This window comes from Micrasema longulum, unplaced genomic scaffold (assembly GCF_059751315.1).
Source record: "Micrasema longulum isolate JH-2025_06_02 unplaced genomic scaffold, ASM5975131v1 h1tg002636l, whole genome shotgun sequence".
In the NCBI taxonomy this organism is placed as follows: domain Eukaryota; kingdom Metazoa; phylum Arthropoda; class Insecta; order Trichoptera; family Brachycentridae; genus Micrasema; species Micrasema longulum.
The window spans coordinates 18,749-149,136 of record NW_028279771.1 but is presented as its reverse complement, the minus strand read 5'-3'; the positions used below and the strand labels follow the sequence as shown (position 1 = coordinate 149,136).

At 34.2% G+C, this 130,388-nt stretch overlaps 10 protein-coding genes across 13 annotated transcripts in view; 3 read left to right on the top strand and 7 right to left on the bottom strand.

The window, feature by feature from the left end:
* Positions 1-4,379: 4,379 nt before the first annotated feature.
* LOC148271816 (uncharacterized) lies at positions 4,380-30,620 on the bottom strand. The gene is made up of 2 exons (XM_088240902.1): positions 30,347-30,620; positions 4,380-5,012 (listed from the first exon to the last, which is right to left on the bottom strand). Exon 2 carries the CDS (start codon positions 5,000-5,002, stop codon positions 4,646-4,648), a length of 357 nt encoding a protein of 118 aa, XP_088097028.1. The 5' UTR covers positions 5,003-5,012; positions 30,347-30,620; the 3' UTR covers positions 4,380-4,645.
* Positions 30,621-37,673: 7,053 nt separating this feature from the next.
* On the bottom strand, positions 37,674-43,330 carry LOC148271815 (uncharacterized). The gene is made up of 3 exons (XM_088240908.1): positions 42,862-43,330; positions 38,006-42,261; positions 37,674-37,946 (listed from the first exon to the last, which is right to left on the bottom strand). The coding sequence occupies exons 1-3, from the start codon at positions 43,328-43,330 to the stop codon at positions 37,674-37,676; spliced, it is 4,998 nt and encodes a 1,665-aa protein (XP_088097034.1).
* Positions 43,331-56,770: 13,440 nt separating this feature from the next.
* LOC148271814 (uncharacterized) lies at positions 56,771-61,189 on the bottom strand. The gene is made up of 5 exons (XM_088240899.1): positions 60,936-61,189; positions 60,679-60,847; positions 58,618-58,750; positions 57,539-58,258; positions 56,771-57,227 (listed from the first exon to the last, which is right to left on the bottom strand). The coding sequence occupies exons 1-5, from the start codon at positions 60,986-60,988 to the stop codon at positions 57,043-57,045; spliced, it is 1,260 nt and encodes a 419-aa protein (XP_088097025.1). The 5' UTR covers positions 60,989-61,189; the 3' UTR covers positions 56,771-57,042.
* Positions 61,190-67,555: 6,366 nt separating this feature from the next.
* On the bottom strand, positions 67,556-74,476 carry LOC148271813 (uncharacterized). Its single transcript, XM_088240898.1, has 5 exons — positions 74,228-74,476; positions 73,004-73,175; positions 71,005-71,125; positions 69,559-70,272; positions 67,556-67,890 (listed from the first exon to the last, which is right to left on the bottom strand). The coding sequence occupies exons 1-5, from the start codon at positions 74,281-74,283 to the stop codon at positions 67,703-67,705; spliced, it is 1,251 nt and encodes a 416-aa protein (XP_088097024.1). The 5' UTR covers positions 74,284-74,476; the 3' UTR covers positions 67,556-67,702.
* A 1,156-nt stretch (positions 74,477-75,632) lies between these two features.
* LOC148271812 (macrophage migration inhibitory factor homolog) lies at positions 75,633-81,709 on the top strand. The gene is made up of 3 exons (XM_088240897.1): positions 75,633-75,897; positions 78,499-78,671; positions 80,400-81,709. The coding sequence occupies exons 1-3, from the start codon at positions 75,790-75,792 to the stop codon at positions 80,476-80,478; spliced, it is 360 nt and encodes a 119-aa protein (XP_088097023.1). The 5' UTR covers positions 75,633-75,789; the 3' UTR covers positions 80,479-81,709.
* A 1,336-nt stretch (positions 81,710-83,045) lies between these two features.
* On the bottom strand, positions 83,046-95,544 carry beag (IC cytokine homolog beag). Its single transcript, XM_088240893.1, has 9 exons — positions 95,236-95,544; positions 93,756-94,041; positions 92,448-92,618; positions 89,713-89,777; positions 88,469-88,721; positions 87,030-87,222; positions 86,100-86,273; positions 84,869-85,038; positions 83,046-83,212 (listed from the first exon to the last, which is right to left on the bottom strand). The coding sequence occupies exons 1-9, from the start codon at positions 95,391-95,393 to the stop codon at positions 83,123-83,125; spliced, it is 1,560 nt and encodes a 519-aa protein (XP_088097019.1). The 5' UTR covers positions 95,394-95,544; the 3' UTR covers positions 83,046-83,122.
* Positions 95,545-95,598: 54 nt separating this feature from the next.
* On the top strand, positions 95,599-101,391 carry LOC148271810 (uncharacterized). Of its 3 annotated transcripts, none has more exons than XM_088240894.1 (5): positions 95,599-95,819; positions 97,461-97,650; positions 98,474-98,561; positions 99,241-99,367; positions 100,760-101,391. In XM_088240894.1, the coding sequence occupies exons 1-5, from the start codon at positions 95,773-95,775 to the stop codon at positions 100,968-100,970; spliced, it is 663 nt and encodes a 220-aa protein (XP_088097020.1). In that variant the 5' UTR covers positions 95,599-95,772; the 3' UTR covers positions 100,971-101,391. The 3 variants fall into 3 exon arrangements, with proteins under 3 accessions (XP_088097020.1, XP_088097021.1, XP_088097022.1); XM_088240895.1 differs by having other exon boundaries at positions 95,621-95,826; positions 100,760-101,206; XM_088240896.1 differs by having other exon boundaries at positions 95,729-95,845; positions 100,760-101,206.
* A 9,664-nt stretch (positions 101,392-111,055) lies between these two features.
* Positions 111,056-114,382, bottom strand: Vps37B (vacuolar protein sorting 37B). Its single transcript, XM_088240905.1, has 3 exons — positions 114,176-114,382; positions 113,923-114,094; positions 111,056-111,817 (listed from the first exon to the last, which is right to left on the bottom strand). The coding sequence occupies exons 1-3, from the start codon at positions 114,293-114,295 to the stop codon at positions 111,453-111,455; spliced, it is 657 nt and encodes a 218-aa protein (XP_088097031.1). The 5' UTR covers positions 114,296-114,382; the 3' UTR covers positions 111,056-111,452.
* Positions 114,383-114,492: 110 nt separating this feature from the next.
* Positions 114,493-121,149, top strand: sqh (Myosin regulatory light chain sqh). 2 transcript variants are annotated; one of them, XM_088240906.1, is made up of 4 exons: positions 114,493-114,567; positions 115,763-115,961; positions 118,147-118,285; positions 119,659-121,149. In XM_088240906.1, exons 2-4 carry the CDS (start codon positions 115,772-115,774, stop codon positions 119,855-119,857), a joined length of 528 nt encoding a protein of 175 aa, XP_088097032.1. In that variant the 5' UTR covers positions 114,493-114,567; positions 115,763-115,771; the 3' UTR covers positions 119,858-121,149. The 2 variants fall into 2 exon arrangements, with proteins under 2 accessions (XP_088097032.1, XP_088097033.1); XM_088240907.1 differs by having other exon boundaries at positions 114,493-115,006; positions 119,659-121,125.
* A 4,544-nt stretch (positions 121,150-125,693) lies between these two features.
* Positions 125,694-130,388, bottom strand: part of LOC148271807 (glucose dehydrogenase [FAD, quinone]-like) — a 15,334-nt gene continuing 10,639 nt past the window's right edge. Inside the window, exons 8-11 of the mRNA XM_088240904.1 lie at positions 130,116-130,281; positions 129,619-129,829; positions 128,410-128,454; positions 125,694-126,801 (exon numbers count right to left, since the gene is read on the bottom strand). Coding sequence (XP_088097030.1) covers positions 126,554-126,801; positions 128,410-128,454; positions 129,619-129,829; positions 130,116-130,281 — 670 coding nt within the window. The 3' untranslated portion in view covers positions 125,694-126,553. The remainder of the gene's footprint in view (positions 126,802-128,409; positions 128,455-129,618; positions 129,830-130,115; positions 130,282-130,388) is intronic.

The following is a 130,388-nucleotide window of genomic DNA, read 5'->3' as shown; positions in this document are numbered from 1 at the left end:
TAAAATAAACGTTAAATAATTTCTAAAGCATGAAAGATAAAAAATATAAAAAAATCTTAAGTACCTTCATCCAAAATATGATTATGTCTGAAAGGGTTAAGAGAAATCTCTTAGGTTTTATTAACAAATAATCTATTTTTAAATTAATATTAAAATTCAATTTCATTCCTTTTTGATATTTTTTTAATGAGGCGAATATGTTTTATTTTTAAAATATTTAATGAAAATAACATTTCTTAGTAGAATTGCATATAATATGTAGGTAAATTAGATTAGCGAATGATCATCGTGGCTTAAACTATATTTAGCAATTTATTTGAATGATATTTCGATTTGATAACAGTGCATATATAATTTTTGGGTGAATTATTAGTGCATGTGGTTACTTTCAGACTTGCAGATAAAAAATCTTCTTAAATAATTACTGAATTGTATGCCAACCCATGGCGTTTGTTTTTCTTTCGGTCAATAACTCCTTGGCTTATTATGGCGTAGACAGCTTAATGTGCTTAAATTAATGAAATAATTTTTAATTCAAATCGAAAATTAATTTGTTATATTGTTCTCAAAAATACTCGTAAAAGTAACACCAAATACTTTTTTAAAATCTGTAACGCACAGGTCATAAAGATTTATGAAATCTGACGAAATATTGTGAATCAAATAATCAATATGTTGTTTTACATTTCTCGTAAATGTTTTGACAAACGAAAAAAAAACAGTCTCCTAAAATCAAGAATCAACCTTTTTTGTTCTACTTTCGTACTCTTCTTTTTATTTTCCATATAAAAAATCGCAATTCTCTTTTAAATCTACTTTTAGTTTATTGCATTTAGATTGTTAGCTCTTTAGATTTTTTAGTTACTTATTTTTTGTTTATTATTTTATATTAGCGGACTCAAAAGACGTCGTCTTGTCCGAACGTTGGCTTGCCTGCTATTAGCTGGGTCAGCAAACGCATAATCTAAATAAAAAAATAAACACACAGGTATTTTCAGTTTTATAAAATAAATATAGGCGAATAATAGAAAAATAAATTGCAATAACCCTGCAATAATAAATACACAGGTACATATTTAAAAGTATTTACAATGCAAATTAATATCCATTTGGCAAATCTCGACCTGAGTACGGCCTATTGTTTTGCTGCGAACTGTAGCTAACTTAATACCCAATAGTCATAGAATGGTTTTCCTACTTTTGGGCTCCTCTTTAGGTTACGCATTATTACTCTGAGAAATATACGAATATTACATCTAAAATGAATCTAGTAATGTCTGAATTAAAAATACATATTTTACTCAAGTCGGTACCTAATCATATTCATCGAATTATTCAAAAGACAATTATGAGAATTCGCATCACTAATGCGTGAATTTGAGATGATTGGAATTCGTGAAAAGGCGAGGGAAATAATGTATACCGCGTTCCTACGTAAACAATAATGTCGGTCGGTTTAATTATGGATGATTGGGCCCTTTTCATACACACGGATCTATGGCAACTTTGGTGTGAAGTGTAATGGTGACCGAATTCATTTATTCATTTCTAATTCATTCATTTATAAATTGTCACGTTTGTTGTCGGGACCAGTTAAGTTAAAATGGATCGAAGTTCGTGCCGATTTAAGTCTTTCAGACCTTTTATGAAAAGCATTCTTTTGCATAATTACCTACAAACGACAACAAAAAAAACTTCGGCGTGAGTATGGATATACAAAATATAATTAGGTACGTAGAATATAAATTATTGATAAATTGAAGCACTTATTATGAAAAACATAGTTTAAGCATTATAGAATTGTGTTGTTCTGACGTGTCGGAGAAATTTGATGAATAGGTATTTGTCATTATCTTGTGAATGACTCCCTGATATTGTGCAAAAAAGATAACTGCACGTGGGACTAATTATAACTAACTAAAACCGACAAAATCCAGGTTTCGTTGTCCCGTTTTCCGCTCCCCAAAACTGAACCGATATTTTGTTTTATTTTAAAGAGAGTACTTATTATATCCTTGATTATGCAGATGTATGTTATCTAGATGCTAATTTTGAATTGCTTGATAAGTAAGAACAAATACAGAATGTTTGTATACGTTTTATCTTCAATCTTGGCAAATTCGACCACATAACCAAATACCGCACGCAACTACATCAGGCATAGAAGAAACATTCACATTATATAACTTCTTCGCAATATTTCAAATAATCCCACTTCGCCTGTTTATCTGAGAGAGCTCTTCCAACCTTTATTACAACATGGGCTAACTCTTCGTTCTAGTAACGAGAGAACCCCTTTAATACCCATTCGCCGCTCTAATTTTCTTGCCTCCTCTTTCACTTTAGTAGCTGCTCAAATGTGTAATAATCTACTAATGTTGGAGACGCACCTTCTTTATTTGCATTTAAATCACGTATGAAATGTCACTTCCAGAATATTAAGGTTTTAATTTTTTCCTCTCCTTTTCCTTCCCCCCCTTACCCCCCTCCTTTCTTCATAGTAGTAGATATTTAGTCAATTTTTACTTCTTAAAAAAAAATATATTTATTAATATTTTGTTTATGAAGAAATTATTAATATACCAACAATATGTTCATATCATGGCGTTTATATAATGTCGGCCTCGTGGTGTAATGGTCAGCGCATTTGCCTACCATGCAAGAGGTCTCGGGTTCGATTCCCGACAAGGTTGACATGAACAAGGGACACGGACAAAGGAAGCGGCTGGGTAGGAGAGGGGTAGGGGTTTGCGGAGGGACTGCTTGTCCGAGAAATTAAGGATTTACTACATTTTGAAAAGACAGTTTTTTTTTTTTTTTGACTTTTTGAAAAAAAAAATTAGGATTTTTTGTGAAGCTTACCATGAGAAATGTTCCTTTGAAGTTTCACGGTCTGGCCCTGAAAAACCGTGTAAATGATGATAAACTCCCTAGTGGGTCAAATCGATTTGGACATCCGATTCAAACTATTATCAAGAGAGAGAAAAGATTCATTGTGTGTAAGTTTTGTGCATTTATTTTGGTAAAAAAACCTATATTTTCACTAGATTTGTAATCTTTGAATTAATTTCGCTGTTAAAAATTAGACCGTACAAGATTTTTAACATTGATAAATGAGTGATATAAATCGCTTCGTTCTACATGTAATCCTCTATTTTTAATTAATTAATGCAGCAATTCATTTTTGTCGTTTTTCTGTCGAATGTAACACAAGTCTTGTTAACATATTACAACAGAGATGAAGAACGCTTTAGAGAAGGGAATATAGAAGTCTAGGTATCTACAGCTACATCTACATCTAGGGCTAATGACCTGTCATGGATGTATTGAATCTTACAATTTTATTCAAAATTAAAAACAAAGATTAACGAAATAAAAATAATAAAAAATTAACACGATGTTATGAAGAATGGAGAGGGGGTGGGAAGGAAAGAAGAAGGATAAAGGAACAACTTAAATATTTAGATAGTGACATTTCAATCTTGACTTAAATGTAAATAAAGAAGGTGCGTCTCCAACATTAGTGGGTACATTATTCCACAATCGAGCAGCTACTACTGTGAAAGAGGAGGCAAGAAAATTACAGCGATGAAAAGGTATTAAAGGGGTTCTCTCGTTACTAGAACGGAGAGATAGTCCGTGTTGTGATAGAGGTTGGAAGAGCTCTCTCAGATAAACAGGCGAAGTGGGATTATTTTAAATATTGTGAAGAAGTGATAGAATATGAATGTTTCTTCTATGCCTGATACTGAGCCAGTGTAGTTGCGTGCGATATTCGGTTATGTGGTCGAATTTGCGAAGATCAAAGATAAAACGTATCCAAACATTCTGCAATCGTTCCAACTTATCAAGTAATTTTCAATTTTCAAGGTTTAAGTGGCCACTTTACACACTGTGTACCATTCACCATTCTGCCTATATTTGAACATCTATAATTCTTCGATTCTTCTATCTGTTGAGATTTGTGAAGTCAAAAAGATGAAGCACACTTGATAGTCCGGTTCTTATGTCGGAGTTATCATTGAATGTCCCCGGCTACCGCACCCGTCACACGTCGAGCTCTCTATTTCATGTGCCAGCAGTTCGTACGAACTATGCCCAGAACTCTCCACTTATACGTTTTGCTCGTGAATATAATTTGAACTTTCCCCTTTTTGATTCATTTAATTGTAAAAAAATAACATTTAAAATGCATATATTTATATTTTCGACACTTGACACTTGTGCAATATTTACACACATGTCCACCCTCATTCCAATATAACACCCACTCACCCACCCTCTCACTCACTTACACTCACAAAAACACTCTAGTATGTATTGTACGTGTATTTAATGTATTTCTGTGGATATCTGTCATTGGTTTTATTCTCTGTATATTTTATTTGTTATATTTTTGTTGTATCATTCAGCAGATATTTTATCATCCACAGGGACCAACGTATAAACTGAGCTCTTTTCACAAAAAAAACGTAGAAAATTAGATAATTTACAGAATATTGTAAATTCAACAAACTTAATAGAGAGTAAAAAATAAATAAAAGTCATTGCATTAAATAATAATAAAAAATTGCTTAGTAGAAAACGGAGTTACGCCAAGGTTTTGCTGTCACACTCTGGGCTTCCTCATGTTTTGTAGTTGTTGTTATTCTCCTCCGAAAAAATCTCCATAGTCTCCATCATCCCCATCGTCGTCAAACGCTCCAAACCCGCCACCATAATCATCCTCGTCAGCTCCAGGGGGCACAAAAGCCCCGTTGAATACCCCCCCTAGCCTGTCCTGCACCCCCATCCAACTGGCTACGCCGTAGACGAGCCTCATAACGACCAGCCTAGAGAAGTTGACAGGATTCGTTTCTCGCTGTTGCAGCACTCGTAATTTTTCCATCCTTCGTTTCTCCGCCTTCGTCTTGCGGTTTTTTTTCTTCCTGGCGTCGCAGTCCATAACCAGGAGACCGACGATTAAGAAAATAATCAAAAACTTCCATCTAAGTGACGTCATCTTGATTGATCTGAAAAAGAAATTATTTTTTACAATAGCAAAAATGGCTTGTTGAATTTTTTTTATTTTTTTTATTTAATGCACAAAATACACTATTTTACATAGCCACAATTATATGTTTTTTTATGTCCCGACTTGTTAGAAAATTCCGCGTTAAGTCGGGACTCTTCGATATATAAATCAAAAATCAAAAATAGTTATTTACATATTAAAACAATATACAGGTAATCAAAAAAATATGCAAAATAATCAAAACAATATACAAAATAATAATAGAAAAATAAAATTAATAAAAATTTATAATACATGTCGAAAATGGAATCAAAAGTTATATAATAATACGTATGACAGTGATGACATACACATATACGATATACGTATATGGATAATAATGAAAACAGCAGCGATGTTATGCATTTATTCCCGAAGCAATCTCATACAGTGGTCTCTACCCCTCGATACAATCCAGTTATGGATCTTCGTCTTAAATATGGACGTTGTTTTGGAGAACTTAATATGTTCATCCAAGACGTTGAACACTCTTGGAGCTATATATGAAAAGTGTCTCCGAGCAAACATCGTACGCGTTCTCGGTATTAAGTAGTTTAGGTTACGCGAAAGCCTCGTACGGGCATTCTGTTGGGACCTCCTTCCGTAGTCGCCTGACCAGAAAACTGTCAATACATTCTTGATATAGATTTGACGAATATCAAGAACTTTTAACAATTGAAATAATGGTTCAGATGGGTAGGTCGGAGGGCACCGAAACATAACATAATTAATAATGCTTTCGCTCTTAAAGATAACGCATACAAGATATTTTTAGTCTGAGCTTATGGGGGGCCGGAAGTGATGCAGAATTTCTAACTCCGAATTAGAGATTTAAAACAATTTATTTTAGATTTAATTTTTTTTTTCATTTGTAAATCATATAACACAAAGTATTTTACAAGTATAATACGTTGAAGTTGAATTACATTCCCAGCAGTTTCAACAACTCAATTCGGGACATAAATAATATTAACATTAAAAAAATAACACATATTGAGAACAACAAAAAATCAAAGCAAGTTTAGCATCTTCATAACTAAATATAGTACAACAATATTTAACAATGTTTGAGTATGTCCAAATGCTTGCAGACTGGCTGGATTTCCTCCAGAGGGAGCTATTCATATTGAAATTTATTTCAACAGACATTTTTTAAAAGGGAATATGGACGTCTAGGCATGTACAGGGCTTATGACCAGTCATTAGCTGGTTTAAGTGGCCACTTTACACACTGTGTAACATTCACCATTCTGTCCATGTTTGAACATCCACATTTCCTCAACTCTTCCATCTGTTGACTTTTATAAAGTAAAATAGCTGAAACCTTTATCACCTTTGATAAATCTCACCCACATGATGAAGATAGAAAATGATATCACTACTTCTTTGTATACAAACCGCGCGTCCATTACATCTCTTATGCATGCGCGATTATTATTTCGACTTTGGACACTGTCCATCTTCAAGTATTTGGTGAACTTGGTTATGCCATGTTTTTATTGGTCTGCCTCGATTTCTGCATCCATCAACATTCGGACCGTGAATCTTTTTGGTTGATATTTCGCTATCCTTTCGTTCTACATGTCCTAAAACAACGCAGAACTCCTTTCTTTGACAGGTATTTCAACAGCAATCAAAAACCCTTTTAAAAACGGAATATACGGAAGTCTAGGCAGGATAACAAGTAAAATAATATGAAAAGATGGTGGAATAGATGGCTTGAAAGATCATTTTAAATTAAGACACTAATATTAACCATTCCACATGTTTAAACATACATTTTTTTCCATTTTTCTAAAAAAAAAGATTGTTTAAACGGAAAGGAGTTTGAAATTCAAACTTTCGCACTAGCTACTTAATTATTTTTTTTCTATGCACATATTTTGTTACATCATCCATGCAAATAGTAAATTTTTTATTATAAATTTTGATCGTTATTGCCAAAAATCTTAATGAATATTATATTATATGTATTTGTAATTTTAACTTTTTTAATGTTCATGCTTAGTGAATTTACAATAAAAAATAAATAAACTCACGTACCGGCCATGCCTATAAATAAAATAAAAAGCCTCTGTAGCCAGGTGGACGAAGAAAACAGTTCTGTGTGTGTAAATGAATCAGATCTTTTGACGAGTGCTTTCGACTCGATGGTAGCTCTCTGGTAGAAATCATGACTAAGGAAATCGAGTGGAGATAAGTCCGCCTCGATGTGTAGTGGTTGACGTGTTCGTTTACCATTCTTGAGATCCTGGGTTCGATTCCTCGAGGGGTAGACGTGAAATATTGATTTTTTAAGTTTTTTATTAAAAACAATATTTCATTGTTACCTGGACTAGCGCGTGACGCGCGAGACTGATCAGTGATCACCTCACCATCATGTAAAGATGATCGGACTACGTTGCGTTTGGTTTGCCAATGCAATGCCTTATGCACCACTGGGTGCGAAGGGGGGATGATGATGATAAAATGAACAAAATATTGTGACATTTTTAATAGACGTCAAGTAATTTTTTTCCGATAAGACGTTTCTAGAAAAAATAATTTTGTCGAGCCATAAAAAAATGATTAAGTAGGTGTTGTTTATTTTTAAACATGAAATAAATAAATTAGCATGCAGGTACGCGTGAAAAAATAAGTGGATACCGTTAAAAAATATAATTGGGTCACGTTTGATCAAGTTTATTATTCGAACGCTCATTCTAACCGTTTGACCAATGTCATTCGGTTATTGAAAATGTATTTAGTAATTATGTGCTTTATAATACGAGCTAGCTGCCTCGAGCCAATCTTTAGGGAAATAATTGTTTCTTTTGTTGAATTATCTAAGTTATTATTTATGTTACCAAAAACTTTAATTGTACCATTCAGTAATACGGGTCAGCGCGGTAAAAAAATAGCCGGTTAGAATTTGTTGCTAAAAAGAGGTCGTTCAGATAGCCGACTTTACCTGTACATGGGTATGTAAATACTAGAATTTAACTAAGTGAAATTAAAATTGATATTTCGTCATCATTACCCTTTGCCACACCCAGCGGTGCATAGGACACTGCATTGGCACACCAAATACAGCGTATTTCGATCATCCGTTACACGAAGGTGAGGTGATCAGTCTCCCGCTTCATGGGCCAGCATAACCACTTAAATAATATTTCATTTCGACATTTCCAGGAATCGAACCCGGGACCTCGAGAATGGTAGACGAATGCGTTAACCGCTATATAATGAGGCGGACTTATATTCAACCGGACTCTTGTGAGTACTTTTTATAAGTTATATTTTATTTTGCCTAAAATCACTCTTAAAATTATTTATTTTCCTTTAGTAGAATCAATAATAAGATATGGTATAAAGTAGTGGGGACATTCGACTAAAACTAATATTAAAATGATCCAGGGTCTACAGTATTCTATAGTTAAGCGAATTGTACCTGCAGAGATTTACGAACAAATGATCTCCTGTACAAAAAAATCAAAACTCTGCCTGTTCGAGGACTACTGTGGCTTTGCATCATTTTGGAACAATTAAATAGTAATACATTCAAGTTTCTTCACATCTAATGATGGCTTGGTAGTACCAAAAGTATGTAATAAATATGGAAATAGAACTTTCAAATATTTAGTACCTAGAATTTTTAATTTATTACCAAAAGAACTTAAATTTGACTCACATTGTAACAAGAGCAAAATAAGAGAGTGGCTACTCGATCAAGAGTTTATATATGAATAGTAGCTTAGGTGTAAATATTTTAATTTTTCACATAATTTCTTGTATTTAAAAAATAAATTTATGTATTATTATTTGTATGAACATGTTTATTCTGATCTTTCCGGCTGTTAATTTTTATCTGTTATTCATTGTTTTTATAAATGTAAATAATATTATTAAGTCAGTATAAATATAATCTTAACCAACAAGCTACAAAAAGTGGTTTGGTGGGATTTTAGTTTTAGTAAAAATATAACAAGTGGATTTTTTTTTAACTTGTAAAAATGTATAATTATGCTATTAAATAAATAAAATAAATAAAACCCGAGAACAGCCATCGAGTCGAAAATACACAGAACAAGTTACAACATAGACAGGGAACATTCTTCAGAAGGGAATTCAGATGTCTAGGCATTTTCAGGGTTTATAGTCTGTTATTGAGTGGTTTATATAGCATATTGTTAAATATTTACCATTCAGCGTGTTTCAACGTTCATTTATCATTAATATGGAAATAATATGGAATACCGATAAAAATATATGAAATTGATTTAGAATTTGTATTTTCAAAATCGATATAAATATTGCGGAGAAACGTTTTCATACATAAATATAAAAAAAAAAATTAATGAAAATACGTTGCTGGAAAAACGCTACGAGTTTAGCCTTGTGACATCAAGATTCGTGATAATGTTCTAAACAAATTTCAATGGCCAAGAACAAATAAACATGAATCTTGACGTATTAGGGGCGTGGCTAATGTTACGACCGTTTTTGCATAAGTATTTTTTATGCTACTAATAATTAGCAAAAAAAATGTTTTTACTGTCTTGTATTTATCCTTTATTACTTGAGTAATGTAAAAAAAAGTGAGATTTTTAATTATGCTTCACCAACTCAATGGAGAATGCTGAAATTTTGCGGTGCCAAGTACAATTAAAATCTGTTTTTGAAAGATTTAGAGACGGTTTTGAATTACGCTACTATTAAGGTAGGTAGATTTTTATGCATAGTTTATTTTGGGATCAATAATTAATTTTCCTTTTTTGGTGGAGATTTCCAAGTTTGCTTATATATATATTGATACACTCCCTTGGAGGTAAAGCGTAGTGAGCTTGTCTACAAATATTTGTACATACATAACCTATCGTTGAAAGTAAAAATGCTCACGAAAATTTACAATCATCAAAATACGTATTCTAAAAACATAGGTTATTTAACAGTTTCTCAATCAACTCTTTAAAAGTTTTATAACTTAATTTTTTTATTGTGATTCATTTAGTATCTCAGATTTTTGAATTGAAAATATAATTGAAATTATTAATCGCCTCTACCTGGGCGGATGAACCATGGTTCTGGGTTCAATTTCCGGCATGAAGTATTACTTTTCAAAGGCAATTATCACATAATGTTTCATGAACATTGGACTTGATTTAAAGTGTAAGATATGTTGCCAAAATGTAACATTTTTTTTGTTTTTTATTTATTTTACTTTTTGTACATAATTTAAATGTATATTTGCAGACTTATTGCCAAATGGCATTTTTTTTCAAAGAACCAATAAAATACAAGTGTTATTTTTATCTAAATGTTATTAAATATTTGTATATAACCACTTACAGACTTTTCTTTGTCTACCGGTTTCGAAATGTACCAGTCTCTTCGTCAGGACACCAATTAAATCAACACGCAAAACCCACTATACACCTTCACCATAGTTGCTGCACAAAATATTATTATATAATTTGCATGTTGGTTTAATTGGTGTTCTGACGAAGAGACGGGTACGTCTTGAAACTGGTAGACATAGAAAAATCGGTAAGTGGTTAACAACATAAGGTAAAATGTTTGGCCACAAACTTAATGATTTTAAATATTTATAATATGTTATTTACATAATTTCGTGTTGTTAACTCAAGACAAGATCTGGACTTTTTTGGCTCAAGTTCACAACTATTTATTTAAACAAGCAATTAATAAATAGTCCATATCTTGTCTTGATGTCCCCTATGTTTGTCGATGCTTCTTTTCTTTTATATTTTTTAAAACTATTATTTTATTGTTATATTAAAACCCTATAAATTGTATAAATGGACAATGTCCGTTGATAAATAAATAAATAAAGCGTTTTCTGTAGAAAATGAAATGAAATTTTATATTTATGAAAACGATATACACAAATGGAAATAATAATATTTGTTCGTACATAAATTGTCTTAGATCAATACTAGTACTCAATGAGAAAAAGGAATAAAAAAATACAAGCAAAGATTTAAATAGAGATACTGTAAAGACATCTTTGATATTGGATGGGGGGTGATTCAGACAATCAAGGTACGCTGTATGAGGTTAGCGAATACAGTGCCCCATGCACCACTTAGAGCGGATAAGGAAGTTATTATGATTTTATAAAACACGTAATATGTTTGAATTATTTCTATCACTTTCAAGCGAAATTCCTTTCCGTAAATGTGCACACTGTAAGCTGCTTTAAACAATTAAAATTTATTTCAACAGAGAGGGAAAACATTTTTGAGAAGGGAATATGGAAGTCTAGGCATTTGAGATTCATCCGGCTGAACTTTCCATCTGAACCATCCGGCTGAAGACTTCCATATTTCCTTCTCAAAAATGTTTTCCCTCTCTGTTGAAATAAATTGAAATAAAATACGGAAATCCAGCCAGTCTGCAAGCATTTGGACAAACTTAAACATTGTTGAATTACTACCTGGTAAAAGAGGAAGTATAAAAATTGGAAAATTCTTTTCAGGCGTTGCCTAGTAGGTGATTTGGTTCAGCCGGATGAATCTCACCCACGTGATAAAGGTTTCAGCTCTTTTACTTCACCAAAGCCAACAGATGGAAGAGTTGAGGAAATGTGGATGTTCAAACATGGGCAGAATGGTGAATGTTACACATTGTGTAAAGAGGCCACTTAAACCAGCCAATGACAGGTCATAAGCCCTGTAAATGCCTAGACTTCCATATTCTCTTCTCAAAAATGTTTTCCTCTCTGTTGAAATAAATTTAAATATGAATAACTCCCTGGGGAAGAAATCCAGCCAGTCCGCAAGCATTTGGACATACTCAAACATTGTTGCTTTTAACAATATTATATCCAGTTCCTCGTACAGTGTACTAATGAATTGATGATAGCTGATAGATAATGCATTCTGAGCAGCGACCTTACTCATTCTGGTGGTGACGCGAGCCGTGAGGACACGCGCCGTCAGCTATCTGACCTCCTTCCCTAAAGGACGGGTTTAGAAATTGTTAACACCATTTCTGTTTAAACTACGCGTCCAAAGGGGGTTCCTCCATTTTGAGGTCACGAATAGTCGTGGGATTATTCACTGTAATAGTTTCTTCTTATTACCAGTGAAATCAAACGTAATTCCACAAATCATCACGATCGTTGAACAACGACGCATGTGATTTTTTTCAATTTTATGAGAGCGATTAATGTTTGTTTTCATTTTATCACTTTATGTCATTTCATTTTATGTCACAATTTGATAAGTACAAAAGTATGTCATTTGATCCATCCATCATTTCCTTTCCTCACCTAATGGTGCAAAGGGCACTGCATTGGCATACCAATCGCAGCGTATCTTGATCATTTTAGTTTAAAAAAATATTTTTTTAATTTTAACCCGCTAAGCCTCTGTTTTGAGGCTTGTCAGCAGGTGGGATAGAGGATTTGGAAGGAGGTAATGAAAAATACACCACAACACCCAGATCAATTGAGAAAAAACCTTTGTTGGATTTTTTTCTCGCAGCTGTTGGGAATCGAACCCGCGACGCCAGTTTCACAGTTGGCCGTTTAACCGACTGCGCCACGGCGCCTGTCGACATGAAGGTAAGAGGATCAGTCTTACGCTTCAGGTACCAGTCCAGGGACTATGAAATATTTTCAGTGGAAAAACACATTTTTAAATAAATATTTATTTTAAATATTTTATCAACCATTTTTTTTTACGGGCAGTATTTCATAGACCTTTATTACTTTAAAAATGTAAAGAAAACGTGATATTCTCCTGTTCTCTTCCCTCTTTTCTCAATCCAATAAAGTGCATTTTATGTACTTCTGGATTACCTTCTTTCAGCACAAAGATGCTGAGGCTACCAGAGTACATAGAGTTCTTTCGGGCAGTTTTTCTTGTTCGGCTTATGTCCTCAGCTGCGGTGGGCGGCAAGCGGTGGATAATTATTGTAATCATCAAACTCAAATAGAATTAGCAATATGCGATTATGAATAAATAAATTTGATACTAAGAGAACGAACATTAAATCGCGTTATTCCAAGACTGTTCAATGATCTTCCGGAAACCATTATTCACACGGAAGATGTTTAAATGGAAAAAAAAAAACTGTCTAAATACCTAATAAGTCGCTTATAGTAAATGTATTACACACGGGGCCGTTTTAATGTTCTCCATATTTGTTGTAAATTTTTAATCCAATCTTGCGACAGTTGGCAATCGACACAGGCTACTTTTAATCCCGAAAAATACGTAATTCTACCGGGTAAATTTCATATTATTTCACGAATATCGCGTGACCGGAGCCACGGGTCAAAGCTAGTAATTTATATAGGAACTATTGATTAGCATTAAATTAGGTGGGATGGCCTACTTTTTACAAATTACTTCTTATTAACACGATGGTCTATCACCTGTCACGTTTGACACCCATGGGAGAGAATGAGGAATTCCACTGGTTTCTATTTTATATTTTTTTCTATTAGCGTACTATTTAACTAAGCAAAAATATATAGATATATTTGGTTTTTTGTGCGTTATTTACAAAGATTTGATTTCTAAAGTAACATTTATCAAATACCGCGCCAAATGACTGTAATCAGTGTGTCACTTTTTAGTAGTGACGTCATGAAACGGGTGGCGTTCTTACGTTCTTAGAGTCTATGGAATATTGCTTTGATTACTTCATTTAGTTAATCGTAATTTGCTCATTTCTATGTTATGGTTGTTTTTACGAACGTTTCGATTTAGAAAAACCTAGAAAGTTGACATAATCTCTGATTGATATGTCAAATTATACAAATTATACTCTTTTCTATGGTCAAAACGTTCCTTACAATGTGCGGGGGCTTTAAAGCGGAAACCGGAAATACTACACGTAGATATAAGGAGTGACGTCATTATTTACGATTTTAAAATGAATACTTAAAAAAAAAAAATATATTTGCGTGCGTTTTTAAAATATTTCATCCTACTCCATTTTAATTTAAAATTTTATTTTAAAAATTTAATTCCGGGTTGGGCTGGAATTCCTCATTAAGGAAGGTAGATTCATGTAAATATAAAAAAATCTATACTGTATTTTGGAAGTACTGGTGGATTTTTTAAAGCCGACGCGTTCGCAATACTTACACAAACGCATTGTGTAGTATTTGTGAATAAGCCCATGGTATGACATCGCACGGCATACGCATTATGTAAATAATATCTGTCTCTCTCGCGCTCAAACGCGCTTAAGAGCGTGACATAGACAACTATTGCTTTGTTAGTTGCTAATGATATGGTAATAAAATATACACAGGATGCTTCTGCGTTCGTCTGAATTTCACTGCGATTCTTAATAGTAAAAATATAACAATATGTACTCAATGAATATGCATTAATTCAGTGGTTTATTAATATATATTTCAATTTAATCAAATGATGTATAGGTCAATTATCTAGTGCTGGCGCTTTCGAAAAACTTACAAAAAACATTTTTATTGTACAAAATATTGATTTTAAAAATCTTGGTATTATATTCAATGTATTTAAAAATTTACTTTAGATTAGATCGAAAAAAACAATCACTTAAGATAATGTCACATATTTATTTATTTTTAAACAAGCATGTTTTTTATTTAATATCTTGTTTTCATTATAATAATAATTAATGCAGTGATGCTATTCGGTTTTAAAACAGGGCCGATTGAAATAACTTATTTTGTCGTAGTTAAATTTCCTATATTTTCACTGCCGTTAAAATTATTCAGCTAAAGCTATTGTTTTCTAGAAAAGCGGTGCCATTATTTAGCGGCCGCAATATGCCGTGATGCGGTGAGCGTAATATAGAAAAACAATATTTTAATATCGTAATACCGGTATTTCTCCACAAATGTTGTTTGAACTGGGATTTTTTGTTCTCTTACTCTTCACATCTTCTTTATATATATAATTCCTCTGTATGTGTGATGTCACTGTACTCCTCCTAAACGGCTTAACCGATTTACGTGTGGTTTTCAGAGAAATATAGATCTTTGCGCGGTGCGTATTCGTAGATTAAAATTTTCAAGAGAATCCGTAAAAAAAAAGTTAGGAGCATAAATGTTTTATTCATCGATCTACCAGGGTTGCATTCGAGGAGAACGCATTTGCGAAAAAATGGAAAGATGTTGTTTTTTTGTGTATGAAAAAGTTTGTTTTTGAATGTTTACAAACAGCGTTTGTTTTTTGTGGATCTCAATCAGATTTTTTTCTTAAATTCCTTATAATTTTTACCCATTGATTTCTTTTTATTGGATTTTTGGTAACACTAAAATAATATTAAATTCAATACATTTTTGTAAATCGTATTCCGACATAAGTACACCCCTTTGTCGGTGAGACGAGCGGAGTTCGACGTTTGCAAAAAGAATGCCATAGTTGAAAAAATATTTATTTTATGTTTTGCAATTCAACCATTAACAAGTACTTGTACTTGAAATTAATATAAACCATTTTTAGTTTTGGAATTCAATCACAAACAAGTACCTGGTACTTATTTATCAATGAAAAGTATTTTGCCAACGTTCGGGCAGGACAACGTCTAACGTCTGTCGGGTCCGCTAGTTATATTATTAAGCTTCATGGTTTTTTTTACAAAATCAACCAACATTTTGTCAATTTCACTAGTCTACATCACTTTTGCACAGTACAAATTACATTGAAAAAATATTTATTTACACTTATTGATTAACAATAAAGATAGCACATTTAGTTAAAATTTAATATAACATTTTTTTCAATCAACATCCAGTAGATTTTAAATGCGTTTGTGTGAGTTTTGCGAACGTGCCAGCTTAAGTTAACAACCAGTATGTATAATATAGGTAAATCTAAGTACTAAATAAACACAGTACCTTGTGGGTACTACACAAGTTCAGAATGCGCTTTGACCCGGCTCTCGAGCCGAGTGTAAAGGGTTCACACGAATCTGGTTTTCTGATAAAGGTATCTATATAGTCATACATTGTATGTATATATATATACATATACACGATTAAGTAGGTAATCTTTCACGCTGTACTGTACACTGTACACTCCACACGTGAATAGAAGCTGTTATAAGAATATGATACGGCCCAGTGGAAGCCTCCGTGGTGTAATGGCCAAGACATTTGACTTACGCGCGTAAGGCTCCGGGCTCGATTCCCGGTGAGCACGCAAAAAATAATGGGATTTTCTTCAAGAAATAATGTTATTGCACTAAATGCTATTGAATATTTGTATATAATCACTTGCCGACTTTTCTATGTCTACGGGTTTCGAGATGTACCCGACTCTTTGTCAGGACACTAATTAAACCAACATCATCCCATTCATAGCCTCCCATTTTTTCAACTATTTCTCGTATAACATAAATTCCATACAAATAATAAAGGGTTAAAATTTAATAACATGTAAATACAACAATGATTGAGTAAGTATGTCCAAATGCTTGCAGGCTGGTTGGATTTCCTCCCTAGGGAGTTATTCATATTTAAATTGATTTCAACAGAGATTTCCCTTCTCAAAAATGTTTTATTTATTTATTTTAAAGAAAAAAACAGTCCATAATGATGTAACAATATTTTTAAAAAATACAATTTAAAGACAGACCAGCAAAGTTTCTAAATAAAAATCATAAATATTAAATTTGTGTTACAACAAAAGGATGTGTTTATGTGTATTTGTATGAGAGTAAGTGTAGATGTGTGTTTATGTCTATTAGTGTGAGAGTAAGTGTTCAGATATGTGCATCATTAAATAGTAAGCGGGATCGTATCCCTCTCTGTTCAAAAAAAATTAAACATGTAAATATTTCACATTAGGAAAGCATAAAAAAATAATGTCCCTTGGATCAATAATCAAACAACCTTTCGATATAGTACGTTATACGATGTTCCATAGTAATGGTCAGCCTAAAGCTATTAAACGATGATAAGCTTTTATGTAGAGATCACATAAGTACAATAGTGAATAAGGCGTATAGACTTCTAGGGTTTATCTTACGAATCTCCAAGCCATTCACATCACCAGATACATTCAAACTTCTTTACTATACTTATGTGCGTAGTCAACTCGAATTCGCTTCATTAGTATGGTCTCCTCAGTATAATGTATATATTTATCTAATCGAGAACATTCAAAAGAAATTTATATCGTTTTGGTAACATCGAAAATGATTACGGCGCATCTTTGATTAATTTTAATATAGAATCACTACAAAAAAGGCGTCTTAGTTGTGATTCAATTTTTCTTTTCAAAATTCTAAATAACATGGTTGATTCGCCGTATCTTTTACAAAACATTGGTTTCCGTTGTCCTCTTCGCTATACCAGATTAAATTCCCTGTTTTATGTACCAACTTGTAGAAACAATTATACCTCGAATTTATTCATTAGACGTACCTGTAGAAATTATAATGGACTTAGTATTGATGGAGATATTTTTAACTGCACGTTGCATTTGTACAGAAATTTCTTCATGGGGTCGATTATTTGGGATAGTTGCTGAATGTGCATCTTGAGTGGTTTATGCTATGTATATGTGCCGCATGTAATGTATATGTTTGTGTATGTTTTATATGTACGTTCACGTGTGTGTGCGTGAATGGCTCGGAGTGTGCATTCGGTATTTTTATTTATTCTAATTTATTACCAACGATAACCTCCATGGAAAACGCAAATGTTAACTATTATTCTTTTCTCACTTGAATTTCTCATTTATAAAAAAAAAAAGTCATATTTAATGTTTATATCTTTTGCATAATTTATGAAAACTGAATTGGTCTTTTTATGTTAAAAAATGTTGTTCTAAATAGTTATTATGTATGACTGATTGTTTTCTGAATAAAATAAAATAAAAAATTAACTCAAGCTCCTCCTTTCACCCCCTCTCCTTTTTTTCAACTATTTCTCAAACAATATAAAATATTTTCATAATCTAATTAGTGCATGTGCTTATTAAATGGCATGTCGTGTTGGTTTTATATTTTTGTGCAACAGCTATAGTGAAAGTGTGTAGTGGGTTTTGCATGTTGGTTCAATTAGTGTCCTGACGAAGAGACGGGTAAGTCTCGAAACCGGTAGACATAGAAAAGTCGGTAAGTGGTTACATACAAATATTTAATACCATTTAGTGAAATGTTTAACCACAAAGTTAATGCTTTAAATATTAATAATGTGATTTCTTTTAAGATGTAATTATTCATCACTGTAATTGGGTTTCTTGACTTATCGTGGTGCAAAAAAAAACATTAAAATGTAATATTACATATTTTCTCAACAGAGATGAAGCTTAACAAATTACAACAGGGATGGAGAACATTTTAGAGAAGGGAATATGGAAGTCTAGTCATTTATCGGTCATTGGCTGGTTTAAGTGGCCACTTTACACAATATGTAACATTCACCATTTTACCTACGTTTGAACATCCATATTTCTTCGATTCTTCCATCTGTTGATTTTAGTGAATTTAATGAGTTGTTATTTGTTAATTTTAATGACTTCTTAGGGGTGAAATCCAGTCTTTTGTCTACAAACATTTAGCAAACTCAAAATATTGTAATAGGCGAAGCTGTTAAGAATATGAAAGTTTAGGCATTCACAGAGCTTACGATCTATCATCGGCTGGAATTAACTATCACTTTACAAACTTTGTAAAATTCACCATTCTAACTTTAAGTAGTTGGCTTCCATGTTCATGTATGGAATTCTTCATTTCTCTATATATGCTTGGTTCAAATATTTTATTCTCATGCGTTTTGGTTTACTATAGATAAAGAATGAAAGTATGGATAAAAGACAACGGTGAGAATTTTAACTCTCATTTTATGATTAACCTTATTTAAACCAGATGATTTTTACTAACAATATCCAAAATATACCCAAAGTATCTGTAGGATTAGGTTATTGAGGGTTGGAGCTCCTACCCCAGTTAGAGATTGACAGAGAAGACACGAGGTTGGTGTTTAATGCGTATTTATAACATGGCAAATAAGATACAGCATTTGGTTGTGTAGCGCAAGCGTAGCGGCGATGATGGGTTTAAGAGACTGCACTTGAACTACATGCTGGAAGTGAGAATGATTTCGCAGAATGTAATGAAATGAATTCAACAGAAAACGCTGACTTGCTTCTTGGACTCTTAATATCAGGTGAAATTATTTAGCACGTGTGTGTCATTGATCATATGTTATGAACCCCACATATCTATAAGTTTAATTCAGTTTCGTTTTATATAAAGTTGCCTTTAGATCGGATAGCAAAAGATAAGTTTACCTACCTAAAATAAAATTTATTTACTAACTAACATTACGGAGAAAATTACCGATTTTTTCACTTAGAATAAATTTCTTCATTAAAATCCGCGATCTTAGATCGTTAGACACACGTCATTGCACTAATCAATCACCCTCCACAGATTACTAATCATAAAATTACTGTTTTTCTTTTTTTCATATAAATAAAACGTTCATTGAATGAAAATTGATAAAATTGAAATGCATAGAATCTCGTTTTAAAATTGGTGTTTCTCGGGGGTCCGATTTGGGCCCTCTTTTTTTCTCATTTTCAAACATGGTGAACTTAGATCAAATAGTTGCCTTATTTTCAAATTAAAACAACAGCAAGGTGAGCTGAAGTTAATAATAAAAAGTGAGCAAAAGAAAACATTCGTAGTAATTGTTTCAGATAGTGATATGAGCCCGTATAACAATGGAAGGCTATCTATGCAGTGCCCTATGCACTATTGGGTGCGGCAAGGGAATAAAGAAGAGGAAGAAGTTTTCATTCAGATTAAAAAATGGCATTTTCTCAGGTATCAATGCAACTTATTTGATATTGAACTATTATTTGATTTAAATCGGATTACTGTAACACTTTTTATAAAGCACTGAAATAAAGCGAAAAATACGAAATTTATTTTTCCTCAACCTAATATTAAATGCTCTAATGTCATATTGATTTTCTGAAAATAAATGAGCCTATGCAATAAATTTCTTAAAAAAAAAAAAAAAAATAATGTAGGTATTTTTAACATTTGTATGTCACGTAAGTAAATATAATACAAGACTTGATTTCTCTTGTATTTTTTTAAACAACTGAGTCGTATTTTTGCCAACACGCCTACATTATATGATTATTTTCATAAATCATGAAAAATAGATTATCAAACGGTATGTACAAGTGTTGTGTGTGTTTTTACTACCTTTATTTTTGTATAACTTGACTTTTGCTTAATTTAAAAAGACGTTTTAGCACCGTTTGCAAAGGGAGTTTTTAGCAGTCTTTGAAGAGTTAATCATTTTCTGCATAGGAGTTTAACATTTGAGTCGAATTCGTGAATCTCCAAAATTTTAGAATGATTTATCTCGTGACATCGGATCAACCTGCTTACTTACATTAACCCGATTAGCATTTTGATGACTAACTATCACAAAGCCCAAGTGAAATCTATCTCTGCGTGGTTATCTAAATAAAGAATATACGCGAAATAACGGTAACGCTGCGTACAAACATATTATATCTACATTCAAATGTCCGCTTAAAACACGGACAAAATAAATTAAATATTTGAACACTATTCAATTATCACACGTAAAGGGTAAGCGGCAAAAATAGGGTCATCGACAAAAAATTAAAAAGTTTTTAAATTTTTTTTTTAAGAAATATTTGCGTTCTTATGATTTTTTTTAATTAAATTTTTTTATTAAATTGAAAACTTATACATAATATTCCCAAGGAGTTTTTGCAAAAAATGCTGAACTAGTACGAGAGTGCAAATGTTAAAAAATTACAAGAATAAAAAAAGTTTTTTTTAAATTAACAAAATATGTGTACCCAATACAGGTTTAAAAAATATCAAAAGCTTATTTAAATTACATATACATAATACAAGCTAAAAAAGTATAAAAAACCACAAAAATTATTTCAATAGTAATAAAAATTACATATACAAGCAAAAACGGTAAAATATTAAAAGTTATATGTTTAAGATGCGCATTCTTTGGATAAAATGACATTATTTATTCAAAGTACTTCTGGAAAAAATAATTCTTCAATTCGCACGTCCTGTTCCTATATTTTGAAATTGGTGCTTTAAATTTTTGTGGCAATTTTTTAAATTCCTTGAAACCTATGTATTGTAAAGATCTAGTACCAAACTTCGTAGACTTCACAGATCCAATATAAATATTATTTTTTTGATCGAGTACTGTACTGATGGATGTCTCTATTGAAAGCGGGCTTTATGTTACTGTGTATTGAGTCGAGAGTAGTATTAATGATAGTGTCAGTTATCTCGAAATAGGAAAGCATGCTAAAAGGCATGATTTTTGTTTCAAAATAAATGTCCCTTACATGAGTATCATACGGTAGGTGAAACACATTTCTGATCGCTCTATTCTGAATAACCCACACCTCTGAAATTTACCCACATATTTCATTTTTAGGGCCGTTTTCAACGAGTTGTAAATAACTCACTATTAAAAAATTGAAATAAAGTTGGAGTAGAGTGGGATTCGAACCACGGACCATTGGTCCGTGAGTCCGAGACACTAGCCACAGGACCACAACCCGATTCAAAATTAATCGAAATTAATTTTACAGGAGAACTTGCACTCGAAAATACAATTAATTATTTTAAATCCATTTTATATATGTTTATCGGTATTCGTAGTGACATTTCCCTATTGTTGTGATCATATTTAAGGTTTGATAAAAAAATACACGAAATATTTGAATTTAGAATTTAAATACGTGATTGTAAAAGCTTGTTTTTTTCCTGGCACACATATAAATAATTAATAAGTCGTTTTCGGCCATTTTGGATGCACAGTCGGTTTTCACAAATAACTATCGACGGTCTTAAAAACATGCTAAGCATTTGAGCGATTACAATGAACAATAATGAACATGCTTTAGTTATCGCAGTCATAAGTCAACGCGTGTGTAATCTCCGAGTCAACGCTCGTGTCGGTTTGTTTTTTTGTTTTCCTCGTAAATAAATACAGTTCACTCGCGAAAAATTGGCGTTTACTATAAAAAAATAATACAATATATTGCATTTGCAAAATAGTAAGGAGTATCCAATTCAAACAAGTCATTAAATAACAATTACTATGGCGACTGCTTTTATTGACATTTAGCTTGCCAACTGCCGGCTAAATGCAATAAATAGCACAAAAAAAAAGCAGTTTTCGAATATTTTCCGTATTTACAACGATGAAATTCAAATATGTGATTGCACAGCAGGATTATACATTGCTGGCGCTAGGTGCGCTTAATTTATATTTTTATTTGTATTTGGAGAAAAATACAAATGGTGGCGATTGATTTATGAGAAATAGCAATTATTTGTTTGTTTTTATGTAAATAAAGTAACCGTAAAACATTATTATGGATAGTCAAATATAATAGTATGCTGCGCATAATCGCTTCTATTCACGGTTCACTCCTGGCGTCTAGTGCATTCACATATATGAATGTGTTTATTTTTATTTGTATTTCAATTAAATTTTGGAATTTTTATGACGACACGCGGCATAATAACACAGAAAAACTCATCGTGCATCTGCATGGGTGAAAATCTAAGAAATTTAAGCGTGTCTAGTAAGATTTCAAAGGGGAAAATCTCTTTTATCTCGAGTCACATCGAAATGTCAACACGACAGCTGAAAATCGGTACCGCTAATACGCTAATATTTTTATAACCTATCTACCTACATTACGGAGGTACCTACTGTCACGGAATAGGCTGTATTTATTTACAACTTCGCTCATGCGTGATGCGTGCATCGAGGCATTTCTATGTGGTGTGCTTTATCTTTGTATGTACGTATGTAGGTAGGCACTGAGACATAACCTAGAATCTTCTTACCTAATAACCTTCGACCCAAAAATATAAATAAAAAAACCGAACATTAAGCGGGTACCTAACTTAAGGCGAAGCTAGGTACCAACTCGTTTTCTTAATAAAACACGGAGGTTCAGTGATTTTTTAATTTTTATTTTTTAATAAACCATCAAACTAAGTTATCATCTTTATATATATATAATTCCTCTGTACGTGTGATGTCACTGAACTCCTAAACGGCTGAACCAATTTACGTGCGGTTTTCAGAGAAATATAGATCTTTGCGCTGTGCGTGTTCGTAGATATTAAAATCTTCAATCTAATATGTAAAAAAGAAGTAAAAAGCATTAACGTTTTATTTGTCGATCTACCAGGGTTACATTCAAGGAGAATGCATTGACAAAAAAATGGAAAGATTTTGTTTTGAAATGTTTACAAACAGCATTTGTTTTTTGTGGATCTAAATTAGATTCTTTCCTTAAATTCCTTATAATTTCTATCCATTTATTTATTTTTACTTGATTTTTGGTAACACTAAAATAATATTAAATTCAATACATGTGCCAGCCAGGATTTGTAGACGGTACCACCTGTTTCATGTACCAACAAGTAAAACATCGTATGTTAAAAATGCTTTTTTTCGTAGGACTTTTTCAATGTACAATACAAAATTTAAAAATATAGATTATACAAACATCACTCTGTCAGATTTAAAATTGAAACTAAAAATGTATTATGTAACTTAGTAGACATTATAATAATAAATATGTACATCTCCCCTCCCCCCCCCCTCCTTATCCTATCTTCAAGCATTTTTGTCCTTATCCCGCCCAATTTACAGTAACTTAATGTTCTTAAAATTAATATTTAAAAAATCTTTGATTATTGAGTACTTGAAAATAACATTTTTATATGTATAAATTGTATGTATTTATTTGATATGTAATATATATATTCTTTACTAACTTTGTATACTATGTGGAAATCTGTTATTGGTTCTGAGTTTATACACTATATCTGTTTGTTTACTAAAAATATGTATGTAGAACTGTTGATTTCCCTAATAAAATAAAAATAAAAATAAAATAAAATAAAATACATTTTTTTTAAATCGTATTCCTACATGAGTACACTCCTTTGTTGGTGAGAAGACCGGAGTTTGACGTTTTCAAAAAGAATGCCATATTTGAAAAAATATTTATTTTATGTTTTGGAATTCAACCATAAACAAGTACCTAGGAACCTACCTACTTATTAATAAAAAGTCTTTTTCCAAGGCAAGCTAACGTTCGGGCAGGACAACGTCTGTCGAGTCAGTCAGTTAAAATATATATAATCATGTTTCGTATTATTGTCGCTTTGATTTTTTAAATTTATGTCATTTTTAAATTATAAGCTCTCGTCGGTGAGTTCTGCAGACATTTAAAAAGAGAACCCCGTACGTATAAAAACACGCAAAACATTGCTTCTCGGACACCGGAAATCTACAACAAGACATAAATTATTATTGGAATTTCTTAACAGCTGTTAACCAGAAACTATGACGTTTTAAAATAATAATTAAATAATAAAGTATTTTGGCTTAAAATTTAATTAAAATTTAATTTTATATTATTGAATTACACCTAATTTTACGAAATTGTACCACTTTCAACTGTTTTGGAAACAGAACATATTCTATTACTTAGTATATATAATAATAACCACCACAAATAAACACCGATTTTCAGTACTAAACTATAAATGAAAAAGTACTTTTAAAGTTTAAGTTTGAAGTAAAAGTTCATTTTTATCGAAAACAATTTTCATTGATTTTTCATACATTTTCGAGAAACTTCACTTTACAATTAAATGCTTTGATTTTTTCCGCGTGTAAACAATATTTTAATATTCAATTTCCCGTAGCATTAAACTTTCGTATTATTCAAAAAAATAAAAAAATAATTTTAAACATGGAACGACGAAAACAGATAGTTCCTTGTTTTTTTCTTGTGATCTCTGTTTAATTTCTTATTGTATGATTCTTTTTCCAAAATGGACTATATCCAAATTAAAACTTTTTCACTATTTTTTTTTAAGATAAAAAATTATTAGATGCGGGTACATTTAAAAACGTATGAAGAGTATTTGAGTTGATAAATATTAATCGCCGGTATGTCCCTCGATTTTCAAAAAATATTTGTTGTACAAAATATCTAGAAAAAAAAAGATCGTTTCGGTACTGCTCAAATTGAAACATTTCTTCAATATTACAATAAAACGCTGTCAAAAAACTCTTTCAATTCAGAAGCTAGTAGGTCTACATGGACACAGTGGTGGCCAGTTGTAGACATACCTGGATATTTATCCACTTAATTGTTAGTTCCAGAAAGTAATAGGTCGGTCCGCTAAATACTTGAGTTAGAAACTGGCTTAAATATATCTTCTCTTCAAGACCGTCGAAATGAATCCGACCTTCTAGTCTTATTTAAAATTCTCAACTCACTCTTTGATGCGCCTGAACTACTGAGCTCGATAAAATTAAATATCCCAACTATAAACCTCAGACAAAACTTACTCTTTCATACCTATAACCACAGAACTAACTATGGTTTTCATTCCCTTATGCCCAGAATTCTTAGGTCTGCCAACAAACATACTAGTCTTGATTTCTTTGATAACAAGTTGTCTTCTTTCAAACGATCGCTGAATCAAATTTAATTATAAATACTTCTCTCCCGCTTCCACTCCCACCAAGTCTAGTATATACCATTGAGTCTTTCAACTTTTTTTATAATAATTTTCTATGTATAAATATGTACTTGAAAATACCCATTGGGCGTATATATAAAATAAAATAAAATAATTTAAAATAAATACAAACCAAAAAATTTGTGAAAAAATACCTTTTTTTTGTTGTAGGGAATTTTTCTCAAAACTGGCTGATTCCTAGAAATGATGTTTAAGCGGTATATCGGAAATAGTTCGTTTCGAAAAATAACATATTTTTAAACTACAAAATACGTTTTTTTGGGAAAATTAAACATATCAATATGTTTTGCTTTTTTAAAATCTGCTTGCATGTATGACGCAATTTAAAACTCGATTTTTCTTATTTTGGAAATAGCTAACTTTGGAAAACATCGATCTAATACTATGTTCCGCGTATTTTAATTTTGTACAACGTTTAATCTGTTTTCTCTGTTCTTTTTTTTTATGTAATATTTTTTTGCTCTTCATTTTCAAATATTACATGTTTTATTTCTGGCCTCACAAGCCTCCGCTAAAAAACACTTTACCCACTGAAAAATTCCGTACTTAGCGAAAAATAGTTTAACGGGCAAGTAAGCGCGAAACCTGCTAATGTTTTTAGTATCATATTCTGTTGAAATGTATTATTTAATCATCATTATGGTCAAACCCTTATTCGCACTTTGGTTTTTGATAATCAATAAAAATAACATACACCTAACAGGACGTTTTTCCAATTAAATCTGCATTTACTTATTATTTTTCAAAATTAAGTAAAAATTTTACTTCTGTATTTTTTTATATCCAAAAATCTATCTTATTTTTGGTTATCATTTTTAATAGTTAAAACAATGCAATAACAATCGAACGAGATTTGTTTTACTATAGTAGTTTACCAAAATCTAAAGGTTTCTGAAAAGAGTGTAAGAGCCATTACAAAAATATTTTTATATTAATATTTTTTTAATTGTAAGAGATAGACCCTTTTTTGAAGTTTTTTGCCACACGAGCCCGGGACACATTGTAACAATATTAATTTTATGATAAGTTTTTTTACACCAGCTCACCGCTACGCGACCCTGGCTCCGCCGGTTCACCGTCCACATTTTTATTTGCTTAATGATGTGCAATATTTGCTGGTAGGTAACGCTACCAGCTATCAGCTATCTAGGTAAGCTGTAACGGGAGATCGATTTGTATTATTTTATTGCCAAAAAAAGGAAATGGGGCAAAGAAACAATCACATTAAACTTAATACATTTTCGCTTTAATAGATTTTAATTTTAATCACAATGAGTTGCAATTAGAAAAAAATATCTGTTGTTGATTTACATTTTTAAATTTAATGTTATTTGCAAACTGATGCATACAGCATGCCAATATGTCACTGGCCCTATAAATTCCAAAACTTACACAAATGTACAAATTCTCATAATTACTACCACTAATACCATTACGCAATTTCTCCGTAGGGGTAGGCAGAGAGAACGGACTGCCACACACGTCAATCCTGGCATACATTCCTAGCTTCTTCCACATTCATACATCTTGTAATACATTTTTATTTTTATTAGTATTTTATGAATTGTTTTTATTAGTTTTATATTAATAAATGTTTTTTTTTTAATAATTTAATATTGATAATTTTTATTGTTAATTTTATTTAAGCACGTATTTTATTCGTTTATTTTATTATTAATTCGTACAACTTTTGCAATTTTATTTAAATTTTTACAATAATTTAAATTCAATTTAATAATTTATTTTGCACATTTTATATAAATATGTATTTAGTTAGTGTTTACATGTAATTGATAAAAAATAAGTCATGTCTATTTTTTTGTTATTGTTTCAATATTTATGTGTATTATGTATTATTTTTTCATTGTTTGTAAACCAAATAAATAAACATGCCCATCGGTTCTGTCTGCTTTTGACATGACCCAACTTCAAATTTTGGTTTATCTGATCATGCCACGTCTTCCTTGGTGGTGCTCGTCTCACATTACCGCTCATTTTCGCCAGATATACTAGTTTTACCATTTTTTCGTCGTTCATTCGTTTTATATGACCAAACCTCATAATTAATTTTATATATCATATTAAATTAATTAATTTATATAAATTATGTAAAAAAAAAAATATGTCCGTCGTTTTAAAATGAATTTACTTATAAATGAAAGTCAGTTGAAAAGATCTTATATCAGTAAATTTATTGTTAATATAAACGAATCAAGAATCATCATTCCTAGAGCGACCTTAATTGGCTTGTTTTTGATCCGAACCTAGAAATAGTGGCTTTAACTCTGACAATTATGAAAAGTTATAAATATAAAACGAAACTGCCATTTTATTTTATTCAAAACATATTCAAAGTTTTTATATTTAAATTTTTACAATTTTTACCAATTGAGAAAAAGATATTTCTTGGATTTTTTTTCTTAAAACTGGCTGGAATCGAACCCGCGACGCCAGTTTTACAGTTGGCCGTCTAACTGATTAGTCTATTTCAATAAATTAAATTTATCAGTATGTAATACGGAAACCTCACTAGTCTATTTTTAAGTGTAATTTTGTATACGTCCAAACTACTTAAATGCATTATGTGTAGGTTTTTTTAAAAATAAATAAAGAGTGAATAGAATAATTATACAAAATTTCATAAATTTCACTCTGACAAAAACACTTCCTAAGTCTTCCCAACAAAGTAAATTAAAATATTTTTTTTGAACCCGAGTAAAAACAGCAATTTATCTATCATAATAATTAGTATTATTGTATTATTTTTTTCAGTTTTTCTATTTTTTTTGCATAATTTAAAAAAAAATCTTATTTTTGTTATAAATTATATAACTTCATATTATTAAATAAAAATATCAGCATATTACAAAAGAGATAAAGAACATTTTAGACAGTGTTATATAGAATTCTAGGCATCTACGGGGCTTATGACCTGTCATTGGTTGGTTTAAGTGGCCACTTTACACACTATGTAATATTCACCATTCTGCCCATATTTGAACATCTTTATTCCTTCAATCCTTTCATCCGTTCATGTTTGTGAAGTTAAAGAGCTGAAACCTTTATTTATGCGGGTGAGATTTGTGTAATTAAATAATTTCACCTAGATACTAGGCAACGCCTGAAAATGTAATTTTTTCAATTTCTATACTTATCAACAATATTTTGAGCTTGTTCAAATTTTTGTAGACTAAGACTAGATTCAACTCTCTGGAAAGCTGTTAATATTAACATATTACAACAGAGATAAAGAACATTTTAGAGAAGGTAGTATGGAAGTCTAGTCCATAGGTCATAAGCCCCTTAAATGTTATTCATCTCTGTTGTAATATGTTAATATAAACAGCTCCCCAGGGAGTTGAATCCAGTCCTTGTCTACAAAAATTTGGACAAACTCAAAATATTGTATTACTAATACGATTTAAATTATTACTAAACAATTCCCTATTCAATTAAACATATTTCAGGGTCTGAAATAAATATAACTTTCTAAAACTAAGGAGTCCACTCTCTTCATTAATTAATTAACTAAACACAATTTATTTAACGTGTGTTTAACATAAACCCTGGACATTAAAAAAATCTAAGTGCATGTACCCCATTAAACATTAATTAATCATAACTTTTCTTTTTTGTTTATTCGTTTGGCTATTTATATATTTGATTATAATACGATGGGCCTAATTTAAATACAGTTTTTTTAGAAAAAAACTATACTTAATTCATATAATATTTCCAGGGAGTTTTGGGAAAAAACTCATTTAGGGACCATCATATAACAACATTAATTTATAGACGTATTTACACATTAGCATTTAAAGACCACGCACAAAAACACTAAACGCGGAATAAAAACCACGATGTTATCATATTATAAATTAAGATCATAAAAAAAATACGTTTATATATAAGATATATAAACTCAAAACTAAAAAAAATATTAAAAATATCAAAAATTACAAATACAAAATAAACATTTCTATCGATTGCATTTTCATTTTCATTTTAAAATTTGTTTACAGTGAGGTAAATTTAAAAAAAAAATTAGTTTTTAATTTTTTATACTCAATACAGCATTATCTTTCTTTTACAGTATACTTTCTATCTTTATAGTTTTCTTTTCTATTTATTTGTTCTTCACAAATTACATTTGTATCGATATTCATATTTGTATTTTTAGGCTGTGCCCGTGTTAAACCATAATAATTAACAATAACAAAATATAAAGTAAATTTAAACAATTAATAATTACGTGTGTTTAATTTTAAAAAAAAATTACAATCCAAATACAATTAATAACACTAAATACTTTGAATAATATTTACATGTGATACAATATTAAAAATAAAAAGTTAAATTGAAGAAGTTAAATTAAAAACTTAAAAAACTAACAAAATATAAATGATACATATGAAGTAACAAACGTAAGCCAGTATACAAAATAATAATGTCAATAAAATTTATAGTATACAGTACAAAAGCGTAACTGTTATAATGATTTTAATATGGCATATAAAGTATAAATTAAAGTAATCAATATAGTTGCAATATTCCTAAGTACTTTTTAAATTATTTTTTTTCATAAGGTATTTTTTAAATTTTATGTTGTTTATGAACTTTTATGATTTAAATGTATGCCTTATGAGCGCGAAAATTAAAAATAAATAAAAAAATAATCATATTTTGAAAAGCCAAATACAAAATGATTTTGGAATTTACCTGCTATAAACAATTGAGTATCACGATAACAACACAATTAATAATATTTCACTTATCACTGCAGCTGTTATAATTAATTTATTCGCGGTAGGAGATTGATAGCTCCCGGTTCATTCAACGTTCCGTGTATTATCGCGTGGATATGTATTATGTTATAAACCGTCCTTGACTTTGATTGCTGCCAGTAACGGTAACTCGAGGAGTTAACAAACCTGCCTCCGGCACTATATTGTACAAACACTGTACCGCGTCGGCCGGAAGAAGAGTAATGAATGGACACCGAAACTCAACACTGTAGGCCTTCACTTGACAATGAGCGCGGTCCACGTTTATCGAACACGTTTTACTAATAATTATATTTATTTGTCGCGTCTTAAAATTACTTATTTGACTACAGTATAAATGAGGAACTTCAGCCATGTTGGAAATTTGATACAATAAATGTATTGTTATGCGCGGTAAAAATTAGAGCATTAAATTTTGCGGCAAAGTTACTTGAAAATGTACCCAAAAAAATATTATTAAAAAAAGCGAACCACTTTGAACAACGTCACTAGTTCATACGAGAACTGACGCATTAGGAAACTTTTTTTTGTTTGTACTTATGTCCTAGAGTTTGGTTCCCGGATTTGGAATCCTCAATATAATATATCGTGGTTATACAAGTAAAAGTGACCATTTGCAAAAATGACGAAATTGAGATTATTGACTTTTTTACATTGTATTAGCATAATGCTTGACTCGTAAAAATGCCAAGTCGATCCGACACTCCAAAAAAAAACTTTGTAAAATATGTGACTATTTGATAGAAGCTCACAGATTTTTGACAAATAAAACTGACCAACACACATAGTCACTTTTATTAGTAAATTTAAGATCCAAAAAATTGACCAAGTAACAGTTAGGCAATTTTACTTGTAGGTGATGTCACAAGTAAAGAGTTAGTTAGAGTTAGTAGTTAGTAAGTTAGTATACCTTTTGTATTTGACAGATACGGTTTTTTTATAAAAAAAATATTAATAAAATTTATTCTTTAGATTATTACGTAATACTTCCTAATTATTTGTTCTTTTTCATTTATTTTGTTTTTCTGTGTTTATTTAACCTTCGTAAATACAAAAAAACGATTATTGAAATAAAAATCCCGAAAATATAATTTATAGTTATTCAATAAAATAAAATAAAATAATACCTCCCTCGATGAATGAAGCAAAAATGATTATCTGCAAAATTTCATGTCAAATTTTAAAGGTAAAATTGACTAAGTTTTTAAATTTTTTTAAATACAAAAGTAATAGTTTTTTTTTTAATGCGTATATACTTTACACAAAAGTTGAAAGTACCGCACATATAATGTAAAATTACCAACCACCTACTTGAAAAATCTGATCTTTGAGAAGCCATTCACATCTAGAAAAACACTAAAATGGCTCCCCTGAACATTATTGATTTTGTCACTTGGTCAATTTCTCTTGTATGCCCACGATATATAAAAATCGCATTGAACATATTTAAAACTGTTTTCTAAGACAATTAGATTTTTAAAATAATGTTACGTTTTCAAGTAGGACTGAGTCCGCTAATTTTCATAAAATTCAAAATCTCGCAACTCGGCGTACCATGTTGGATATGAACCTTCTCCATGAAGTTGTTGATAACCTAATCGATAGCCCAGAAATTGTTAGAAGCGTTTCATACCCCTGTCCGTAGAACTCGTAATTCTGTACTCTTTGACATTCCGAGCTCACAGACTAATTATTCAATTCAATTCATTTATTTAAATATAACATATAAATTACAAACATACATTTAATACGTACATATTATAAAAAAGAAAAAAATACATGAAAGAGATTCATGTCAAAGTAGTAGGAGAATCCTGCTCCGAAAAACCCCTTCGGATACATGGAACAGATCAATATATCTAGAGCGATGTCGTTCAGCATAGCGGAAGCTCTTCTAACAGGCATAACCATCGGCAGGTTAATCCTGTATATCGGAATATGAAACAATCTATGGTGACGCTGTCTTAGTTAATTATCAGAAACATACAAACCAATGCTCATCATACTCTCAGGATTATCGACAATACCGCGCAACAGTCGATAAAAGTGTGTAGTCAAATACACATTCCTTCTAGTCTCTAAACTGTTGTAACCAAGCATACCCTGGAGAAACTCGGTCGGATAGAGCCAAGGATAATACCCGCACTCTCTCATGTAGAGATATATCCGAAACTTCTTTTGGATTTTCTCTATCATAAGAGAGTACTTCAGTTCATGTGGCCCCCAAATCATCGAGCCACTCTCGAGTCTACTTCGCACCAAGGATTGTAAAGAGTTCTCCGTACGCCGGTATTTTCAAAAACCCTGGCAGTACAGAAGAACGAATCCCAGCATCTTCAATGCATTACCACTGATTGTCTCTATGTGTACATGAAATGTCAGGGTACTCACAAATCTAACGCCCAGATCCTTAACATTTGATGTTCGTATCAGATTCTGGTAATTCATTTTGTAGCGAAAAATAGAGTTTTTTGGGCCCTAGTCAAAGACGTGACCGAACACTTGGAAACATTAAACCTAAGTGAAAAAATGAGAAAACAATTGAACTGGATAGGAATAAAGAAAAGACTATTGTATAATGTATTTGTATTTATATATAAAGTGTTTAATAATCTCATGCCAAAGTATTTTATAAGTGAAATTATATTAAATAGAAATGTACATAAATATAGGACAAGAAATAGAAATAGGATAAGACTACCACTTAAGAAAAAAACGAAATCACAAAATAGCTTAATGTATAAAGGGTTAAAACTGTATGATGAGATGCCTGAAAGTATGAAGAATGAAAGAAAACTTACGGATTTAAAAAAAAAATGTTATGTTTATTGTAATAATGTAGTTATGTAAGAAATATTTAATAAGTATTTGTTATAATTGTAAATATATTAGTTAATATACAATGTAATTGTATACGACAGCCCTCAATATCGTGGGGGGTCGGCGCGGCTTCGTCTTCCTGGTTCCTCGCAATCGGCCCACCCGGCGTAAACGGGAGGCCTGGGAACCCGGCACGCGGCGATGAAAGCACCGAAAGCTAGGTCAACCTCAGTAGTCCTGAAAAGGACTTTCCACCCGGTCCAAGTGGTAAAAAGAGGCGAGCGCAGTCGGAGCGATCAAGGCGGCGGCCACAGCAAGGAGCGAAGACCGAGCGGGAGGCGGCGGCGGACTCGGGAGCACAGCACAGAAATAAAACACTCGTGTCGGAGGACAGCAGAGAACTGATTTATTCTTTCAAGTTACACGGCTTATAAAGCGTCGCTCGCCGCGCTAGACGAGTTGCCCCGTAGCGCCGCGCAGATTGGCTCGAGGCGGCGCGGGTGGGCTATCCCCACCACTGCCGGCCCTGCAGTAGCCACGAGCGGCGTAAATACGGGCGCGTTATGCGCGCGCGGGCCATTTCGCTACTAGCCACGACGAGCGAAGCACGTGTAACCAAACAAGCATGTAAATATTACAATAATACATAGTAAAACAAATATCGACAGTATATAAATTTCTATATATTTTCCCGGCATAGGTCGAGGCCGAACCCGCAAGTGACAACTGCGTCTTTATTAAGGGTTCAGCACTCGACTTACAGCTATGCCGGGCCCTATATTTATTGATAGCAACATTTTATTTTTTATTTTATTTTATTTAATTTATACAAATAATGCGGCCAACGTGGCCGTTCCTATGGGCGTTCATGCGCGTCCGGAACAGTAATATTAACTAACTTAAGTAAATAAATAAAAAATAAAAAAATAAGTTTGTTACGCCTTCCCCATTCACATATATTATATTCGCTTGGAGAAGACGAAAATCATATGAAGAATAGCGTTCTTCGAAGAATACAGACTACCTGTAATGACAGTTTTAGTGACATCGACATATTACACTGTAAATACTATAGTTTTATCAGATCTGTTAAAGACATTTTCAATTTATCTCCTGCTTAACTTTTAACTTTTACATACATCTACTACCTGAGTATCTTATGAATTATTGCTGGTTGTGAATAAATATTAATGTTCATGAAAGCAGAGAGAAAAGCGAGGCGAAGAAGCAGCAAATTGACAACATTATAAAATCAAAAGTTACAAACAAGAACAAGGAAGAAGATATTACCAGAAGAACTGCATACTTATCAAATGTACATAATGTTATTGACAGGATAGCCAAAGTGCCGAAGAAACATAGTATCGGAATGAATCTCTAAGTTCAGTCATATCACTCCACTACTTCGGGAATTACACTGGCTACGTTTACCACAGAGGGTGGAATACAAACTCTGTTGGCTTATGTATAAGTCACTGCACAACTCTGCTCCAGAATATCTAAGGGAACTCTGCATTCCAGATGAACTAGCTGACAGACATCTTACGCTTAGATCAGCTACGTCAACGTCGAAAGGAAAAGTTATTATGCCTCTACGCAAACGGCGCACTAAATTTGACGAACGCGCATTTGCGGTCGCAGGCCCTACGGCATGGAATGCTCTCCCAGCAGAGGTCCGAAACTGTGAGAGTGAAGTGATGTTTCGGAAGAAACTTAAAACTCACTTGTTCTCTAAATCATTTGAATAAATTCTTAGCATGTGGTGACAAAGTACATTATATTTCTTAAATTAAAAAGTTAAAATTAAATTTATATCTTTAAATAATCACTCCTTTAAAAAACGCCCTTGAGGTATTATATTACGAAAAAAGCGCTATATAAGTTATCCATAATAATAATAATTATTATTATTATTTTAACGTTTGGGACTGTGGAAAACTAAAGAACCATTTATTAAACCTAAAAGATAAGATTCCCCTGGAAACGGAAGCTGTTTATAAACTAAGTTGCCGAGGATGTGATAAAGTATACATAGGACAAACAGTGCGCGCAGCAAAGAAAATGGCTGATGAACACAAAAAAGCGTGTAAACATGGGCATCCTGACAAATCCGCAATAGCGGAACACTTTATAGACACCGGACATTTTTTCGCCTTCGAACCAAATTTTTTACATAAATCCAGTAATTACAATGCACGAAAAATAAAAGAGGCAATTGAAATACACAGACACCCAAATAACATAATCAAAGATGTCGGGCTTAAATTAAACTCAACATGGTTCCCAGCACTACATACTACAAAAACGAATAGAATTGTCCTTACGGCCGACTGCGACACGGTACAAATTACTAGTACCTAAACACTTACTTTTTTATACAAAACGCACAATTTACCTTGAAGATGACTCCTGCAATGGTATGGATTTCACTCAAAAATAAACATATTGATTTCAGAAAGAAGAAGATTAGGTAAAACCTAGAATATGTCCATGTACTTGTAATTTTCTCAAACTAAATGGTTTGGGTAGGTAGGAATGAATTGCCTTATGCCCGCCCTTGTTAAATAAATATAATGAAATTCTATCGCAGTAGAATTAGAAAAAAGACTCGTTAATTTTGAATTGCAATGTTTTTTTTAAGGGTTAGTATGTCAGCAATTGGTTTATATAGTTTATCGAAAGCTTATAATTTGATTGTTGTAAAAATAATTTACTACGAAACACGTGTAATATTTATGCAAATATATTTTACATTTACTTTGCTCTATTTATTTGTTAAAGTGGTGGTATTAAGCAAACGCATAGATTTCACGTTGCCTTCTGTACCTATGCCTACTGTCTACCCATGTACACACATAATACGTCGATAAAATAATATGACTCGAATTAAATATTCCACGGATTTTCAACATTGGAGTCGCGAAGATTTTAGTACTATACAACGAACAAATAAACCATCCATCAAGCCGTTTTCCTGCTGAGTTTTCCATGCTGAGATAGGAATCAAATTAATTCTTAAAGCCCGCTAGGTCAAAAAATATGTGCATGGCGACGGTGTTGAGTCAAATTAGACCCAGTTTTTTAAGTCGCCTTTTAGGAATTTTCGTGGGTTTTATAATATTATCATTTCATAACAGTTAAGTCCATCAGAGATTTAGGAGTTGTTTTGGACTATAAACTGACAAACAACGAGCATATAGATAATACAGTAAATAAATCACTGAAATTACTTGGCTTAATTAACAGAATATCCTCTGATTTTACTCATGTCCGTACCATCAAAACTCTTTATTGCTCAACTGTTCGCCCTCTTCTAGAATATGCCTCCGTGGTCTGGTCTCCATTCTATGTCAATCGCATAAATCACATTGAATCAGTCCAACATCGCTTGCTTCGAAAAATAGCGTGGATGCTCGGACTAGAGAGAGATAATTATTCTTATGCTGAAATAGAGTCAATGTTAAATATTTCTAGTATACAAAAACGTAGAACTAATATTGACTCCATATATATGTTCGGCATACTAAATGGTATAATCGATGTTCCATCATTACTGGGACAATTAAAATTCAATATTCCGACTCATAGATTGAGAAACAATGAAGTACTGTTCATCGATCAGCATAGAACAAATTAGGGCCTTAATTCTCCAATGTCTTTGTCGTATTGTTAACTCAAGACAAGATCTGGACTTTTTTGGTTTAAGTTTACTGTAACGTACGCGTTACCACGATGAAAGTTTCGCCGGTTCGTCACCCGCGTCTGCCGCAGTCAAGCTTCCCGGCGTAAGTGGGAAGCCGCCCTCCCAGACAGAGCCAAAGACAAAGCCGGAAGGTAGGAGCACAGCTGCGCCGACCGCAAGTCAACCTCAATAGCCCTGAAAAGGACTTTCCACCCGGTCCAAGTGGTGCAGAGAGGCGAAGGCAGTCAGCAGGCAGAGCGGAGCGAAGAGCGAAGTGCAGGAAGGCGAACAGGACGGAGAACGGAATAAAACACGTGTGAACTGTTCAGAGTTAGGAACTCAACTGATTTAATATCTCCAATTGACCGCCTTATAAAGCGGTGCGCGTCGGGCTCCGTGAGTCGGCCATCCCACCCGCGCCGGCTGCCTCGGAGTGGTGGGGGTAATCTTTCCCCGCCACTCGCTACATGCCGCCGGCCGCAGGTGGCGTAAATACGGGCGCTCAATGCCCGTACGGGCCATTTCGTCGGCAGCCGCGACGCGCGCAACATGACATTTACATAATATATTTTTGTACATTTTATTCATTTTAACCTAGCTATTTTTCCCCGGTAATACTGAGGCCAGGCTCGAAAGTGACCATTTTATCTTTATTGAGAGCCCAGCCATCAGTTCTATACATTTACCGGGGATCCTTTCTAATTATTGTATTATTTTAATTTATTCGATTTTACGCGTCCGGAACACTCCCCCCGTGCAGCTAGTCTGTACTATTTTCCTGCTGGGCGCGTTGTTCCTCTTCCTTCATTAGTACGGCGATCTTCACCGCTGGTCTGGTGTAGGTGCCGTTGGTGGTCCGCACCTCGACGACTCGTACTTGTCCGTCAGCTGCTGGTTCTGCACGGGTGACTCTGCCGCGAGGCCAAGAATTCCGCGGCAGATTTGGGTCCATGATGAGCGCGAGGTCCCCGACCTGTATTGGAGGCGCGGGCTCGCGCCATTTCTTCCTGTGCGCCAAGGTGGGAAGATACTCCTTCAGCCATCGGCGCCAAAACATGTCGGCCATTTTCTGGTGAGGCAGGTGAACAGTGCCCCATAGCGCTTTTCTTTTCTTCGGCCGTTGGTGATCATCATCGGTCCGAAGAAGTCAAGCCCGCAGTGCGTGAACGGCGGCGTCCTGAAGGCCAGTCGGGCCTCAGGCAGTTGCCCCATCAGCGGGGGTTGGGGCCGGCTGCGCAGCATTTTACACAGCGGGCACCATCGTGTTATCTTCCTCACAGCCCCGCGGAGTCGCAGGATGAGGTAGCTGGCTCTCAGGTCGGCGATCGTCCTCTCGACTCCCGGGTGGCCACCCTTCCGGTGGCTGTGCGTGATCAGCAGCCGGGTGTATGGGCAGGTCCCGTCCATGATAGGCGGCGCGCTGCAGTCCTCTGCGAAGCTGTGTGCCGCTTGGATGCGCGTTCCCATCCGGATGACTCCCTCTTCGTCTAAGAAGGGTGCCGCTGCATGGAGGCGGCTGTGCGGCGGGATAGGCGCCTTTCGTCTCAGGAGCTCCAGCTCTTCTCCGAAAGCCGTCTCCTGGGACCGCTTCAGCAGCATGATTTCTGCGGCCCGTGTTTCTGAGGCGTGAAGTTCAAAGGTCCCCCCTGGGGACGGTAGGGACTCGTGGCGGCGGCATCGTGCGATGAATCGCAGCACCCATGCCGTCGCCCTGACGAGTCGGGTCCACGACGAGAAGCGCTGCACCTGGGGTAGGGCCTCCGTCCGTCTGATGTGGCCCACGAAGTGGCGGGGTTGTTTCCGCTCCAGCGTCTTCTCGTCCGGTTGTTGTAGTAACTTCTTCTCTTTCGGCCAGTCGGCTTCCCCTTTTCTCAGGAAGCCGGGGCCTCCGAACCATAGTCCCGACCTCGCAAGGTCGGGTGGGCCCTTGTCGCGGGTCCCTATGTCGGCTGGGTTGTCCTTGGTGGGGACCCATTTCCAGTCCCGTACGTCTGTGAGCTCGTCAATCTCGCCCAGCCTGTTTGCGACGAACGTGCTGTACCGCAGTGGGTCGGTTCGCAGCCAACACAGGACCGTGCTCGAGTCCGTCCAGAACACGGTTTGGGTGATGAGAGCTCGACTCTCTTTTTTTATGGTGGCGGCCATCCTTGCCGCTAGTAGCGCTGCCTGGAGTTCTAGTCTAGGCACTGACAGAGGCTTTAGGGGGGCCACCTTGCACTTCGCCATTGCGAAACTTGTGGTATCGGCCCCCACAAAGTATGCCACTGTGCAGCATGCCTGCTCTGACGCGTCGCAGAACACGTGCAGTGTCACGGGTTCTTTCTGCCCTTGCAGCGAGCATCTCGGTATTGTACAGCCGTTCGCTGCCAGCAGGTCGCGCCATTCCAACCACTTTTCGGCGTGGTCCGGTTGCAGCGGTTGGTCCCAACCTGTGTTTGTCCTCCAGATGGCTTGCAGCAATATCTTCGCCCGTATCGTGAGGCACGCAATGAAGCCTACTGGGTCGAAGATACTCATGGCGGCGCTCAACATGCCGCGCTTGGTGGGTCGCTCCGGGATGGCTGCACTTTCGGCTCCGTGCCGAAATATAAATAGGTCGCTCTTGGGATCCCATACGATCCCGAGGACCCGCTCCGTCATTACTTCTTCCCCTATGGTGACTGCTGTATTGGCCCGGTCGTCGGCCTTTACTTCTTCCAGGACATCTGGTTTGTTTGAAGCCCACCCGGTGAGCCGGAACCCGCCATTGCCGAGTACGAGGGTAACATCTCGTACCAGGCTTGCAGCTGTTTCTTCGCTGTCTGTGGCGTCTAGGTAGTCATCCATGTACATATTGTGCTCGATCGCCTCTGCTGCGGCGGGAAATTCTTTCGCGTGTGCTCGTGCGACTGTGTTTCGCACGAATTGCGCGCTGCTGGGTGAGCACTTCGCTCCAAACATCATGGACGCGAAGACAAACGTGTCGGGCTCCTGCCCGTCCTGCGTCCGCCATAGGAACCGCTGCGATTGCTGGTCGGCTTCCCGGATTCTTATCCGCAGGAACATCTCCCGTATGTCGGCCGCGATGGCTACTCGTCCCTCTCTGAAGCGGATCACGTTTCCGAGGAGGGATGAAAGCAGGTCAGGTCCCGTCAGTAGATGGTCGTTCAACGCCGTCCTCTGGAACTGGGCGGCGGCGTCGAACACGACCCTTATCTTGCCAGGCTTGTTGGGGTTTGTCACCGCGAAGTGGGGCAGGTACCATTTGCGCGAATGGTGGGCGTCTACCTCCTCGCGGCTTAGTTTGACGGCGTATCCCTTTTCAATGTAGTCCGCCATCTTGGCGCGATATGCGATCGCCAGTATCGGATCCTTCCGTAGTTTATTTTCCAGGGAGTGCAGCCGCTTCATGGCTGCTTGCCGGTTGCAGGGCAAAGAATCTCCGTCTTTCGCCCACAGTAAACCGGTCTCCCATCGTCCGGATGGTAGTTGTGTGGTTGAGCTGCTCATGAGCTCCGCCGCTCGCACATCTGCGGCGCGGCAACGTTCCAGGGTGGTTACACCTAGCGAGTCAACGGCGAAGCTCTTCTTTACCAGTTCCGCTAAGTCCCTTTCACCCTGGCCGTCTGGGGGTAATTCAAAGGCGGGGTGCACAGCCCCGCCGTAGGTGACGGCTCCTAGGGCCGTCTCGATGGTTAGCCGCCCGTCCTCTTGTAGGACTGGCGGGCCTGTAGATACCATTAGGGTGGCGTAATCAAGACCGATTAACATCTTCGGCTTGATGCCTGGCCCGTGTGTCTTGGTGCTCTTTCGGTTGCGGTGCGGCAGATCCATGACCCGCACCGTCTGTGCCTGGACACCAAATTCTTTGTTTCCTTTAACGAGGATTACGGATACACGCTGTGATTGTAGCGTGTCCGTGTTCCCACTGGCACCGATGAGTCTCAACTCCTCGCAGGCCCCGGTGGCGCCCACTGCACGGGCGACATCCTCCTCGAGGAGAGTTACCGATGAACCCTCGTCTAGTAGTGCGTGGATCTCCATTGACCCACGCGGGCCCTTCAAGGTTACTGGCACTACCTTGAAGGTCACTGGGACTTCCGTCCGCCTTGTCAATAAGACTTGCTCGTTCGGCGTACTGTCCACTCTCTCGCGGTGTAGCGACCGATGATGCCGCCCGTGGCACTCGTCGCACTTCGCCGCTTCACAGGTGGTCGTTTTGTGTCCCGGTTCCAGGCATCCGTAGCACACGAACTTGGCACGCACAATTGTCCACCTCTCCTCTACCGTTTTCCGGAGAAACTTCCGGCATTGTCCGAATGCGTGTCCACTCATGTCGCAGAACAGGCATTTTTTGTCCTGAGTGAGAAACACGTGCCTTTCTTGGGTACGCCTTTTCTCCACTCGGGCGGGTTCCGTGCTGATCCCGATGCAACCCGCATTCGGTATTGCACCGGTCAGTCTCGCTAGCCACAGTGCCAGATCCCTGGGGGTAGCTTTTCTCACGGTATCCGCTCGTGACATAATCCACATCATCCTCTCGACTCGTGGCAGCTTCTGAGTCATCTCGGACAGAAGCTTCGGGGAGGAGAGGTGGCTTCCATCGAGGCCCTCTACGGTCGATACGACGTTTCTTATCGCGACCGCGTAGTCCGTCAGGGCCTCCAGGGATGCGTTGTCGGCCAGTTTAGGGAGTTTTCTTATCCGCTCCAGTACTCTGTCCACGACGATCTCCGGGTGTCCAAAGGCGGCCTCTAACATCTTCACAATGTCCGGCACATTTCGGGGATCTACCAGCAAAGACGACACTGTGGCCTTGGCCCGTCCTGTGAGGGCTCGTTGCAGACGGAGAATGTTCTCCGCGTTTGTAAGGGAGCACATCTGTGTCGATTGATCAAATTGCGCCTTAAATATTCGCCATTCTAGCGGGTCGCCGGAGAATTGCGGTAGATCCCTAGCGCCGGTTTGCCTCGCCATGAACGTGTGCCACTCCGGCGGCTGTCTGTATTTCGTCACAGGCTCGCCGGTGGCACCCGGCGGCATGTATTCCGTGGGTAGCCCCTCTTGTACCCACGCGCTCACCGGGTCACGAAACTCGTAGCCCCCCAGTGGTATAGTACGTGCCGCTACGGGCTCGCCTGGCCCGGCGGCGTAGCGTACGTCGGCGTCCTCCCTTCGGCTGTGTGCGGGTGGCGCCTCATTGTCCCGATGCCGCTCATTGTAGCGGCCTTGTAAATGTGCGTTTGTCGCTCCGGCGTAGGCCGGCTCAGCGGCGTAGGCCGGCTCAGCGGCGTAGGCCGGCTCAGCGGCGTAGGCCGGCTCAGCGGCGTAGCGTGTGTTGGCGGGCTCCTTCATCCTGGAGTCCGTCTCTGCGACCGGGTGCCTCCGTGGCACCCCGTCTCTCACCCGGCCGCTGTCGTAGTGGCTCGGCGGAAATGTGTACGCCGCTCCGGTGTCCTCCGGATCAGCGGCGTAGCGTGTGTTGGCGGCCTCCTTCGTCCTGGAGTCCGCCTCTGCGACCGGGTGCCTCCGTGGCACCCCGTCTCTCACCCGGCCGCTGTCGTAGTGGCTCGGCGGAAGTGTGTACGCCGCTCCGGTGTCCTCCGGATCAGCGGCGTAGCGTGCGGTGGCGGCCTCCCTTGCTCTGAAGGCTGCTTCCGTGTCGGCGACAGGGCGCTTCCATGCGGCCCCGTCTCTCACCCGGCCGCTGTCGTAGTGGCTCGGTGGATGGATGTACGCCGCTCCGGTGTCCTCCGGATCAGCGGCGTAGCGTGTGGTGTGGCGTGCGGCGGCGGCCTCCCTTGTGCTGAAGGCTGCTTCCGCGTCGGTGACAGGGCGCTTCCAAGCGGCCCCGTCTCTCGCCCGGCTGCTGTCGTAGTGGCTCGGCTGCTGGATGTACGCCGCTCCGGTATCCTCCGGATCAGCGGCGTAGCGTGCGGCGTGGCGTGCGGCGGCAGCCTCCCTCGTACTGAGGGCTGCGTCGGTCCTAGACGCGTCTGACGTCAGCGGCAGCGGCTTGTGAGCCGGTTCCGACGTCCCGTGCGATGTGAGGTCCCTCTCGATGGTGGGCGTGAGGGGGGTTGCCATGTCTCGTCTGGCGTCCTCTCTCGCGTTGGCGGCCTTCAGCGCGGCGATGATCTCGTTGAGGCTGCTCACCTGCCTCTCGTGATGTGCCTCGCGTTCCTCCATCTGTCGGCGAAATGTCGCCGATGAGATGGACCGCTCCGAGGGTGCGGATTCCTCGTCCGAGTCCTTTTGTTCCTCCAGAAGTCCTTGATGAGGCTCCTCCTGGCAGTCGTGTGAAGGCCCTGGCTGGGGCTCCTCCTGATGTGCTCGTACAGACCCCGGTTGGGGCTCCTGAAGCTCCTCTTCGTGCTCCGTGCCGGCGTCTCGACGCGTTCCCGAACGCGTCGACACAGGCGATCTGTTGACCGGCATGCTGTAGGTGTGTTGTAGACTGGAGACCACTGGCGACGATCCTTAGCTCCGAAGGACCAAATGTAACGTACGCGTTACCACGATGAAAGTTTCGCCGGTTCGTCACCCGCGTCTGCCGCAGTCAAGCTTCCCGGCGTAAGTGGGAAGCCGCCCTCCCAGACAGAGCCAAAGACAAAGCCGGAAGGTAGGAGCACAGCTGCGCCGACCGCAAGTCAACCTCAATAGCCCTGAAAAGGACTTTCCACCCGGTCCAAGTGGTGCAGAGAGGCGAAGGCAGTCAGCAGGCAGAGCGGAGCGAAGAGCGAAGTGCAGGAAGGCGAACAGGACGGAGAACGGAATAAAACACGTGTGAACTGTTCAGAGTTAGGAACTCAACTGATTTAATATCTCCAATTGACCGCCTTATAAAGCGGTGCGCGTCGGGCTCCGTGAGTCGGCCATCCCACCCGCGCCGGCTGCCTCGGAGTGGTGGGGGTAATCTTTCCCCGCCACTCGCTACATGCCGCCGGCCGCAGGTGGCGTAAATACGGGCGCTCAATGCCCGTACGGGCCATTTCGTCGGCAGCCGCGACGCGCGCAACATGACATTTACATAATATATTTTTGTACATTTTATTCATTTTAACCTAGCTATTTTTCCCCGGTAATACTGAGGCCAGGCTCGAAAGTGACCATTTTATCTTTATTGAGAGCCCAGCCATCAGTTCTATACATTTACCGGGGATCCTTTCTAATTAATGTATTATTTTAATTTATTCGATTTTACGCGTCCGGAACATTTACAAAGATTTAAACGAGCACTAAATAAATAGTCCAGATCTTGTCTCGATGTCCCTTATGTTTGTCAATGCTTCTTTTCTTTTTTTTAATGTTTTAAACTATTCTTTTATTGTAATATTTAAACCTTATAAATTGTTTACATGGACAATGTCCGTTAATAAATAAATAAATAAATAAATAACAATGTGCTCTGAATCATGAAAAGACGGTGGTAAAGTTTTGTGTGCAATTTTACATGATTTAGTTAAGGAAAATTATGTATTAATAATGTCCACTATAATATATTTTAGATATTAATGACTTATCACTGTACAATTTTAAAGGAAAAATTGTTATGTATGGCGATGATGTTGGACTATTCTATAAAAATCAAACAGACGTATTTACAAACAATGACATAAACAAAGACCTTACTATGTTGACTAAATGGACAAACACAAACTTACTTACACTTAATGAAAAATAATGCAATATTATTCATTTTTTGAATCAAGAAAAAAATTACATAAAGTAGATGCTTACATATATATTGAACGGCTAACTAAAATTGAATATGTTAAATACTTAGGACACACAATAGACAGACAATTTACATGGACAATTCATATCAACAATTTAATTAGCAAAGTGGTGACATTATTGAGCCTTTTTTTAAAATCAAAAACTTTGTTCCAAAAACGGAAAAAATTCTAATGTACGCAGCCTATGTAAAAACTCAAATATGTTATATGGGGAACAGAAAATCAAAATGACATTAACAGACTACAAAGACAGCAAAATAAAATATTAAAGTAAGTATATGACGCACCCTATCTAACAGCAACTAAATAACTTTTTAAACAAGCTAGACAATTAAATGTAACTGAACTCTTTAAACTAGAATCCTTAAAATTTATTCATAAATTAGCCACTGATGTTATTGTAGACGAAGAACTTGAAACTTGAAAAAACTGTAGTAAACATGGACACTGTTAAGTAAATAACAGCATTTATCGATAATATTCCTGGCTGATTACCTTTCTTTCCCGCCCTTCCCTTGACTCATCCTTATGGTACCTACCTAACATCAAGATAGAAGAAATGAAAAATTAGAAGATTCGGATTTAGAACAAAAACAAAATAACATTTTTCACTTCACATAAAATTGCATAAAAGTTGTTGGATTCGTCGCGCGTCGTTCAAAACATTGTTACATTTTATAGTTTATTTTGTCATCCATTGCCCGAAATTGAAGAACATTTACATCATATTAAAGGTAGGTTTCCATTCCATGTTCCTATCCTTTCTTCAAATATTTCCCTATCACAAAACTGAATGAAATTATGTTTTTCATTTACAGTCCGCCTTTTCGTTAACAGACAAAATACGAGAATATCATAAAAATTTCATATTTATTTATTTAACTTTTTGTACATAATGTTATTTGTACATTGGCGGGCTTATTGTCAAATGGCAATTTCTTCCAACCAACCAATAAAATAAAAGTTTTATTTTTATAATTCAAGTTACAGAACATATTCAATAAAAAAAAAGATTAAAAAGCTAAAAGTATATAAAAATAGAAATAAACGTATTTGTTTATAAATTACCTTAAATCAAAACTATTACTCAATGGGAAAAAGGAAAAAAGAGGAAAGAGGAAAAAGGAAAAAGGAAAGGAGGAGAGATTAAGGAAGAGAACGGAGATTATTCTTCAGACGTGATTTAAACAGAGATAATGTAGTAACATCTTTGATGGTGGATGGGAGATGATTCCACAGTCGAGCCGCATGGATACTATATGAGTTAGAGAAGAAAGAGGAATTGTGTACAACATTATATCATATATTCATATACAACCTTCTAAAACGAGAAAAGGACAGTCGAGACTAATAAACTGAAATTATACAATAAACTACCAGACAAAACTAAACAAAAGACTCAGACAACCTTTACAAAAGATGTTGCAAAAGATAACAGTAGAATTTGAACTTTTAAAACGTAAAAATATTTTGTTAAATGTATGTAACCCGTAAAGGTTTATCAATGAAATTCAAAATAAAAAATAAAAAAATAAAAAAATGCTTTTTACATAATCGATCATTTACAATGGGTCTATTCAGACCCATCTCCGGTAGGTATAAGTTAAGGAAGAAGTGCTGAGCAGTCCGCTGGTCTGGACGTAGAGCAAATGGACAGCGAAAGAGCGGCTAAAAGGATTTACAATGCGAATGTTGATGGATACAGAAAACGAGGAAAACCGAGAAAAACATTGCATGACCAAATTCAACAAGTACTTGAAGATCGACACGTAAAAAGTCTGCATCTGTCTAAATCAGCGTGCGTGCATAAGAAGACGTGTGAATGTAAAGGAAGCGAGGTATGAATGCAAATATAGACTTGAGTAGTGTTCTATTCTCTCTGCCTTCCCCCACGAGAAAAAGAGTGATGGTTCGCATTTTGTAATTAATTTAGTTATTTTTGTCGATTAGACTTTTTGTCAGTATGTAGACGAAATACGGTAGAACTTTGTTTATCCGAACTCGTCATCCGGATTGCCAAATATCTGAACTAGAAAATAAAAAATAAAGGAGATGTTAAAATAACAAATATCGTCTAAGCAATTAACTTTGCTGGACATATTCAAGTAATTTTTTTAATGTGATTGCAATTCGCTGTATTAGTTAAAAAGCAATAAAAATTGATATTACAGTCAATTTTGGGTTTTTGTTCAAAAAATTGCTTTAATGTAATGGTTAATCCAATCATCCGGATTTCTGCATATCCGGATAACGTCTGGCATTCATTAATCCGGATAATTTAAGTTTTACTGTATATACAGGGTGTTCTTTGAACCCTGTCACATCCGAAACCACGATGATCAGTATGGGCAAGAAGACATATTAGTATATTTAAAAAAATATTTAAAACAAAGAAAATTTTTTGAAATAAGATATTTAAAAAAATAAAATGGTTGCTTACTTCTGCAGGGGAGAAGTAAAGGGAGCACAGTGTCGGCGCATCAGACTCCCTCCCCTCCTTGTTTCTCCTCTGCAGAAGTAAGCAACCAGTTGCTTTTTTTGATATTTTATTTTTGTTAATTTTATTCGTTCTAAAAAATTGTTTTAATGTGCCAATATGTCTTCTTAATCATACTGATCATCGTGGTTTCGGATGTGGCTGGGTTTACTGAACACCCTGTATAACATCTTATGCCGTGATTTTAACGAAAATTATCATATATTAATCATTCAAAATGATAACCATATTTAGGTTATAGGTTTCTACCTATGGCTTTTATTTAGACAGGACTCAAAAGCCTCTCAAAATGTTTTTTGAAAAGGGATCGATTCTTCAAACTTTGAGAACCTGTGGCATATTGACTGCTCGACTGCCTGTCTGCATATTAAAGTGCTTATATTGTATAATTTTACCTTTAAAGATAGCGGTTTTCCACTGATTTTTATTGCGTACGGCAAATTTTTAGTTTTCGTGTACATACGCCATTTTGTTTCTGTCAAGGCATATTCGTAAATACCCGATGCGCTATCCATTCGGAATGTTTCGGAATCCACCCGAAATGGCTTCGTAAATAGCAGGCGTGTCGGTTGGACATAACATATCCACTAAACTATTTTATAAGACATTTGTGGCGCAGCCGAGATACTACAATAAAAACTAGAATCTTTATGTTGAGTGACGTTAGTAGGCGCTACTCAGGGACGACTTTGTGGCGTCACGAAATTGAACAGTGCTTATTTATAACGAGAGCCTGAGTGATTCCGAAACGTTCCGAAGGGGAGACGTGTTTCCGAGTGATACCGAAGCATCCCGAATGGATAACGAATCTTTCTCCAGCCGGATTTTGTATGTGAAATAGAACCAGGACCCGTATTAAAAAAAAAAAAAAATTCCGTATGTAAAAAAAAATATGTTTACAATTTTTTTTCTAAACATGTTCAATTATAGAAAGATTTTAGGTTACCGACGAAGATACTTTGAATTTTCATACAAGTATATACATTTTAATAATAATTATTAATGAACAAATATTTACCAATGAAAAGTTACAGAATTATTTTTACAACGTTTAGGTATTCACACGCTTTCATGACACAAGCAGGCATTTTGGTTTAGATTCTAAACGACACGCCTGGGGTGATATTCCAAACGCTCTCGCGGCCGAATCAATATGTTTTTGCGTAAGTTTTACGAAAGCGTCAGCACTAGATAATCGACCCATATATGATTTAATTAAATGAAAATATATATTTATAAATCAGTGGTTTTAATACGTAGCTATATATATACATCGAATACATATTATATTTTACTATTAAGAATCGCAGCGAAATTCAGACGAACGTAGAAGCATCCTGTGTATATTTTATTACAATTTTCTTTTTTTAAATAATGTTTGCACCACAACAGGCCAGGAGGCCCAATTACAGTGGTGAATTACATCACAGAACACCCAGGCTTGATGAAAATCACATTTAATTTATGTGTTTTTACCGGGAATCGAACCCGGAACCTTCCGTGTGTGAGTCAAGCGTCTTAAGCGCGTCTGAGCGCGAGAGAGACAGAGATTATTTTCATGATGCGTATGCCGTACGATGTCACACCATGAGCTTATTTACAGATACTAAACAATACGTTTGTGTAAGTATTGCGAACGCGCCAGCTTTAAAAAATCCACCAGTACTTTTGGTGTTCATTTTTAAATTTGGAAAAAAACGGACATAAGTTATTTTATTTAAATTATTTATTGACAATTCTTGATGTAATTCCATTGCAATGAAGTAATAACTTATATTTTCATTTAAGTTATTAATTTAAAAAAATACTTGGTACACTTCCACTTATTTATTTGACCAATTAGCGACTGGTCCAGTCTGAAGATGCCCATTAGAGGGTGAAAGCGCTAATTGGTCAAATTAATAAGTGGAAGTGTACAAAGTATTTTTTAAATTAATAACTTATATGTAAATATAAGTTATTACATCAGGACATAAGTTATGTTAACACAATATTTACCATACGATTTCCATGACGCGGTTAAGCGCGTATACGTTGTATGTCTATAAGATACGAATTTTAAAAATCTGCACGTCATCAAAATGTCAAATTTATTGTCTCCAATAAACTGTCATTAATTGCGAATATATTTTTACCGTTAAAAGCGGACCAATAATAAAAAATTTAACTGTGGTAAATTCCTACGAATTTGTGCCCCAAAAAGGCGGAAACGTTTTGACCTGGTGGCCTCAAATGAATGTGAAATTGTATTTAGATGACCAGATGTCATAAGACACTGAATTAAGCACACAAAGTGACATGAAGAATTTGACGATAGCATTGTATTAAAATAATTAAGAAGGTAGTCCCAAAACAAAATTTGTTCATCTTGTAGACGTTTCTAAAATGAAGAATTTCACTGTTTTTTTATTTTTTTTATTTGTTAGTCGACTATCAAACAAAGCCGGAAATAGTTAATTGAAATATTTTTTATAACGTGTTATCAGCGCTTTGTTTTTTTTTTAATTTTGAAATTACTACCAGTGTAACGTCACAAATTCTCTTCGGAGGCTGATTACTGATTGGTGAATTGGTTTCCCGTAAACCTATCTCAACTCCATATCATTGTTTTATTCGAAAGAACTAGTGACGTCTTTCAAAGTAGTTTGTATTAAAATCGTTTTTATTATATGTTCATACATTTTTAAGAAGCTTGGCCGTACAATAGGGAAATATTACTTTTTTAAACATTTTTAAAGTAATAAAGGTCTATGAAATACTGTTCAGCAAAATATATTTTTTTAAATAATAATTAAAAGCATAAAAAATACTTTTGATGTTTTAAAGATAATGTCGGTCAAATGTCCACCACAGAATTGTTTAATTCGAGGTTCAATTTTCATTAGTTCTCTTATTAGATGAGCAAAGTACGGTAAAAAATTTACTACCCTGGCAACACTAACAAAATGTGAATTTTCTTTTCTTCGACAATCTTTTCTTCGACAAAAAATAATTCAATTTTTAAGTAATGTGTTTGCTACTTACACATTCATTTGCCAATTACAATGAAATGTGATCCCATCCTGTTTCTTTAAGATCCTAGCAGTATTTCTACACTTTAAAGACACAACACGGCATAGTTTAATTCAAATCAGGAGTTGCGTACTGAGCGACGTCTACAAATAAACTAACGAGTCAAAACGTAAAACTACTCATTTATGAGCAGTTTAGTCGCCTTCTGTTTGATGCTCGTATGCGGTTTGTCGACTATTCTTAATTCTATGTCTAAAGACTTTTTTCAAACTCGGTAAAGCGAAATTTTGGAATTTATATGTATTTTTTACGCTGACTATGGATGTCGCTATTTTATGATGTTTTACATTCTTTATATGTTTTATATGAGTTTATGAGTGCGACTGACCCCTTAAACAATAATATCTCGCGATCTCATTAATCATGTGAAATCTCTAAATAATTCTGCATTAGGCCAGGTAGATACGCTTTCTCATGATTTCAGTTTTAAACAAAATGGTCTTAATCATAAAAACCTACGTAGGTACAATTTTTTTTTTCCTCCAGTAATAATTGAAGAGTGATTTTTCAAAGTGGCCTCAGTTAAAAAATATCGTTTAGTGCGTTTTCTCCGTTTTTATCGGATCAACTGATTATTTTATACGACATGTCAAAGTCATTTTAGACTCGAGTCATACAATCAGTTCACTTAAATAAACTTTGGTGATTTCCCAACGTCAACATTTTTATAAAAATAAGGATTTTTGAAGACATTTTAAGGAAATATGTGAAATTTTAAAGCCTTATAGAACAGGATTTAGTGACAGTTAGTGAACCAATTTCAGCAACTTTTCATTGTGATTATAATTCAAAGTTACCTTTAAGTTCAGGGTTGCCATATTTCGCTAGGGTCTCGTCGGGACGTTCTGTAATGGGGATATGTAGTAAAAAAGGCAATTTTATAAGGTTTTTTCAGAAATATAATAGAACGATGATGATAAATAGATGTTTTTCTTACATTTTATGTGGTGCTTGTTGCGGAAAAAGTACCGCTGGCCATACTTTTTCTATGACTTAATATTAACGTAGGTAATACTGCAATATTGATTCTATAGTCTCTGGCAGCAGACGACTTTTTTAACGTTTCTTTTTACTGGACCAACATTGATGATATTACTATTTCCACTGTGGTTTTATGAGCAGGAATGGAAATTAAATACTTACTCAGTTTCAAAAATTGTCAAGAAAAAAACATTCGACTTCTATGGAGTTCTTTAGATACATTAATTTCTGAAATCATCTGCCACCTTATTTTCACATTCGATGTCAGTACGGCCGTGGAAGATTTTTGTTGATTAACGACTTTGCACTGTGTAAGTTTAAATTGGGACATTATAGGTTTCATCGGGCGTCGGGACAGAGGGCTCGATAACGGTGACAGTCCCAATATATCGAGACGAATGGCAACCCTAGTCTTGTACCTACTTCACGGTACACATGTATCTACCCATAAAAAAAAATATGTTCCACCGAGCAGTTTTTGCTCTAATTACAATATATTTAATCGTTCTGAGGTGGCCAGTTTTTCTCTTAAAAGCCTATTTAAAATATGAGAGAGAAATAAGTAAATTTTGAAGTCGAAATTAATTCCGATATTAATGATGGTAAAATATATTCAAACTTACCTCAAAAGAACTTTGGACAAGGCGGTTTTGTCGGATGACAGTTCTAAAAAAACTCATTTTAGTCGTTTTTTCCTCGGTGGCATATCAATAGTTTATCCTTTAAACTGAGTATTAATATTTAAACAACGTTAAAAGTTATAATAATAAAAATACTTTATAGTTTTATTCCAATTTTATTTATAATTATTTTATAAATTTTTTACCAGTGACCGGGTTTCGTCGTGACCGACATCGTCAGACTGGTGGGAGACTAAACAAATACCTGTGTTATATACAAGTGCAAGCAGGGGTTGTAAATCATGATTTTATATAATTATGTAAATAAAAGAATTTAAATTAAAATCATTTAAGTATAAGGTAATAACAATTATAAGAATATAAGTTATAATTGTTTAATCAGGCTTTTCTATTTGGGTGATTTTTAATACTTTTAACATTTTGAGTTTTTCTACTGACATTTCTTGGTGGAACTGCATTTTAATTATAATTATAAAAATACTTTATACTTTTATTCCACTTTTATTTATAATTTATCGGCAGCCACTAGATCTACATATAATTAATAATCCACAGAGTAAAACGGTGATTTTTCTATGACTGGAGAAGTGTTGCCAATATGAATGTTATTTGGAATTAACCACTGTTTTAAAATAACGAATTTAATTCGGCGGCCTCTGTGGTGTAGTGGTTAAGACATTTGACTCACACACGGAAGGTTCACGGTTCGATTCCCGGTGAGAACACAAAAATTAAATATGATTTTTCTTATGACTAGTTGTACCGTGCTGTTTTTCATTACTGTAATTGGGCCTCACGGCCTGTTGTGGTGCTAAAAAAAATCGATATTGTATAAAAGTCCTTGGATTAAATATAACTGTTTAAATAAAAAATAAATCAAAAAATAATTCTCTCCATATTTTAATGTATATGGCAATGTGTTGATCATCATCCTATGACTTTCGAATTCTGAAATACGGTTATTGACATAACAAGTTTCCAGCAAGTTTTGGGCAAAAACTTTTCAAAGATTCCAGCAACTTTTGATAAAAACTTGTCACGCCAAATTTTCCTTTTCAACCTTCCATCAATCTTAAATCAAGTTTATAAGTTCCACTGCTATCTGGGATGGCTTTCCGGAAACCGGAAATCTATCACAACACATTGTTGATATACTATTCTAAACACGTGTTCACCCTAACCTGCAAGTTTTAAAGTACGTGGTTCATTTTAATAATGCGCATTTTTATGAATTTTTTCATACATTTTCAATAAACTTCCAACAATGAAATGCTCTAATTTTTGTCGCGTATTTTTACGTACATTTATGCATCCAATTTCCCATACACAGAACTTTCTCGTAAGTACCATGAAGGATGAGAGTAATGGCTGAATTCTACTGATCACTCACTTTTTACCGACTGATTACATTTTCAAGAAACTTTGCTGTATAATTTAATGCTCTTATTTTTAACGCGCGTAAAAAACCTTTTTTGTATCCAATTTCTCGTAGGGCTGAAGTTCTAAATGCTGTTTTTAACCTGTTAATTGTGCATGGAAGAAATGTCGCAAATTAAGCTAGCTTAAGAAATGAATGTTGTTAATTAAGCTAGCTAAATAAATGAATGTTGTTAATTAAGCTAGCTAAATAAATGAATGTTGTTAATTAAGTTAGCTAAAGAAATTAATGTTGTAGAATAAGCTCGCTTAATAAATTGATGCCATAAATTAAGCTAGCTATATAAATAAATACCGTAAATCAAGTCAAAATAAATAAATTTCATAAATGAAGCTAGCTTAATATCTGAAATCAAGCTAGAAATTAATGTCATAAATTAAGCTAGCTATTTAAATTAATGACATAATTAAGCTAGCTAAATAAATTAATGCCGTAAATTAAGCAAGCTAAATAAATCAGCGTCGTAAAAGTCTTATAAATTAATGTAGTAAACTAAGCTAGCTAACCAAATAAATTAATGTCGGTAGGTTTTCTGATGGAAATATGTAAGTATTTTTAACATATTACAACAGAGAGGAATAACATTTTAGAGAAGGTAATAAATAAGTCTAGGTATCTACAGGGCTTATGACCTGAAATTGACCGCTTTACACACTGTGTAACATTCACCATTCTGCCCATATTTGCACATCAATATTCCTTCAATTCTTTCATCTGTTGACGTTTTTGAAATTAAAGATCTAAAACCTTTATCTATGTGGGTGAGGTTTATCTGATTGAATTATATCACCTAGATACTAGACAACGCCTGAAAATCTTATTTTTTCAATTTCTATACTTCTACATGGACCAGGGCTGGTATTTCAAACGCTTTCGTGGTCGTATCATCTCGAATATTTACATACAAACTACACGAGAAAAACTGTTTTCTCGTGCCACAAGAGTGGTTCAGAATAGCACCCCTGGTGGATTTATCAACAATATTTTGAGTGTTACAACAATATTACTCAAAATATTGTTGATAAATCCACCTGTCATTATAATTATATCACCTACATACTAGGCAACGCCTGCATTTTTTCCCCTTTATTAGGTACTTCCTAGGGAGTTAAATCCAGTTCTTGTCTACAAAAATTTGGACAAACTCTAAATATTGTTGGTAAGTATTTTTGCTCACTAGTCAATTTACCCATTGGCTCGCTTAGTCATTTCCTCAAAACTATGATGCTGTAGATCAGCTCTTTTCACCAACAAACAAAACATTGTTGATTTGATCTCACTTTTCATTAACATCACTTTCAAATTTCTAAGTCACCTTTATTTTCTTTTTTACCTAGATAAATGACCTTTCCTAATTCAAACACACAGTTCTTAAACAGACAACAGCTGTGATCTTTTATAAAGCAGATGCTTAATTCAATAAACTGAAATAATATTTTAATAAGAAAGTGAATAATGAATTGCTATAAATGACTTCAGTTGGAACTTGATACCTACAGTTTTTCTAAGAACGGTTGCCTCACACCTCCGGGCGACCATGACGTATTTTAGGAATTTATTAGACAAATTAATACTTTATACTTCAACTTTTAAATAAACTTTTTTTTTAATTCTTGAACTTTGATAAGATTATACTTTAAAAATAAACACAAGAACAGTTCGATTAGTAAATATGTAAAATAAAATTCTATAGTTTCACTAGCATCATTTTGTAATTTTTAATTTGTAAATATTTATATATTACAACAGAGATAGAGAACCTTTTAGAGAAGGTAATATAGAAGCCTAGGCATCTACAGGGCTTATGACCTGTCACTGGCTGGTTTAAGTGGCCACGTTATACACTGTGTAACATTCACCATTCTGCCTATAATAAAGGTCATAAGCTCTGTAGATGCATAAACTTCTCTATTCCCTCCTTTAAAATGTTCTCTATCTCTGTTGTAATATGTTAATATTAACAGCTCCCTAGAGGGTTGAATCCAGTTTTTGTCTACAAAAATTTGGACCAACTCAAAACATTGTTTGAATTCTAAGTATAAAATAAAAACGAAATGTAGGTTTTCAAAATTTTTTATTTAAAGATGAATTAATAATAAATAATATATTTAATCAGTACTACAAACAAAATAGATTGTGTATTTACGATGAGACGGTAAGTAATTTATCAATGTTTGTAGTAAATAAACAAAATACAAACAAACGAACAAACCATCACGCCGTTTTCTCGTAGGGGTAGGCAGAGAGGATAGAACGCCATATCACTCTGTCTTTGCATACAGACCTCGCTTCCTCTACATTCATACATCTTCTCCTGCACGCACATCAATTATTCCTACTCTTGACATACATCTTCAAGTATTTGATGGACTTGATCGTGCCATGTCTTTCTCAGTCTTCCCCGTTTTCTGCATCCATCAACATTTGCATCGTAGATCCTTTTAGCCGTTCTTTCGCTGTCCATTCGCTCTACATGTCCAAACCAACGCAGCACCTCTTTCTTGATTCTGTTGATAATGTATGTCTCAGGCTTACACAGTTCACGGATCTCAACATCTATGCACCTATCATACATCGTTTTACCACACATTGCATGAGGGATCGCATCTCCACAGCATTTAACCTACTTTCATCTTTATTTTTTCAATTCCATACTAGAACTCCATTGTGAACTGCTAGTTTTGCCTCCTGCGATAAACATTTGTTTGCCAAAGTAGATTTCAGTGCTCCGTTCACCCTGTTCCCGGCACTCACCCTCCTTTCCATCACTAGTAAACGTACTTCCCAGATACACAAATTCTTCTACCCGATTCAGAATATCTGTTCACACTGATATCGCATTTTATTATATTTTCATCCCTTTCAAAAACCATCACTTGGGATTTATCAACATTCGTAAGCAAATCGCTTTTCTTGCATGCATCGTAGACTTTTGTTACCAAGAATTGCAGGTCTTCTGGTGCCAGTGACCCATGACCTGATTCATAACAGACAAACGCAGCAGTTACTGCCAACGAGGCAGTTCAATTCCAATCATTTTTTTTCCATATAATTTTTCCCTAAGGTTGCCATTGAGTGGAAAACACTTGTCCGGGGATCTGACTCCATCTCATATATAGAAATATTTTTTTCTTAGTTTGTCTTTTTATTGTTGTTTTTGTATTTTTACTGCCTCGGGGTTATTTATCCTAGCAAGACAGTCAAAGCAACTTTATAAAGATGTATACTTCTTAGTGTTAAGATAAATAAATAAATTATGTTCCTCATTTTGCTGAAATACGGAATTGGAAATGGAAAATTTGAGTAAACTATTTCATTTCATTTTTTAACGCCCAAAGGGCCTTTACATATAGAGTTTATAAACAATTTACAAATGTGAAAATACAATTTAAAATAAAAAATATATTTATCTATAAAAAAAACATATAAAAATAATAGAAACTCAATTATTATTCAAAAAATTTTAAGAATAATTGGTTCTTGAAGTTTGATAAAGTTATAACAAATACATTTATTTTTTGGTCATCAGTGTGTTTGTTTGTCATCATTTTAACAAACAACGACAAAAGAGTAGATACACTTATAGCTAGTTAAATGCTGATTAGGAATCAATAAACTCATACACGACAAAATGTGAGTTGCGGTGGTTTAGACTCTGCACGGCAGATATGTATATCTCTTTCTCACACTAATATTTGCATTTATTTCCAATGTTGAGGGCTTTTTATTTTATGTCAGTGAGTGGATTATGAAATAAAGCGTGCGTCCAATACTAAAATTATTCAAAGATCTTCAGACTTGTGATGTGTTGCGACATGCCTTTTCAGGGAACATTTTTGAACGAAGGCCATTTCGCAGACGGTACATTTATGTGCTCGGATATTGTAGTGAATTTTTAAATGTTCTTTCAACGTTTTCTTTCTTGAGTACCTTTTGCCACAAACTTCGCAGTGGAAATCTTTTATACCTGTAAAAAATATATATAATAAATAAAATACATGTAAAGATTTACAATATTTCGAGTACGTCCAAATGTTTATATCGCAAAAAAAGCTGCTTCCTCGGTGGACCATCGATTAAACCTGAGGATGCCAGAGCATAACCTCCTGATTCTTACAGTCCAACCGTGGCGAAATTGAAGTGGTTTGATTTGTTAAGACCCTCCGAAGAATTTCCGTTGCATAACACTTGTAACGTAAGATTTAATATTTTAGTATTGCAGTTCCCTAATTTATTACTTTCTGGATTAAAGCCTTTTTATTAATATATTATACAAACCTGTATGACAGTGCATGTGATGAATGAGGGTTGTCTTATCGAAACATCCGTAGTCACAAGAATCACACGAATATCTTCTCACTTTAAGGTGCTCTCGTTTGATGTGGTTTGTCATCAGTGAATACTGATAAAATATTCTACTACATTTCGGGCAAGAGAACGATTTGCGGGGGATCCCGTGGACTGCCAAGGCGTGCTTATTTTTAGCATAATCGTCGCGGAATCTCTCTGGACACATAGAGCAAATGTATAGCCCGACGTTTTTGTGCTTTACTTTTACGTGCTGGAATAACGTTCCACTATTGGTATACGTCTTGCTGCAGTGTTTACATTCGTAAACATTGCCAGAATGTGACTTCACGTGATAGTAAAAATGCGTCTTGCTCTGACAAACTTTACCGCAGATATAGCAGAGATAATTGTGATCGTGTTTTTGGTAGTGAATTAACAGTTCATCGTGATTATCAAACGACTCTGGACATTTGGGGCAATTTCGAACATTTTCATCAAAGGATGGTGAAGCTCGTCCATTTTCCATTCCACAAACCAATTTTCTTTTTCTTATACGCTTTTTAGGTACATTTTTCGGTTTGCTTTTCTTCAAATCAACTTTCACAATACTCGTATCTGATGGAATATCGTCATCTGGCACTGCTTCAACTGACATCAAATTTGTATCCAATTCTTTATCTGATTGAATGGAGGTATTTTCTAATAATCCTAAAACAAAATGACATAATAATTAATATACTGGATATTATAACATTATTATTTATATATTTATTAAGTTATAAAATCAAACCACCTTATTCCTAATATTCTTCTCAAGCACTTACTCTCAAAACTCAGAAGTTTGGTGTTTTAAGATTTTGTAAGGTGCCAAGATTTGCACCCACTATGGATAATAATTCTACGATAATTGGTTGATATGTTAATTTAATTAGTTTCTTTCCACACAGGCTTGCCTAATTAAATAGACAAATAAGGAAAAAAATGGAAATGCTATCAGTTAAGATTTAATAATAAATAAATATAATGCATATTTATCATAAATAAACATATGATTATTATTATATTACCATTAAAAATTTTATCGTTGAACGTTTGATCCAAGTCTTCCACTTGTTTACGAAACGCAAAAGCAGTTCGTAAACTCAATATACAAGTCTCGCATATTTCACTGTCGCCATCTTGTGAATTCAACCCAATAATCTGAAAACCAAAAAAAACATTAATCTTTAATTCATTTTTAAATATTTGTTAATCATCATCATTCCCTTTCCGCACCTAATGGTGCATAGGGCACTGCATTAGTTCACCAATCACAGTGTACCTTGATTTATTTTTTGTTACATGAACGAAAGATGATCAGTCTTACTCTATGAAATATTCTAGTGTAAAAGCACATTTTTAAATAAATATATCATGTCAAATGTGTCAAGAATCAGACCAGAGACCACTTGCGTGATAGGATTCGAGTATCGTATATTATCTTGTTAACCTAAATAATAAGTTAAGGAATGCTATCTTTGTTTAGTTTTTTATTGTTTACTTTTTGTGCTGTTACATGTTCACTTAATTGCCATACTTACTAGTTCTTTGCTCGATGTATTATTTTTGTAATTTTTTTATTGTAAACTTTTTAAAATCATTCTTATGTTGCTGAAATTCCACTCGTCGATGCACTTTGTAGCTGCAAGACTTTTTGTGATGTTAGCTATCATATTATGTAAATGTTATCAACTATCAAATATCTCAATTTAGCAAATGGGGTCTAGAATTTCAACCGCTCATGCACTCAGTAGCTGCAAGACTTGTTGTAATCTAACTTCTGTTTTTACAAATTTGTTTTTTATTTCGTTTTTTAAAATATCACTTAAACTCTAAACTTCATTGTTAAATAAAAAAAAAAAATTAAAATGTAAATAGGGGCTAGATTTCTTACTATCCATGCGCTCTGTAGCTGCAAGACGTGCTGTAATCTAGCTCCTATACAGGGTGTTCATTAAACCCTGTCACATACGAAACCACGATGATCAGTATTAGCAAGAAGACATATTGGCACGTTAAATAATTTTTTTAGAATGAATAAAATTTAAAACAATAAAATATCAAAAAAAGCAAATGGTTGCTTACTTCTGCACGGGAGAAATGAGAAGGGGGGAGGGGGGAGTCTGATACTGCGCCACGCTCCCCTTACTTCTCCCCTGCAGAAGTAAGCAGCCATTGGTTTTTTTAAATATTTTATTTTTTAAAAAAATTCTTGGTTCTAAATATATTTTTAAATATGCTAATATGTCTTCTTGCCCATACTGATCATTGTGGTTTCGGATGTGACAGGGTTTAAAGAACACCCTGTGTATTATAATTGGAGACGAGGAACTAGAATCCCAACCGTCCATGCGCTCTGTAGCTGCAAGACGTGCTGTGATATTTATTTATTGTACAGCGCCCTTGAGGCGATTTTCACAAAAATGGCGCTATATAAAATATCGCTACCCACGAGGCCCACAAATATTCATTAGAGAATAACAAAATAATTTTTAAGAAAAATAATTATCAACAATACATCGATTAGATTGAGTTTTTCAACTGACAATTTTTGGTGGAAGTGCATTTTAGTTATAATAATAAAAACACAGTACTCGGTTTCATTCCACTTTTTTTATAATTTTCACCAGTGACCGGGTTTCGTCGTGACCGAAATCATCGGTCTGGAATAAAACTAAGTAGAGTATTTTTATTATTATTATCTTTGTAAACAAGGATTGAATTTTAACCATCTAGGGTAGATGACAAATATTTCAATAGAGACGAATGAAAAAAGTATTTTTTATTTATTCTTTAACAAGATATCCGTTCTACAGACAGGTATTTAGAAGGCATATGACCAGTCTGCATTTTTACTTTCTTCTTTTGCTTCACAAATATCAACAAAGAAATATGCATTTTCAAACATTCCCAGAATGATGATTGTTACGCAGCGTATAAAGCAACCCACTTAAATCAGTCAATGACAGATCATAAGCGCTGTAAATGTCTAGACTTGCATATTCTTTTCTGAAATTGGTTCTGCAACTCTGTTTAAAATAAATATATTCGAATGATTGTTTTTTTTTAATATCACGAATTTTACTCACTTGTAACTGAAAACAATGAAGTAGCATTGTAGAGTAATGTTCCTTAACTCCATTAAAATAATAATCCTTATCCATACTTCTCAAGTTGTCCGAATTTTCACAGACAACACAGGATCCTTTCACTATAACTGATTTTAGAATCCTCCTTTGGGGAATGTCCTTAGAAAAACTGAAATACAATAATGTTATATATCACGAACGGTTAAAAGAGAAACGTAAGCTTAATCCAGTCATAAATATTTCGTGATATAACTTACTTTCTAGCAGAAAATAATTTCAAATAACTGGTGTATAGTGCATTCAAATCCATTCTTAACAAGATTGCTTATTTATCTTTGCCAAATTTTAGTTGTACCTTATGTAAACTACTTCTAAGACGTATAATTCCAATATTTATTTGAATATTGTGTTGTATAAATGGGATTGACAGTGTTTTTTTTTTCTTACGTCAAACCAGGTCAAACCAGAGATTCGGAGATTTGTTATTTCGTTTTTGTTCAAGAGTCAAGACAAGGGGGCAAACAACCATAAGGTAAGGGCATCGTTCTATAACGTCCTTAATTCTGTAGATGTTGAAGGAATTTCTAATGAGAACCCACTAAAATCTTTGAAACTTTGAATTGGGTTGTGGTCCTGTGATTAGTGTCTCGGACTCACGGATCAAAGGTCCGTAGTTCGAATCCCACTTTACTTAAACTTGATTTCCATCTTCTAATAGTAAGTTATTTGCAACTCGTTGAAAATGGCCCTCAAAATTTAATTTTGGGTAAATCATAAGAACGCAAATATTTTTTCTTTGGAAAAAAATGCCTATAAAATAAACAGTAATTAATTTACAAAGAAAACCTTTTTTTACAAAACACTTCTTGATTACTTTAAAATAGTTTTGAGCTAATTGAATCTTTTCCAAATATATAATATTATTAGCTCATTATATATGTACTGAAATTACATAAAAATTACTTTATAAATAAGCAGAGTTATATTTTCTCCACTTAATAATTCACCAAAACATGGGCATTTTACATTGTTTCTTTGAAAATTTAAAACTAATTTGGCCAAATATTTTTAGATTCCGTACACATAAATCAAAACCATTAAAAAAATGTGTTCACAAACGGAAAAAGTCTAGTTAAAAATAAAAATTACTCTTGAACTTGTAAATAAATGGGATGCGGTTAATAATGATAAGAAATAATACAAATATAAACTTACATTTTTTAAAATGTAAGTAAACGGAATAAATTTTCTACATCTTCACTGCTTACAAGAAAATATATTTTTATCTAAATATTATTTGAAATAGGTGAATAGTCATCAAGTTGTTTATATTGTCTCCGAATGGTATATGTGACATGAAGAAACAATACTAAAAAATCATCTTGTAAACAAAATTGTAATAAGTAATAACTATATCTGAAATATTTTTTAGAAATCATAGTGATGATCCAACACCGACTAGATGAACAGGTATTGGATGATCAATTATGTGTCGCGTTTGTTACTCGCACGATGCCCGTTGTCTGTGAAAGTCAAATCTGCGTATAATCTGTGTCTGTATCTTTGTGTAAGTTATTAATCTATGGATTGTGATTCTTCAACTGTCATCCATCCTTCAAAAATTGAAAACAAATACAATTTAACGTTTTTGTTTTTATTGTTTCAATAAAACAAGCTATCTGTTGACATAATACTTAAAACTAACATAATGGATTTAGATCATTTATACTTTTCTAATATCTTGAATTTGCTGCCAATTCGCGAGTAAATAATGATTACAGCATTATAATATTTTTAGTGTCTTCATTTGAAGACGCTACAAATTTCTAGAGACATTGACATATTAATACATAGACATGCCCTGAGCCCTCAAACATGATGACCCTTAACTCATGCCCCAGAGTTCAGTCATGCCCAATGCGTATTTAGTCGTTCGCCAGGCGTGACGTTTAGAATAGAAACAAAAATGCCTAAGTGTGTCATGAAAACGTGTAAAAACCTTTCGGATAGATATTGTAAAAAGGATTGTCTAACTCAGCAGATATTTGTTCGTGAGTGATAAACAAAGCTTAAAACAATTAATATTCTAATAAAAATATTATTTTTCGCTAACGTCCAACTACGCCTGGCGGCGCAATTGCGAAGCTCTTTTTGGTTACAGTGACGTACTGACAGAAATACGTTTTCAAACTATTATAAACGTGAGTTAATATTATCTTTTCGTTCCTAAAAATCCAGTAAAAAGAAATAAACGGGTCGAAATTATAAGGAATTTAAAGAAAGATTCTGATTGGGATTCACCAAAAACGAATGTTGATTCTTAACTTTAAAATTCGATGGCAATATTTTGTCTCTGAATACTGAAAAAAAACATATTACATCACTTTTACATTGAAAGAACAAGTTATACCTCCTATAGATATTTGTATCCACACAATAAAATGTAATGAAGGATATCAGTTTCATAATGATAATTGCCATAAAATCACTGAAAAAAATAGAAAATTATAATTGATAAAAATATAAAATGGAAAGAGTAATTAAATAATATTGTAAATAGAATGTGAAAACTTATATATGTATTTATTAGATTAAGGAATATATTAACCATCGAAAAATTAAAATCAATTTACTTTGCATTAGCCCAATCCACATTACAGTACAGAAATAATCGGAGGAGGTGGTGCTTTTAAAACAAATATTTTACCAGTTGAAAAAATGCAAAAATTAATTATAAAAGTTATTTTGGAAAACTTTTCCCACTATTCAATTATTTTAAAAAAATAAGGTTTTAGGGGCTATGTATAGCGTGTGAGCTCGCCAATATATGACAGTAAAAATTTGAATTTCCTAGAGTTTTAACCATCGAAAAAAAAGAAGATTGCAAATAAAATCAACAGACAATGGAAATTTGATGTGTATTATTTTAATAGATTGTTTATAACAGAAAAATACATAGAGAAATATGCATTTTTATTTTTTGTAATAAAAACAGTCTAGTAAATTCGAATAAATAAAAATACGCTTTATATTAACAATATTAATTAAAATGCAAAAATAACATTGAATACTTGAAAAATAAATATTACTGAGTGTTACAAACATAATTTAAAAAACGGATAGCGATTAAAAGTAAAAACTATCTTTAGTTGAATTCTTATAGCGATAAATATATAAACATTATAAAACAGGAGTTATACAAATACAAAAATAATATTGTAACTAGGTGGCTACCTACACGGTTAAATTTCGAAACACCACGCAATTTCTTATCTCGGCTACGCTATGTAAAATGAAAAAAAATATTTAAATTAATAATTTCATCACGTCATGAAGTCGCCCCTGGGTAGCGCCTGCTAACGTCAATCAACAAAAACATCCTCGTTTTAATTACAATATTTCGGCTACGCCATAAATCTCTTTTTTTAAATAATTTCTCACGTCACAAAGTCGCCCCTGGGTAGCGCCTGCTAACGTCAATCAACAAAAACATCCTCGTTTTAATTACAATATTTCGGCTACGCCATGAATCTCTTTTTTTAAATAATTTCTCACGTCACAAAGTCGCCCCTGGGTAGCGCCTGCTAACGTCAATCAACAAAAACATCCTCGTTTTAATTACAATATTTCGGCTACGCCATGAATCTCTTTTTTTAAATAATTTCTCACGTCACAAAGTCGCCCCTGGGTAGCGCCTGCTAACGTCAATCAACAAAAACATCCTCGTTTTTATAACAGTATTTCGGCTACGCCATGAATTTCTTATAAAAAATGACAAAACGTCACAAAGCCACTCTCTGAGTGTCGCTACTGACATCATTTACAAAAACATAATTATTTGTGCTTTTTTCAGGTACGCAACATTTTTTTTAAATACACCTACCTAACCGATAAAATACTATTAGTAATTAAACCAAGGTGTGCTTTAAAGTTCCGTATGGCCAAATAATATTATTTATTATTAGAATATTATTGACATGTAGTTCAAGCTTGCTGCATTCACGTTGCTTTACTTCTGAGAGCTCAACTGCAATGTTTTTCTATGGTTATGTTAATGTCATCTGTCATGTATTGGCGAGCTCACAGGCTATACTTACGCCGGTTTTAGATATAAAATTGTTGTATAAAAAGAATTGTTTGCTTCAAATACATAAAGACAAAAATAAATAGTAGTATTTCTAGGTCACAAAATGTTAGTACGCGACCTAGAATAGATGGTAATATCTTAATTCCCAAATTAAAAACAACTACAGCACAACATCATTATACTTACAGAGGAATATTTTTCTTTAATGAAATGGACAAAGATAATAAAAATTACAGTCAGGAATACAATATATTTAAATAAGTGAAAAGTTACATTTATAATTCTTCTGTATTTAACACTGATTAAAAATATCCTTTATAATTTTTTTTGTAATTTAATTTATATATGTTTTCCGAAAAATATTAATAATTAAAATAAAATAAACTATTGTAAGACGTCACTCCCCATTATGTACACAAGAATTGTTTATTTCTTTTGCGTAATGGGAAACGTTAATGTAAATATATGTATTTAATTCAATATTTTAAAAATATATACAGGGTGTCCTAGAAATCAACGTCAACTCGGAAATGGGTGATAGGGCCAAGTCGTGACAGTTATCAGAAAAATATAAAAAAATAAATTAGTAAAGTACTTTTAGTAAGTATCAAAAAATAATTCGGAAAAACTGACACCCTGTGATGATCTTTCAATTCCTGTGACTACAAATATTAACTTTTCTTAGATTTTTTTTTCTGTAATGTAACCATGAATAACTCTTCTCTAAATTTTAGTTCAAAATTAAAACGTTCCTGCCTCAGTTTTTGATAAGATGTTAGATTTATGTCCAACATTGAATTAACAATAATTACATCGCCTAACTTTAACCGACTGTGCCGAAAATAAAAAGTACTACGCTATTTTGACAAGTGGCTTTAAAAAATGGTGCTAACACTTGCTAGAAAACTTCTTAATTGAGGAAAAAAAAATGTTTTTTAATGAAACCTAATTTCATGCCAATTCTATTTAATTAGATAAAATGTTGGAAATGAATTGAAAGATCATTACAGGGTGTCAGTTATGCCGAATTATTTTTTGATACTTATAATTTGAAAAGTACTTTACCAAATTTTTAAAAATATTTTTCTGATAACTGTCATGACTTTGGCCTATCACCCGTTTCCAGGTTGATGTTCAATCGAGAATACCCCGATAGGTGGATTGGGCGGGGTGGTACAATTTCGTGGCCTGCCCGTTCACCTGACTTAAACCCCATAGATTTCTTTTACTGAGGAACGATCAAAGAAAAAGTTTAAACCTATCCTCAATCATAAAACAGCAATTATTTTTAGTATATAAGGAAACTTTGTAAATATTTAAGTTAGTTTGAAAATGTCCTCACAAGACGAAACGTGTCACAATAAATCATCTTGTATATTTAAAAAAATAAAGTAGAATTAAAGTCCAATAAACGTGTTTTATTTTGGATACATTACCAAATTTAATATGGAATTCTGCCAATCGTCAACCTCTTAATATTTTATTATTTTCTTATATTTTGTAATTTACTAATATGCACAGTAGTTATATTAAATTATTACCAAAAACAAAGACACTTTTACCATCTAGTTTAAATGTTTTCAGAAACAACAAAAGTATAATGATCATTGTGCTATTATTTCACATATTCAAGTTTAATAAAATACAGTATGGCATTCACTTTGGTGATTATTGCTGTTGATTGTGCACTCGTCTAAAAAGAAAGCGGAATAAAAAGGAGAGAAGAAGAGGAAGGTATGTTTCTTTGGAACGTTTGAGAATGTATCTTTTTGTAATGCGGAAATGCCCAAATTTAACTATCTGGAACATTACATTATTTTTAGGAATTAAAAAAAAAACAAGATTCAAAACATCAATATTTTATTTATGAAATAAAAGAAATGTTTTGTATAAATAACATACTTTGTACCTTTTTTGTTCAATCTACTCGTGTATATTTAAAGATATAGTTTTGAACTGTTTTGTTTTGCTGAGGCATGGGCAACACGTTTCCTGGCCAGGTCCATTGCCACACTCTCAAGACGCTCGTTATAGGAGGCTGCGGCGCCCATTCTCGGCCTTGAATGTTATTTACGAAATTGAACCACCTTATGCCTAACATTCTCCCCAAGCACTTACTTTCAAAATTCAGAAGTTTGGTGTTTTGATATTTGGATAAGGTGTCAAGATTGGCACACATATAGTACTGGCATTATACAAGAGTTGAATAATCGGTATTTCGTTTTGACCCAACATAGACTAGAGTTCCAGACAATGCGCATCGTGTTAAAAGTTGCTCCAGCAATTCCTATTCGGGTTGCGAGCTCTTTGCGAATGCTCCCATCCTCAGTTATGTGAACTCCTAAGTATTTAAAGCTATCAACTTTCTCGATCCTCTGCTCATTATTTTAGAGAGGCTGATCACAGTCAGGACTGGATTTGTTGCTTACAATCCGAGTCTTTATGGTATTAATATTAAGACTCAGATGAGCAGAGTTTTCCTGCAGTTTGTCAACAATTTCCTGAAGATCACCAACAGACTTCAAGAAGAATCGCATCGTCTGCGTACTCCGAGTCACACCACTTTAGAAGGAGTTCACTTTTATGCCTCGATCGGGTGGTATTTATTTGCATAAGATGAAATCCGACAATATGAAGAACGGCTCACTCCAGCAGAGACCCCGAACCGATCAGTCAAAGAGCTGCCGATTCTCACACGACAATATTTCGCACATATTGATTATATATTTTATAATCTGTAAGCAGGTTCTTTGTATCAAACTGTTATGTTATAACATGTATATATATAAATTTTTCATATATAAGTGTTTATTTCTGCTGTGTATTTTTTTGTAAGGTAAAAGGCACTGTGTGCCATGCATATGGATAAAAAATAACATATAAAATAACATTGGTACAGTAAAATGAAATATCTCAATAAACGAGTAGATTATCGTACTAACTCACATACGAATACTTAACGTGAATTTTTAAATGGGTGTTGAGTGAAGATTTTTGAACAAACGCTTTCCCACAAATGGTACATTTATGGTCTCTGATATCCGTGTGTATTTTGACATGCTCAGTGAGGGTTCTTGCTCTGGCAAATGTTTTCCCACAAATTTGACAATGGAAATTCTTCACACCTGGAATGAAATATCAACATTTTATTTGTTATTTATTTCGACCTTATCTACATTTAACCTTTACGAGGTCTGAGTGAGTTTTTTAAAAGAGAAAACGTAGTTACTGTAGTTTCATTAAAAATTAACCATTATCATTCCCCCTTTCTGTAACCAGTGGTGCATAGGGCGCTGCATTGGTAAACCAAGTGCAGCTTATTGAAATTATTTGTGACACGAAGGTAAGGTCATTGCCTCAGGTGCCAGTCCAGGAACAATAAAATATATTACTGTTTAAACAACCTTTAAAATCAATATTTCACGTCCACCCTGCCAGGAATCGAACCCAGGACTTCAAGAATGGTAGGCAAAGACATCAACCACTACACTTCGAGGTGGACTTGTCTCCACTTGATTTCCTTTTTCATGATTTTTACCCGCGAGTAGCCTAATTTACATGAAAGACCAAAACATTAAGAAAGTAGTAAAAATTTACCTATTTTTAAATACGTTGCATTTTTTAAAACTAACATCTCATTAGTTTTTTCCAATGTTGTCTTTAATAATAAATTTTACTACTTTTTTAACCTGTTTTTGACCTTATATTTAAAGTAAACAAAATCGGAATATATTTCTCTGTCTCTAAGGGGCTGATTTAAACCTTACATGGGCACTAGGTAAGATAAAATGAACAAAATAGTGGCCAATCCTCAGTCTGATAATATTAGACACGATTCTTTTAGACAATTTGTAGGCATGATACCAGGGAGAGGGTGGGTTGAAATTTTGTATATATTTGTATCGAATTTCCTTGTTTGAATTTGAGGTTTGCCAAAATTGATTCCAACCAACAAAGCTGTTTTTTTTATTTATTTGACTGAGTTGTGTGTCCTACTTCAAGATTCAAAATAAAAAGAATAAAATGAATATATTATATTATCTTTATATATATAATTCCTCTGTACGTGTGATGTCACCGTACTCCTCCTAAACCGCTTAACCGATTTACGTGCAGTTTTCAGAGAAATATTGATCTTTGCGCTGTGCATGTTCGTAGATATTAAAACCTTCAATCAAATATGTAAAATAGAAGTTAGGAGCATAAATGTTTTATTCATCGATCTCCCAGGGATGCATTTGAAAATAATGTATTTGCAAAAAAAATGGAAAGATGTTTTTTTTTTGTGTATTAAAAAGTTTGTTTTTTAATGTTTACAAACAGCATTTTTGGATCTCAGTCAGATTCTTTCCTTAAATTCCTTATAATTTCCACCGATTTATTTCTTGTTATTGGATTTTTGGTAACACTAAAATAATATTAAATTCAATACATTTTTAAAAATCGTATTCCTATATAAGTACACCCCTTTGTTGGTGAGACAACCAGAGTTTGACGTTTGCAAAAAGAATGCCATATTTGAAAAAAATATTTATTTTATGTTTTGGAATTCAACCATAAACAAGTACCTACTTAAATTCAATATTTTTTTAATATTGACAATTTTTAGTTTTGGAATTTAATCACAAACAAGTACCTAGGTACCTACTTATCAATGAAAAGTCTTTTTCCAAGCGAATAGCAGGCACGCCAACGTTCGGACAGGACAATGTCTATCGGGTCCGCTAGTTCTTTATAAAAACATTTTTACATTATAATTGATGTCAAGTTAAAAAATATTAAACAGCACAAACCTGAATGTCGAACCATGTGTTTATTGAGTTCTCCTTTGGTGAAAAAACAGTGATTGCATACTTCACAAATGAAATCTTTCTGTTTTAAGTGCACTCTATTTATGTGATGCTTCATCTTAATAAGTCGGTAGAATATCAGATTGCAATAGGAACAGATGAACCGTTTACACGGGATTCCGTGGACTTCATAGGCGTGTTTGTTTCTGATTCCGTGGTCGTTAAATCTTTCCGGGCATTCTTGACAGGGGTGCGGTTTTTCGCCTTCGTGGAATATTTTTCCGTGCATTTGAAGCGCCCCCGGACTCTTGTAAACCTTATTGCAGAGACGGCACGGATATTTATTACGACCGGAATGCATCCCGATATGCAGCAAGAAATTCGCTTTGGTTCCACTTGTTTTCCCGCAAATGTTACAAAGATACTGAGGGAAATGGCTCTTGTAATGTTTTGTTAATATCACGTGATCTTCGAACTCTGTGTCACATTTCGGGCAAATTTTCGTACTGGGATCTAAAGGCGGGATTTCAAGTTTACTTTTCTGCACATTTTTCTCGCTTAGCCGTTTTTTTCTAACCGTTTTGGGAGCCCGAACTGACTTAATAAATACATCAGATGAACTGTCTTCCAAGTTGAAGTTTTCATAATCCAATGACTCATTTTCTTTCGAGTGTCCTACTCCACCTCTTAGATTCCGTATTTCAGTTTTATCATTTACTGTAAGAAAACAATTTAATAATTTATTTAAAAAATATATCAATAAAATAAATTATGCAACCATCGTGGGAGTTCTAAATGAGGAACTTCAGCCCTCCGGGAATTGGATACAATAAATGTTTTCTTGCCCGCGGTAAAAATTAAAGGAATTGTATGGCAAAGTTTCTTGAAAATGTACAAATAAATAATTTATTAAAAACGCACTACTTTGAACGGCGCCACTGGTTCATATGAACCAACTAATGATATGAGAGATGTGAAGGATATCCGGTTTGCTTACTGTAAACGAACCAATCGGGAGAACTGACAGAGAAGAACCTCTGACGTCACAAACTGAGTTATTTCAGAAATACAATACTTTAAAAAATCATAGCGCTGATAATACGATAAATAAAAATATTTAAAAAAAAATTGGCTTAGTTTAATAGTCTATTAACAAATATCTTTTAAAATATGCGCATTTTTTTACAATAAATGCATAGATTTTTACAGTCAGAGCTTTCCTTAGATGTGTTGACAGACAAAGGTCTTGATTACCTAGGCCAAATATTGATTTAGTACTATTTCAATGGTGAAATCGATTCGTTGCAAATATAATTTCAATCGGGTAGCAAATTTTAATTTACATTTTGTTAATCAGGATTACCAAGGAGATGGTGAAATAAGTATGATAATAAGAGTGTTAAATCCACTACTTGTCTACAAAGATTTTGCCAAACTCAAAATACTTACTGTCATCTATTGGTGTATCTATGGCTTCTATTTTTGAACGAAAAACAAGTGCGCTTCTTAAATTATATATACAAGTATGGCAGATCAAACATTTTGCAGTTCTTGAATTCAGGCTGATAATCTGAAAGCGAAAAAGATCACAGTTTAAAAATTAGCAAACATATGTAGTAAAGCTTAAGAATAAGCTGATCTAAATGACTACGACAATAGAACTTCGTTTATCTAAACTCCAGGCATACGGATTGCCAAATATAATATTTGGATCGTTATTAGAAAATAAAAAATAAAGAAGATGTTAAAATAACAAATATTGTCAAAGCAATTAACTTTGCTGGACATGTTTAAGTAAGTTTTTAATGTGATTTCAAAAGCAATAAACAGTGATCTTAAAGTAAATTTTGCATTTTCTTTTAAAACATCGCTTTAATTTAATGGTTAATCCAATTATCCAGATTTCTACATATCTGGATAACGTCCGGCACTAAATAATCCGGATAATTGGAGTTTTACTGTACTCTCATGAATAGCATTTCCTTCTTCTAAAAGGTGATCAGTCGCTTTAGGTGCCATAGTGGGTGTATAGTGGGTTTTGCATGTTGGTTTAATTGATGTCCTGACGAAGAGACGGGTACGTCTCGGAACCGGTAGACATAAAAAATTCGGTAAGTGGTTATATACAAATATGTAAATAAGTTACTTAAGCATAGTATATTTAATATTAAATGCTAACACACTAACTTGTATATGGTACAGACATGTGTGTAAATATTTAAATGAATAAAAATCTGAAACTTGACACTATAGTCCTTAAAATGTAGCTTGATTAAAATGACAGCTGCCAAACTAATGTCACTAGTGATGGGAAATTACTGATCACTGATCATGTACCGATCAAATCAATTTTATCAGATTTTTCGTGCAAAAATGAAACTCTGTTTCCGAAAATTGATATAAAAACGCAAAAACAAGCCTATTATAGTGTATTTAAGACAATTATTTACTAAAAATAAGAGATAAAATACGTTTTTTCATGAACAACAACAAATGAATTAACAAATTACAACAGGGATGGAGAATACCTTAAATAAGTGAATATGGAAGTCAAGGCATTTACAGGGCTTATGACCTGTCATTGGCTGGTTTAAGTGGCCACTTTACACACTGTGTAACATTCACCATTTTGCCTATGTTTGACCATCCATATTTCTTCAATTCTTCCATTTGTTGATTTTAGTAAAGTTAAAGAGCTGAAACCTTTATTGTTGCGAAGAGATTTATCTGACTGAATTATTTCACATACTAGGCAACGCCTGAAAACAATTTTTCAATTTTTAAACTTCTTCTTGGACCAGCTGGTTTCATTACAATATTTGAGTTTGTCCAAATGTTCGTAGACAAAAGACTGGATTTCACCCCCTCGGGGGACATTAAGATTAACAAATTACAACAGGGATGGACAATACCTTAAATAAGGGAATATAGAAGTCAAGGCATTTACAGGGCTTATGACCTATCATTGGCTGGTTTAAGTGGCCACTTTACACACTGTGTAACATTCACCATTTTGTCTATGTTTGACCATCCCTCAAATATTGTAACAAATGAATTATTTTTTATTCGATCAATTTACATTGATCAATTTGTTCCATCTCTAACATTTTTGCAAAATGATGTTACCTTGTAAGAACATCGTTAATAATTAGGTTCATTTTAGTTTTTTTTCATTTTAAATCTGATTTTATATAATTATGTTGATTTATAAGTCGAGCGTTGTATTAAAAAAATTCATTAACATGAATACTAATGATTTTTCGTGTGTCAATATAAATCACTCCTTAGACGTCACTACAAAGTTTTATCGTCACTTTTGCTGACAACTGTCATTCTAATCAAGCTATATTTTAAGGACTATGGCTAGAATACCTCAGTTGGGAGGTGAAGCCAAAAACAAGACTAAGAAGAAGAATGAAGAGTAAAATATATATAAATGGGTACAAACTTTCAATTGAAAACAGTCCATCAACATTTTGGAATAGTTCTCCTTTACGCCATTAAAACTATAGTTTTCATCCATACTTCTCAGAACCCCGATGTGGCCACATATAACGCAGGTACCAGGGGACAAAGTGCACGTCAACACCCTCTTCTTACAATTATTGACCTTTGGAGATCTAGAACCATAAGGAATGATATTTTATTTAGTTACTTATCCAAAGGAAAAATGTGATAATGTTCAAGGCGAACTCTAAACATAGTAATAGTCAATATTATTATATAAATTTTAAGCGAGCAGTTAAAAGCTAATATTCTTAAATCTATTTAAACAAAAGTTAGTTGCTGGCGCACTTTAACTTTTCCGAAACAAATCTAGTCCATCTTTGAGCCCGTTGAGACTACACATTGAGATCAGCTCTTGTGGCACCTTATCCAAACCATTAACAACCATATTGCTCAGGAAATGCTTCCGTGGATTTAGATTGAATCTCGTTTTCTTCAGCCTGAGACTGTGGACTCGAAGACGAGGATCTCGTTTAAGCTTGAACATGGGATCCAAATTTGGGCAGCTATAGTGACTGTTGAGTATCTTGTATGTCTCAATCAGGTCACACCTTTATATGTTTCTTTTTTGGTGATATCGTGTGGGTTGAATTTGTTCCGACGTTTCGGCTACCATTGTAGAAGCCATCTTCGGGGTAAACTGTGTGTTTTGTAGAAAAAAGTAAGTGTTTATGTACTAGTAATTTGTACCGTGTCACAGTCAGCAGTAGGCACATTTTTATTGGTTTTTGTAGTATGTAGTTCTGGGAACCATGCTGAGTTAAATTTAAGACTGACGCCTTTGTTTATGTTATTTGGGTGTCTGTGTATTTCAATTGCCACTTATATTATTCGTGCACTGTAATTACTGGGTTTGTGTACAAATTTTGGTTCGAAGGTAAAAAAACGTCCGGTGTCTATAAAGTGTTCCGCTATTGCGGATTTGTCAGGGTGCCCAAGTTTACACGCCCTTTTGTGTTCGTCAATCTTTTTCTTTGCTGTGCGCCCTGTTTGTCTTATTTGCACTTTATCTCATCTGTTAGAACAAATCCAACACACACGGTATCACCCAAAAAAGAAACATATTGAGTTATATTGTTAAGTGGCCGTAAAAACCTTCGCATCCATAGTAAAGGTCATTCACAGTTTTACAAAAAATAAAGGGATATTTGTGTAATATTCATACCTCTGAATAGGCAGTAAATTTAAAACGCTTGAATAATACAACTGTTCTAAATCCATATTGATTTCGGTTATGTTGACGTATTTAATAAACTCTCCTTTCCTTTATATTTATAATAATCTTATTAAAATGAAATGAAATACATTCTCGACGTATTTATTTGGGTTTTGACAATAACAAATAACATTTTTTATCAATGCATAGGAACCACCGAATATGACATGAGACGAGACATAAATTGATAACTGACAGATTTTTGACACTTTGACCAACACCGATATATCCATAGATTTTATTGATAAATAAAACCATAGTGTTTCGAAATAGAAGCTAGTGATGTCCTAAACGCATATTTTATTATCGATTATCTGAAATTTATTATTTAAATAAAAACAAATATTTGTATATGTCAAATCATTAAATATGTAATGATATGAAACCAGTGTTTTATAAAGCCCATATTTAAGTGGCCACTTCACACACTGTGTAACATTCACTATTCTGCCTATCTTTCTAATCTTTAATTGTTTTTTTAAAGAATAGAAGCATAACAGTTAAGAGTCCAGGCAAACGTCTAACCAATATAGAGAGGGTATTGGAGGCAAAAAACAATCATGAATTATAAAATTATATAACCTGCACCTGTTTAAAAAAATTATAATTTTTGATGGTGGCAATAATTTTTCAATAATTAAACCACACGTAGGATTAAAGTATAAACATCTCTTAAAAAAACAAAACACTTATGAGTAAAGAAAGAAAGAGAAATTTGATTAAAAGAAAATGATTTTTTTCAGGCTACCGATTAGATTGGATTAGATTACCAATTTTGGAAGTAATCTACCAATCTATAGAATTCGATGGTAAATCTACCGATTTCCAAATAGCTTAAACTTTATGACATAACAGCAGCCACTCAAAGCCACCCCCGCTGCGCATCATGATTTGAACGGTTTGTGATATGTGAAACTGTTTTGTAGCGGAGTAAAACCTGTGGCCACCCCCTACTCCACGAAATAAAAAGTTAGGCCTAAAAAACTGATCTTAGAAGAGTGTGGTAAAATATGCCGAAAATGGAAAAAGGTGGAAATGTTTCTGGGCCGCGATTATGAACGGCTATTTTCATCATTATATACTGAGACGGTAAAAACTAATATCGCTATTTATGTACGAAAGTGTGTTTATTTGTATGAAAATTCAAAGTATCTTCGTCTGTAACTGGTAATTGAACATGTTTTTAAAAACAATGTAAACATATTCCATTTTACAAACTGAAACTTAATTTTACTTTGTAGATAAAATTGATGATAAATTTTAACTTTTCATCATAATCGAGGCCCAGTAGTGTAAAATTATTTTTTGTAAAACTGTTACTGATTCCAAATATTTTTTACCGATTATTTTTTCTGAATCTACCGGTTTTAGCTTGTTGGAGGTTGCAACACTACGCCAGACTCGCTCTGCGAAAACGTCATTAAAAGTTCGAATTTAACTTCGTTCGCCGTTTTTTGCTAGTTTTAATTTCATATATCAGCCGTGCGTCGGAAAAATTTACGTAATTAAAAATGCCGCATCTAAAAATCGAAACTAACCTTTCGAGCGATAAAATTCCCGCTTCTTTTGCTGCACGAACCACGAAAATCATTGCAAAGGCACTTGGCAAACCCGAAAGCGTATGTTTTTAAATAATATATTATTAATCTATAATTTTTTTGAGGAGATAGTAATTAAGTTTTGTACATTGGATAGTGTAAATATCACTTTGCACTCTTCGAGTATTTTATTTTCATGTCAATGTTTTATTAGCTGCATTTGAAAATTTTTAATTTAATGTTTTTTGATCTCTTATTAAATTGAATCCTTTAAGTCTTTCCTTCTTCTTCATCTTTTAAGAGATCCTAATATCCGCGTTACAGAAAACTAGTTGTTCTCTTTAAATTATGAGTTATTTGTTTTTTTTTCCTGTTTGATCGGAAAACAGGCATAAAGCCCACAAGTTCTCTATACAGAAGACAAAGTATTTATACATAGTATAGCAATATAGTCAAGTTAGTAACAAACACTAATTAAACCATAATGACCGTTAATAATTTATTTTTTAATGACTGTCTAGATTCCTCAAATATATCCACTTGTAATAAATTATTAAACATTCATTGAATTCTTGGTAGGGGTGAGTGGTAACCCATATTTGATTTAAAGATTGGCAAAGAAATGGTTGGTGATGTTGTGTTCTTCTACTTGGTGCGGAAAAATTAATTTGTATAGTTAAGTTTGGTGCGTCTACGGATGAATGTATTATTTTATGTAGGTAAAGTATGTCTGATAATTTACGCCGGTTGGATAAATGAATTAAATGGAAATGTTTCAACTTATCATTGTATGTGTGTAAGGTGTCACTCAAACCATCTCGAAATGTAAGAGTCCAAAGCAATTTTCTTTGGATAGCTTCAATCCTATCCGAATGAATTTTATAATTTTGAGACCAAATAACGGAGGAGAACTCTAAAATACTTCCGCAGAGAGATTTATACAGAATGATGGGAATTAGTGGATTTTTGAATGATGATTTCGTTATTCTTAAGATAAAACCTAGTAATTTTAAAGCACGTTTCACAATGTTTTCAACGTGACAGTTAAATCTCATTGATGAGTCGAGGATGACTCCGAGGTCTCTAACTGTTGTTTGTGTAATGATTTTATGGGTGTTGAAATTGTACGAGTGAATGATTTTAACTCTGCTATTTGTAAAAGATACGTGAATAGATTTATTCTCATTAAAAAAAAGATCATTTAATTTACACCACTCATAAAGAGAGGTCAGATCTCTTTGAAGAAGCTTACAGTCATCCATTTTTGAAACACAGCGATATAGTTTTAGGTCGTTAGCAAAAAGCAAATATTTGGAAAATTTTATGAAATGAACAATATCATTAATGAATATCAAAAACAACAACGGTCCCAAATGAGATCATCGAGGTATTCCTGACGTTACTTTATACCGGTTTGATGAAAACCCACCAATAGCAATCCTCTGCTCCCGACCAGAAACATAACTCTCGAACCAACTATGAAGATTCCCAACTCTCTATTTTTTAAACTTTCTGATCTAAAGTTTTTAATTTAGTTTGTCAAATGCCTTAGTAAAATCAGTATAAATAGCATCGATTTTTTAAATTTTTTTTTTTATTTTTATTTATTTACAATTTTAAAAAACCCGTTAGGGTTACATTAGAAATGTAATATTGTCTAGTCATTTTATGTCTCGTCTAGTCTAGTTAGTTCAGTCATCATGTGCTTTTTCAGATTGATTTTAAATTTGTCTCCATTAAAAGTTTTCAAGTAGTAAGGTAGGTCGTTGTAGTGTTTAAGTCCATTATGTAGTATTTTTGACTGTCCTGTGTTTGTCTTTGCTTTTTCAATATGATAGTGTTTTTGTTGTTTTTTTTTTTTTGTTTTTTTTTTTTGTATTTGTTTATCCATATTTTCATATAAATGCTGGGAGTATTCTAGAAGGTTAGTCGCCACTGAACATTGTGGAAAAAAGCCATGTTGTTCAATATTAATGTATTTTTTAACGTGATTAAAAACCCTTTCATAAATAATTAATTGAAAAATTTTGCCAAAACAGTCTAATTTAGATATAGGCCTATAATTAATTATATAATTTTTGGACCATTTTTAAAAATGGGAGTTACGTATGCTGTTTTACATGCAGAAGGGAGAACGCCTTCCGAAATTGATGTTGATCCGTTAACAAATAACTCGTCATCTATATTTATTTATATAGATGACGAGTTATTCCGTAACAGCTATTATTAATCTAACTTTTACTTTTTATTATATAAATAAAACACGAGTGATACTTTAATCCACAAATTTGGAATATCCAGTGACCGGTTTCATCTTCATTCGATTCACCAAAAATAAAATAAAATGCTTAAACTCATTACAATAGCATTATATCAATTCATTAGTTGATCCAAAGAAAATTTGTTGATAATGATCCTTAAGATAAAAATAACTTTATTTAATTTACTTACATATAACTTTGAATTATGTATCCTTACCTCTGTTCTGTATAAATACATTTAACTTTTTAATAAAGATACCAGTCTCGAAGATGTCGCGAAAGCGATGAAACCGGTCACTGGATATTCCAAATTTGTGGATTAAAGTATCACTCGTGTTTTATTTATATAATAAATTACAATGAACTTCCATCAAGAATTTTCACTTACAAATTTAAATGTTTTAACTTTTACTTATTTTAGTACTGCGTTTGCTCAATTGTGTGCGGGATCCAGATGGCGTGGGGAGGAAGCGAAGAGCCGTGTGCCGTAGGAACTCTCATGTCTATTGGTCAGCTAGGAGTAGAAGAGAATAAGAAACATGCCAAGGTGCTGTACGAACATATTGAAAAGGAACTCAAAATCCCCCCTACCAGGTAAATATCGGACTCGCTATCAATACTATGAGGTGTATGGAGAAAGTAAGTTCTGTTTGTATTTCTTGCCATCAAAGTGCTGCGATCGCAGTTTTGCGCATGCGGTGTGCTTGCCCCGACCGATTGAGGAGCTGATGTCATTATGAGTTAGTTGACAGTTGCGTACGCTTCATGGTGCTTGTTTGGAATGCCAAATAAAATGAAAAATTGCACACTTTTGATATAAGTATTGCAATCCTTAACCCTTTCCCCCCTTTGAAAACTGTCGTATTTTATTTATTAGTTTAAAACACTTATTTTGTTATTGAGCGTGAATAATATGCTCCATATTTGATGAATACTTAAGCTACCAACATCTTTGATCATAAATTACTCGCAAATGCTCTGAGCTCCGCGTATTAGTGTTGCCATAGGCGCTCATGGACGTGTGTGAGCACTGCAGTGGATGAGTTAATGGGAAGAACATTAAACCAGTATAACCCTTTCGCTCCTTAGCCAACATGTTTGTGTGGGTACAAGCAAAAATTCAAATTGCCTTCCATATTAGACTTATGAACTCGGCAATAGTTATTCCCACGTATCTGATATATTTAGTGTAGGGTATTGTTCCTATAGAACAAACCTTTTGAATTTTTTCAAAGACGGTGAATGGTAATTATATTTATTTATTCATGCATTTCATAATATATACAGTTTTTTGTTCACTTTGCCCAGCTGTATGAAACAGTACTTATGATTTTCTTGTTGTATTACTGTAGAATGTTTTATTATTTAAACTTTCTACTGAATATGCTGTATAATTTTTAGTTTAATTTTTTAAATATATCTTGTATAATTTTTAGGTTTAATTTTTTTTTTATAAATCTTGGGTATAAGGAAATTTATGTTTTAAAAAAAAAAAAAAAAAAATATTAAACCAAATATGTTAGTATTATAAATGTTTGTAAAAGGTTTATGTTAATAAAATAAAATAAATACCCCGTAAAAAACTATTCGCGAATGCGCAAACATAGATCTTTGGAAGGCCTATGGAAGCAGTTTGACCAAACCAATCCATTTTTTTTATCCATATATTGGGGACCTGAATAAGTTCTCGCTGTTTTTGTTGTGAAAATGGCTCGCTTGTGAGAATACCCTCGCTTGGACCGTTTCAAAGCAGGGCGACTATATTATTTGTCATTAAATGAGACTATTCATATCATATTTACAAACCCGGCAAAATCCATATTTTATACAATAACAGCTCCAACATTTTTTTTATATTTAAAATTTTTATTATAACCAGTTAATGTTTTATATGTAACTAGTGATGAAATAATTATAATTATGTCAAGAAACAATAGTGAAATAATTAATTTAAATTTATTGCAACAGAGAAGAAAAACCTTTTTGAAAAGGGAATATGGAAGTTTAGGCATTTGCAAGGCTTATGGACTGTCATTTCCTGGTTGAAGTGGCCACTTTGCACACTTTAAAATTCACCATTCTGCGTATGTTAAAACATCCACATTCCTTCAATTCTTCCATCTGTTGATTTTTGCGAAGTTATTGAGCTGATGCATTTATTGATGCGGGTGACATTCATCTGACTGAATTATTTCACCTACTTGTTAGGAAATGCCTGAAAATATAATTCTCCATCTCTGTTGTAATAAGTTTGTGTGCAAACATTTCGACAAACTCAAAATATCGTTTTATTGTTTTGTCTAATATAAAATATTGTTTCAGAATGTACATCACTTTTTCGGATGTGAAGCCGTCCGATTTGGGATTCAACAACACCACATTCCACGACATATTTGGATAAAGACGGGAACACACCTTCGTAAATACGTAAAATGATAGCATAGTAGATAAGTATTGCTATAGGAACCCATATAACTGCTGTAATCAGAGATAATATACAACAACTTGACCTTAATTGCTGAGAATTTTTCAGTGTTGCATTTTTTAGTACTCTTTTATAAAACATACATCTCAATGGTTGGAATTTGCTTAGTTTAATCTGTTAAATATTAAATTTATTGTATTTATAAAGATAAAAGTACCCGTTATGTTTTATCTGTAATACATATAAGACGCCACACCCAGTTGACTATATGTAGTAAAAAAAAATCGAAAATGAGGGTGATTTAAAAAGCTAAATCTTAAAAAAATATTAGTGGTGTCAAAATGTATTTGAAAATTAAAAATGAACACGTAACTATCTCATTTTTACTGTTTTTAAAATAGAAAACACAACTCCATAAGAATTTCATTTTATGATGTACACACCACACATACATGCCCCTACAGGGGGCATATATTAAATGGACTTGTGTACATACACCGAAGTGTTAAAAAATCAATTGAATTGAAATACATAAAATAATATTAGTAATGAAGTAATATCAAAACAAAAACATGAGATTTTATCATAAAATTCCAATCTATTATCAAACAGTACCTAGGTGTTAAGGTGGTATAACTGATTACTACAATTAACACCTAGCCTACAACTTCAAACAGTGAATTTCTAGCTGACAGCACCCTGAAGCTAACTTCATACAATACAATTTTAGTTATTGAAACATCCGCTAGGCAGGTCTCTACGAATAATATGTATACCGCACACTGAAGCTAACTTCACACAATACAATTCCAGCTAGTAAAACACCCACTAGGTAGCGATGTAATGTAATATTCAAGTTATGTTTTCTTTTTATCATTTATAAACATTAACATGTTTGCTATGCAAATTCTGACCACAGAGAATTAAAATATTATCACTATAAGTTTAAATTGTAATAATATTTATTGTAAAGACAATTCAATGTGTATTTGATGTCTCATATTATTGATTACAATTGTATATCATTTTCTTGTTGATAGATTCTTTGTCGGCAATCGGTATGCTAGATAATGGATTGAGTATACGCGGCTTGAATATTGTGTAGTTATTTGCATTTTGAACTTAATAATACGTAATTGGTCTGTAAATATTGTACATACTTCCCATGTTTGATAAGCTGATATGATAAATAAACTTTAATGCAAAATTTAAGTGTATCAATTCTTTTCTATATGTATACTTTTATTTATACAAACATATATGTACATATGATTTAGTATTTCATGGTTAAAACACCCTTTTAAATAAATATTTCATGTCAACCATGTCGGGTATCGTACCCAGACCTCTTCTTTATTAAAAAATTAAAGTATTACAAAAAACTTGATTATTTATTATTGAACAGACAGAATTTTTTTTTTCTGATTATGAAAAAACTTAATATGGAAATTTCACATACTACAAATACCTATAAAAATATATGAAATGGATTTAGAATAATTCATTCAAAATCAATATGGATATTGTGGAGAAATGTTTTCATACATAAATGTAAAAAAGAAATTCAATAAAATGCATTCATAGAAAATGCGACGTGTTTGGCCTTGGTTGTTGCGACGTCAAGATTCGTGATATTGTTCTACACAAATTTAAACGGCCAGGAACAAATAAACATGAATCGTGACGTATTAGGGGCTTGGTCAATGGAATCACCGTTTTTGCGGGAATCCGAAATTACAAATTTAACAGTATTTTTTATGCTAATAATTAGCAAAAAAAACGTGATATTTCCCTATTAGCAACAAAAAAGTGTAAAACTGAGGGAAACACTTACGTGAAGAAATGAAAAATGTATGTTAAAAATGGAATAAAATAAAATACCAGACTAAATATACTGCCAGAAAAATTGTAAAAACTCATAATTGGGGATTATGAATATTTTTACCCATTTTCAATGATTTCATGAAAAATATTTGATATTTTTTCTTTCAATATTATAATGTGTAATTTTTATTGAACTAGTTCACATTGAACCGTGGTGCTCACATACATCGGTGAGCGCCTACGACAGCACTGCTGCACGGTGCTCACAGTATGTGTGTGATTTATTATCAAAAGCTTAAGTATTCATCAAGTATAGAGTTTATATAAATATCTATAGTTACTAAAATTTTATTTAATATTTAAATATACATAAATTATTTATAAAATTTTCTATTTCCAAACAGTGCACTTCAAGTAAATCTATGATTTGATTTCATTAAAAGACATAAAAACAATGGTAAAACCATGGTATTCAGTTACACTCTCCTGAAAAATTGTTGGTTTGTGATATTTGAGGTTTTTAAAACAAGGCCTTCAATAATTGTGTACGTTACCCCGTGTATAAACTTTAATGTTGTCATTTTTACTTACGATAATCTTGTACTCAGTGTGCGAAACATTATTGTTATGGTATTTCAAACGTTTTCATATGGTGTGGAACACTATTAAAACATTTTTTATGTCATTATGTTTACGAAGTAAATATTGAAACAACAATGTACGTACTTCACTCACTCTTTTAATATGTACACTCTTATTACATAAGATAAATTTGAATAACAGAAATATTACAGTTTTAATATTTAGGTTTCTTGAAGTCTGGTTCATCTCCACCAGCACTGGCAGATTCCTTTGGCGCTTTTCGTTTTTGAATTATATTTTGAATCTAAAAAAGGTAAAATTGAAGATTAAAAAGAGGTAAAATTAAACATTAAAAAAAAGTTCATATTCAACATAAAAAAGGGATATACTTAAATTTAAATAAAAATGTAAAATTGAACATTAAAAAGAGGTAAAATGAAATATAAAAAAAGATAAAATACTATGTTTGAAAAAGATAACATTGAACATTAAAATGGAAAATCAATTCAGGATTTCAGATACGGTTTTCTGTGAGACCACAATAGTAAAATTGTTCTGCGCTGTAATTCACCACTGTAATTAGGCCTGTTGGTCTGTTGTGGTGTAAAAACACATAAATAAATAAACAAAACTCCAAAGAACCTGGGACCTTTGGTCCATGGTTCAAATCCCACTCTACCACAACTCGATTTCCATTTTTCTAGCACAAGTTATTTACGAATTTTAGGAAATGGTCTGAAAATTGAAATATTTGAGTAAAAAATAAGAACTCTTAAACTTTTACTAAAAAATATGTTTTTTAAGCCTGGATGTTTTGTGTCAAAATACACCATTGTGTAATTGGGTCTCTTAGCCTGTATTAATATTCAACTTTTAATGGTAGACCATAGTTCATAATTCTGCATATATAATATGTACATAAAAAATATGAAACTGGTTAACGGTAACTGTTATAGATTTATACTATGACATATAGTTGAAAAGACGCGTTACAAGCGCATGGCCAATGGCATTTCAATTATTGATGAGTATTTCCTTTCCTGCCTTCAGTACACATTATTTTCATAAATTATTATTATTATTTTTTTTTTTCTTTACAATAGGTGTACATAAGTTACAAATACAAAAAACACTGTTACATAAACACAAAAAAAAACCCCCCACAAAGGCACGGCCCGTGTGTGGGTATACATTTTATTTTGAATTTCAATAAAGGATACTGGAAGAATACGATAAATAACGAAAAATAAGTGCTAATATTAGCGCACAATTTTTTTTGTCAATAAAAATGAGAAAATCAGTACATGCTTTTCATTAAAAAAAGGGGCCATTTAAATCTGCTTTTTTATTCATAACTTCAACAAAAATTTTAACTGAAACAGATTCAAATAATTAATCTATCATATTGTCTATTCAAAATCGTTAATTCAGTATTGGACAGCCCTGAAATTTTGGCCCTCATTGGTTTTAAAGTACCAGTTAGAGTGACTAGGCTAGTTCAACTTTATCACTGCAACAATCATATCTCAATATATTCTAGCAATAGTCTACATGCGCTGGGTAATAAACATTCGGATTTAGGTGACATATTTTTACTGAAATTTCCAGCTTATAAACAATTACTTGTAAAACATTTTAGTGTGGAATCGATATTTTAATTATGTTCTTTCTAAGTAAGCATTGAAAAAGTTGTTACTGTATTTACTCCACTGTAAATACTTATGTATGTATGTAATGTAAAAGGTACTTGTACCGTTAATTCTTGAAAAAATAAAAAATATTGTCCTTATGAAATGCATTGAACAGTTTTGGAGCTATGAGAAATGAGTGTCTTTGCCCGAGTCTGGAATTACAAAAAAGGATTTCAAATAAACTATTGAATCTTTGACCAGATCTATTAAAATTTTTAGGAAATAAATGTTGGCACATAAAAACATATTGTACTCGTATAACCACTTGCCTGTTGCCATTCTCTGTCTAATTCCGCTTTGTCATTCTTTTCCCTGTTGGTTTTTCTCGTCTTCCTGCCGTCCATTGTCTTCAATCCGTACTGGAAGGCGGCTTTCGGGAGTGCTTCTTTCTGGTTCATGTATGCTGAATATTCTTCCTGAGTATCAAAGTCCCAGCGCCCTGTGAATGATTAAGCGGTGTAATGTCAAACACCATAAAAACTTGTGGATTCCTCGACATAGAATTTCCTAGTGAGGAATACATATTAAATTTCTAATTTATTATTAGGAAATTCAACAAAGATAAACAAACAACAAGCAAACCATCACGCCGTTTCCCCGCGGGGATAGGCAAAGAGGATATTTCATACAGATCTCATCTTTTCTACATTCATGCATATTCTTCCTCGTATTTTGCATCCATCAACATTCACATAGCAAATCTTTTAAGCTGTACTGTGTAAACGCAGAACTATTTGCCTTTCCAACAATTCAACATGCATAAATATTTACAGGATGTTCTTTAAACCCTGTCACATCCGAAACCACAATGATCAGTATGGGCAAGAAGACATATTGGCATATTTAAAAAAAATATTTAGAGCAAAGATTTAAAAAAAAAAAAAATATTAAAAAAAACAAATGGTTGCTTACTTCTGCAGGAAAGAAGTAAGGGGAGCGTGCCGCAGTATCAGACTCCCCACTCCCCCCTTCTCGTTTCTCCCCTGCAGAAGTAAGCAACCATTTGCTTTTTCTGATATTTTATTTTTTTAAATTTTATTTGTTCGAATAAAATATTTTAATGTGCCAATATGTCTTCTTGCCGATACTGATCATCCTGGTTTTGGATGTGACAGGGTTTAATGAACATCCTGTATATACATATATCTTCAATCGCAGAACTACACAGAATGGATAAAATTATATTTGATGGTGCATAAGGCTCTGCATTGGTAAGGTAAATGCAGCAATCTTGCTCATCTGTTACTTCTGTAACTCGTTACCTTTTGCATCAGGTACCAATCCAGGGACGGTGAAATATTGCGATGTAAGACCACCTTGTTAATAAATATTCAATGTTGACCCTCCCAGGATCAAACCCGGGACCTCGAGCATGGTAGGCGAACATGCCAACCACTACAAGAGGCGGACTTTTTTATCTGAGAGTTGAAAACATTCAGTCAGGAATCTGGTTCTTTCACACACAGAACTGTATTGATAAAAAATATAAACAGGTCTCACCGATAGGTCCTTTCTTGTTTCCAATGTCCATCTTGCTGTAGTCCACTTCATCATCAGAGTCATCGATGGCGTCATCCATCTCCCTCAGCCCGGGGTAGCACTCGGCGTACCCTTCTGGTTCAGCGGCGAGCTTGGACAGGAGGGAAGCAGCGCGTATTCGAGCACCGGGAACGACTAGATATTCATAAATCAGATACATAATACTTATAGAAATGAATTATGACAAGTACAGTTTTTTCAATTGATTAATTATTTATTCTTATCGAGCCCAGGGCCATTGTTTTCTTCATTCAATTCTTAAATAGTATAATTAGGCTTATATCATCACTGCTTACGGATAAAATATTTACTGATTATAATAAAAGATTGAAGTTTAAAAAAAAAAGTTGAAGTTAAGTATTGTATCAGTTTTTTGTGATTTGCTCAAAATAAAGAAAGATGGATTTTGCCGGGTTTGCAAATAGTACCCTCATATATAACTTCAGATTTGATTTTTAACCAATCCTAAAATGGAAATAAAACATGCAATAAAAAGAACGGTTTATTTCTCAATATTAATACTGTCACCTTCATATTTGGGAGAAGGAAAAAAATGCGGAGGGCCAAGTATGGTGATTACGGTAGCCGGGCATCAATACAGTCTGGTTTTTTGTAAAAATGTCGCAAACAAGCCGCGAGTTATCTTGAAAAAACGTCGATTACACCAAAATGCGTCTTAGTAGTTTGTCAAAAACCAACTACACGTCTAAAATGTTTTTTTTTAAAGTCCAGAAATTTATTTCTTAAATAATAATAATAATAATAAATTTTATCCCAGTAAAAATTCTACCGTATAAAAAAAAACATATTGAATTTTAATATAACAATGTAGAGATAACTACTTATTCTTACTTTTAATGTAATGTAATATACATAAAAATAAATTCGTACCATCTTCTTTTTCTTTTTCCAATGGTTTGTCAAAATAGGATTTTCTCTTGTCGGAGTCGTCGTCTCTTCCCCTGTCCCGGTCCTTGTTACTTTCCCTGTAGAGATTCTTCCCCGATTCTTTGTTGGGAATATAGTCACCCAGATCCCCGTATATGGAGTCGTCCTGAGGCTTGAGAAGTTTGCCAGACTTTTCCTGTGTTCAACGAAGAAAAATAATGAAAATTAATCTCCAAAAAGACAAAAAAAAAAACAGGTGTCTCAGATCATAAACATCAGCATTACCATTTTCCCCAATGGTGAATGGGACACTGATTTTTTACACCAATTTTGAGTTACATAACGGCAAGATGATGCTTTCATGGATAGTGTACGATGACTGTCCATACAGTTCGACTGTGGAATCATCTCTCATCCGCAATCGAAGATTTTTCAGGTCAGTCAACAATAATATAATACTAATATTGACTAAAATTAGTTAAAATGTTTTACCACAGAGTGGTATGTATGTATGTGCTAAAGTATAAGTACACTCAAACCTTTTTTTGTGTGGTAAATGCGTTCCACGGAACTTTGAAACGGCAAGTTAAAATACACCTAGAAGAAATAACATTAAAATCCCTATTTATAAACGCCCAGAGGGCTCTTACAACATTTAGTTAAGAAGTACATAAAGTACTAAGGCAATTGACACATATAGAATCATAATTATTTCACTAATAAGTTAATAATATTTTTTTTAAAAGAAATTGGATATAAGTAAAGATGAATAGAAATCAAAAAGAGGAGAATTGAGGGGATGGCCATTCAATGGAAAGGATAGCTAATTTAACTGCAGCAGGAGTGGTGTGGAGCAAGTCCAACAGCTCGGCATAATTATTAGCTGTTCTGTGGATGCTCACTGGGGGAGGGGAGAATGGCGGGTGAAGTTTGTCCTATTGTGCTCATACTGGAACATGTATTGGAGTCTGAATTCTATTCAAAAATAACATTTTGATTACATAGTTTGGTAACATTTTAAGGGTGTCTGGCACACTGGGACAACCCGTAATCTCAGACATGAGCTAGAGAAATGAAAATTATCTTAATTACGTACAACAATCGTCGCTGTATGGTAATTGTTGCTGCGGTTGGCGATATGGCTCACTCTCTTCTTCAGAAGAAACAGTATGGGCAGATGTAAACAATAGTTGGTTAGAATCAGCGTCAATCTTACCATCGTTCATTGTTGATTTTCTTTTTCTAATAATATAATTAGTGATCAAAGTTTGTTCAGATTCTCTTGTTTCTTCAAAACAATATCACCTTGCAATAAACGAGCGAAATGCTGGATTTTGTACACGAAGTATGTGAACAACATGTTATTTATTATTACAACAACAAAAAAGTCACATAAAAAGAGGTTTGAGTTTATACGGTTTAAATATGAATAACAATTGCACCTTATTCTTCTTTCCCTTCTTGGTATGCCTGCCGCCTTGGCGGAGGTAAGCCAGCACCTGCGCCAGCTTGTTGATGACGATGTCGTTGTTGGTGAGGGCCGGCGAGGAACTCTGCCCCGGCTCCAGCGACGGGAGCTCGGCACGGCTCCGCATGAGGGTCAGGGGGATGTCCCACTCGGCCGACTCTTCCAGCTCCATGATGTAGGCCATCCGCCCCGGGATGAACATTTCGTTACGCTCCACGTGCTTCGATCTAGAAATATGATGCCATCCAAAATAAAACAATAAACCGACATACATATACACGGGGATGTAACATTCGAACCAGGGAACCTCTATATTCAGCATTAATCTTTTCCTGGGAGAACGAATATGGAATATGACAAATATGGAAACAATTTTTCCCATAATAAATAACTGAAATTCAATTAATCTGTTTCCAACTCTTAAAAATGGAATAAAAATGCCGTTTAAACATTTACTTAATTGTACTAAATATATATACGAGGTTTGGCAATTAAATGACGATACTGCGCATCTTCTATAGCGCAGCCGCTTCGGGCGCGGTTGTAATTGGAATGTCATTGTTCTCTAGATAAAATTATTTAAACATGTATTTTTTAAGACTCAATAAAAAAAAAAACACACTGTAGTATTGCTTTAAAAAATACAAAATATTTTATGTTTAATTATTGGTAAATATTAATAATCCACAATAATCACAGTTCTTACAATTTTTCTGCAGTATATTTAGTATAGTCTGGTACAATAATTATATTTTAAAGAAATTTAATTTCTTCCATACATTTTTCATTTTCTTATTTAAAGATTTCCCCAGTTTTACACTTTTTTTGTTCCTCCCTTGAAGAACGTAAAACGGGGGTTTTACTGTATCTAACATGAAACTTTTTTTTCTATTTAAACACCTCACTGAGCACAAACCGTGTTGAGGCATTCATCTACATGATTAATTTTATGCTCCTACTTATAATGGTTGGTATCCAAATAATATATATGCATACATAGAACGGGAATGAAATATTTTTGGCTTCCAGTAATAAATAATACAAATTGATTATAAAATTGAAGTCGGGTGATATGTATTTAAATCTACAAAGTAATTTGGAATAACCAGTAATTGGTACACACTGCGCATCTTTTGTTTTTTTAATAAATTAAAATAAACTATGAAAAATAATTTTCAGGAAGAAACTTGAATGCTTCAAATAATATAAACTAAATACCGGTAAGCTGCCAATGTTTTGTAAATGTCTCTTCCTATTTTGGTCTTGAATTCCATCTCATCTTCCTGTAAACAAAGTTTGGATTTGTTAAAAGTCCAGAGAAAAACACCCGTTTTTAAGTTGATAATAAAATATAAATACACAATTTTCATTTAATTTTTTGTCCAGCTGTATTTTTTTTTAATTTGAAATTTATTTATAAACCCTTACGTGTTACATTCATATTCTATTGTCTGAGTCTTTTGTTTAGTTTTGTCTGGTAGTTTATTGTATAATTTCAGTACCTGATTTATTAGTCTTGACTATCCTTGTCTCGTTTTAGAATGTTGTATAAGGATATTGTTTTGATATTCTCGTATTGTGTACATGTTACAAATATTAAAAAAACTGATTTTTGAAAATAGGAGTTAGATTATAATAGGTCTTCCAGCTACTGAGCGCATGGAAGGTAAAAATTCTAGACCCTGTTTACAAATTTAAGATTGTGGATAACATTAAAATTATTGATTTTGAAAAAAAAACTCGATAATATCACCACTTTACTAATTAAATTATTGATATGAATTGTCCATGTCAATGTCACAACTTGACAGGCACAAAAGGATATAATTTTGAGACTTGGGTTAGTTGTATAATGCTTTATTTTATTAAAACCTGGAATGCTAAGACTTTAAGCCTCACTCTTTGATGCGCCTGAACTACTGAGCTCAATAAAATGAAATATCCCAACTAGAAACCTCAGACAAAACGTACTCTTTCATACCGATACCTATAACACCAACTATGGTTTTCATTCCCCTATGCCCAGAATAGGGTATTTTCACGTTTTTTTTTTATTTTGCTAAAAAATTGAAAAAAAAATTACGATGGTAACTGTACAGTTTTTATTTTTTTATGTCCACGCGTTAATTTTTCAGAGCGGTTTAAAAACGTATACTTTGAATTGGCGCCAAAACGAACATTCGGATGCCGTATGGGCTTGTGACGTCACGCGTTACGAATTTGACTGACCGTTCAAACAAATTCATACGAATTTGTATAGCCTACGTGTTGTTTTTGTTGTAATTGGTTGTTTTAACTAGTTAACGCGCATAAAATGTCTTTAGTTATAAGATACAAGTACTGTTTAATTCCGATGTGCACAAACACTACGGTAAAGACGCAAAATAAAGCTTTTTTCGCCATTCCTAGTACCTTATGAAAAAATGCAGAAAAAATGGTTTAACGCATTTGAACGTTATGAAACGAGATGTTAAAAAAAACAAACCACTATTCTTTTTTCCGTAGGTCTTGTTCAGTACGAAATACTATATATTTATGGTGTAGACTGTAGACTATAAACATTTACTAACAGTAGGTACTGAAATTAACACTTATAAAGCTTGACAGGTACTACAATACTAAAATAGTTTATTCTTTGAACGTTATTGTTTATATTTGTATTATATTTCTGTACTTATGTTACTTAGTTTAATTTGTGAAACTGTTGGTTTTCTATATGAATAAAAAATAAAATTACAAAAAAATTGCTGTATGAAAACCTACCTTATTTATTTGTGAAATTTATTGCATTTACAAAATGGCAACTGACCTTGAGATGCTGGACAGTCTTCACACTTGCAGAAATCTATTATTTCCTAGACTTCATCGCAAATCAACGTCACCGAGTACGATTTGGTTCTAACTTTAAGTTCTGCTGGGGTGACTCGACCTTTTACCATTCAAATATCACCCGTCCGTTTTACTTGAATGTAATCTATGGCACTGTCTCCGTAATTTACCCTAGCTGATATATTAAGTAAATCACATTTAATAAAAAAAGGCATTAACACACACTCGAGCAACAGAGATGTTTACAAGTAATCGTATTTTATGGATTATGTTGTGTCAAAGTCACGTTACTTCCCTTTTGCATTAAATGTACGCTAAACAATATATTTATGGTACATGCAAATAATACAACTATTTGAATGAATACATTCTGGAAGCAAACATTATATATTTGCTTACCTTACGGCCTTTACATTTCTATACTCGAACTTAAAAAGTTTGTATTGGATGAGAAAAAAATACCCATCATGATTGGTATTTTGGGCAAGTTATTGGACTTCCTTTGTAAAAAACCAATTTTAGTCATAATGCTATGGATGTTTATAAATGAAAACAAAAAAAAATAAAGGAAAAGACGAAATTTAACTAGAAAAAACAAATAAAAAGCCACAAGCCGCCCGCGTCGGAGTATCTCAGTATAGGATTTGAGTGAACGTAGGATATATAAGTCACGCGTGACGTCATCAACCCTTTTGGCCAGTTACGGGCCGTTTTATTTCTATCAAACTTTAAATAGGAAATTATAAATGAAAACATTCGTTTCAGATTTTGATAGTTATATGGTTCGAATCGTAAAAATATTCTTTAAATACTGAATACATTAAAAATCATATCCCCAGTTTATGAAAATACCCTATTATTAGATCTGCCAACAAACATACCAGTCTTGATTTCTTTGATAACAAGATGATTTCCCTTCGCGAGATTTTTAAGTCAAACTGGCATGTTTTTTCATACAGTCCAATCATAGGAGTCACAAGTAAGGTGAGTTGTATATTAGTTTAATGATTTCATTTTGTTGTCTTTGTAATGTCTGCCTTGTTACTAGTTCCTCAGAAGGCGCTCACGTAGCTCAGTTCAACTAAATAAATAAAAAACTAGGGCCAACAAACTCAAGGAACCACCTCTTCTTTTTCTTTCCTCTCTTTGTCCTGTCCGCTGGCTAACTCCTCGAGCTGTATCTCCTGTTCCACCTCCCGAGAGTGGATCTCTGACCGGACCTTCTGCAGTAGGGCATAGTCCAGCCCCTTTACTAAGTGAGTGTGTTCCATATCACCACCCAAGAATTTTGATTCCTGCGAAAAAATTACAAGTTGGTATTTAAACAAAACAAAAACAGCTTCATTTAGAATGGTAATTTATAATTGAAAAGTAACACAAAAATATTTTAGTTTGTGGATTAAAGTCTTGAAATTGAGTCTTATTTCAGTTCTTCTGAACATTTTTGAAAATTACAGATTGTTCCTTCTGCCTTCTGAAATTCTTTCTCACATTTTTTAAATTCTTCTATTTATTTCGTAAAATATTTTATTTAGTATAAATTGGGGTTCTCCAAACTTTATTGTTAGAGGTTCTCTCGCGGCAGGCTCTATGGTTTGTGGTGATGCGCGCAATGACACAGTTGATTGAGGAACTTGAAGAATAAACCACCTTATTGCGAACATTTAAATATTTTGTATGGGATAGCGCGGAGATACTATCTTATAGCTGTTTGTATCTTGTTGCCGGAGTAAAAAAGTGGTTACCCATGGCGAGAATAGGAAAATGTCACATACTACGAATACCGATAAAAATATATGAAATGGATTGAGAATAATCAATCATATTTTCAAAAGCAATATGGATATTGTGGAGAAATGTTTTGATACATAAATTTGAAAAAGATTTTTTTTGATAATGTCACTAGAAAAACGCAACATGTTTGGCATAGATAGTTGTAACGTCAAGATTCGTGACGATGTTCTACAAAAATTTTAACGGTCAGAAACAAAGTTGAAAATGATTATAATAATGTACATGCTTCCACTTTTCATTATGTTCTATCCAACTCAAAACAGGGCTCATGTGGCCTAATAGAGTAAGGGATACGTTATTTAAAAAAATATATATTTATTTACATGTATTTGTATAAATAAATGAATAAAAAATCGTGACATACGAGTATTAGGAGCGTGGCCAATGCAATTAACATTTTGGCGGGAATTCAAAATTACAAATTAAAAAATATTTTCTGTAACATTCTTATTAGAGATCAGTAGGTAATTCATAAATTGAACACAGCAAACTACATATAAAATGTGGCGTAATCACCTGATGATGAAAAAGTAGCCTCGAAAACAGTCAACGGATAAATGAACATTTAAGCGATGATGATAGTGTTATTTAATATTTTGTGATACCAATTAAAAATAAATTTAACAAGAGGAGTGCACCTGGATCATCTGCCTTCTTCTCTCCTTGGCGTCCAGGCTAGACTTGATATCGGGGGCCACGGCGCGGTAGGCGCTTCCCGCGCCCGCACCGCTGCTCGCAGTGTTACCGGCCTCGGCCCCCGTGTAGTCGGGGTTGGCCCCGTCGCGTCGCTCGCGCGCGCGGTCGCGGTACTTCTCGGCCAGCTCGGCCAGCTTGCTGTCCTCCTGCTTCTTCAGGGCGGCGTAGAAGGATTTCTTCTTACGACGGAGTTCCCCGCGGTCTTCCGTCTCGGGAGGAGGCATTGCGCTGCAAATACGCATAATAATAACAATATATATATATATATATATGTTTGGATAATTTATATAGCGCCATTTTTGTGAAAATCCCCTCAAGGGCGTACAATGATTATACAGGAGTTTGAAAAAAAAATCGAATTTACATATCGCACTTTCAATTTTATTATTTTTTTGTTTGCACCACAACAGGCCATGAGGCTCAATTACAGAACGGTACACCTAGGCTTGGGAAAAATCAATTTGATTTTGGGTATGAGTCATGCGCCTTAACCACGACACCACGGAGGTCGCTCAGCCTACCCCTATGGGGAAACGGCGTGGTGGCTTGTTTGTTAGGACAATATTGATATTGCTTTTTATTTAGTTTTTCAAAATATCACTTAAACTCTAAACTTCATTGTCAAATAAAAAATTAAAAAATAAAAATGTAAATAGGGGCTAGATTTCGTATTGTCCATGCGCTCTGTAGCTGCAAGACGTTCTGTTATCTAGCTCATATATATCATAATTGGAGACGAGGAACTAGAATCCCAATCGTCCATGCGCTCTGTAGCTGCAAGACGTGTTGGGATATTTATTTATTGTACAGCGCCCTTGAGGTGGTTTTCACAAAAATGGTGCTATATAAATTATCCAAACATTATTATTATTATTACATCATGTGGTCTTTTCCCTTTCCCTCTCTCTACGAATACCAAATTGAGCGTCTCGCTACTATCTGTGGACCTATCTGTGGAATCTGTGGAAGGTATAGGTCTTGTCGGATATACAGATCTGGTGGCTTCCAAAAAAAGAACCGAGTCATGGTCCTGTGGCAAGTGTTGAGGACTCCGGATCAGAGGTCTGGGGTTCGAACCCCACTCTACCCCAATTTGATTCCCATTTTCTAATGGTGAGTTATTTACATTGGAAATGGCCCCCAAAATAGAAATATTTGGGTAAATCATAAGAATGCAAATATTTATTTAAAAACATAATTTAAAGACTTTTAAAAGGTTTTGTAATCATTTTGGAGAATTGATCATGTCCAATCAATTTAATACCAGTCAGTGCTTCTCTCATTTCCTCAATCCAATGAAGTGCTGGATCTTGGCTGTTAAGGCTAAGCGATACAATGCTATAATGTTTATGGTGTCTAGTGAATGGATAGTTATGCAAAAAAAAAGTTGTTTGGTAAAAGCAAAAAAATATATTGACTTACCTCGCATTTGCAACGGCTTCCCTGACGGAACCAGCAGGATGTGAAGAACTGGATCCGGATGAATGTCGAGGAGTCATTAGTAATTTTCTAAAGTCGTCATTTGTAAGGCGCTGTGACATAGGGGTGTCTTCCACCCCGACATGTTCGTCTTGCGGCATGTTGGCAAATTGTGGTTACCCTTTAATGCAAATCCTGAGCCACTCCTGAGCGTAATGCTTCACTTCATAAATAACAAGTCAAATTTGGTTAAAACGTCAAAATTGATCAAAAATCAAAACATGTAAAAGCCATAGATAAAAAATGAAAATCTCCGATGGATCATAGACTATTTTGAAAAAAAAACCATAGGAACTAATCGCCTCTACACAAGTACTGGTTACCTGTCAAAAGTAAGGAAAATCATCGACATCAACATTCAACACTCGTTCTAAAAGATGTCAAAATGGTTAAAAATTTTGACAGTTTGTTAAAAAACATTTGACATTGGAGTAAATTTATTTTCGGAAATTAGAGAGCCATATTTTGCTTTAATGTATCATGCTTAAAGAATTGAACAGTAATTGGAAACTGTTATATAATACAACGTGAGTAGTAAAATACTTATATTTATGTAATTATTTATGTTTTTATAATTTTTCCGAAAAAATTGTGCTAACTGCGTCTAATTATAAATTTCCAAAAAATATAAAAATCACTGGCATTTTTCTTTACAATTTTTTGTTTTGCATTTAAGGTTATCTTGTAATAATATTTTGAGTACCTATGTTCAAATCATTCCAGACGGCATAACGAGTTTTTCTGGGTTAGTATGCCGTGTGTCGTTCGCACTCTTTTCCGACGTTTTTAGATCGCATCACGGTATCCATAATCAGCGTTAATGTTATTTGTGTAGATATATAATTAATGTAACTTTATGTACTTTGGGTTCATACCGTGTAACAGTTGCTGTATGCAGCTTGTTAATCTGAAATCTGTGTCGTTTCAGCCTATGCTTTTATGTGATTTCTTTATATTTGGGTATCAAGATGATTTTAATCGCATCCTATAATCTCTTTAAAATCACTATGCGAAGTATGCCCAATATCGTTTTGAAGTCTCTGTTTCACAATTACCAAAAAACAATGGTCTAATTACACGTCAGCCAGAAATGGCGCACCAAACCATGATCTTCCGGCTGTGATGGGGCTTTGGATGGACTTCTTGCGGGTTGTTCTCGCTCCAGTAGTGTATATTCCGTTTATTGATGTGCCCTCCAATGTAAATATGTGCCTCGTCACAAAAAAATGTTGTGTAACATGTCGGGTTAGAAAATCCTTTTAGAATCGCTGACATATTTCTCCCTTCGTGTATAATTATCTTCATTTGACTGTTGGATGATTTGCAGCTTGTAGAAATGAAATTTCAATTCTTTCTTTAAAATGTTGTCTAAGTCTTTTTGATACTAGTAGATGGTGCAACCTTACGGAGAGATTTGTACAGATTTTGCAAAATTTTATCTCTCACACGGTTCACATTTTCTTGACTTAAAACAGAAGCTGAATTCTGACTCATTTCTGACTGATCCTGCTATTTTAAACTTCAGCACCCATGTCCATGATTCCCAAATTTAAAAAAAAATCTCACCAATCTAGAGTAGGTTTTAGACCATAAGTAGGTTTTTTTTATTGATTTCTTGAGTGAGAGAGAGGAGTCATCAGGTGACATCTGACATCTCTTATTCAAACTGGTAGACTCTCTACCTATTTGGAAAATCCAGTACACTAAAGCGATTAAGATGCCTAATATATCTTATGTCTAGAAAGCTACAGGCCAGATGGGGTTTCCGAGGCTTTGCTGGTACACCACACTAAAATTTCTAATCTCGTCTGTTACTACAGGCACTTGTAGATACTCGTGCACTTCGGTGTTCCTGGCAAACCAGAGGACATTCGCTTCCGCTCACTTCTCAAAATAGAATAGAAAAATCATTTGACATTTGTAAACATTCAGATTTGCGGGCTCTAAGACAGCCATTTTGTTTCCAATACCCAGGCATTAAGTTAGGGTGTTGTTGGAAAGACTGATTACTTTACCTTCATGTAGATGGTCAAGATAAACCGCATTTGGTGGACCGATTCCATACCCTAAGCACCACCGGGTTCGGATAAAGGGTTGATGATGATGGTGTTATTATTTCTTATTCATTAAAGATTTATATATTTTATTGTGCCTATGTTTTGTTTCAGTCTCTTAAAAATGCTGTCCACAAAATGCAACGTTCCTCGGTTGATGAATTGTCAGTATCGGTCTTTAAGTGTCGGTACCACCTTGGCGAGTCATTACGATGCTCTGGAAATACCAACTAAAGCAACGCAAGCCGAGATCAAGACTGCGTACTATCGACTCTCCAAATTATATCACCCGGATTTGAATGATGTAAATATGCCTTTAAACTTCTTATTGCCAATCGTTTTCACGTATAGTAAAATTTACTCTGTGATGCAGAGGTGCGGAGATAGAGCATCCTCCATACTTGCCTATCTACCAACCAGGTCAGTCAAGTAGATGCAAAATACAAATCCAAAACCAGAATAAAATTAAACACTATATTTATATATAAACCAGAACATGAAGGCAAAATTCAAGTAAAAGAAGTTTATTTAAGTTATTCACTTTCCACATATTAAAACGCCACCGACTTCATACATATAATAAATGTAATTCGAAATTTATTATGTCATTGAGTGTATTAAACTTTTTTGTTGCATTTATTCGTTTATTGATTTTTTCCATCTTTTAAAATAATTAAACATGCTTATATTATTTTCATTTAACTTATTTATTGACAATTCTTGATGGAATTCCATTGTAATGATGTAATAACTAATATTTATATATAAGTTACTAATGAAAAACACTTGGTACACTTCCACTTGTTTCAAGTGGAAATATACCAAGTATTTTTAATGAGTAACTTATTTATAAATATAAGTTATTACACCGTGCTTATATTATGTTGAGTACTTGCATTATTATTTTATTTAACTTATTTATTGACAATTCTTGATGGAATTCCATTGTAATGATGTAATAACTTATATTTATATATAAGTTACTAATTAAAAACACTTGGTACACTTCCACTTGTTTCAAGTGGAAATATACCAATTATTTTTAATGAGTAACTTATATATAAATATTAGTTATTACACCGTGCTTATATTATGTAGAGTACTTGCATTATTATTTTATTTTGCAGGATGTAGAAGCATCCAAAAAATTCCGATTAATAACAGAAGCTTATGAAATTCTAGGAAATATCAAGACTAAAAGATTATATGACCGAGGTAATTTAATTATTTATTTACTTAAACATTAATTTTTACAAGTATGGTAAACTTTAAAGCAATAATTATGATAATGTTCTTACAATGCTCAATGTATATTTTGAAATGTTGTAATTTATGTTTCATTATAATGTGTGTGTAACAGTGGAAATATTAAGAAAGATATTGAAAGGAGAGTGAGTGCGGAGAACAGGGTGAACGGTGCACTAAAACAAACAAAATTTATATTTAAACAAGAGGTGAAATTCGCCGTTCACAATAGTGAAGCGAAGTATGGAATTTACTTCAATGTCAAATGAACTGTCAAAATTTTTAACCATTTTGTCATTTTTTATAATGAGTGTTGAATGTTGATATCAAAATGCTATCTTTTAGTCGAATGTGCGGTAAAATGATGTACTATAGGTGCATTCATGTCGAGATCCGTGCATTATGTAAGGCTGAGTAAGCACTATCGACAAAACCCAGAAAGGAGTTCTGTGTAGGTTTGGAAATGCAGAGCGAATGGATGGCGAAAGAGCGGCTGAAAGGATTTACAATGCGAATGTTGATGGTTGTATTAAACCGAGAAAGACATTTCAACAAACACTTGAAAATGGATGTTACAAAAGTTGTGATATGGCATTCTATCATCGGCGCTATGGTTTGTTTGTTAGTAATTTATGTTTTTTTGGTGCAGGATATTTGGGTAAACACCATTATGATATGGATATTGACCGCTCCAGTGATGTAAATAGAAAATCCAAAGTACCAAAACACAGAGGGCCCTCAACTGGTAAAACGGCTCATTTTGACTTTGACGAATGGTCAGTATTTTTTTTATAATACTTTTTATTTAAGTATAGGTAGATCGATAGAGATAAAAAACCTATTTGACATGCCGCGATACAGTGGGCGTGTGGCTAATACGCTACCGGCATCGCGTTGTGGTTCAGCCGTAGTCACTAGAGCACACAGCCCCGTCCGCTGGTTGTGAGGCAGTGGAGGCTAGGCGACCCAATTGTGTCTCGTCAAGGCCAGAGATGTCCTCAGAAGGGCCTCTTACTTCAGGTCCAATTTGCCGTGGTCAGGAATCCGTAGAGAGAAGTTCAGGGTGAAGCGAAGGCCTCAAGCAAAGTGAAGTGAAGTCGAGTAGGAAGCCGGGTCGAGGGGTAGTGAAGAAATGAATGTTTATTAAAAAAAGTACGTGTTTTATATCGTCGCCGCATACCGCGCGGAGAGAGAGAACGGTATAGGAGGCCACCCGCCTGCTCCAACCAACTCTCACCTTCCAGCAGCTACCACATCAGTCTAGCGGTGGCAGCGTAGCCCGAAACAATGCATATTTTAAATAATTAAAACTGATTTGTTAATACTAAATAACTATTCTAAATGCTTCGGTATGGGAAAGGCCACTCCTGTAAGTAACAAATACTAGTCTTTATTGAAGGGGCAGCACATTTCTAACACATATAGAGGTTCCTAATATTAACTGCATAATCTAGAATGGGTGGTCCCAAAAAAGGCTGCTTTACGTTGTTGACGTCCATAACAGGGCGTAACAAGGCGGCCGTCTTAACGGTGTCAACTTAAGGAGTTATCTACTAATTTTATTAACTTATTTTTATAAAACTAAAGTACTGCAGCCGAAATTGGAAAATCTAGACATACTGTACTGAATGTACCATAATTAAATATGTATTTAGAAACTTCGTCTGTCTTTCAACCTTATCTTGATTATGTAATTTAATTATTGTTGACTGTATGTTTCTAAAAAATAATTCAATTATAAATACTTAGCATTATGGGCATTTGGAAGATGAGGAGTCAGCGGAAGTCAAAACTTATCGTTTGAAGGAGAGTGAGATGTTACATAGTGTGCATTTCAAGGTTTAGTGCAAATATAATATTTTTCATGATTTATTTACAAGATCAACCAATATTTCGATTTTCTTGATAGTCCAAATTACCTTTGCACTCATTTTCAGAGACAAAAATATTTACCGCTACATGAGAAAAAACATTCTAAAACTGTGATGTATGTAAAACACAGACGCTCCTTTTACTTACCTTAATACCTTGACAAAAAAAATGCTTTTAATAAAAGATATGCTGACCGTGGTAAAAATCAAATGCGTCTTCTTACTCTATCGTTCTGGGATTTAAAATAATTCATTGTAACGAGCCAAAAGCGAAAGTACATTATTTTAATGTTTTAGGTCAAGTGCTCATTATGGAAAATCGTTTCGTGCAGCTCAAAGCAGAAAAAAAGGTTTCAATGAGCAGGTTGCTGCGATGAAGAGAGTTGAACATTCAATGCAAATTGAAAAGGTGATAGTTGTAATGAGTGCAATCATTCTCGGTTTCCTGTTTATAGCGACATCTTCACCTTACGACGATTATGATAATACTCAGAAAAAAAACAAATAATTGAAGTGTTAGATATAATTTTGTTATAAATTTTTAGTAAGAAAGACGTGGATCTGTAACATTTTCCTCTTAATCATCAAGACACTTGAGTAGTCTATTTTCAGTATCTGCTCTCTAGTAATAAACTCTCGATGGATGGTGGATATTGGAAATAGATGGCTCTCTTTACAGTGTATGACTAATAAAACTATTTGTGTCAAAAATATATATATAATATACAGGATCCAGTGGGGAAATACGATGTTTTTTAATTTGTTATAATATTTTTACTTAACACAAAAAGAACTCTGCTCAGATTGAATATGAATCGCTATTAAATAGAACAAATACAAGAAACTTAATATTCCGATGAAACTAAATCAGGAAAGTTTCAATGGAAAAGCCGTGAACTCTCGAGGCCTCGTCTAAAACAATTACAAAATAATCCTAGCCAACATGGGTAAATTGTCAACTTTTTCTACCCAGATTTCTTGGATAAAAACAGACATAATTTTGATGACAAATTTTCAGAACACAATATTAATCTCGGCAAAAAATACACATTTCGTTTAAGCCAAAACGAATTGTTTTATCATTAATTGAAAAATGTCGTAACTCCCTTAACCCAGTGACCACAGGTCGTAAAAAGGGGAGTTTGCTTGCAAAAGGTCATGCTGTTTTAGGTTTTGGATATATTGTATGTACCTAAGCCTTTATTAAAAATCCAAGTTTTCTGATTTTGCAAGCTTGTGTGCGCTTCAGTATGACTACTCTTATGTCATTTAAGATTTTTGCTCAACAACTCTTTACACATGTGTTGCATGAAAAATAATGTTTTTTTTGCAGAATATAGAATTTCCTACATTTCACTGATATAACATGTTTTTCTGAAACTTATACTTACTGAAATAAACAGCAAAATAGTATGACCCTTTTCAAGGTAAAATGTACTTGGTTACTGGACTACCTGTCGGATTTTGTATATTGTTTTCCCAACGTATCGCGAGGTAATTACTACAACTAGATAACTTCAAAATCAGCATTCATGAGTTAAAAGCATAAAAAACACATTATTTTATCCTCCTCCATGAATGCTACAAATAGACGAGTCACGCATTCAAATCATCATAATATTATTGTAATGAATCACTACTTACCTATTTGTAGCTACAAATTTGTGTTTTTAGTGGGTAGCTCAAAAATGCTGATTTTGAAGTTACCTAGTTGTAGTAATTACCCCACGATATTATGCTGTGACAAATGTTATTGTATTTTCGTTACAAAATACTATTCTTTAATAAAATTAGAAAAATAATATTGCTGTTTTCAAGCAAGTATTATTGTATACAGTCTTAGTACGATCACAAGATTTTTAGTTTTAAAAAAGGAGTTTATATCATGTATGGACTTATCACTAAAGCCAGCTTGTTGTGAAGAGCTCTTAAGCTAGGGTTTCCTAGGACAGCGGTGCCCGTATCTTAACGGCCGTAGTGAACGGTGATGCGGTGGACAGCCGTCGTAACGGTGCCTAGAAAATGGTTTCCTAGGAAAACGGTGTTAATAAAGCCGTTAAAAAATAAAACCACTCTCTAGTCACCGTTACGACGGCTGTCCACCGCATTACCGTTCACTACGGCCGTTAAGATACGGGCACCGCTGTCCTAGGAAACCCTAGCTTTACATTAAAAAACATTTGTATTACAATACTCTTTAAACCTCGTTCTTTAGCTATTCTTCACTTCCATACATTAGTAGCACAATTACAATTATTGTTATGTCTAAATAAATAGTTTACACTTATTTGTTTATAAATTTGTATAAACCACTTAATTTTTTTAATTACACTTCGACCGGTTTCGAGGTTACTACCTCATCGTCAGGAATTTAACTAACTTATAATTACACGCGTTGCTATTTATATAATAAAATATTGTATGAAAGAGACAGAGACAGTCTGTCTCTTCTGTCTCTGTCTCTTTCATACACTATTTTATTATATAAATAGCAACGCGTGTAATTATAAGTTAGTTAAATTCCTGACGATGAGGTAGTAACCTCGAAACCGGTCGAAGTGTAATTAAAAAAATTAAGTGGTTTATACAAATTTATAAACAAATAAGTGTAAAATGTCATACCGCAAAGTGAAAAATGTTTTTGATAACAATAATAATGAATAGTTTGTTTAAAAAAAAAATGTATGTAATGCAAATTGATTGAAATATAGCAAGAGTTGTATGATAGCAAATTATATACAATGATTGTAAAGAAGAAAAGGAAAGGAGGTTCTAAACAATAAAAATATTAAAAAATAGAAAATGGGGGAAAATTGTGACCCGTCTGTTAATGGGTATATTCACACCGACTCGCTTCTAATATTAAATATCTGCACAGACATATTGCTATTATAAACATAAGTATTCAAATATTTAAACTATTATTTTAGTGGCACATTCATTATTATTTAATTTTTTTAATGACTTTTATGCCTTTAACACGAACAAAAAAATCGTAGGCAAACATAAAAAAATAATCATGAACACTTATTCCCATAGCAATACAAAACAAAATAACAGAAGATAAAAATTTAAAAGTTTTGGAGTGGCAGAGGCAATGTATCGTAATGTATTCCTTTATATTAAGGCACAAATGATTACAGTGAGAATTTGGAAAAGAAATGCTAAATTTCCGGGTCGTGGTGTGATCCCAGTTAAGTCCAAAAATTTCATTTTGATATATGGGAAAAACAAAGTTTAAAAAATTACCCACATTCATCTAATTATAAGTATGTTTGTTACAAACGGAACAATATATCCGTTCAGTTTTTCAGTGGGATTACACTGAGGTTAAATACAGATGTTTCATGAAACGACAGGTTTAAATATATTGCTTGCATACCATTTTTTTTAAACTCACCCTTATAAGATGGGTTGTAGAAAACAATGAAATAAATAAATACAAAATGCCTTTTAAAAGTTTTTGAACTTTGAAAGTACAAAAAATAGTGTTGTTTTTAAAAGCACTTAGACAAAAAAATATTATAAAATAATAACATAAAATAATGACAAATTACAACAGGGATGGAGAATACCTTAAAGAAGGGAATATGGAAGTCTAGGCATTTACAGGGCTTATGACCTGTCATTGTAATAAAATAATAACGTTTTTGATGTAAAGCTAGTACTGGTGGATTTTTTAAAGATGGTTCGCAATACTTACACAAACGCATTGTGTAGTATCTGTGAATAAGCCCATGACATCGCATGGCATACGCATTATGAAAATAATATCTGTCTCGCGCTTATGAGCGTGACATAGACAAATATTGCTTTGTTGGTTGCTAATGATATGGTAATAAAATATACACAGGATGCTTCTGCGTTTGTCTGAATTTCATTGCGATTCTTAATAGTAAAAATGTTATAATATGTATTCGATGTATATGTATTAAGATATGGATTAAAAGCACTGGTTTATAAATATATATTTTCATTTAATCAAATCATGTATAGGTCGACTATCTAGTGCTGGGGGTTTTGCGAAACTTAAACAAAAACATTTTTAATGTACAGAATATTGATTTTAAAAATCTGTTTTGGATTAGAGCGAAAAAAACAATCACATGTAAATTTATTTATTTTAAACAAGCACGTTTTTTATTTAATATTTTGTGTTCAGTATAATAATAATGAATACGGTGTAAATAAAATGCACAGTACAAATTATATTGGAAAAAAAAGTATACACACTTTTTGATAATTTGGCGCCTCTGTGGTGCAGTGGTCAAGACGCTCGACTCACGCGCGGAAGGTTCCGGGTTCGATTCCCGGTGAGAACACAAAAAAATGAAGTTTTCTGAAGCCTGGGTATTCTGTATTGTAATTCACCACTGTAATTGGGCCTCCTGGCCTGTTGTGGTTGGTTAAAATGTAATAAAACCTTTTTTTAAATCAACATCCTGCAGATTTTAAATAAATTTGAGTAAGTTTTGCGAACGTTAAACAACCAGTACCTCCAATAATTTTATCTGCAGAAAAAACACTTTTTAGTATGTTATTATTCTTATTTATAAAAAATATGCCCATGTAAATAAATACAATGTAGCTTATAAGATGTAAATAAAATATATTTATTTAATAATGTTTTATTTAGATTCTTACAAACGCATTTTTATGTTAATCCTATTTTTCATTTTACCAGCCCGTTTCTCCCCACATTCCCTTTATTTTCGTAGGGTTTCTTTAATTTAGTATTCTGGGGGTCCACCTATCAACTTCTTGTCTCGCCACATGACCCGCTCACTGCCATTTTTGTCTTCCCGCTCTTTCTTCAACATCGATCACGTTTGTGTGGCGTCTTATCTCCTCATTCCTTATTCGGTCTCTTAAGGAGACGCCCCACATTCGCCTTTCCATAGACTGCTGACGGCGCCTAATTTTGTGGACACTTCTGGCAGTGAGTGACGTGGTTTCATGACCGCATAAACAATGAAATAAAAGACAATATGAAACTTCAAATAATTATGCATGTATTTTAATACAGAAAAAATATTATGATTACTATAATAGTTTACAATACATGATGTCATAAAAATGGTTAATAATAACAATATAATATTATCTTAAGTCTAATGTGTAAAGTATTTGCAGGTGGCACATTTATAAATAAGAATTATTCCTGTGCATTTTGATTTTTAAACTTGGAACTATAGAATTAAGAATAGTCCAGAAACCGCATACGCACATCAATCAGAAGGCGATTAAACTACTCATAAATGAGTAGGTTTACCTTTTGACCCATTAGTTTCTTTGTAGACGTCGCTCAGTATGCAACTGCTGATTTGAATTCAACTATGCCTTGTTGTGTCCTTTTAAAGTGTAGAAATACTGCTAGGATCTTAAAGAAACAGGAAGGGATCACATTTCATGCGTAATTAGCAAATGAATGTGTAAGTAGCAAATGCTTTACTTAAAAATTGAATTATTTTTCCATCTGTCAGATTGTCGAAGAAACAAAATGCAAATTTCGTTAGTGTTGCCAGGGTAATAATTTTTTTTATCCTACTTTGCTCATCTAATGAGAACTAATGAAAATTGGACCTCGGATTAAACAACTCTGTGGTGGACATTTGACTGACATTATCTTTAAAACATCAAATATTATTTAACATGATATAAAAATATCCGTTTAATGTTAAGTAAAATTTGTTTTATATTTTAAGTTCAAAGTTCATTAATTCTATTACTCTTATTAAATGACCCTTCACTTATCTACTGTGTTGTGTCAATCAATATTTCCGGCTGCACAGTAAAATTTTAGAGAAATTAACAAATTGCTTTTTTTCTCCCTTACATTTGTGTTTTGATTATATTTTTTCCCATCGTGCAACATTACGCGGCGACATCACGAATGCGCGCGGCGAAAGTGGGGCATAGTAAGGGGATTTTTGGACACAGTCCGATGTCCGATGTATTCAAATATGATTCTACGCTCCTTCTGGACTATTCTTAATTCTATGGGTGTGAAGTATTTGCAAGTGACACATTTGTAAATAAGAATTATTCTTGCGCATTTTGATTTTCGAACTTGGAACATAACTTGATAGCCATTACAGATTCAAGAACTAAAAGATAAAACAGATTCAATATATTAACACTTAAAATAATATAAAAATATTATGCAATACATGAGTGGAAATTCAATTTATTTAAAAACTCCCAAGATTTGTCTATCTTAACAGCCTATTAAATATTTTAGTTTTGTTTAAATATAATTATGCATGAAAGAGATAAATTAAGGAACACCATATAAAATAATGAGAAACCTTCTTTGCGACGATAATATAAACCTAAAGCTGAGGCAAAGAATGGCCAAATCTTCGTTGGACCGGCAATATCTGTAGAGTGACATTTGAAAAATTGTCCAGGAGATAAATTAGACAGTGTGCCTTTTATTTATTTATTATTTTAGTCTATGAAAAAAATGGCAAACAAAAATATTTACAATACATACAGGCACAATTGAATAAAAAATTATTTCAACAGAGGGAAAAAAAAATTGAGAGGAGAATATGGAAGTCTAGGCATTTACAGAGCTTATGACCTGTCATTGGCTGGTTTAAGTGGCCACTTTACACGCTGCGTAACATTCACCATTCTGCCAATGTTTGAACATCCATATTTCCTCAACTCTTCCATCTGTTGACTTTTGTGAAGTAAAAGAGCTGAAACCTTTCACGTGGGTGAGATTTATCTGGCTGAACCAAATCACCTACTAGGCTTACCTACTTCTCCTTTTACCAGGTAGTTAAGTCAACAATGTTTGAGTATGTCCAAATGCTTGCAGGCTGGCCGGATTTCCTCCCTGGGGAGTTATATAGTTGTACTGTACAAGTAACAGTTTGGACTGTATTCCACAATCCTGTAGCAAGGGGTAGGTGTTGGCCGTGTCTCGCTGCCGTCGTCGCTCTCGGGGTCGTAAATCCCGAAAGTTATGAAGTCTCGAAATTCCTCTCAAGTCCGGTGTCACTGCGTAGGTCGGTGGAAGATACTGGTTCGTAGTCCTGGGGTGAAGCGATGGTCAAGTCCAAGGTGTAGATCCAGTAGTAGAGCGGGAGGTCGGGCGGGGTGACGAAATGAAACGATCAGACTAACTTGATGTCTCGAGGCGAACTCAATGTTTATTCTTTTAAATGTACACATTATATAGGGCGTGTTGCGGCTCCCGCTACCTGCGTCCGAACCGGCGTTAGGCCAATACGGGAGTGGGGGGGGAAATACCGCTCCCACTATACCCGGCCGGCGCGCCTCCCCCAAAGTGCATATAGGGAGGTGCCGGCGCTCGGCCCGGTCACTTCGCTGGGAGCCGCCGCACGCGCCACATCAATTACAAAATGCCTTTTTTAAGGCAGTCCTTAGTCTTTATACAAATGCATGTTAGGGCAATAACGGGTCAAACGTCTAGATTCAGGCCCTTTTTAGGGCCTGTAACACAAATTCCTGCTCTATAGTACCCCGGTATCGCTAAAGTCAGACCAGAAAGTGGAATATTCATCCTTTATTGTGGGTCCAACATTTAGCCTACAGATACCGGGGGCCCTAACTATATTATTGCATTTCATTCACATATTTAACCGTCCGTTACAATAGTTAAAACATTTTCATTTCAAGCTTTCAGCTCTTTTACTTCACAAAAGTCGACGGATGGAAGAGTTGAGGAAATGTGGATGCTCAAATATGGGCAGAATGGTGAATGTTACACAGTGTGCAAAGTGGCCACTTAACCAGCCAATGACAGGTCATAAGCCCTGTAAATGCCTAGACTTCCATATCCCCTTCTCAAATATGTTTTCCCTCTGTTGAAATACATTTAAATATGAATAACTCCCAAGGGAGGAAATCCAGTCAGTCTGCAAGCATTTGAATATACTCAAACATGTTTAAAGAAAATTAAAGCTAGGACAAAAAATGTAAAAATAATTACTACCTCAAGACAAGATCTGGTTTATCTTGGTGATTGTTTAAATTTAGTAAGACTTGCACCAAAAAACTCCAGATCTTGTCTCGAGTTTACAATGCGACACAATCGGGACATTGATGCATGCAAGCTATAGTTTGTGCTGTGCTGATCGAGGAACAGCGCATTATTATTTCACAACCCGCTGATCGGAACATTCAATGCAGTAAATATGGTACATCAATTAAGCCATTTAGTAAATTCAACATAAATATAGTCAATGTTATTTCTATGTTTTTGTAGACTTGAGATTTTGAACATTGACTCCATTTCTCGTAAGTGTAGTCTCCCCTCTCGAGGCCAATCACCCATACTACTTTTCTTAGCAAAATATGTTGCACTGATTCGATATGATTCATCCGGCCTGTATAGAAGGGAGACCAGATCACGGAGACATATTCTAGAAGAGGACGGACAAGTGAGCAATATAGTGATAAAGAACGTTTTAAAAATATATGTACCATGGGGAATTCCAGCCCAACCCGGAATTAAATTTAAAAAATGTTTTCGTGTAATATCTCAAAAATGCAAGCAAAAATAAATAAAAAATACTATTCATTTTAAAATCGTAAATAATGATGTCACTCCTTATATCTACGTGTAGTATTTCCGGTTTCCGCATTAAAGCCCCCCAAACCTTGTAAGGAACGTTTTGACCATAGAAAAAAAAGAGTATAATTTGTATAATTTGACATTTCAACCAGAGATTATGTCAACTTTCCAGGTTTTTTAAATCGAAACGTTCGTAAAAACAACCATAACATAGAAATGAGCAAATTACGATCAACTAAATGAAGTAATCAAAGCAATATTCCATAGACTCTTGTCAGTTTTGTTATTGGCTGGAGAAATACAACTTACCGCGGTCAGTAAAAGTAAGAACGCCAACCGTTTCATGACGTCACTACTGAAAAGTGACACACTGATTACAGTCATTTGGCGCGGTATTTGATAAATGTAACTTTAAAAAATCATATCTTTGTAAATAACATGCAAAAAAATAAATATATTTTTGCTTGGTTAAATAGTACGCTAATAGAAAAAAATAAATTAGAAAACAGTGGAATTCCTCATTATAACAAATTTTTGTTGAAACAAAATTGAATAATATTAATGAAGATTATTTTTAATAAAGAAAATTAATTCATCAGATATTTACGGCGTAACGACGAAATGTTATATACGGTCAGTCTACTGTTTGGTGAACTCTTTTTTTTTTTTTTACTAACTTTAACATAATTTTATCAAACAATAAAACCTTTTCTTGGTTTGTGTGAAAACCTTAGTTGGTCAAAATATTATGATTTGATCGTTATAATAATAATTGTTCCGGACGCGTACAATGTATATGTATAAAATATAATAAATTATGTATAAACTAGCTAGAATCCCCGGTATTTGTACGACTGAGTGCTAGGCTCCCAATAAAGATAAATGATTCACTTTCGAGCTTGGCCTCAAATATAGCCCTAGAATATTTAAATTCAATGTAAAATAATAAATTAATGTAAATAAAGTCCTAGAAAGGGTCACTGTGTTATAATTATCATGTCGCGCGCGTCGCGGCTGCCGGCGAAATAGCCCGTATGGGCGTTAGGCGCCCGTATTTACGAGACCCGCGGCCGGCAGCATGTGGCGAGTGGTGGTCAGCCGCCCCCACCACTCCAAGCCGGCCGGAGCGGGTCACGGAGCCCGATGCGCATCACTGTATAAGGTGTGAAAATGAAATCATCAAATCAGTTGAGTTCCTAACTCTGGACAGTTAACAAGTGTTTCATTGAGTTCTTCGCCCTGTTCGCTCTCCTGCACTTCGCTTCGCTCTGCCAGCTGACTGCCTTCGCCTCTCTACACCATTTGGACCGGGTAGAAAGTATTTTTTAGGGCTATTCAGATTGACTTGCGGTCAGCACAGTTGTGCCCCTACCTTCCGACTTTGTCTTTGACTCTGTCTGCGAAGGTGGCTTCTCGTTCTTCTGGGAAGCCTGACTCCGGGAGTTTACCTCTCGCATACATATATATGAAATTAATATACCGTTTTTCTCATGTTCCACTGTAAGGCAGATTTTTGAATGAATCAAATCATAATTATAATCTATGTACATGCCAAGAATGACGCGTTAAATGATTTAAGTTACAATAATTGAGTTTGTTCAAATGTTTGTAGACAAAAGACTGAATTTAATTCCTTTCGGAGTCATTAAGATTAACAAATTATAACAGGGATGGCGAATACTTTAAAGAAAGGAATATTAAAGTCTAGGCATTTACAGGGCTTATGACCTGGTCTAAGAAATTTAAAATTTGGAAAATTGTTTTCAGGCGTTGCCTAGTATGTGAAATAATTCAGTCAAATGAATCTCGTCACAACAATAAAGGTTTCAGCCCTTTAACTTCATTAAAATCAACAAATGGAAAAATTGAATAAATATGGATGTTCAAACATAGGCAAAATGGTGAATGTGACAGAGTGTGTAAAGTGGCCACTTAAGTCCTTTAAATGACTAGACTTCAATATTCCCTTTTTTTTTTTTTTCATTTGACTGAATTATTTCACATACTAGGCAATGCCTGAAAACAATTTTCCAAATTTTAAATTTCTTAGACCAGGTAATAAGCCCTGTAAATGACTAGACTTCAATATTCCCTTATTTAAGGTATTTTCCATCCCTGTTGTAATTTGTTAATATTATTTAAGTACTTAGACTTGTATTTGTGCAACTGTACATAAGGACCTTCCGTCTACTTAATCTTCACATTAGTTTGAAAATGCCCTAACAAGGCGAAACAATGGTCTGATGTTTTGTTTAATTTTAATATACTCAAATCTGTGTTTGACTTAATATTAAGATTAGGAAAATAATTTATGAGGTGGTAGAAAAAGAAAAAATGTATGTATGTATGTATGTACACAATGAAATCATTATATAATACTATTATTAAAATATCTTTGATGCACGTTTTGTTGTGCTTTGAACAGCTGAACATCGTAGATTAAAAGTGGTTTCTGTAAACTCCTGGCATGGGCATATTGAGAGGGCCAGTGGGATAGGGAACGCTGGACGGGGGGTAGAATCCGTGCTCGGGATAGGGGTAAGGGGTGTTCTGTGGATTACCGAACAGTGAAGGTTTGGGTTGCTGATGTTTGTTCCTTATTAGCTCATTCATCTTGTCTACCTTGACCTTGCGAAGGTGCATGACCTTCCTAGCTTTTGAAAACTCCTCCAAGAACTTGTCGATGTCCACCTCCCCCGCGAGGAACTTCTGCGCGATAGTCTCCGACTCTTCCTCGCTCTGGGCGGCGGCGGTTTCCAGCAGGGCCAAGGTCGTGTCCAGAGAAACTCCGCCGGATTTCGATTCTAGAAAATTGTCAAGAAATGAGTACTAGTTATTGATCGGCGTTAACTTTATGGAATGATAAACTGACTTACTTAACTCTCAAAAGACTGCTAAAAAATCGCCCTAGAAATGGTGCCGTAATGTCGTGTTAAATTAAGCATAAGACGAGATATTTTGAAATATAGGTATTTAAAAAGAAAAATTAACACATGTACATAATGTTTAAAAATTAATAATTTATTAAAATCCATACTCATTAAGTGGACAACTTTGTTTCTGCTCCGCACATGCAAATAACGTTGAATTGGACAAATGAAAAGTGATATATGTAAATGTAAATGATATATGTAAATGTAAATGATATATGTAAATGTAAATGATATATGTAAATGTAAATGATATATGTAAATGTAAATGATATATGTAAATGTAAATGATAACTGAGTGAATTGATAAACGCCGCTAGGAACCCGGTATTTGTATGACTGAGCGCTAGGCTCCCAATAAAGATAAATGATTCGCTTTCGAGCCTGGCCTCAGTAATACGGGGAGAATATAGCCAGAGTTTACTCTTTTATGTCTGTATTTATGTATTTCATATTGTGTCTTAATCGTGTTTTGTAAGACCCTGAAAAGGGCCTATATTGTATTACCTATTGTATATTGTATTGTTGCGCGCGTCGCGGCTGCCGGCAAAATAGCCTGTACGGGCGCTAGGTATTTACGCCACCTGCGGCCGGCGGAATGTAGCAAGTGGTGGGGGTGAGCTACCCCCACCGCTCCAAGGCAGCCGTAATGGGTGGGACGGCTGACTCACGGAGCCTGACGCGCACCGCTTTATAAGGCGTTTATTTTGTATTATTAAATCAGTTGAGTTCCTAACTCTGAACAGTTCAGACGTGTTTCATTCAGTTCTCCGCCCTGTTCGCCCTCCTGTACTTTGCTCTTCGCTTTGCTCTGCCAGCTGACTGCCTTTGCCTCTCTACACCACTTGGACCGGGTGGAAAGTCCTTTTCAGGGCTATTGAGGTTGACTTGCGGTCGGCGCAGCTGTGCCCCTGCCTTCCGACTTTGTCTTTGACTGTCTGGGAGGGTGGCTTCTCATTTACGCCGGGAAGTCTGACTGCGGCAGACGCGGGTGATGAACCAGCGCACACACGTGGTAACGCGTACGTTACACCCCGAATGTCCTGGTGTAAATAAAGAAACTCGGTAACTATGTGTACGTTTTCACGTCACAATTTTTTTCAATATTTTATTATATAGGGCGGATCTATGCATATCAATATGTTGATTATTATTATTATGGATAACTTATATAGCGCCGTTTTTGTAATATAATACCTCATTAATTTGATTTTAGCTTTTTTAATTTAAGAAAAAACAATGTACTTTGTCACCACATGCTAAGGATTTATTCAAATGATTTAGAGAACAAGTGGGTTTTAAGTTTTTTCCGAAACATCACTTCACTCTCACAGTTTTGAACCTCTGCTGGGAGAGCATTCCATGCCATAGGGCCTGCGACCACAAATGCGCGTTTGCCAAATTTAGTGCGCTGTTTGCGTAGATGTATAATAACTTTTCCTTTCGACAAGGATGTAGCTGATCTAAGCGTAAGACGTCTGTCAGCTAGTTCATCTGGAATGCAGAGTTTCCTTAGATATTCTGGAGCAGAGTTGTGCAGTGACTTATACATAAGCCAACGGAGTTCGTATTCCACCCTATGTGTAAAACGTAGCCAGTGTAATTCCTAAAGTAGTGGAGTGATATGACTGAACTTAGAGATTCCAAAAATAAGTCTCGCTGCGGCATTCAATACAGGCTGTAGGCAAGTCATTTTATTCATTGGTAGACCTGCGTAGATACCATTACAATAATCGACTCTAGATGTAGAGTCATGTGACCTCATAGCCACACAAAAGATAAATAAAAGATCACCTTGTTTTTTAGACCACACATGAGTTTATTACAAATTTTGAAAAGAAACCTAATGTTATAAATTACGTTTCATTTGTTTACTGCCGTTCTACGTTTCTAGGCAAAAGCAGATATTTTATTAATTTTAGGAAAAATGCCTAGAAAACACAATAAGATACGTTTCAGTGTATAAATTATTGACTTACTTAATTCTTCTAATTTTTCCTGCACAGATTTGCAAAGTTCCTCTCCTCTTTCGGAGCGATCCGAAATCTTTTGTTTGGCTTCTAAAAACTCGGGTTCTTTACTAAGATTGTACTCGGCTAGTGATCTATTACTCGCAATTAGCATTTCTTTTTCAGTTTCCCAATCCTTTATCTAAAATAAATTGCGTGGAAACATTTAGTAATTGCAATAATTAAAATCAAACAAGGAAGGATGAGTCACAGTGTGATTTACCTGTTTAATATCCTTTAAAATTGTTTCAAATTTGCCGTCGTCGTTAAGGATTTCTTTCAATTCGTCACTATTTAAATGCGTCAGCAGGCCTAAGGCTGCTGGATAGTCAGGTTGGTACATTTTTTGGTTCAAAGTTTGAATATATGATAAATAATTACTACCGAGAACGAAGAAGCAATTCGATTTGTCAAAATAAATGTCAAATGTAATATTGCCATGTAGCAATAAACTAAAAGCACTTTTCACGATTTACTTTAGTACCTACTCTAACTTGAACGTTGGGAATCGTATTTTCTTCCATATGGAAATATATAATTAGTCATCAACTGACAAATTTGTGGAATTTCAGTTCGTTGACAATCCTTAATTTTTCGTTGTTTGCATTTTTAAAAGTAAGTAAAAGAGACTTATATTGAAGTTAACTAAGTGATAGCACGATATTCGCTTATTACAGGTTTTTGTTTATCTAGCATAAATTATTCGAGTGCTGTATTTATCGCCATATTAGGAAACGTCATCTTCACCTGCGTGCATTCTTTGTGTTAAATGTTTATTTTATCGTGAATGCTTTGTGCAACAGTTCAAGTTACATGTTATTAATGTTTTAAATTTATATTATTAGAGTTTGAGATACTTTTATAAGCTTTTAATGCGTTTTAACTCGGTTTAAAGGCACATGTTGTCGGTGTTCTATTTACCCTCTCTTGAGATTCTAAGATTGCATTAACTTCCTTTTTGGGTGTGTTCAGTTCTCTGTAATAACTCGTTCGTCATTATCGCAGGCCGCGCTTCATTACGACTCCTATAAATACATTATTTGCCGATAATTCCGTGAGTATTCATTATATTATATTTTTCATTTCACAAAAACAACCCCACCTTTAGCAGTGATGATTTGAGAATATAAATGTAATTAACAGATGTAGGATGACGAAATAAAACTGTTTTAAATATTATTTCTTATCTAGATTATTGAAATATCCTTACAAAACAAGACGAAATTCAATTTTGAAAAATATAATTTAAAAAAAATCTTAGTAAATAAAATTTAAGAAATGTATGTCCGATTTGTTAACGATTTGTCCTTGTCATAACTCAACATTTTCTGTAAAAAGGCATTGTGCAGTATTGTGTCATGTTGTGTTGTGGCACTATCTGTTGATATCACTAATTAAAAAAAATTATGGACAGAATTACGTTGCGCCTGTGTGGCGTGCCACGATGCAGTCCCGATCTAACAATTCAAGTCTGCGCTAAAGTGATGGAGGGGGTTTATGGCGCGTCACAACACACTGCAACAATATGTTTCTAGAACCGTCTCGCCTCAACATATTGAGTCACTACTCAAAAAATAATGCTTGACCACCAAATGATATTGACTTTTTTGCATTAATGCAAGAATTCACACGGGTGTCTGGTTTTAGTGGCAGTCAAACACAAATTGAATGACGTACATTGCTCAAAATTTTGCTGAAGTCTGTTGATAGATGACAATTGGCGGGAGTAGTGTTGCTTTTCGAGTTACAACGCGAGTTACAAAAAAGTCCCGCACTTCAGGATCCACCCTCGTTTGTTTGTTGTTTCCAGTCACCCATCATGTCCTCCCGCAAGACAGCCGGCCGCCGCGGCACGACCAAGAAGCGCGCCCAGAGAGCCACCAGTAATGTGTTTGCCATGTTCGACCAAGCGCAGATTGCAGAGTTCAAGGAAGCCTTTAACATGATCGACCAGAACAGGGATGGCTTTATCGACAAGGATGACTTGCACGATATGTTGGCTTCTCTAGGTAAATATTATTCTAAATTAATTTTTAAAGCGATAACTTTGTGGTTTTGCTTATTAAATCATTAAACTACGTATTTATTTTTATAAAGCCTATAGCTAACCTACCGGCGTCGTGTTGTGGTTCCGCTGTAGTCACTAGAGCGCACGTCCCGGTCCACTGGTCGTAAGGTAGTGGAGGCTAGGCGACCCAGTTAAGTCTCGTTAAAGCCGGAGATATCCTCAGAAGGGCCTCTTACTTCAGGTTGAAGTTTCCAGTTCGCCGTGATCAGGAATCCGTAGGGAAGGAAGTTCAAAGTCCAGGGGGAAGCGAAGGTGTCAAGCGAAATGAAGTCGAGTAGAAAACCGGGTCGGGGAGTAGAGAGTAGAGATAAGTGAAAGCCAAACGTCAGAGAAGAAGTGATAGTTTTTTTTTTTCTAAACACACCTTTTATACTGTCGGTGCTGCGTGCCCCACCATTTACCCTGGCCGCTCAACATATACCAAGGTTCCTAATTCTAAATACATAATCTAGCGTGGTAGCGGCCCCTAGAAAGGCCGCTAACCGTGTTGATACAGACGTCAACCCGAATTTCCGGGTTTTGCTGGTTTGCGGATTTTGTAGTTGCGGTTGAGTTACCTTCATATACTTTTTCACTGAACCACAGTACAATGAATGCAATTACTTACCTTGTAATGGGATTCTTCCAACCTTATTCTCTCGCGGCAGGCTCTATCAGATGTCCCGTGGTCGACTAGGCGCTTGGTTTTCTTATATCATCATTCCTATAAAAAACATTCAGCAACAAATGTATCCCAGTTTGTTATTCAAATAAGATTTACATCAAATCATCAACTATGGTTCAGTCAGAAGTAAAATATTTTTTATTTTATGATATGTGTCCATACGAGTGGATCCTAAATAAAAAAAGTGTCCGCGAACAAAGACAAAAGAAACAACTTATAAAAATATGTAGTTAAATAAATAAGTATGACATTTGCAGTGAAATCGAAAGAGAACAAACAAAAATTAAGTTAAAACTGTACAAAACATTCCTTTCTTCCAGCCTCATTTCTTCAATTGATATTTTGCGAGTAATTTTATAAGCGGTTTTTAATATTGTAGTGAAATATATTTTTAATCCAGTTTGTAATATTGTGTCATTGATTTTATGAAACAGAATTATGAATCATAAATGTAAATAACTTACCTAAGTGATTTTTATGCATGAAGAAATTTGTGTTATATGCTTATTAGGAATTTGTTTTTTAAATACTGAATCATCAATGTTTAATTCTGGCTTTGATTTCCTTGACATGATTATTTCTATTTGTTCTGTATCCGGGCTGATGAATAATAAAGTTCCGAGTGTGAAACTGAACTCTGGTTTTTGGATTCTGATCCTGGAAGAGTGTTACCGACTTGATGTGTCTTGATGGCAATGTCCAGTATGACACTCTGACTTCTAATGATTCTTATAATACCTATCCTTTGCAGGAATTAAAAAAAAAAAAAAAGGACTGATTCATAATTGATTATCAGCTAATTTTAATACAATTGGTTTTTTAACCATCTTGTATAATAGGCAATGTATTCTTGAAAGGATAATTTATTAATGTTCTAATTTAAAAAAAATAAAATGCCTCGCTTGAAACAGGGTTTACACTAGAGATGGGCGTAGCAGTAACAGCTACTGTTTCACAAATTAATTAAACGGTTTCTAAATAACAGTAGCAGTGTTGGCAAAAATCTCGTATAAGTTTTTTTTTTAAATAGATAGTTTTTTAAGAAGCATTGTTTAAGTTGTGAATAATTAATATTTATGAAGTTTTCTTTGCATTAACAGTTTAACTTTTGTGTAAAACTTTTTTGGGAGAATAACTGTTTAATTTTTTTGACCTCTAGTTTCTACCCCAGCGAGCCGGATGTTATACAGATAAATCTATTTTGTACAGTCCATTCAAATCTTTGATAAAACTTTGCTTATGTGTGCGTGACCAAACTTAATACAAAGAAAATTTTGATGTTTACTCGGTTCACCGACAGGCACTAACACATTAACATAGATAGGCTTATTAAACATTCAAATGCACTGTACAGGTATACTCGTACATACAAGAAAAAAAATATTATAAATTTAATATGTTACTTCATTTGATTATTTGAAAAAAAAAAAAAACCTCTCAATCCACTGCCTTTTATTTGCAGGTAAAAATCCAACCGATGATTACTTGGAGGGTATGATGAACGAAGCTCCCGGACCAATCAACTTCACCATGTTCCTCACGCTGTTCGGAGAGAGGCTACAGGGAACTGACCCAGAAGAAGTTATCAAGAATGCCTTTGGGTAATTATCCACATTTTGTTTGTCCTTAGCCAAAGTTAAAATCGGTGAAGAAAAGAGAACAAATCATTAAAAATCGAATCTAAATGCAGAACTTATTAACTATGTTATAAATATAAAAATAATATAGGAAAGGGGAGGCCAAAGTGGAAAACATGACTTTGGCCAAAATAAATACATTAAGTAAATGTTTTTGTTTAGGATCTTCATTGAATTAGCTAAGAAAACTTGTATATTTTACAAATTATTTATGTATTAACGTACTTAGTCCATTAAAAAAATAGTAAACACATATCCTCATAATGCATACAGGCACAATTGAAATAAAACACAAATTAAATCTAGGACTAAAAATTAAATAATTAAGGACTGTAGGGAAAAAACGAATTTCATTCAGTTTTGTAAAAGGTTGGAAATATTCGAAGAAAGGAAAGGAACACTGATATGGGCCTACCTTTGATACGATAAGGATGTTCCTCAATTTTGGGCACTGGATAGTGAAATTTACTATGAATTATGCAACGATTTATGATAGCTTTTACAACGCGCGACGAATCCAAGAATTTTTATACAATCCATAAAATAAGTTTTCATATAAGTACACAATAAGAGATAATATAGACATGTTTTGCCTTATCACGAAGGAAAAGTGGAATGTCAAAAAGGGCGAAGTGGAATGTAGACAATTTTAGCACAAAACATATTTTTTTGCAATGATATCACCCAAAACTTGAGTAATAACGCACTACAGCTTTAGACACGCAATTTTGCTCTATTGCATAAGACAAAAGTGTTGCAAATTTTTGGTTTAACAACAAACATGTAACGGACAGTTTTGTCACCGTGCTTGTGATTCTCGACCTAATTGTTTTGGCTCATTGTTTTGCTGTAAACTATAGCTTACTTCGTGATTGATAATCTTTTGGCCATATTGGTTGCTCTGCGGCTGTAGCACGTTATTACTCTATTCCTAAAACCCTTGCACATCAACGCACAGTTCGAGAGCCCATTGTAAAAAAATATTTTGTTTGTTGATGGTTCTGTGTAAGGTATCTACGCAAAGGAGACAGCTTAATGTATTATGTATTGATGTTTCGATGTGCCAGGTAAGAGATCACTGCTTACCTGTTGCTGAATGGCCTGGAGTTATCTCCTCTTGTTTTGCTTGATATTTTGATCTTGTACTTCTCATTTCATTTTTCGGAAATATTTATTTTTCGTTCCACTTTGCCCTCAAACGATGTTTTCCACTTTGCCCGCTGATCACTTAAAAAGTTCTGTTCGAGTCGACATATGCAAATTGTGCGCAGATCTCGAATACGTGGTCAATCATTAGCGGATTCATCTCTACATGGATATTACTTTTATTTCATCAGGTGTTTCGACGAAGAGAACAACGGAGTTATAAATGAGGAGCGTCTCCGCGAGTTGCTCACCACCATGGGGGACCGGTTCTCCGATGAAGATGTGGACGAGATGTACCGAGAAGCTCCCATCAGGATGGGGGGACTATTCGACTACGTAGAGTTCACGCGCATCCTCAAACATGGAGCCAAAGAAAAGGACGAACAGTAGTGGCTCAAATATCAGTAGTCTGTCAAAAAAGAGTTGAGAGCGTCGATGTTCTTATTTTAAAATGTTATAATCACCGGTACAGGAATAGAACATCACCTTTTTACAGTCTGTCAGACGAGTTGAAACTAATTTAGGGCATTGACTGGTGTTCTAAGGTTTTTTTTTTACTGTGGATAACGTATATAGCGCAATTTTTGTAGGAATCCCTCGAAGACCTAAGTTATTCTATACAGTATTGAATTAAAATTTTCTTGAGATTCAGAGAACAGATGGGGTTTAAAAGTCTTTTTTGAATAATCACTTAACTCTCGCTGTCTGTGTCTTCTGCTGGGAGAGCATTCCATCTGTGTACAGATATAATGAAAGTGATAAAGCAGAAATAAGACATTTTAAAAAATATACCTTAGATTGATAATAATCAAACTGATAGTTGATTTAAAAAATTGTCTCCGTTTGGTAATTGTTACATGAAACTAAAATTATCAATCATATGTTTCAGTGGCTGTGTAGGGACAACGAAATGTTGCAAAAAAAATTACTACGGTTAAAAAGAAATAGGGGTTATGGTAACACTTAAAAGACGGAAGTACTTAAATAGAATGTCGTGACCTTGTCACAACAGATCACAAGACAAGGCACTTGAAATTTGTGTGTTGCCAACACAAATGTAGTTTCAATTTTTTTGTTCTCTTTACTCTTCTATGACAGACTGAATAAGCCTTTTATAATTTAGTACTGCCAGTGAAAAATGATGTAGTTTTGATTTTTTACTCTTTTTTGACAGCCTAACCATAGTGATCCTTCTATTTACACACATAACTGATGTAATACCATAGAGTATATATTTATTTTTTCTGGTTTTGTTTTTACAAGTACTTGAATTAGCCCGTGAAAAATAAAAAATTTAAAGAGATTATGTTTTGATTATCAGCAAATCGAATGTTTCTTAACAAAAATGAACATCTCAACAGAGATGATGAAATGTGTAACTTGCATCGGAATGTATCACGCCGATGTATGTGGATGGTTAAATATCGGCTGACGATGTTGCACTGTGTGTAAAGTGACTACTCAAACCAGGCAGTAATAAGTCATAAGCCTTATAAATGCATAGACTTCTGTATTACAGGAATACCATAATTAATAATTAAATTAAATTACACCCTTGGAAGGTTTTGGGAGCTCTGAAATCAATATTTTGTTACGCAAATTTCAAAATATTGTTCTTGAATTTTTTTCACTTTCTTTTTATCAATTTTTTGAATATAGAACTTTTTAATTTCAAAATACAATTCACTATTTTTTGTAAATAGAAGTTTCCTCATACATACAACTTAATCATACTTTTTAATGTTTTGTTTTGAAACTTTTAGAAAATATTATATAGTTTTATTTTATAATTTATCATTCCTTGACAGTATTTTAAGTAGATTGGCGTTATATTAGAAATGATCTGTTTTTTTTGTACTACATTGCCGTTAGGAACTTAGTATCTTTGTTATTTAAATTGAGCACTTTGAAGAGGCGAAAAATTGAATATAAAATATACCAATTTGCATTTATTTTTTACTGTCACGTAAATTATTTTGTAAATTACACATGTTACTACTGGTGGATTTTTATAAGCTGGCGCGTGCGCTATACTCACACATACGCGTTGTGTAGTATCCGTGAATAAGCCCATGGTATGACATTGCACAATACGCATTATGAAAATAATATCTGTCTCTCTCGCACTCAGACGCGCTTATGAGCGTGACATAGACAACTACTGCTTTATTAGTTGCTAATGATATGGTAATACAATATACATAGGATGCTTCTGCGTTCGTCTGAATTTCGCTGCGATTCTTAATTGTAAAAATATAATAATATGCACGAGTATTAAGTTATGGATTAAAAACACTGGTTTATAAATATGTAGGTATTTTCATTTAATCAAATCATGAATAGGTCGATTATGTAGTTATGGCGCTTTCGCAAAACTTACACAAAAACATTTTTAATGTACAGAATACTGATTTTAAAAATCTTGATGTTATATATTGTTTTATTAAATGTTTTTAAAAATCTCCTTTGGATTAGAGCGAAAACAATCACTTAAGAAAATGTCATAAATTTACGAGTATTTATTTTTAAACAAGCATGTTTTTTATTTAATATTTTGTGTTCATCATAATAATAATTAATAGAATATAATTAAAATGCACAGTTCAAATTATATCATAGACAATATGTATACACACTTGTTGATAAACAATAAATCTTGTTATTTATATACTTAAAACAATCTACACAATTTCGCATTCTAGTTCTAGAGTAATTGACTATAAAGAAAATACATTTTTTCAAATTAAAATTGCCCCTTGTTCTTGGAAGGACTATTATTAGTAAAATGCAACATTTAAAAAAATGATTTGATAAATATAAAATAATGAAACAAAGTATTTTAGTAAATTAATATTACATTTTCTTAACCCATTGTAATTTTTTTTTCATATACACAACCCTCTAATCCAACACCGAATTTAAAAAAAAAAGATAGCACATTTGGTTAAAATTTAATACAACATTTATTTACATCAACATTCTATAGATTTTAAATGCGTTAGTGTAAGTTTTCTGAACGCGCCAGCTTAAGTTAAACCACCAGTAGGTAGATGTAAAATTATCAGCGAATATAAAATTTGCGACGCATTAGAATCAATAAAAAACTTGTATCTTATTCTATAATAATGATTAATGCCAAGATTTAATTAGCCAACAGATAATATCGACAGTCTTCTCCTTCTTCCTTGCCTCTTCCCAGTCCACCTTGGATCGACCCTTCTGGTACGCAGTCCCGAGTCTTTCTGTCTCGTGTCGTCTCGCTGGTCCTCTCAATATTGGTCCACCGGGTGGCTGTGGACGACCTCGAGCTCTCGCTCGTGTGCGGATATCTAGCGCAAGTCTGATCACGTGTCACGTGATCATCGTTTTGTCTGTGAACGTGTCCGCCCCATCGGAATCTAGTTTCTTAGGGCCTTACTTACTAGATTTCCTTATACCAGGTTTACATCAAGAAATAACTAAACCTGGTTTAACTATTTATAACCGATATAAAAAAGCTTACTTATAAAAATATTCACAGGTTATTTCATGCATAATTTTTTTAAACAGTCAACACTGATATGTGCGCGTGCCCAGTAACTCACCAAAACAAACAAATGTCAAAGTCAAATCGAGACTACTGTCAGTGTAATGGAGAACATGGAGAAAACCGTTAGAAAAATAAATAAAATTTGGGACGAAAAGGAGAAGTTCTCAAAAGACTTCTTTAGTTTATTTGTGTTTCTTTTTTATCACAATTAATTAAAATACATAAAAACATTTCAGATATCATTAAAACAAATTATTAAAAATCACATTTAGAAAGTAGCAGGAAGTTCTAAGAAATATTGTTGTGAAAATTCACCTAGTACATAAAATTTCATATCGACCTTCCCGGAAATCGAGGGAAGCCATCCAGTCCATTACACGGACAATCCAGGATTCCGGTTCTATTTCACACACAGAACCATATAGGTGTAACCTTAGAGTAATAATACGCCACCATAGAGTTGCCCATATGGACAAAAATCATTCTATGATTATCACCAATGAAGTTAACTTCAGTTTACAGAAATACCATTGTATGTGGCCCATTGGCTATATGTACTCGGGTTGAGAATTATAAGCCCCAACCGCAACCGTCCGTTACACGTTTCTCTTTTCACAAAACTCTATTATTATTATTATTATTAATAGAGCTAAAGGGTTTCTCTTTAAGTGGGAGTGAATTATTACTCTAACGGTTTAATATAACCGTACAAAATTGAGTCCTTTATATTTGAGGCTGTAGTCGTTAGGGCCAGGTCCTAGAGTCTCGAGGTCTTCAGTTTGTCTCCGAAACTGTATACGGGAGCTCGCTTGGTCTTCATAGGAGGACTAATCGGTAATCTAATTAATTAAAAAATAGTTACAGAAATATAAGATTAAAGTCTTAAGACAAATTTTACAGCCATAATAATTTTAAAAATTTATTCAAAATATCTTAGTACAATGTTCTTATTTAATTTATTGTTTGGTTCTCTATAGAAATTGATTAAGGCACTCCGTTGCCCTTTAACATATATTATATTATGAAATAAAGAGAGCCGCAGATATGTTTTTTTAAATACTGTTTTTAATTTTCTTATGAATTACGTAGTGCCACATTTTTAGTTAAAAAAAAATCTAAATGTGTATGATTTTATCATCGATAAATGTATATTATGTATTCTGTAGTTTATATTTGTATTTTTATATTACAAATAAATATTTATTATTGGCGAATTTGGGATTTTTATTGTACCTCCGTTCCTAATATAATTAAAAATGACTTATGCGAAGAGGAAGTTTACTGTTTCTCATACTTCGGTACTCGAGTACTTTTTGTTTTGTATAATTATAAGAAAATTGGTGCCTGTGATTGTAATTTTACTTTTCAATTATTTTTTGCACTAAATTTTATGGCCAGCCAGTTGCTCAATAACAAATAACTATCGACGTGCTACTCGTAATAAGCGACGTGATAACAATTTCTCACCATGGTTGTTTATCGTATTCGCGATCACAATGGAACATCTGTGAACACCTAATATTAAATGTCAAAATATTTACGTTTCGTGACAAATAATCCAGCTGCGCAATCATATATTTGAATTTCACATTGTAAATATGGAAAATATTCCACAACTGCTAAACGAATGCTAACGAATTGATATTTTAATCCATAATATAGTGTAAATCCTTTAGTGGGTTTTAAAAAACATAGATTCGCTAATTGTTTTTTAATTGTAATTCGTTTTTGTGCATACAATGACAGTTGAATATTGTAGGTTATTCTTCAGTATCCATTTAAAATTTAGTTAGAGTTATGATAAAAACGTTACTAGTGTATAGTGTTAAGAATAAATATATATGAAAAATTCTAATATGTATAACTTATGTCGTTTTGTGAGTAATAATGTGATATAAAAGTCGATGAAAGAATGATTCTTAAAACGTAATTTATGTTTTGTTTGGTGAACTATCGTACCTACTCAGTAAGGAATACTTTTAAATTATTTAATTATGATCATTTATTAAGAAATAGTGTTTTATTTCAAGATAAGTTATAATAGTCTGACTTAACCAAAGATGCACCGGTGCGCTAATGAATTATCCAGTTTATTAATTACTTTTTCGACGCTTAGCCCAAAACGTGAACTAGCTGCGCAGATGAGTCGTTGCTTTCTGATGACGTAGGCGGGGGTTCGAGTCCATAGGGGTTCCATTTTTTTTTTTTGCAATTATGTTTTTTTAAATTGTATTTTTTAAATCAAATGTTTGTGCTACATTAGAAAATATTTTTACTGAAACTTTTAGCCGCTGGAGCCATTTGTTAATATTGGAATTATTTATTAAATATAAAATAGACTTGTTTTTTATATGCCATACTACCGCTATGGACATTTTATCAGAATTTTCATAGCTTACCAATTTAAAAACTCACCGCTCGCCACTGCAGGATATGCCAGTGTGCCATGCCTGGTTAGCTAAAAATCTTGTGCAAAAATAATTAATAAGTACCTAAGCCTACCAATCAACAAAACATTGAGGGAAATATTGTGGGTAAGGCCATTGCTAGATTTTTAGCAAACTATGTGTGTCACCCAAAGTGTCTTCGTATGTCACAGGTTATCTAACACTAGCCTAAATGGTTATTGTTAGCATTTGATGTCTAAAAGAGAAATAAAGCATACTGATCTGATTTTTTAAAGAAAGTAAACAAATCTGTTTTATATGAATTTATTATCTTAAATTAGTGCATACACTAGGCATTGTAAATAAAACAGTATTGTAAAACTTAAAATATATTTCCAAGGCCTCGAATAATTTATAACTAACTAATTTACTACATTCAAAGTTCTTGTTCAAAAGATAAAATAAAAATCTGCTTTATCTGTTATCTTCATTTCAAATGGGTTCGTGTTTGCGGACACCTTGGTGATAAGAAATAAATATTTTCTATGCATGTTGACAACATCTAAAAATTCATGTGGAAAACTTGAGAGTAAATAACAGTAAACACTCATTGACAGAATAAACCGTATCTCTGAACCAATGCCGTATAATTAACATTCCGTACGTACAATTAATTTATTGCATGTGCATATTTACTTCCAAGGAATCTATATAACATCAAGCATTTTTTTGTTATTGATAAATGTCTTTTTTTCTGTTTGTAAAGTTTATATTTGTACCGATGATGTATAATTAAACTCCGGACTAAAGCGTTTAGGTGCATTTAGTAAACAAAATCTTAATTTAAAAACATTTAAGACTACCTATTGATTTGACTACATGATAAAGGTACTTATATATTTCCTTATTTGTCGAGCATTTTGAATTCATAAGAAAAAAGAGGTCCTGTAATTAATATTAGATTTGTGTCAAATTGGATTAATGTCCAATTTGACACAAGTTCATAGAATGTAAATGTTAACTGATTAAATAAATTAACAATGATATAAGAAATACCACTCATTTATTCTCATTTCTTCACACATTTTTTGCCTTCATTTCTCATCGCAAAATGATGGTCAAAATGTCAATAAAATCTCACTTTATATTTGTACTTTGCTTTGTAATGCATTATCCGCTAGCCGGGGGCTCGGTGGAGGCAGTTCCGTGTATCTTGAGCCACTCGATGTTCTCCTTGAAGGTGTTATGGGGGTAGTGGTACCCTTCGTGGTCCTTGTGTTGCGGGTCATCGCAGTCTTCCTTGTTCTCTTCCTCTCCGAATCTCTGGAAGACAATGGGAGGTTTGTTCGTCTCCCAAGTGTTCTTGATGAACACGGCACCCCTCTCGGCTATCATGATAGCGGGTGCGGCAGTGTTACCTGTGTGAGAAATATTTATGGTTATTATTACTAAGACAGCCAGCTATATATATCCCAGATTGATAGTACGAGTACAGATTGGACACTTTGTCTGTGGCAGCCGCTGAGGTTAGACGTGTTTTTATAAGCTCGATGATTTTCGTTTGTTAAAAAAATGGATCAAAGAATTAGTATCAAATTTTGTGTAAAAAATTAAATAAAGTGTAACAAAGCGTGTGAAATGTTAACAAAGGCCTATGGTGAGTCTGCTATGAGTAAAACCAGAGTTTACGAGTGGTATAAGCGTTTCCAAGATGGCTGTGAAGACATTGAAGATGATGAACGGCCCGGATACTCCAGCACATCAACAACCGATGAAAACGTGGAAAAAGTTAATGAAATGGTTATGAACGATCGCCGAATCACAATCAGAGAAGTTGCCGATGATGTTGGCATATCGATTGGCTCATGCTATGAAATTTTTTAGAATGTTTTGGGTATGAAACGCGTGGCAGCAAAATTTGTACCAAAATTTTCAAATTTCGAACAAAAACAGCGGCGAACGGAAGTTGCTCAGGTGTCATTAAATGAACTCAACGATGATGCAGAATTACTGAAACGTGTTATAACAGGTGACGAAACATGGGTTTACGGATATGACGTTTAAACTACGGCTCAATCATCCCAGAGGCATTCTGGATCGCCAAGATGAAAATCGCCGAGCAGACCGAACTCGTCCAACCTTAGCGGCTGCCACAGATAAAGTAAACAATGAATACAGCTGAAATTTTTTGCATATTTCAGGGGCATGTTTACCAACATAATGAATTAAAAAAATTGATAATCCGACTCTCCAAACCTCAACACACTTTGTATTCATGGTCAATAGCAAAATTAGTGTTTAAACTAATAGATAATATAAGTGTTTAAATTAATAAATAAAATACATAAATTTTGAACGCTGGGAAAGGGTAAAAAATATGTGTGAGTACTTATAAGCAAAAATGACAATATTATACCATATTTTTAAACTCAAATTCATGAAATAGTTGTGACACAATGAGCATTGTGCCATTTCCATTTCTTAAAACAATTGAAATATATGGCACAGGTGATTGAACGAGTTGCGCATTTGTTTTTACCAATAAATGTTAGTTTACTGAAAGCGCGAGTGTATGTGTAACTGCTCTCCTGTAAAAATGAGTTATATTGAGTTGTGCCTTTATCATTGCAGGGTATGCAATGTATACACGGGTCTGCCATTGGGTGCATGTTTTTGAAGGATTAAATTTAGGGTTTTCTAATTTCTATCCCTTTGATGGCAATACATTTATTAATTTAGTTCTATTTTGGTGATTTAAACCACAATTAAGGTATGCGTCACTCATACATAACTTGAATTAAACCAGATACCTTTATTTGTAGCACAGTTTTTTCGGGCTCTGCATTAGCAGATGTCATTATCTTTTCCCATTAAAGGTTATCAAAGAAACCTGTTTTACTCGTTTGAATTAATGATACTATAACAAAGCCAGTATAAAATTTATTAGATATGATAAATTTAGTATAAGCATTCTTTAAATGTCTATTTTCCACAGTTCAGTTTTAAAAATATATTACTAAACTAACCTGATAAAATAGTTGGTATGATAGAGCAGTCCATTACACGTAGCCCTGGAAATAATTAAAATATGTTTAAAATATTTAATCAATAGTAGAAAAACAAAATACACATTACAATGAGAGCGTTCTTATGGATTAATATGCCTCAGCTCCATGCTCAATCCTGACTGTGACGAACCAGCAAAACATATTTACAATTAATTTTTTTGTTTAGATGTAAATTTACAGATTAACTTAAGTTTACTTACTAGTATATAACAATATGATTAATTGATTATTAAACTGAATACACCTACAATGTTTTGAGTATGTTCAAATGTTTGCAAACTGGCTAGATTTCCTCCCTAGGGAGTTATTTAGATCTAAATTTGTTGCAACAGAGAGAGAAAATATTTTTGAGAAGGGAATATGGAAGTCTAGGCATTTACAGGGCTTATAACCAGTCATTGGCTGGTTTAAGACTTAATCATCTTAATAACTCCCTAGGGAGGAAATTCAGTCAGTCTGCAAACCTTTGGACATACTCAAAACATTATTGAATTAACTAACTGGTAAAAAAAGAAGTATAAAAATTGGAAAATTGTTTTCAGGCGTTGCCTAGTAGGTGGTTCAGCCGGATGAATCTCAACCACATGATAAAGGTTTCAGCTCTTTAACTTAACTTAAGTCAACAGATGGAAGAGTTAAGGAAATGCGGATGTTTACATATAGGCATAATGGTGAATGTTACAGTGTATAAAGTGGCTACTCAAACCAGCCAATGACAGGTCATAAGTCTTGTAAACACCTAGACTTCCATATTCCCTTCTTAAAAATGTTTTCCCTTTCAACACAAAGATGCGTGTGTTGTCCTTAGAAGCAAAAATGTCAATAATTTACTATATTTTTTTTACTCTAGTTCATGAAATAGTAGTGGCACAATGGTCATTGTGCCATTTCCATTTCTTGAAACATTTTAAATAGATGGCACAGGTGATTGAACGAGTTGTGCAACAGCAACAAATTTAGATCTGAATACACCTAAATTAAATATATAAAAAAAAGAGGGGTAATAGTAATCTATGTGGTAATGCCTACGTTACAGTGGTAAGACTGATGAATAACATTTAACAAAATTTTGATTTGCTAACAAAAATAATATAAATTCACATAGTATAGTAGTAAAAATTAAAAAAATAATCTAAAATTGAAATATTATGCGAAATTTATTTTTACCCTTAATTCCGATGACCTTCAGTTCTGGGTCTACTACCGCCAGGGGGTCGCTGGGCGCGCCCATCTTGCAGGTGCCGACCTGGTGGTTCTCTGGTCCGGTGATGATCTTCACCACACACTTCCAGTACGCGTCGCTGCCCCATTCCCCGGCGTGTACACACTCGGGCAGGGGTGTCTTGTCCACTTTGATTCCCCACTTCTCTTTCAAAACCTAAATAAACAAAGCGGAAATCAAACTATAGCCCGATTCGTAAAATAGATCTACTCAGGTCGCAGTGATGTCAGGAGCTTTTTAGCAATGACTGAAGAATAAAAATAAGAAATAGCCCAATTTGTGCAGGTCGAGTAGGGAAGGTGGCTCCGCAGATAATGGTCATTTGCAATTCTCTCTTGGTGACATTTCTTCTAAATCACTCATTTTATTTTAAGGATAAGAAGGAGGATATTTAATAATCAAATAATGAACTTGGTAAGCAAATAAATGTACTGTGACTTACCTTAGATTCTCCAAATCTTAGAGCTATATTGATGGCATTGACCAAAGTGTCGACGTCCTGTTCCTCGGTGAGATAGTTTGGGTAAATAAGGGGCGGATGGAGAGGGTCATTGTCCCTTAATGTCAGGTACCCTCGACTCTTCGGGTGAAGAACTACAGGGTTTATCCTAGGAAATCAGGAAAAAAACAATGTAACATGTTGATTTAATAATTTAACTTTGCATTCACTTGTAACAACAAAAAAAACATAATGGCTGAATCTTAAAATGGTAAA

Bases quoted from the DNA above. Each gene is read 5' to 3' on its own strand.
- LOC148271816 (XM_088240902.1), bottom strand. From the start codon at position 5,002: ATGACGTCACTTAGATGGAAGTTTTTGATTATTTTCTTAATCGTCGGT.
- LOC148271815 (XM_088240908.1), bottom strand. From the start codon at position 43,330: ATGCCGGTCAACAGATCGCCTGTGTCGACGCGTTCGGGAACGCGTCGA. The intron at 42,262-42,861 runs GTACGAGGGAGG...ACCCGGTCGCAG, and splicing joins TAGGACCGACGCAGCCCTCA to AGACGGACTCCAGGATGAAG. The intron at 37,947-38,005 runs GCACTGTTCACC...CGATGGCTGAAG, and splicing joins GAAAAGAAAAGCGCTATGGG to GAGTATCTTCCCACCTTGGC.
- LOC148271814 (XM_088240899.1), bottom strand. From the start codon at position 60,988: ATGGATTTGAATGCACTATACACCAGTTATTTGAAATTATTTTCTGCT. The intron at 60,848-60,935 runs GTAAGTTATATC...ATTGTATTTCAG, and splicing joins AAATTATTTTCTGCTAGAAA to TTTTTCTAAGGACATTCCCC. The intron at 58,259-58,617 runs GTAATATAATAA...ATTTTGTTTTAG, and splicing joins CAACGATAAAATTTTTAATG to GATTATTAGAAAATACCTCC.
- LOC148271813 (XM_088240898.1), bottom strand. From the start codon at position 74,283: ATGGATTTAGAACAGTTGTATTATTCAAGCGTTTTAAATTTACTGCCT. The intron at 73,176-74,227 runs GTATGAATATTA...TTATGGTTCTAG, and splicing joins AATTTACTGCCTATTCAGAG to ATCTCCAAAGGTCAATAATT. The intron at 67,891-69,558 runs GTTTGTGCTGTT...ATTTCATTCCAG, and splicing joins ACACATGGTTCGACATTCAG to GTGTGAAGAATTTCCATTGT.
- LOC148271812 (XM_088240897.1), top strand. From the start codon at position 75,790: ATGCCGCATCTAAAAATCGAAACTAACCTTTCGAGCGATAAAATTCCC. The intron at 75,898-78,498 runs GTATGTTTTTAA...TACTTATTTTAG, and splicing joins CACTTGGCAAACCCGAAAGC to TACTGCGTTTGCTCAATTGT. The intron at 78,672-80,399 runs GTAAATATCGGA...ATATTGTTTCAG, and splicing joins CTCAAAATCCCCCCTACCAG to AATGTACATCACTTTTTCGG.
- beag (XM_088240893.1), bottom strand. From the start codon at position 95,393: ATGCCGCAAGACGAACATGTCGGGGTGGAAGACACCCCTATGTCACAG. The intron at 89,778-92,447 runs GTGGTTCCTTGA...CTTTGTTTACAG, and splicing joins AGAGGAAAGAAAAAGAAGAG to GAAGATGAGATGGAATTCAA. The intron at 87,223-88,468 runs GTGCAATTGTTA...CGTTGAACACAG, and splicing joins AGAAGGGAAAGAAGAATAAG to GAAAAGTCTGGCAAACTTCT.
- LOC148271810 (XM_088240894.1), top strand. From the start codon at position 95,773: ATGCTTAAAGAATTGAACAGTAATTGGAAACTGTTATATAATACAAC. The intron at 95,820-97,460 runs GTGAGTAGTAAA...GTTTTGTTTCAG, and splicing joins AAACTGTTATATAATACAAC to TCTCTTAAAAATGCTGTCCA. The intron at 99,368-100,759 runs GTCAGTATTTTT...TTAATGTTTTAG, and splicing joins CATTTTGACTTTGACGAATG to GTCAAGTGCTCATTATGGAA.
- Vps37B (XM_088240905.1), bottom strand. From the start codon at position 114,295: ATGTACCAACCTGACTATCCAGCAGCCTTAGGCCTGCTGACGCATTTA. The intron at 114,095-114,175 runs GTAAATCACACT...AATTTATTTTAG, and splicing joins TTTTAAAGGATATTAAACAG to ATAAAGGATTGGGAAACTGA. The intron at 111,818-113,922 runs GTAAGTCAATAA...ACAATTTTCTAG, and splicing joins GGAAAAATTAGAAGAATTAA to AATCGAAATCCGGCGGAGTT.
- sqh (XM_088240906.1), top strand. From the start codon at position 115,772: ATGTCCTCCCGCAAGACAGCCGGCCGCCGCGGCACGACCAAGAAGCGC. The intron at 115,962-118,146 runs GTAAATATTATT...TTTTATTTGCAG, and splicing joins CGATATGTTGGCTTCTCTAG to GTAAAAATCCAACCGATGAT. The intron at 118,286-119,658 runs GTAATTATCCAC...TTATTTCATCAG, and splicing joins GTTATCAAGAATGCCTTTGG to GTGTTTCGACGAAGAGAACA.